Source organism: Ornithorhynchus anatinus, chromosome 21 (assembly GCF_004115215.2).
Source record: "Ornithorhynchus anatinus isolate Pmale09 chromosome 21, mOrnAna1.pri.v4, whole genome shotgun sequence".
NCBI lineage: Eukaryota > Metazoa > Chordata > Mammalia > Monotremata > Ornithorhynchidae > Ornithorhynchus > Ornithorhynchus anatinus.
Window position 1 is genome coordinate 768,041 of NC_041748.1, and position 136,607 is coordinate 904,647.

Here is a 136,607-nt window from a genome sequence, read left to right on the forward strand (position 1 = left end):
GGACGCCTCGCCGCCCTGGGCCTCGGTCCCCTCATCTGGAAAATGGGGATTGAGATACCGCCCGATGAGCTCGTATCCCCCCCGCGGCGCTCGGGACGGTGCTCGGCACCTAGTAAGCGCTTCGCAAGTCGGAGAAGCGGCGCGGCTCGGTGGAAAGAGGCCGGGCTGGGGCGTCAGAGGTCACGGGTTCCAATCCCGGCTCCGCCGCCTGGCAGCTGCGGGACGGTGGGCGGGTCGCGTCACTCCTCACTTCCCTCATCTGGAAAATGGGGATTAACCGTGAGCCTCACGTGGACAACCGGATGCCCCCGTCTCTCCCCCGGCGCTTAGAACGGTGCTCTGCCCGGAGTGAGCGCTCAACGGATACCGACGTTATTATTATAATCGACAGATGCCGTCCTTATGGTGATGGTTATCACCGATCCCCCTTTGACGGACGAGGCCGCCGAGGCCCAGAGAGGCGAAGCCACTGGCCCGGGGCCTCCCGGCCGGTAGGCGGCGGAGCCGGGATTAGAACCCACGACCTGGGACTCCCGAGCCCGGGCTCTCATAATCACGACCGTCAACGTCACCACCGGCACCGACACCATCACCCTCAAGCCCGTCGGGATGATCCGTCGGCGAGCCGACGTCCCGGCAACCTCTCCCACGCCGCCGTCGACGTCCCGGCGCTCGTCGCCCGTCACCACCGACGCCGTCGTCGTCGACGGGGGCGTTTATCCGACGCCTCCCGGGCCCGGAGCACCGGCCCCGGCCCCAAGGGGAGCAGGGTGGACGCCACGGCCAGGGTCCATCCCCCGGAGGAGCTCACGCTCCCGACGGGAGAGACGGACGGACGGGAATCCTTCCCGGACGAGGAGCGGGGGCCGCCCCGACCTAATAACGACGGCATCCGTCGAGCTGGGCGCCCGGCGCTCGTCTGATCACCATCACAATAATAACGATGGCATGTGTTAAGCGCCCACTATGTGCCAAGCGCCGCTCTAAGCGCTGGGGAGGATACCGGGTCATCGGGTCGCCCCCCCCCCCCCCCGCCCTGGGGCTCCCGGTCTTCATCCCCATTTGACAGACGAGGGAGGGAACCGAGGCCCGGAGAAGCGAAGCGACTCGCCCCAAGTCACCCGGCCGGCAAGCGGCCGAACGGGGATTCGAACCCGCGCCCCACCGTCACGAGAACGATGCCGTCGGTTAAGCGCTCGCTACGTGTCGAGCACTGTTCTGAGCGGCTGGGCGCGGGGTAACGAGGTCTTCCCCCTTTTCCCGATGAGGGAACTGAGGCACAGGGAAGCGACGCGACTCTGACCCCCGAGCCCGGGCTCCTTCCGCCGAGCCGCTTCTCTCCCACGCCCGGAAAAGACCGTCGAATAAATAATCGGATGGACAACCGAATGGACAGACGTAATGATGATGTCGGGTATCTATCGGTTAAGCGCCTGCTCCGCGCAGGGCGCCGATCTAAGCGCCGGGGGAGATCCGGGGTCATCGGGTGGTCCCACGGGAGGCTCACGGTCTTCGTCCCCATTTCGCAGACGAGGGACAGCGACGGGAGCCGAGGACGCCGACGGGAGGCGGCGGGTCGGGGAGCGAAGGCGAGGAGGGGGTTGCCCTCGACGCCCCTCGGCCCCCCGCGGGAGGGAGGCTCCCGGCCTCGGAGGCCGGGGGCGGGTCCCCGGCTCTGATGAGGGGTCGGGGCAGGGCGAGGCCGGCCGTGGGTGGCGCGGGGAGGCGGGGAACCCGGGGTTAAATGACCCGCGTAGCTTCCTCCTGAGTCAGCCCGGCCCGGTTCCTCCGGGTTTAATAATAATAACAGCAATACTGACGATGGCACCCGCGGGACGCGCGGAGCGCTCACCGGGCGCCGAGCTGGGCCCGGTCCCCGGCCCCGTCTGAACGATGAGGGGCCGGAGGCCGAGGGGAGCGACTCGCCCGCGCGGGGCCCGGGGTCGGGCCCCGCGGCCTTCGGAGTCCCGGGCCCGCGCTCCGGCCCCCGCGCCTCTCTCTGCGCCCCTTCTCGCCCCCCAGGATCGCCTCCCCTCGCCCCCGGGCTCCCACCGTCCGTCGGGGGGGGGGGGGGGAGAGGGCGAGGCGGCCGGGCCCGGGGGCAGAGGAGGCGGGGGAGAAGGGGGCGCGGCGGGAACGGGCAGGCCGGAGGGACCCGCCTCGGCCCCCGCAACCCTCAGGTGGAGGGGGCGACGCGGGCCCGGGCCCCGGCGCCCCCGGTCCGGCCCCCTGGCGGGGCTCAGGCCCGTCGCCGGGCCAGGAGGATCCAGGGCAAGATGGCGGCCAGGCCGGCCACCAGGGCGACGAGCACCACGAGGAGCAGCGCGGGCGAGCGGCAGCGGGCGCGGAACGGGCCGGGGCCCTCCGCCGTGCCGGCCGCGGGGGCCGGGTCCCGGGGGCTCAGCGGGCACGGGGGCATCCCGCTGGTGCCGATGGCGAACACCTGCGGCTCCCGGACCAGGCCCGCCGGCGGGGGCCGGGGGGCCGGGCCCGGGCAGGAGGCGTCGACGGGCCGGCTCCCGGGGTCCGGGGGGTCGGGGTCCGGCGGGGCCGGGGGCACCACCAGGGTCTGGAGGCCGCGGGCCGGGTCGGGGGGCCGGCGGGGGCCGCGGCGGCTGAGGAAGGTGACGTGGCGGCAGACCGGGCAGACCAGGCTCTGGGGCACGCGGCCCTCGGCCCGGCGGGACAGCAGGTACCTGACCAGGCAGTCGTGGCAGAAGACGTGGCCGCAGCTCAGCGTGCGGCCGGCCCCCTCCAGGTCGCGGAACCTCTCGTAGCACACGGGGCACTCGCCCCCTCCGCCCTCCTTGCTCTCGCCCTCCGACATGGCGCTCCGGACCGGAGGGGCGGACCGCGCTCCCCCGAGCGCCCGGCACGGCGCTCCGGACGCGGGAGGCGTCCGACGGGCGGGCCGGACGGACGCCGAGGCGCCGCCGCGGGCGAGGGGGCGCGGCGGCCGGGCCCGGGCCTCAGGAGGACCCGGGTTCGGATCCCGGCTCCCCCGCGCGTCCGCCGGGCCGACGCGGGCGGGTCATCTCGCCCCTCGGGGCCTCGGCGACCTCATCTGTGGAAAGGGGAGAAAGACGGTGAGCCGCGTGGGGGACGGGGACCGGGTCCGACCCGACCCCGGCGCTTAGGACGGCGGTCGGCACGGAGTACGCACCTTCCGGGAATCCTAATCGTAATTATTCTCCCGTGGACGGGATCGCCGTCGCGTCGGCCGTGTCGGCCCGACCGCCCGGTACGGTGCTCGGCGAGTGTTCGGTAAATAGGGCGGAAGAGCGGCCAGGCGGATGGACGGACGGGTAGGTGGACGGTTGGGCGGGTGGGTCGGGGGGAGGACGGTTGGGTGGATGGGTCGGGCGGTGGACGGGCGGGTGGATGGTTGGTTGGGCGGGCGGGTCGGGGGGCGGCCAGACAGGTGGCCGGGTCGGGTGAGGAGGAGGAGGGCGGATCACGCGAGAGACAGACGACCCAACGGCCGGACGGGTGACCGTGCGGACGGGCGCGTCGTGGGACGGACGGGCGATTCAGCGGGTGGACGGATCCGTCGGTCGACGGTATTTACCGATCACCTCCGGTGCGCGGAGCGCTGCGCCGAGCGCTTGGGGGAGTCCGGCAGAACCACAGGAAGGACACGTTTCCCGCCCGCGGCGAGCCGACCGTCTAGGCGGGAGACAGACATCAGTCCAGATCAATTTATACGGTACGGACGGAGCGGCGCGGCGCGGCGGCCGGAGCCCGGGCCCGCGGGTCGGAAGGGCCCGGGTTCCGATCCCGGCTCCGCCGCGCGACCTCGGCCGGGTCGCTTCGCCTCCCTGGGCCCCGGCCGCCTCATCTGGAAAACGGGGATTAAGAACGTGGGCCCGGTGTGACAGAGGGACCGTGTCCAAGCCAACTCGTATCTACCCCCGGTGCCCTGAACGGGACTTGGCACAGAGTGAGCGCCTGACAGGTACCGTGGTTATGAAGCGCTCAGTACGGCGCTAGCGCTCCGTAAATACCACGGATCGGAAGTGCAACAGAAACCACGCAGAGCGGGCGGACCGGGCGAGCGGACGGACGGGTCGACGGACGAGAGGACGCGCGGGTGACCCGCGGGACGGAGATGAAGCGAGGCTCGGGGGGAGAGGGGGCCCGGGAGCCACGGGTCGCGGGTTCGGATCCCGGGCTCCGCCGCTCGGCGGCTGGGTGGCTCGGGGCCAAAAAGTCACTCCTCTGGGCCTCGGCTCCCTCCTCCGTCAAACGGGGACGAAGCGGGGGACGAGCCGCTGCCCCGGCATCTCCCCCGGCGCCCGGTACGGTGCCCGGCACGGAGTGAGCGCTTAACGGATCCCGTCGTCATGACGGACGGACGACCGGAAGAGCCAGACGGACGGGACGGAGAGTCCGCTGGACGGGAAGGCGGACGGACGTCGGAGGCCTCGTGGGACGGATCGACGGGGGGACGGACGGGTCGCCGATCCAACGGGTGCCCGGGTGCGGGGATCCTAATAACGGTCTCCGGGACGATGGCGCTGGCCGTCGAGCGCTTACCGGGCGCCGGGCCGCACGCGGTCCCCGTCCCCCGCGGGGCTCACCCGCCGTCGTCGTCCCCGGCGGAGGGGACCGAGGCCCGGACGGGAACCCGCGTCCTTGCGACCCCCGCGCTCCGGCCGCTACGTCCCGCGGTGGTGGGCCGGGCATCGAGTCGGATGGATGGGGGAAGGCGCGACTCTGTTTCCTCTTGTCCTGTCCTCTCCCAAGCGCCTCGTACAGTGCTCGACGAGCACCGCTGACTTCCCCGCTCTTGGCGTCTCTCCCTGGAGCTTCGCCTCTCTCCGTCTCTACCGTCGTCGGCGTCATTATTCATCTCTCCTTAAATCTCGGTCTCTCCCCCGATCTCTCGCCGTCTCCCCTCCGCTTTGGTGTCTCTCTACGTCCGTCTCTTTCGCGAACGTCTCCCCCTCCCCGAATGTGTCTCTGGGCGTCTCCCTCTCGCCGATGTCCGCGCCCCCGGCGTCTCTCCCTCCCTCCCCGACCTCGGGCGAGTCGCTGAGCTTCCCGGGGCCTCAGTTTCCTCATCTGTAGGAGGAGGATTCAATGCCTCTGCCCCCGGCTTGGACCGCGAGCCCGTTGGCGGGTGGGGATCGCCTCTATCCGTGGCCGCGTTCCGCCTTCCGAGCGGTCAGTGCGGCGCTCCGCGCACGGTGAGCGCTCAGTAAATACCGCTGAATGAATAATAACGGCGGTATCTGTTAAGCGCTCACCACGTGCCGAGCACCGTTCTCAGCGCCGGGGGAGACACGGGGGAATCGGGTCGTCCCACGTGGGGCTCCCGGTCTTCATCCCCATTTTACGGAGGAGGTCACCGGGGCGCAGAGGAGTTAAGTGACTCGCCCAAAGTCACCCAGCTGCCGAGTGGCGGAGCCGGGATTCGAACCCCCGACGCCCGACTCCAAAGCCCCTTCCGCCGAGCCACGCCGTGAGCTCCGGGAGGGACGCGATTTGGTATCTCGAAGCGCTCACTATGCGCCGAGCACCGTTCTAAGCGCGGGGGAGATCCGGGGTCATCGGGTCGTCCCCCCGGGGGGCTCCCGGTCCGCACCCCCATTTTCCAGATGAGGTCACTGAGGCCCAGAGACAGGTGGCGGGGCCGGGATCGGAACCCACTGAGCGGAACGGGGTCCGGGTCCGCCCCGGAGCGCCGGGGTCGGTCGGCGTCTTGAGCACAGCGCTTGGCAGATTAAAGGCGTAGCAGACACCGCCGGGGGCCCGCTGCCCGTGGGTCTTTCTGGCCTTCGCCAGGCGCCGACTAGGCGCCGAGCCCCGTTCGAATCCCGGTCCCCGTCCCCATTGCCCAGAGGAGGGGACCGAGGCCCAGAGAAGGGCAGCCGGTCGCCCGGGACGGGGCCCCGGGCCCCCGGGCGGCGCCGGGTGTCCACGCCGACGACCCCCGGGCGTTCCCGGCTACCTCGGGGATCTCCGCCGAACCCCCGCCCCCCGCCCCGCCACTCACCGGGGCCCGAGGCTGGCAGCGGCTGCGGCCCCGGGGGGCGTCCGGGGGGCGACGGAGGCGGCGACGGCGACGCCGGCCCGTCCGGCCCCATCGCAGCCGGCTCGGCCCGCGCCCGGGACGCGGCTCCGGGGACTGAATGCCGACCAACCCGTTTGGGGTGTGGGCGGGGGCGGCTCCCGGCCCGGGGCCCGTGGGAGGGGCGCGGGGAGGGCGCCGAGGGCAGGGGGCGAGGACAGAGACGGGGGAGGGGGGCAGAGGGCAAGGGGGCAGGGGACGGGGGCAGACCTGTCCCGGCCCGGCGGGGGCGGGCGACCTCAGGACCCCCGGTAGGCCCGGGCCGTTCGCCGTCGTCCAGGGCCGCCGATTCCCCGCCCGCACCCACGAGGCCGGACGGAGCTCGCCGCCCGCCGCCCTCCCCGCGGCTGCCCGGACCGATGACACCGATCATCCGTATTATCGATACCCATCGTACCGGTATCTGCTGGGCGCCTCCTAGGTGGAAACGGGCGAGTCGGGTCGGCCGCGGTCCCCGTCCGCCGCGGGACCGTCGACGCCCACCAGGCCTCCGCGACCCGTTCCCGACGCCCCGGCCCCCGACCCGGGCCTCGGGAGGCCGCGGGTCCGGATCCCGGCTCCGCCCCCCGTCCGCCGGCGAGTCGCTTCGCCCCTCCGGGCCTCGGCGACCCCGCGCGACCCGGCGACCTCGGATCCGCCCCCGGCGCTCGGCGCGGAGGGAGCGCCCGGCGGACGCCGCCGTCGCCGCGGACGGCGTCCGGCGGTCGGTCCGGCGGGCCTATTTACCGGGCGCCCGACCGAGCGCTCGGGCCTAGAGGTGGGCCGCCTCCCCGACCCCGAATCCCCGGGCCGCGTCCGGAGCCGACGCGTCTTCCCCCGCCCCGACGCGGGCTTGAGTCACCCGGCCCCGACCGCGGGCCCGAGGCCGGACGAGGAGGACGGGCCCGACGCCTAATAAAAACCCCATCTTTGAGGGCGGCGGGAGGGCCGGGGTTGGGGTTCGACCCGGAGCGGGGGCTGAACCACCGTCCGCCGGCCAGTCCTTCGTCCGGGCGCGGTCCTGAGCGCCGACCGGGTGCACGGCGCTGTCCCGAGCGCTTGGGAGAGGGCGGTACCGCGACGTTCAGACGATCCCCGCCCGCGAGGCGGTCGAACACGAGGTGCTGGACGCCCCCCCCCGGACCCGGGAGAGGTCAGTCAGGCCTCCGCGTCGCTTCTGTTTCTCCGATTATTCTAATAATATGATGATAATAATGGAATCCGGTAAGCGCTGACTACGCGAAGCAGCCCGGCACAGCGGAGAGGGCGTGGGCCGGGGGGGGGGGTGGTCAGAAGGTCGCGGGTTCTAAATCTGCCTCCGCCACCCGGCTGCTGCGGGACCCGGGGCAAGGCGGCGTGAAGCAGCGCGGCTCGGTGGAAAGAGCGTGGGCTTGGGAGTCGGAGGTCACGGGTCCGAATCCCCGCTCTGCCGCCGGTCAGCTGCGCGACTGTGGGCGAGTCGCTTCACTTCTCCGTGCCTCAGTGACCTCATCCGTCAAACGGGGATGAACCGGGAGCCTCCCGGGGGACCACCCGATGACCCCGGATCCCCACCCCCCCCGCGCTTAGAACAGCGCTCTGCGCGTAGTAAGCGCTTAACAAATACCAACATCATTATTATTGTTAACAAATATCATTATCATCGGCCAGGGCACATAGGAAGCGCTCGAATACCATTAGAAAAAAAAAAAGGCCGCGGTCCCCGCGGGTTCGGAGGTGACGGGGCTTGAGTCAGGGCGGCGAGGGAAGGGAGGATCCGGGAAGAGGAAAAACCGGCGGGATTTAGCGAGGGGCCGAGCGTGGGAGGAAGATGACACCGCGACGCTGGGGTGGGGAAACCCGTCCGGTGGGGAGGACGGCGGGGAGGGCAGGGTCCGGGCGAGGGAGGAGACGCATTTAGACCGGGGAAGCGGCGCGGCTCGGTGGGAAGAGCCCGGGCGTCGGAGTCAGAGGTCACGGGTTCGACTCCCGCCTCTGCCCCTTGTCAGCTGGGGGGCTGTGGGCGAGTCACTTAATAATAATAACGATGTTGGTATCTGTTAAGCGCTTAACTATGTGCCGAGCACCGTTCTAAGCGGTGGGGTAGACATAGGGGAAGCAGGTTGTCCCACGTGGGGCTCGCGGTCTTAATCCCCATTTTACAGACGAGGGAACTGAGGCCCAGAGAAGTGAAGTGACTTGCCCAAAGTCACACAGCTGACAAATGGCCGAGCCGGGCTTCGAACCCCCGACCTCTGACTCCAAAGCCCGTGCTCTTTCCACTGAGCCACGCTGCTTCCCTAAGCGCTGGGGTAGACATAGGGGAATCGGGTTGTCTCAATCACGGTCTTCATCCCCGTTTTCCGGATGAGGGAACTGGGGCCCAGAGAAGTGAAGTGACTCGCCCACAGTCACACGGCCGACGCGTGGCAGAGCCGGGATTCGAACTCATGAGCCCCGACTCCAAAGCCCGGGCTCTTTCCACTGAGCCACGCTGCTTCTCCACGTCTCTTCTGTGGGCCTCAGGGGCCTCCTCTGGAAAATGGGGATGAACCGGGAGCCTCCCGGGGGACGACCCGAAGACCCCGGATCTCTGCACCTAGTAAGCGCTTAACAAATACCTACATTGTTCTCTGGGCCTCGGTTACCTCCTCTGGAAAATGGGGATTAACTGTGAGCCTCACGTGGGACGACCTGATTGCCCCGTATCTCCCCCGGCGCTTAGACCAGTGCTCTGCCCATAGTAAGCGCTTAACAAACACCATCATCATCATCATTATCGTGATTATTACAAGCAAATAGAGTTGGACACAGTCCCACGTGGGGTTTGGGGTCTCAATCCCCCTTTTACAGATGGGGTAACTGAGGCCCAGACAAGTTAAGTGACCTGCCCACAGTGACAGAATGAGAAGAAGGTGTGGCTCAGTGGAAGGAGCCCGGGCTTGGGAGTCGGAGGTCATGGGTTCGAAACCCGGCTCTGCCACTCGTCATCTCTGTGACGACTGCGGGCAAGTCATTAGAGAAGCAGCGCGGCTCGGCGGAAGGAGCCCGGGCTTGGGAGTCGGGGGTCATGGGTTCGGATCCCGGCTCGGCCACCTGGCAGCTGTGTGATTAGGGGCGAGTCACTTCGCTTCTCTGTGCCTCAGTTCCCTCATCTGTCAAATGGGGATGACGACTGTGAGCCCCACGTGGGGCAGCCCGATGACCCCGTATCTCCCCCAGCGCTTAGAACAGTGCTCGGCACCTAGTAAGCGCTTCGCAAATACCCACATTATTATTACTTCACTTCTCTGGGCCTCAGTGACCTCATCTGTCAAATGGGGATGAAGACTGTGAGCCTCAGGTGGGCCGACCCGATGACCCCGGATCTCCCCCAGCGCTTAGAACGGTGCTCTGCACCTAGTGAGCGCTTAACAAATACCAACATTATTATTATTAAAATGGGGATGAACTGTGAGCCTCCCGTGGGACCACCTGATGACCCTGGATCTCCCCCGGCGCTTAGAACGGCGCTCTGCACATAGTAGGCGCTTAACAGATACCAACATCATTATTATTCTCTGTGCCTCAGTTCCCTCATCTGTCAAATGGGGATGAGTAATAATAATAATAATAAAAAAAAATAATAAGCACAGAGTGAGCGCTTAACAGATACCCACATCATTAAGTGGGATTCGAAGCCATGACCTCTGACTCCCAAGCCCGGGCTCTTTCCACTGAGCCGCGCCGCCTCCCCCCTCTAGACTGTCGGCTCACTGTGGGCAGGGAACGCGTCTTTATGGTGTCGATTCGTCCTCTCCCGAGTGCTCAGTACAGTGCTCTGCACATAGTAAGCGCTCAATAAATACTATTCAGTCAATGAATACGTAAGCACATAGTAAGCGCTCAGTAAATACGTAAGCCCGTCAACGGGCAGGGACCGTCTCTATCTGTTGCCGACTTGTTCATTCCAAGCGCTTAGTACAGTGCCCTGCACAGAGTAAGCGCTCAGTGAATACTATCGAATGAATAAATGCTCATTTTAGAGTCTAACTGGTCTCTCCCCTTCGCTGAGCCTCAGTCACCTCATCAGTCAAATGGGGATTCAGACGACGAGCCCCACGCGGGAGAGTGACTCTGTTCAACCCGATGTGCTCGTATCCACGCCGGCGCTTAGTACAGCGCCTGGCACAAAGGAAGCGCTTAACAAACACCACGGTTATGATTATTTAAAGTCAAAGAAGGCCCCGCCAACGGCACCTCGGGGATCCCGTGGCATCTTCTCGGTCGTCCTCTCCGCTCCCGGTCGTCGGGCAGGCGTCCCCTCTGCTAAACCGCCGGGACCTGGGCCCGTGCCACTTCCCTAGGCGCTTACTATGTGCCGAGCACCGTACTAAACGCCGGGGTAGACGCAAGCTACCCAGTCCACGTCCCCATTTTACAGATGAGGAAAGCGAAGGCCGGGAAAGGTGACTCCCCCAAGGTCACGCGGCAGGCAAGTGGCAGGACCCGGCTTCTAATCCCGGCTCCGCCACCTGTTTGGTGACCTCGGGCGAATCGTTTCACTCCCCTGCGCCTCGGTTTCCTCATCTATCGAGTCGGGATGAAGACTGCGAGCCCCATGGAAAACGGGGACTACATAATAATAATGTCGGTATCCGTTAAGCGCTCACTACGTGCCGAGCACCGTTCTAAGCGCCGGGGGAGATCCGGGGTCACATCGGGTCGGCCCACGTGAGGCTCCCGGTCTTCGTCCCCATTTTACGGACGAGGTCACTGAGGCCCCAGAGAAGTGAAGTGACTTGCCCACAGTCACCCAGCTGACAAGGGGCAGAGCTGGCATCCAACCTGACGCTTTCTACCGCAGCGATTAGCTCAGTGCCTGGCACATAGTAAGCGCTTAACAAATCGTTATCATTATTATCAAGTGCCGTCGAGTCCTTTCCGATCCACGGTGACTCAACAGGTATATTTTCATTACCCAATTTATTTTGTGAATGAGGTGTCCATCCCCTTGATTCTATTTATTGCTATTGTTTTTGTCCGTCTCCCCCGATTAGACCGCGAGCCGGTCAATGGGCAGGGATTGTCTCTATCTGGTGCCGAATTGTCCATTGCAAACGCTTGGTACGGCGCTCTGCACATAGTAAGCGCTCAATAAATACTATTGAATGAATGATTGTCTCTATCTGTTGCCGAATTGTCCATTGCAAGCGCTTAGTTCAGCGCTCTGCACAGAGTAAGCGCTCAATAAATACTATTGAATGAATGAATGATTGTCTCTATCTGTTGCCGAATTGTCCATTGCAAGCGCTTAGTACAGCGCTCTGCACAGAGTAAGCGCTCAATAAATACTATTGAATGAATGATTGTCTCTATCTGTTGCCGAATTGTCCATTGCAAGCGCTTAGTTCAGTGCTCTGCACAGAGTAAGCGCTCAATAAATACTATTGGATGAATGAATGAATGATTGTCTCTATCTGTTGCCAAATTGTCCATTGCGAGCGCTTAGTACAGCGCTCTGCACATAGTAAGCGCTCAATAAATAATATTGAACAAATGACTGTCTCTATCTGTGGCCGAATTGTCCATTGCAAGCGCTTAGTACAGTGCTCTGCACATAGTAAGCGCTCAATAAATACTATTGAACGAATGAATGATTGTCTCTATCTGTTGCCGAATTGTCCATTGCGAGCGCTTAGCACAGCGCTCTGCACATAGTAAGCGCTCAATAAATACTATTGGACGAATGAATGATAGTCTCCGTTGCCGAATTGTCCATTGCGAGCGCTTAGTACAGCGCTCTGCACAGAGTAAGCGCTCAATAAATACTATTGGACGAATGAATGATTGTCTCTACCTGTTGCCGAATTGTCCATTCCGAGCGCTTTGTACGGTGCTCTGCACACAGTAAGCGCCCACTAAATACTATCGAATGCATATATTTTCTCCAGAACGTCCTGTTCTCTGCCATAATGCATAATCTTTCCAACGGTTCTTCCGTTATGGTTGTTCCGGCCTCTATCCGCCTTTTCCCTGGACTTTTCCCAGGATTGGTGTCTTCTGCGGAGAATCAGTCCTCCTGATTACGCGTCCAAAATACTGGCCTTCCAAAGACCCCTCCGGCTTAATCCGCTCCGACATCCAATCGTTCGTTTTCCCGGCAGTCCGTGGTCTTCGCGAAAGCCCGCTCCCAACACCACATTTGGAAAGAATCGACGTTCTTTCTTTCCTGTCTTTTCACCGTCCGGCTCTTCCGATCCCTCCGCTGCCACTGGAAGCACCACAGAATTGCCGATTCGGATTTTCGGGGCAGTTACGTCGGCACATGATAATAATAATAATAATGATGTTGGTATCTGTTAAGCGCTCACTATGTGCCGAGCACCGTTCTAAGCGCTGGGGGAGATCCGGGGTCATCGGGTCGTCCCACGTGAGGCTCACGGTCAATCCCCATTTTACAGATGAGGTCACTGAGGCCCAGAGAAGTGAAGTGACTCGCCCACGGTCACCCAGCTGACAAGTGGCAGAGCCCGGATTCGAACTCATGACCTCTGACTCCCAAGCCCGGGGTCTTTCCACTGAGCCACACTTTCTCTAATAATAATAATAGTAACTGAGCGGCGCCGCTTCTCTGGCTCCTTTTGGGACATTATACCATCTTCACGGGATTAAGAAATCCCATAAAAACAAGAGGCAGGATTAGAACCCAGGCCCTTCTGACTCCCAAGCCTGTTCGTCACTAGGTAGTCAATACTAGGTAGTCACTAGTCTACCCACTAGGCCACACTGCCTCTAAAGCTGGGACAAGCGCCAGGCCTTCCTAGATTTTTGCCTTTTACTAGAGAAGCGGCGCGGCTCAGTGGAAAGAGCCCGGGCTTGGGAGTCAGAGGTCACGGGTTCGAATCCCGGTTCCGCCACTTGTCAGCTGGGTGACTGTGGGCAAGTCACTTCTCTGTGCCTCAGTTCCCTCATCCGTAAAATGGGGATGAAGACTGGGAGCCTCACGTGGGACAACCTGATGCCCCTGTCTCTCCCCCAGCGCTTAGAACAGTGCTCTGCACATAGTAGGCGCTTAACAGATACCAACATTATTATTATTTTCTGGGCCTCAGTTCCCTCATCCATCAAATGGGGATGAAGACTGGGAGCCTCACGTGGGACAACCTGATGCCCCTGTCTCTCCCCCAGCGCTTAGAACAGTGCTCTGCACATAGTCGGCGCTTAACAGATACCAACATTATTATTATTATTTTCTGGGCCTCAGTTCCCTCATCCGTCAAATGGGGATGAAGACTGGGAGCCTCACGTGGGACAACCTGATGACCCTGTCTCTCCCCCAGCGCTTAGAACAGTGCTCTGCACAGAGTCGGCGCTTAACAGATACCAACATTATCATTATTATTCTCTGGGCCTCAGTTTCCTCATCGGTCAAATGGGGATGAAGCCTGGGAGCCCCACGTGGGACAACCTGATGCCCCAATATCTCCCCCAGCGCTCAGAACAGTGCTTGGCGCATAGTAAGCGCTTAACAAATATTAGTACAATTATTAGTACAAAACCCTGCGCCCTGAAGGCGCCCAATAAATTGGATGGATGGATGGATGGATGGATGGATGGATGGATGGATGGATGGATGGATGGATGGATGGATGGATGGATGGATGGATGGATGGATGGATGGATGGATGGATGGATGGATGGATGGATGGATGGATGGATGGATGGATGGATGGATGGATGGATGGATGGATGGATGGATGGATGGATGGATGGATGAGCACGAGCTCACGCTCCGCGCAGGCGCGAACGCACGAGCCTGAGGGGGGCGCCGGGCGACGTCACCGCGCCGTTCGACGTCACACGCACGCCCAGACTTGGCCCCGCCCACGCCCGTCTCCGCGCATGCTCCGGACACCGCCCTCCTCTGCGCATGCTCCGGGCCGGGCCTTCGTCCCCTCTGACGTCACAGAGGCAGCCCCGCCCCCGCGCGTGGAGCGGCTCAGCGGCTAGAGCTCGCGCTGGGGAGTCGGAGGTTCTGGGTTCTAATTCTGCCTTCGCCCCTTGTCAGCTGGGGGACTTGGGGCGAGTCAATCCACTGGCTCTCAGTTCCCTCATCTGTGAAATGTCTCCCCAGATTAGACCGTGAGCCCGTCCATGGGCAGGGACGGTCTCTCTCTGTTGCCGAATTGTCCCTTCCCAGCGCTTAGTACAGTGCCCTGCCCATAGTAAGCGCTCAATAAATACTACTGAATGAATGAATGAATGATAGTCTCTATCTGTTGCCCAATTGTCCATTCCAAGCGCTTGGTCCAGTGAGAAGCAGCGCGGCTCAGTGGAGAGAGGCCGGGCTTTGGCGTCGGAGGTCATGGGTTCGAATCCCCGCTCGGCCACTTGTCAGCTGTGTGACTTTGGGCAGGTCACTTAACTTCTCGGTGCCTCAGTTCCCTCATCTGTAAAATGGGGATTGAGACCGTGAGCCCCACGGGGGACAACCTGATTCCCCAGCGCTTAGAACAGCGCTCGACACATAGTAAGCGCTTAACAAATACCAGCGCTCTGCGCATAGTAAGCGCTCAGTAAATACTACTGAATGAATGAACGATAGTCTCTATCTGTTGCCGAATTGTCCATTCCGAGCGCTTAGTCCGGTGCTCTGCCCATAGTAAGCGCTCAATAAATACTATTGAATGAATGAAGAGATGGAGATTTCTAATAATAATCATAATGATGATGGTATTTGTTAAGCGCTTACTAGGTGCCAAGCACTGTTCTAAGCTGTGGGAAGGGGGGAAGACAAAGCAATCAGAGCATCTCACGTGGGGCTCACCGTCTTCGTCCCCATTTCACAGATGAGGTCACCGAGGCCCAGCGAAATGAAGTGACTCGCCCCAAGTCCCACAGCTGACAAGTGGCCGAACTGGGATTAGAACCCATGACCTCTGACTCCCAAGCCTGTGCTCTTTCCACTGAGCCACGCCGATTAAGCCCAGTGCTCTGCACATAGCAAGCGCTCAATAAATACTATTGAATGAATGAAGACTGCGAGCCCCACGTGGGGCAACCTGATTACCCTGGGGGCAAGTCACTTCACTTCTCTGGGCCTCAGTGACCTCATCTGCAAAATGGGGATAAACTGTGAGCCTCACGTGAGGCGACCCGATGACCCTGTATCTCCCCCAGCGCTTAGAACAGTGCTCTGTACTTAGTAAGCGCTTAATACCAACATTATTATATTATCTGCCCCAGCGCTTAAAACAGTGCTCTGTACGTAGGAAGTGCTTAACAAATACCAACATTATTATGTTGCAGCGTAAGAAGCAGCGTGGCGCAGTGGAAAGAGCCCGGGCTTTGGAGTCAGGGCTCATGAGTTCGAATCCCAGCTCTGCCACTTGTCAGCTGGGTGACCGTGGGCCAGTCACTTCACTCCTCTGGGCCTCAGTTCTGTCATCTGGAAAATGGGGATGAAGACAGTGAGCCCCACGTGGGACAACCTGATTCCCCTGTGTTTACCCCAGCGCTTAGAACAGTGCTCTGCACATAGTAAGCGCTTAACAAATACCAACATTATTATTATTATTTATTATAATGTCGAGAAGCAGCGTGGTGCAGTGGAAAGAGCACGGGCTTTGGAGTCAGGGCTCATGAGTTCGAATCCCAGCTCTGCCACTTGTCAGCTGGGTGACTGTGGGCGAGTCACTTCACTTCTCTGGGCCTCAGTCCCCTCATCTGGAAAATGGGGATTGTCTGTGAGCCCCACGTGGGACAACCCGATTCCCCTGTGTTTACCCCAGTGCTTAGAACAGTGCTCTGCACATAGTAAGCGCTTAACAAATGCCAACATTATTATTATATTATCTGCCCCAGCGCTTAGAACAGTGCTTGGCACCTAGTAAGCGCTTAACAAATGCCATAATTACTGCCTGGCTACTTGTTAGGTGGTCTGCCTCCCTCTTGTAGATTGTGAGCCCGTTGTTGGGTAGGGATTATCTGTATCTGCTGCCGAATTGTACTTTCCAAGCGCTCAGTACAGTGTCCTGCGCCCAGTAAGCGCTCAATAAATAGGAATGACCGCTCCAGACACCACCTTCCTCCCCGCCCATTTGTACGTCACAGAATCAGCAGCGTGGCTCGGTGGAAAGAGCCCGGCCTTGGGAGTCGGAGGTCATGGGTTCTAATCCTGCCTCTGTCAGCTGTGTGACCATGGGCACGTCACATTTCTGGGCCTCAGTTCCCTCCTCTGTAAAATGGGGATGAAGACGGGGAGCCCTTCGTGGGACAAGCCCGTGATTAGACTACAAGCCCGTCAAAGGGCAGGGACTGTCTCTGTTACCGATCTGTCCATTCCAAGCGTTTAGTACAGTGCTCTGCACCTAGGAAGCGCTCAATAAATACTATTGAATGAATGAACAACCTGATCACCTTTTACCTACCCCAGCACTTAGAACGGTGCTAGGCACATAGTAAGCGCTTAAAAATTGCAAGCGCTTAGTACAGTGCTCTGCCCATAGTAAGCGCTCAATAAATACTATTGAATGAATGACTGGACCAAATACCAACATTATTAAGATCAGTCTGCGCATGCTCCGGCCGCAGCCTCCCGTTTCCTGCGCATGCTCCGGCCGCCACCGCCCTTTTCACGTTTCTGCGCATGCTCCGGCCGCAGCCTCCCGTTTCCGTTTTCTGCGCATGCTCCGGCCGCCACCGCCCTTTTCCCGTTTCTGCGCATGCTCCGGCCGCCGCCTCCCTTTTTTTTCCCGTTTCTGCGCATGCTCCGGCCGCCGCCTCCCTTTTCCCGTTTCTGCGCATGCTCCGGCCTCCCCCCCGCCGCCCCCCCCGCTTCTGCGCATGCTCCCGCCGCAGCCTCCCCCTTCCCCGCTTCTGCGTACGCTCCGGCCGCCGCCTCCTTCTTCCCGCTTCTGCGCATGCTCCGGCCGCCGGCCCACCCCCGCTTCTGCGCGCGCTCCGGCCTTCCCCTCCCCGTCCCCGCTTCTGCGCCTGCTCCGCCCCCTCCCCGGCGCGCGTCCGCTGGGGGCCCGCCCTGCCCCGTACGCATGCGCCGAGGCCTCCTCCCCGACGCGCGCCCCCTCCCGTCCCTAGCGCGCGTGACAGAGCGGGCCCCGCCCCCGCCGGCGCCTGACGTGCGTCCGAGGCCCGCGGCGGACGGACGGACCGACGGACGGACGGACGGACGGGAGCAGCCCCCGGCACGGAGGATGAGCGGCTGAGCCGCCGACCCCGGACAGGTGAGACCCCTCCGGACGCACGGACGGGCGGGGGCCGGGCGCTCCCCTCCGCCGCCGCCGGGGGGCGCCGGCGCGTCCCCGGGGAGGAGCCGCGCCCTTCCCCCCCCTCCCTCGGGGCCGCCCGAACACGTCACTTCCGGTGGGGGGGGCGGGGCCCGCAGCCTCTTGGGCCCGCGCTGTCCCAGCGCTTAGCACAGTGCTCTGCACCTAGGAAGCGCTTAAAGCATGCCAACGTTATTATTATGATGACCCTGCATCCTCCCCAGCGCTTAGCACAGTGCTCTGCACCTAGGAAGCGCTTAAAGCATGCCAACGTTATTATTATGATGACCCTGCATCCTCCCCAGCGCTTAGCACAGTGCTCTGCACCTAGGAAGCGCTTAAAGCATGCCAACGTTATTATTATGATGACCCTGCATCCTCCCCAGCGCTTAGCACAGTGCTCTGCACCTAGGAAGCGCTTAAAGCATGCCAACGTTATTATTATGATGACCCTGCATCCTCCCCAGCGCTTAGCACAGTGCTCTGCACCTAGGAAGCGCTTAAAGCATGCCAACGTTATTATTATGATGACCCTGCATCCTCCCCAGCGCTTAGCACAGTGCTCTCCACCTAGGAAGCGCTTAACAAATACCTACACCATTATGATGATGACCCTGCATCCTCCCCAGCGCTTAGCACAGTGCTCTGCACCTAGGAAGCGCTTAACAAATACCAACATCATTATTATTCATGACCCTGCGTCTCCCCCAGCGCTTAGCACAGTGCTCTGCACCCAGTAAGCGCTTAACAAAGACCAGCATCATCATTATTATGATGATGACCCCGCATCCTCTTCCAGCGCTTAGCACAGTGCTCTGCACCTAGGAAGCGCTTAAAGCATGCCAACGTTATTATTATGATGACCCTGCATCCTCCCCAGCGCTTAGCACAGTGCTCTGCACCTAGGAAGCGCTTAACAAATACCTACACCATTATGATGATGACCCTGCGTCTCCCCCAGCGCTTAGCACAGTGCTCTGCACCTAGGAAGCGCTTAACAAATACCAACATCATTATTATTCATGACCCTGCGTCTCCCCCAGCGCTTAGCACAGTGCTCTGCACCCAGTAAGCGCTTAACAAAGACCAGCATCATCATTATTATGATGATGACCCCGCATCCTCTTCCAGCGCTTAGCACAGTGCTCTGCACCTAGGAAGCGCTTAAAGCATGCCAACGTTATTATTATGATGACCCTGCATCCTCCCCAGCGCTTAGCACAGTGCTCTGCACCTAGGAAGCGCTTAACAAATACCTACACCATTATGATGATGACCCTGCGTCTCCCCCAGCGCTTAGCACAGTGCTCTGCACCTAGGAAGCGCTTAACAAATACCTACACCATTATGATGATGACCCTGCGTCTCCCCCAGCGCTTAGCACAGTGCTCTGCACCCAGTAAGCGCTTAACAAAGACCAGCATCATCATTATTATGATGATGACCCCGCATCCTCTTCCAGCGCTTAGCACAGTGCTCTGCACCTAGGAAGCGCTTAACAAATACCAACATTATTATGACTGCATCCTCCCCAGCGCTTAGCACAGTGCTCTGCACCTAGGAAGCGCTTCACCAACATTGTTATGATGATGACCCTGCATCCTCCCCAGCGCTTAGCACAGTGCTCTGCGCTTAGGAAGCGCTTAACAAAGACCAACATGATTATTATGATGACCCTGCAACTTCCCCAGCGCTTAGCACAGTGCTCTGCACCTAGGAAGCGCTTAACAAATACCAACATCATTATTATTCATGACCCTGTGTCTTCCCCAGCGCTTAGCACAGTGCTCTGCACCCAGTAAGCGCTTAACAAAGACCAGCATCGTCATTATTATGATGATGACCCTGCATCCTCTTCCAGCGCTTAGCACAGTGCTCTGCACCTAGGAAGCGCTTAAATACCAACATTATTATTATTGATGACCCTGTGTCTTCCCCAGCGCTTAGAACAGTGCTCTGCACCTAGGAAGCGCTTAACAAATACCAACATTATTATTATGATGATGATGGTGAGCCTGTATCTCCCTCAGCGCTTAGCACAGTGCTCTGCACCTAGGAAGCGCTTAACAAATAACATTATTATGATGACCCTGCATCCTCCCCCAGCGCTTAGCACAGTGCTCTGCACCTAGGAAGCGCTTAACAAATACCAACCTCATTATTATGATGACCCTGCATCCTCCCCCAGCGCTTAGCACAGTGCTCGGTACCTAGGAAGCGCTTAACAAAGACCAACATTATCATTATTATTATGACCCGGTATCTCCCCCAGCGCTTACAACAGTGCTCTGCACCTAGGAAGCGCTTAACAAATACCAACATTATTATCATGACCCTGTATCCTCCCCAGCAGTTAGAACAGTGCTCTGCACCTAGTTAGCGCTTAAATACCAACGTTACTGTTATTATTATGACCCCGGATCTCCCCCAGCGCTTAGAACAGTGCTCTGCACTTAGTAAGCGCTTAACACCTACCAACATCATTATTATTGTTATTATTATGACCCTGCATCCTCCCCAGCACTTAGAACAGTGCTCTGCACCTAGTAAGCGCTTAAATACCAACGTTATTATTATTATGATGATGACCCTTTATCCTCCCCAGCGCTTAGAACAGTGCTCTGCACCTAGTAAGCGCTTAACAGAGACCAACATCATTATTATTACGATGACCCTGTATCTCCCCCAGCGCTTAGAACAGTGCTCTGCACCTAGTAAGCGCTTCACAAACACCAACACGATGATGATTCTCTGGGCCGCGGTGACCTTCTCTGCAAAAATGGGGATTGAAAAATAAATAAATAAATGTGAGCCCCACGTGGGACTCGGTGTGATTACCCCAGCGCTTAGAACAGTGCTCGGCACATTGTAAGCGCTTGGCAAATACCATTTTTTTTTTTTTTGTTTTCTTCCCATTAGGGCCCCAGGGAGAGACCGGACGCGCCCAAAGACGGGCCACAGCCTAGAAGAGGGTAGACAGGCATCAAGAGAGATCAATAGCATCGAATAGAATAGTATATATTTTTATTACCCCATTTATTTTCGTTAATGAGGTGCCCATCCCCTTGATTCTGTTTATCGTGAATAAGTTGTTTTTGTCCATCTGTTTGCCCCAATTAATAATAATAATTATTATTATTATTATGGTATTTGTTAAGCGCTTACTCTGTGCCGAGCACCGTTCTGAGCGCTGGGGGAGATCCAGGGTCATCGGGTCGTCTCCCGTGAGGCTCCCGGTCTTCATCCCCATTTGACAGATGAGGTCACTGAGGCCCAGAGAAGTGAAGGGACGCGCCCACAGTCACCCAGCTGACAAGGGGCAGAGCTGGGATTCGAACCCATGACCTCCGACTCCCAAGCCCGGGCTCTTGCCACTGAGCCGGACCGTGAGCCCGTCAGTGGGCAGGGAGGGTCTCTATCTGTTGCCCAATTGTTATTCCAAGCGCTTAGTACAGTGCTCTGCACAGAGTAAGCGCTCAATAAATACTACCGAATGAATGAATAGAATCCGATATCGACACGGCATTAATAAACACATTATCGTGGCTCTCAGTCACATATTATTACGCTCACAGGCTAGAAGGGGGGGAGACGGACACCCAAACCAAAGATGTAATCAGGCATCAATAGAGTCGTAGACACGGCATTAATAAACACATTATTATAGCTCTCGGTCGCAAATCTTTACGCTGACGGTCTAGAAGGGGGAGACAGACACCAAAGCCAAAAAAGTAGGCATCAATAGAGATCAATAGAATCACAGATTTAGACATAACATTAATAAACACATTATGGTGTCACAGTCCCATATTATTCTCGCAGTCTAGAAGGGGGAGAGGGACGGCAACACCGGAGAAGCAGTCAGGCGTCAACAGAGATCAGTAGAATCGTAGATATCGACGCCGCATTAATAAACACATTATTATGGCTCTCAGTCACGTATTATTACGCTCCCAGTCTAGAAGGGGGAGACAGACACCAAAACCAAAGAAGTAGGCCTCCACAGAGATCAACGGAATCGTAGATGTCGACACGGCATTAATACACACGTAATTATGGCTCGCGGTCACATCTTATTACGCTCACAGTCTAGAAGGGGGAGACAGACACCAAAACCAAACAAATAGGCATCAGCAGAGATCAATAGAATCACAGTTTTAGGCACAGCATTAATAAACACATTATTCTGGCTCACAATCACATATTTTTATGCTCACAGTCTAGAAAGGGGGAGACGGAGGGCAACACCAAAGAAGTAGACACCAAAACCAAACAATAATAATCAACAAGTAGGCATTAATAGAGATCAGTAGAATCACAGATATCGACAGCGTCGATAAACCCATTATTATGGCTCTCGGTCACGTATCATCATGCTCAAGGTCTAGAGGGGGGGCGACGGATGGCAAAACCAAACAAGCGGGCATCAGTAGAGATCAAGAGAATCGGAGATATCGACGCGGCATTAATAAACCCATAATTATGGCTCTCGATCACATCTTATTACGCTCGCAGTCTAGAAGGCGAAGACAGACACCAAAACCAAACAGGTAGGCATCAGCAGAGATCGATAGAATCACAGATTTAGACACAGCATTAATAAACGCATTATTATGGCTCTCAATCACGTATTATTACGCTCACAGTCTAGAAAGGGGGAGACGGACGGCAACGCCAAAGAAGTAGACACCAAAACCAAACAATAATAATCAACAAGTAGGCATCGACAGAGATCGATAGAGTCACAGGTTCAGACACAGCATTAATAAACACATTATTATGGCTCACAATCAAAAATTATTATGCTCACAGTCTAGAAGCGGGGAGACGGACGGCAACGCCAAAGAAGTAGACGCCAAAACCAAGCAAAAATAATACACAAGTAGGCATTAACAGATCAACAGAATCATAGATATCGACAGCATTAATAAACACATAATTATGGCTCTCAGTCACGTATTTTTATGCTCACAGTCGAGAAAGGGGAGACAGACACCAAAACCAAACAACTATTCAATAGTATTTTCATTCAGTAGTATTTACTGAGCGCTCACTACGTGCAGAGCACTGTATTAAGCGCTTGGAATGGACAAGTCGGCAACAGATAGAGACGATCCCTGCCCAGTGACGGGCTCATCGCTACCATCAAAAGAGGTCAAGAGAATCAGATGTCTACACAACATTAATAAACAGGTATATTGGTGTACATTCGTTCATTCAGTAGTATTTACTGAGCGCTCACTACGTGCAGAGCACTGTATTAAGCGCTTGGAATGGACAATTCGGCAACAGATAGAGACGATCCCTGCCCAGTGACGGGCTCATCGCTACCATCAAAAGAGATCAAGAGAATCATAGACATCTACACGTCATTAATAAACATATATTGGTGTAAATTACTTATTACTCTATTAATGATAGACCTTTTAGTAAGTCGATTAGACCGTGAGCCCGACAGCGGGCAGGGACGGTCTCTACCCGTTGCCGAATTGTCCTTTCCAAGCGCTTAGCACAGGGCTCTGCACATAGTGAGCGCTCAATAAATACCATTGAATGAATAAGCGCTTAACAAGTAGCATTATCATGGCTCACAGTCACACTGTTATGCTCACAGTCTAGAAGGGGGAGACAGACACCGAAACCAAACAAGTAGGCATCACTACCATCAAAATAATTAATAATAGTGATGGCATTTGTTAAGCGCTCACTCTGTGCCAAGCCCTGTTCTAAGCGCCGGGGGAGATACCAGGTGATCGGGTCGTCCCACGTGAGGCTCCCAGTCTTCATCCCCATTTGACAGATGAGGTCACTGAGGCCCAGAGAAGTGAAGTGACTTGCCCAAGGTCACCCAGCTGACTAGGGGCGGAGCCGGGATTCGAACCCACGTCCCCCGGCTCCCACGCCCGGCCTCTTGCCACTAAGCCGAGGAGATTCATTCAGTTGAACTTAGTGAGCGCTCGCCGTGTGCGGAGCGCTGGACTAAGCGCTTGGAAAGTACAACTGAGCGATCAAGAGAGACGGTCTTGACCCACGCGGGGCTTACGGTCGAGTTGGACGCGGCCCCTGCCCCGCCTGGGGCTCCCAGTCTCAATCCCCATTTTCCAGGTGAGGGAACTGAGGCCCAGAGACGCGAAACGACTTAGCCGAGGTCACCCGGCAGACAAGTGGAGGAGCAGGGATTAGAACCCAGGACCCTCCGACTCCCAGGCCGGTCCTCTCGGCACTGTGCCGTGCCGCTGCTCCTCGTGACGGGGGGCTAGAAAAGGCGCCTGACTCGGTTTCCCCCCCGGGGGCACGGGACGGAGATGACGCTCGGTGACATCCCCGTGGATCCTTCTCACCGTTCTAGTGTCAGACCCTCACCCAAAAGAGACCCTCTCCCCTTGTGAGCTTTTCTGAACGCCCCTGTTCAAGAGAAAACCGATATCCGTCATGTTTATTAATAATAATTATGGTATTTAAGTGCTCACTGCGGGCGTTAAGCGCTGGGGTAGATACAAGGTAACCAGGCTGCCCCACGTGGGGCTCACACTTTTAATCGCCATTTTACAGACGAGGAAACTGAGGCACAGCCAAGTTAAGTGACCCGAGGTCACACAGCTGAGCGGCGGCGGGGGGGGGATTAGAACTCGGGACCTCCGACTCCCAAGCCCGGCCTCTTGCCACCAAGCCGCGCCGTTCCTCTCGAGGATCGGCGTGTTGAGAGGTTCTAGTCCTCGGGGGGGACTGGTTACTGAACCGCTCTGGGCCTCAGTTTCCTCACCTAGAAGAGGGGCCGGGGATCCCCCTCCGGGGCCCGGGTCCGGGGTGGGATGGACTCTGTCCGACTGTAACGCCCGGTCAGTCGACCTCAGGCCCCCTCAGCACCTCTCGGGGGTTGAATGAGTAGCGTCGAGAAGCGGCGTGGCTCGGTGGAAAGGGCCCGGGTTCGGCCATGGGTTCGGATCCCCGCTCTGCCGCTTGTCAGCCTGTGTGACCGCGGGCGAGTCGCTTCACTTCTCTGTCCCTCGTCTGTCGAGTGGGGATGAACCGGGAGCCTCCCGTGGGACGACCCGATGACCCCGCGTCTCCCCCGGCGCTTAGAACGGCGCTCGGCACTCAGCGCTTAACGGATACCGACATTGTTGTTGTTATTATTTTGATTAATGCTAATCTGGGGGTGCGCTTGAGGAATCCTTAGTGTGGGGGGAGGCAGCGGAGAAGAGACAACTGCGAGCCCGACATCGGGCAGGGACGGGCTCTCTCTGTTGCCGAATTGTCCATTCCGAGCGCTTAGTCCGGTGCTCCGCACACAGCGCTCAATAAATACTATCGAATGAGACAATATTTGGATTGCACCGCCCAGGACTCGCTGCAGCTGCACAATTTGGGGCAGGCTGGCTCCTTAATAATAATAATAATAATGATAATAATACCTGTTAGGTACTTACTACATGCCAGGCACCGTCCTAAACGCCAGGGTCGATACAAGCTCACCGGTTTGGACACGGTCCCCGCCCCCAAGGGGCTCACGCTGCTTAATCCCCGTTTTCCAGACGAGGGAACCGAGGCCCGGACGGGTCAAGTGACCCGCCCGGGGTCCCGCAGCGGTCGGGCGGCAGAACGGGGATTAGAACCCGGGACCCGCGGGCTCCCGGGCCGGCGCCCTATCCCCCGAGCCGCACCGCCCCTTCAGTTTCCCTTCCCCCTCGGTGGGCGGCGGGGCATCTTAAAACGTCAACCCCCGGCCTTCGGGACGCTCTTCCGACCCTTCCGGACGGTCCCCGCTCCCCCGCCGGCCCTGGGAGCGAAATGGAGGAAGGGAAGATGATGATAACGTCGGTATCTGTTAGGCGCTTACTACGTGCGGAGCGCCGTTCTAAGCGCCGGGGGAGATCCGGGGGTCATCGGGCGGTCCCACGGGAGGCTCCCGGTTCATCCCCATTTGACGGATGAGGTCACCGAGGCCCGGGGAAGTGAAGCGACTCGCCCCGGGTCACCCAGCTGACAGGTGGCCGAGCGGGGATTAGAACCCGGGACCTCCGACTCCCAAGCCGGGGCTCTTTCCACCGAGCCCCGCTGCCGGCCGGGTGACTCGGGCCGGGTGACTCGACTCCTCCGGGCCTCGGTTTCCTCATCTGAAAAATGGGGATGAAGACGGGGGGGGGGGGGGGGGTCCCCACGTGGGCCAGGGACGGTGTCCAACCCGATTACCCCGAACCTAACCCAGTGCTTAGAACAGCGTCTGGCACGTGGGAAATCAGGCACCTCCTGCCATGAGAAAAGACCCCGGGAAGCGCTCAGTAAGTACCATTAACCGCCCGGTTTCGGCTTCCATCCGCCCGGGGGCGTCCAGATGCCCGGCGGGGGACGTGGACGGGTCTCGGCGGGGGCCGCGGAGGCCGGTTTTGGGGGAGCCTCCCGTGCCTCACCTGTGGCCAGCGGCCCCCGGAGGAGGAGGGACCCGGGGGCGGGCGCCTCCCCGTCGCGCCCAGCGCCGAGGAACCCGAGCAGGGACATTCCTTCGGGAGCCCCGGGCCGCGTCACCGGCCCCACGCCCACCGGTCGGCCCGGCCCGACCGGCCGGGCGCGTTCCGGTCTCTGCGCCCGGCTCCGGAGTGACCTCGCGGCGGGGAGGCAGGCCGGTCGAGAGCGGGAGAGGGAAGGGGGCCCCGCCTCGGCGGACCCCCGTGCCCCCTCGGAGGTGGGCCGTGGGACGGAGCGGAGCTTCCCGCCGCCCCCGGCCCGCTTGCGGGGTCCCCGGGCCGCGGCCTCCGGCGGGAGGGTCTTCCCGGGGAGAGGCCGAGGCCCGGCGGGGCTCCCGGGACCCCGGCCCTCAGCGCCCGCTCCCCTCCCGGGCCAGGTGACCATGGAGAGCGAAGAGACGCCGGACTTCTCCAGCCCGAAGGAGGAGACCGCCCACTGGAAGCGACTCTTCCTCAAGTATAAGCAGAGGTACCGGCTCGGCCCCTCGTCGGGCGCCCGCTCCCGCCCTCCCCGAGCCTTCCCCGGGCCCCCTCCGCGTCCTCGACCCCCGCCTCCGCCGCCCCTTCCCCTCTGTCGACGGCCCCTCGCCACCCCGGCGTCCGCCCCCGCCGACCCCCCGACCCCACCCTGACCCCCCACAGCCGCTTCGAACCCCGGGCCTCCTCCCGGGAAGGCCGTCCCGCCTGGTCGACGAGGCCGGAAGGGGAGCGGCGCGGCCCGGGACCCGGTGGGACCCGGGTCCCGATCCCGGCTCCGCCGCCCCTCCGCCGCGGGGCCTCGGGCCGGTCGCTCGACGGCGCCGTTCCCTCGTCTCACGGATTCAAGCCGTGTGTGGGACGGGGACTCTTTCCTACCTCGTTGGCTTATATCCACCGCGGCGCTTCGGGGGTATTTACTGAGCGCTTGCTCTGCGCCGAGCCCTGTCCCGAGCACTTGGAACGTACGGTTGGACAACAGGTAGAGACGGGCCCTGCCCGGCGACGGGCTCGCCGTCTGACAGAGCGCCCGGCCCACGGGGAGCACTTAATATCACAATTATCATTATTATTATTTGGCGGAACGGCGTTCGACCACCTTGATTTCTATCTACCCACCCCGCTTGGCACTTAAATACCATAAAAGCGAAGCAGGAAAACGGCTCTGGCCGCCCCCTTTTGAGATCGTTTCGGTGGCTCCTTTCCCGCCCCCCCCCCCCCCCCCAACTCGGTCCTGGACCCCCCCCCACTCGCTTCCACGCGGCCCCTTCCTCCGGGAGCTCGCCAGCGGCTTCGGCCGGCGCCGGGATCGCGCCTGACCTCCGATCCCTAGCGACGAGGAGAACGATCGTGATAATAAAAACAAAGTAGCGTCGCGAAAAGCTTGCTCTGGGCCAAGGCCCCGCACCGCACGCCGAGGCGCAGCCGGTCCGCTCGGGTGGGACGCGGCTTCCGTCGCACCCGGGGCTCACCGTCAGAGAAGGAGTAAGAGCGGCTGCCGAAGCCCCATTTTCCGGACGCGGGGCCCAGCGGAGCGAAGCCACTCGCCCAAGGTCACCCGGCGGTCGGGCGGCCGAGCCGGGATGAGAACCCGGCTCCTCCGACCCGTCGGAAACCTCCGGGGGTGGCTCGTCGGCCGCCGCCTCGAGCGGGAACTCCCGACCCCGCGGGCCCGTCCGGCCCCGAGAGGCGAAGTGACTCGCCCACCGTCCCCCAGCTGCCGAGGGGCAGAGCGGGGATTCGAACCCATGACCTCCAACTCCCCAGCCCGGGCTCTTTCCACCGAGCCGCGCCAGGCCTCGGGCTCCGGAGAGCAGCCCAGCGTCTGGCACGTAGGAAGCGCGGATGTACGGTTTTAGGAGAAAAAAGTGAGCCGGGGTGAAGTGGGAACAGGAAGCAGGGGAGAGCTCTCCCTCTTACCCGCTCCCAACTCCCGCCTCACCCCAGCTCACCTCCTTTTTCTTTACCCTATTAAGAGCTTACCGTCCATCGGACACCGTTCCAAGTACCGAATTAATAACAACAGTAGCGACGACGGCGTCCTGAGCGCCCGGATGGGTCCGAGGCCGTCGGGTCGTCCCCCGTGGGGCTCCCAGGCTTCACCCCCGTTTTGCAGATGAGGTCGCCGAGGCCCGGAGCGGTGAAGCGACCCGCCCCGAGCCGCGCAGCTGACGGGGGGGCAGAGCGGGGATCCGAACCCACGACCCCTGCCTGCCCGGCCTCTTGCGGCTGAGCCGCGCCGCCCCTCCGCAGGTCGGAGTTAACGGGGTCAGGCGGTCGCCGACGCACAGGGGGCCGGGGATCCGAGGAGGAGGCGGGACGGGGATCGAATCCCTGTTTCTCTGGGCGGGGAGACTGAGGCCCAGGGCAGGGAAGCGACACGCCCGAGGGCCCGCAGCCGTCGGGGGGCCGAGCCGGGATTCGAACACCGCTCCGGGCTCCGGCCTCTCTCCCCCAACTCCTCAGAAACCTCCAAGGTTGCTCATCCGCCTCTTCCTCCTCAAGCAGAAACTCCTGAAACGTTCCCCCGGCTGCCCCCTGCTTCCTATTCCCACTTCACCCCGGCTCTCTCGTTCTTCCTAAAACCGTACATCCGCGCCTCCTACGTGCCAGACGCTGGGGCTGATCTCCGGAGCGCGAGGTCTAGCGCGGCTCGGTGGAAAGAGCCCGGGCTGGGCAGTCAGAGGTCATGGGTTCGAATCCCCGCTCTGCCCCTGGGCAGCTGGGGGACGGTGGGCGAGTCACTTCTCGGTTCCCTCATCTGTAAAATGGGGGTCGACTGGGAGCCTCACGGGGGCCAACCTGATGACCCAGCGCTTAGAACAGTGCTCTGCACCTAGTAAGCGCTTAACCGATAGCGACATTATTATTACGATTAAGAGGGAAGGAGGGCGGGTATCGAATCCCCGTTTTCTGGGTGCGGAGATGGGGTGTAGCCATTTGCCCCGGGTCGCCCAGCGGTCAGGTGACTGAGGCGGGATCAGAACTCAGTTCCTCTCTCTCGCCTCCTGCCGCCTCAGAAATAATAACGTTGGTATCGGTTAAGCGCTCGCTGCGTGCCGAGCACCGTCCCCAGCGCCGGGGGAGAGACGGGGGTCGTCGGGGTGTCCCACGGGAGGCTCCCGGTTAATCCCCATTGGACGGATGAGGGAACCGAGGCCCGGAGACGTGAAGCGACTCGCCCGCGGTCACCCGGCTGACGGGTGGCGGGGCCGGGATCGGAACCCGTGACCCGCGACTCCCACGCCGGCCACTTGGCACTGAGCCACGCCGCCTCTCATAGCCACGCCGCTTCTGATCCCCAGGGGTTGCTCATCCACCTCCTCCTGGAGCCGAAACCCCCGAACGAGGGCCGCGGCGCGCTCCCGCTTCTCTCTCCCCCTCTCACCCGCTCCCGCCTCCCGCTTGGCCGCGGCTCGCTCCCTCTTCGTTCTTTTACGACGTCCGCTGACCGACGAGGTTAGACCCGATCCCCGCCCCACGCGGGCCTCCCCTGCGGAGAAGAGGCATCTTCTCCCCCCGTTCGCGGAGGAAGCGGAGGCCCAGAGAAGCCGAGCGACCGGCCCCGGGTCCCGCGGAAAGCGCCGGGCAGAGCCGGGTCGAGAAACCGCGCCCTCCAGACGCCCGGGCTGTCTTCACTAGACGGACCGTCCCGCCTCGACCGCGACCCCCTCGCCCCCGTCCCTCCCCGCCGCCCCGGGCCGCGGTCCGCCCCATCTCCCGAGCCCTCCCGCGACCCCGCCTCCCCCCCGGGGGCCCCTCCCCGGATCAATAAGCGCCCCGATCACCGCTGGATCCGTCCCCCCGGCCGCCGCTTCGGCAGGCGCCCGCCTGCGGTCCCCCGTTCCGTGTGAGCGTCGATTCGGTGGCCGCTCGCGTTCCGCTCCCTGTCCCCTTGCCTTGGACTCACCGCGCCTCGGTTCCCCCGTCAGTACTCTCGGCGGAGCACCTGCTCCGCGCCCAGCGCCCCGAAGGAGCACGGCGTTCATTGGTGCGTTCAGCCGTATTCGGTGAGCGCCTACTGTGCGCCGAGCACCGTACCGAGCGCTCGGAATGCACAGTCGGGCGACCCGTAGGGACGATCCCCGCCCAACCGGGGTTGCTAGACGCGGGCCCTGCCCGCAGGCGGCTTCCAGGTCCCCCCGCGGACGGTGAGCTCCGCGAAGGGCACGGTGCGCCCCCTTCCTGTTCGGCCCCCTCCGAGCGTCCAGTATAGCGCCCCGCCCAGTGGCGCTTCCCCGACAGACGCTGGGCCCGACGAGCGGGCCGATCCTCCGGCGCCGGGCGGAGGGTCCCGGCCGGCTCCGGCCCCGGAGACGTCCCCCGGGATTGGCACCCGCGTCCCGTTCCAGCTCTCCGGCCCCTCTTAGACTCCCGCACCCCAGATTACGCGGAGGACGCCCCCTCCGCTCCCCCTCCTCCGGATGGGTTCCGTGGGGCGAGAAGCAGCCTGGCCTCGTGATCAGAGCCCCGGCCTGCGCGTCAGCGGGACCCGGGTTCTCATCCGGAGAAGCGGCGGGGCTCGGCGGCAAGAGCCCGGGCCTGGGAGTCAGGGGTCGTGGGTTCCGATCCCGGCTCTGCCCCCTCGTCAGCCGGCTGAGCGCGGGCGAGTCGCTTCGCTTCTCTGAGCCTCGGTTCCCTCATCCGTCAAATGGGGAGTAACCGGGAGCCTCACGCGGGCCGACCCGATGACCCCGCATCTCCCCCGGCGCTTAGAACGGTGCTCCGCGCGTAGCAAGCGCCTGACGACTGCCGACATCGTTATTATTATCCCCGCTCCACCACTCGGCTGCTGTGGGACCTCGGACGAGTCGCTTCACCTCTCTGGAGGTGCCTCGTCTGCAAAATGGGCATTAAGGTCGTGAGCCCCACGCGGGTCGGTGTCCATCTCATTAAGTCTCCGTCGACCCCGGTGCCGAGCACGGTGCCTTGCACCTTGAGATGACTTAACGGATTCCATAAAAAATAAAAATTGGAAAAAAAGACATCAACCAGCGGCGAGAAACCGGGGCCCCGCCGTCGCCGGACGCCGCGCCCCGGGGTGGGGTACGTCTCACGGGCGCGCGTTCCTGCACTTCAGACCTGGATAGCAGTTACGACGACAACAGAAATAACAGTGACAGCGGTGTATCCGTTAAGCACTCGCTACGGGCCGGGCACCGCGCCGAGCGCCGGGGTGCATCGGTCCGAGCGAGTCGGACGCGGTCCCCGTGCCGCGCGGGCGTTTCGGCCCCCATTTCACGGATGAGGCCCGCCCGGGGAAGGGAAGCGACCGGCCCAGGCTCCACCCCCCCCCCCCCGGGGGTCCCGCCGACCCGGGGCTCCTTCCCCTCCGGCGGGCGGGACACCCCGTCTCCCGTCTCCCGCGCAGCTTCCAGGAAGCCCGGGACGAGCTGCTGGAATTCCAGGAAGGAAGCCGGGAGCTGGAGGCCGAGCTGGAGGCCCAGCTGGTGCAGGCCGAGCAGCGCAACCGCGACCTGCAGGCCGACAACCAGAGGCTCAAGTACGAGGTGGAGACCTTGAAGGTAACGGCCCCCCCGGGAGCGCGGCGGGGGGCCGGGAGGGGACGGCGGGGAGCCGCCCCCTGGCCGCATCGGGGTCCCGGCGGGTCCTCCCCGCGGCGCCCCCGAAGCCCCCGCTCCGCCCGCAGGAGAAGCTGGACCACCAGTACGCGCAGAGCTACAAGCAGGTGTCGGTGCTGGAAGGGGACCTGAGCCAGACCAGGGCCATCCGAGACCAGCTGCACAAGTACGTCCGGGAGCTGGAGCAGGCCAACGACGACCTGGAGCGAGCCAAGAGGTGGGTCCCGCCGCCCGCCGCTCCCCCCGAGGGCCCCCCGGGTCCCCGCTCCGTAGCCGGAGGGGGGAGAGAGCGCCAACCGCCCCGGCGACGGGGCCCCGAGAGGCCCGGCCGGCGGGCGGCCCCCGACCGCCGTCCTCCGGGAGCCGGGGCCGCCCTCGAGGGAGGGAGGACGGGGTCTCCTCTCCCCGTCCTCCGGAGGAGGAAACCGAGGCCCGGAGAGGCGGAGGGAGCCGCCCTCGGCCCCACGGCAGGCAAGCGGCGGCGGGCCCCCGCGCCCGGGGCCGGGCCCGACTCCCGGTCCCGCGCTCTTTCCACTAGGCCCCGCCGCGTGCCGGCGGTAGACCCGTAGTATTGTCTCCCTGAGTTGGAAGAGCCCCAGAGAGACCGCGGAGCCCAACCGTAAGTCACCGCCCAGGGCCGTTTTAGGGTCGGAAAAGAGCCGGGCGCCCTCCCGGAGGCGGCGGCGCAACGAGACCCCCCCCCCCCCCGCCACGGAAACCGAGAGGGCGGGTCCGGCTGCGGTCACCGGGGGAATCGGTCCGACTCCCCCCCCAGCCCCGCCGGCCCGTCCTCTCGCCGCCGCCGGGCCTCGGATCGGTAGCGAGCGCCGAGGAGAGCGCGGCCCGGCGGACCCCGATCCCCGAGCTCGAGGATCCGCCGCCCCCGGGCCCGGTGCGGGTCCTCCGGGCGGGGAGAGCGCCGCGCTGACCCGGGACCCCGCGCGGGGGGCGGGCTGTGCTTCCAGGGCCACCATCGTCTCCCTGGAGGACTTCGAGCAGCGGCTGAACCAGGCCATCGAGCGCAACGCCTTCTTGGAGAGCGAGCTGGACGAGAAGGAGTCGCTGCTGGTCTCCGTCCAGAGGCTAAAGGACGAAGCGAGAGGTACTCGGGAGGGACGACCCCGTCCTCGAGGAGCCCACGACCTCTCGATCGATAATCGCGTTTACCGCGGGACGCCCAACGGGCCCCCGGGAGGGTCGGATGGGAGACGCGCCCCCTACGCTCGAGGAGCTCACGCCCTGCCCGTCGGTAGTATCTACCGAGCGCCCGCCGGGCGTGAGCCACCGGGCCGAGGCGGCGCCCGGCCCCCCCCCCCCCCCCCAAGCGCTCAACGGGCACCGTGAGCGACGGCCGACCACGTCGGCGGGTCGCCAGACACCGTCGCCGACCTCGGGGAGCTCCCCCTCCCTCAGTCGAGCGCGGCTCAGTGGAGACAGGCCGGGCTTGGGAGTCGGAGGTCCCGAGTTGGAATCCCGGCGCAGCCGGGGGACCGGGGGCGAGTCACGTCACTTCTCTGGGCCTCGGCGACCTCATCTGGGAAATGGGGATTGAGACCGGGAGCCCCCCGTGGGACGACCCGATGACCCCGTGTCTCCCCCAGCGCTCAGAACGGCGCCCTGCACGTAGCGAGCGCTTAACAGGCACCGACGTTATCATCTCCCGAGCCCCCGCTGGACGCGGGGCGCCCCGCCGAGCGCTCAGGGGACTCCCTGAGCAGCGCGGCTCGGTAGGAAGAGCCCGGGCTTGGGGGTCAGAGGTCGTGGGTTCGAATCCCGGCCCCGCCACCGTGTGACCCCGGGCGAGTCGCTTCACCCCTCCGGGCCTCGGTGACCCCTCCTGTCACGTGGGGCCCAAGACCGGGAGCCCCACCTGGGACAGCCCGCTTACCTCGTATCCCGTTGCAGCGCTTAGAACGGCGCTCGGCACCCCGTAAGCGCTCGACGGGTAAGCGCGTCATGAGCTACCACAGTTAGGCTTGGGGGTCAGAGGTCACGGGTTCGAATCCCGGCCCCACCGCCCGGCAGCCGCGTGACCGTGGGCGGGTCACCTCTCGGCGCCTCGGTTCCCTCGTCTGTCAAACGGGGATGGAGACCGTGAGCCCCACGGGGGACCCCCCCCCCCCGACGACCCCGTATCTCCCCCGGCGCTCAGGACGGTGCCCGGCGCGTAGCCAGCGCTTAACGGGTCCCGACGTCCTCGTCGATCCCCGTCCTCGAGGGGCCCGGGGCCCGCGGCGGGTAGAGCCCCCAACCCGCCCCCCGTCGCGACGTGACGACCGAGGCCCCTCCGCGGGCGGCGGGCCCGGCCCGGTCCCGCTCCTCCCGGCCCCCTCGGTCCGCCCTCCGCGGGGAGGAGCGGGCCGAGGGGGGTCGGCGGCCCCGGGGCCGGGAAGCCGCGGGGCGGCGGGGCCCGGCCCCCGACGGGATTCCCTCCGTCCCTCGGCAGACCTCCGCCAGGAGCTGGCCGTGCGGGAGCGGCAGCAGGAAGTGACCCGCAAGTCGGTGCCCAGCTCCCCGACCCTGGACTGCGAGAAGATGGATTCGGCCGTCCAGGCCTCGCTGTCTCTGCCGGCCACGCCCGTGGGCCGGGGGCCCGACGGCGGCTTCCCTTCCCCCAAAGGTGGGCCCGCCGGGGCCGGGGGCCGGGGGCCGGGGGCCGGGGGCCGGGGGCGGGACGCGGAGCGGGGGTGCGAGCGCGCCGTCCGTGTCTCCGCCGCAGCCGTCCCCAACGGATTCGGGACCAGCCCGCTCACCCCGTCCGCCCGGATCTCCGCCCTCAACATCGTGGGGGATCTCCTACGCAAGGTCGGGGTAAGCCCGGGCCCGCCCCCCCGCCCCCGCCGGACCCGCCCCCCGCCTTCCCCGCCCTTTCCGCCGCCGCTCCCTCCCCGTCCCCCCCCCCCGGGTCCCCGCGCCCCCGGGCGAGGGGAGGCCCGGCCCCGCGGGCTCCGGCCCGCCGCCGAACCGGCCCCCGCCCCGATCCCGCAGGCCCTGGAGTCCAAGCTGGCCGCCTGCAGGAACTTCGCCAAGGACCAGGCCTCCCGGAAGGCCCACGTGGCCGCGGGCGTCAACTGCGGCGGCGGGGCCGGCGGCAAGTTCTGCCACGCCGGGCACGCCACCTTCTTCGACAGAGGGTAAGGGGCGGAGCGGGGGCGGGCGGGGGTCCCCCCGACGGCGCCCCGCGGGGACTAGGGCGGCGTCCGCCTCCCGGGGGCGGGCCCGTCTCGGGGGCGGCTCCGGGGAAGATTCCCCTTCCCCCTCCCCGCCCCGCCGGCCCCGGCCGTCGGCCCGGAGGAGCCCCGCGGCGGGGAGGGGTCCCGGGCCGCCTCGGGGCGCCCGGGGGTCTCCCCACGGACCCGACGGCCCCTCCCCGGCCCCCCGAGGTCGGCCCTCCGGGGCCGGGGAGCGCGGGGCCTGGGGGCAGGGGTCAAGGTCCCGGGGCGGAGCGGGGGGAGCGCCGCCGTTCACGCCCATTGTTTCCTCTTTTCTCATCAGGCAAGAAAAGGTCATATTCCCTACGTTGTTCCTGGGTAACTGGATTTGTTTGGCGGGGTCGGGGCGGGCGCCCGGGGCGGGGACCGCTAACGCCTCGACCGACTGCACGGGGCGGCCGCGGGCTCCTTCCACTAACCCCCCCCCCCGGGGCCTCCGGCGGGAGCTTCCGCCCGCTCCGCCCGTCAGGGCGCTCGCCGCCCTCGGGGCCCCCGGCCGGGCGCCGGGGAGCGCAGGGGCGAGGGGGCTCGCCGGGGCGGGTGGAGCGTCCGGCGGCCCCGGTTCCCGGCCGCCTCGCCGGTGCGGTCCCCGTCGCGGCGCCCGGCCGACCGGGGGGCGGGGAAGGGCCCCGTCGGGACGGAGCCCGGTAGGGCCGAGGGGCGCCGTCCGGGGCCGGGCCCGCCGCTCCCGCCCCGAGCCGGGAACCCCAGCGTTCCCGGCCCAACCTCCCACCCGAGCCGTCCCCCGGCGGCTGCCGGGAGTGACTTTCCCCCCTTCCCGGCGGCCCCGCCCCGCCGAGCCCGGAGGCCGGGTGGCGTCCCGGGCGCGGGAGCGTTCTCGGGGCCGAAGGGGGAGGCCGAGGGGGGCCCGCGTCTTTCCCGGATCCGGCCGGGACGAGGGGGAGCCTCCGGCGGAGGGCCCGTGACCCGTCGTTACGGACGGCCCCCTCCCCGCCCCCGGGGACCGGCGGGCCGCCGACCCCTTCCCGCCCGGCTCCCGCCCGGGGCTCGGGGTCCCCGACGCTACTTGGGGGCGTCTCCTCTTACCCGGGGCGGAGCGGCAGAGTCCGAGGCCACTTGGAGGAGGAGGCGGGGCCGGGGGCGGGGGGACGCTCGCTAGCGGCCGGGCCGACCGGGGAGACCGAGCCCACCGCGGGGGCGCGGGAGCCGAAGGGGGAGGACCGCCTGCGAGCGGGGGGGGGGGGGGCGGGCGCAACCCTGGGTCTCCGGTCACCGGGTCGTATTCGTCGAGCGCTCGGGAGGGCGTAACGTGACAGGGGAAGGAAGCCGACGGGGTCGGGGACCCGGTCGGAGAGCGGGGGGAGCCAGGTGGGAAGGCGGGGAGCGAGACCCCCGCTGCCGCTGAATAGTTCCTTCAGCGGGTGGGAGGGGGCCGCGGCCCCCGGCCGGGGCCACGCGAGCGGGGTAGCGCTCCGCCCGTAGTGAGCGCTCGATGAATACTATCGAAGTGGGGGGGTCGTTCCCCTCCGGTGGAGGGGGGCCGCCCGGCACCGCCTCTCGCCTCAGAGGAGGCCGGGCCCCCCTCCCGCCGGACCCCGGGCGGGGAGCGCCGAGGGGGCGAGGGGCCGGCCGGGCGCCTCCGAGCCGGGGCCTCGCGGGCGGCGGGGTCCCGCGGCCGGGCCGCGGGTCGGTGAGCCCGGCCCGCGGGCGCTGAAGCCCCTCTCCCCGCCCTCCCCCCGTGTCCCCCCAGCAGGACGGTAAACGGCTTTGACCAGAGCCCCCCGGCCGCCCTCGGCGCCTCCCGACCCGCCTCGGCCCCGGGCCTGCTGCCTCTGAGCGTGTGAGCGCCGCCCCGCCCTCGCCCCGGCCGGGCCCCCCGCCGCCCGCGCCCCCTCCGCGCCGCCGCCTCGCCCCGCCTCCCGGCCCCGCGGAGGCGGCCTCCTCCGCCCACGGACGTCCCGGCCGCCCCCGCGCTCCGTCCTCGGGGCCGGAGGCCCGCCCGGGTGCCGCCGCGCCGGCTCCCGCCCGGAAGGACGCGGCGGGGAGCGTCGGCGGGGCCCGCGACGACGGACGGCCCCGGGCGACCGGGCCGGGGGGATCCGGCCGTGATGTGTGTTCGTGTCTCTGTGCCTCGGCCCCCGCCCTCCGGCCGCCGCCCCGCTCGCCCCCGCGCCCCGCCCGTCCGGCCCGGGCGCGGGGGGCACGACGGCCCCCGGGGGCCGGTCTCCCGCCCGGGACCGACCCGGCGGCCCTCGGCCGCCCCGCTTTATTTATTCGGTTCCGTCCGGCGCGCCCCGGCCTCGGGCCCGCGCCGCGCCGGCCGCCGCGGACCGTCGTGTGGTTGACGAATAAACATCTTTTCGTGTGCACGGGCCCGGTGCGTGCTGGCGGCGCGGGAGGGATGCACGGGCGGGGGGGGGGGGGGGCTCGGCGCCCGGGCCGCGACGCCGGCCGACCGCGACGGCCTCCCTCGCCGACCGCCCCGCGTCCGGTCTCCCCGGATCGCCTTCCCGAAACGTCCTCGGGGGCGCGGCTCCCCGCTCCTCCGCCCGTCGCCCGGCGGGACCTCCTTACCCTCGCCCCTCGTCCGCTCCCTCCTCCCGGTCCGCCCCAGCTCACGCTCTCGGCCCCTCCCCCCCCCGGGCCCGGTTCTCCCACCTTTGGCCTCTGACCCCCCGCTCGGGATTCGGCGGACCGGCGCGCTCCCCGCCTTCGAAGCGCCACTCCCCGTCGGAAAGGGCTCGGGGCCCGGGAGGCGGGGCACGCGGGCGCCCGCCGCGCGACCTCCGGCAGGTCCCTCCGCTCCTCTGTGCCCCGGTTCCCTCATCCGTCAGATGGGGACGGGGACCGCGGCCGACCCGATCAACGCGCGGCGGCGCCGCCCCAGCGCGCGAAGCGCTTAACGGACGTCGTCGCCGTCGCTACGGGGGACGGCGGCGCCAGGGTGCGGGTCCGGCGAGCGGGCACCCGGCGGGGCCCGCCCCGGGTCCCCGCGCCCGCCCCCGTCCCCGCCGGGCCGCCCCCCCTCCTCGGCCCCGCCGCGAGCGACAGAAGAGGAGAAGGCGGCGTCCGGTCGTCGTGAGCGTTTGGGTTTATTCGGCGCCCCGGCCCCGGGCGGCGGCCGGGCCCCGGAGGAAAACCGAGCAAGCGGGCACCTCTAGAGTGAATAAATTTATTGTCTTACAAAAATCGTCGTCTAGAAATACGGGGAGGGAGAGGGGTGGGCGTGGGGGGGGGGGGGGGCGGGACGGAGACGAGGAAGGCCCCCGGGGACGGTGGTTCGGGGAGGGGGGGGGAGGGCGAGGGGACGGGTCCCGCGGCGGAATCGGGGGGCGGGCGGGAGGGGAGCCCCGGCCTCCCCCCCCGGGCCGCGTCCTCCCCGCGGGGAGGGGGGTCTAACAGCGATCCCCCGTCGCCGACCGGCCGCCCGCGATCCCGTGGGGCCCGCGCGGCCCCATCCCGTCGACGCCGTCTCGGTACCGTCGTAGTGTCTAAGGCACTTCCCGTAGTGTCGCCCGTCCGCCCGCCCCCCTCCCCCCGGACCGTCCGGCCCGCCCCGATGAGCCCCGCGGGGGGTGGGGGGCGGGGGCGCCCCCCCCGCCGAGAAGCCTCAGTCCCCCGGGGCCGGGGGTCCGCCGGCCCCCGCCCGACTCCAAAAGCCGATTTCACAGTTTGCGCACCGGGAGGGGGGTGCGGATCGCGATCGGGAGGAGAGACCGAGAGAGAGGGAGGGGGAGAGAGAGAGAGAGAGAGAGAGAGAGAGGGGGGCGCCGTCGGGGCCGGCCCGCCCGCGGGGGCGCGGGGAGACCGGGCGGGGAGGCGGGGGGAGGGAGGGTCCGCACGGCAGGAGACATGCACCGGGGCGGGGGGTGGTCGGGAGAGGGGAGGCCAGACGTCGTACAAAAACGGGCCCGCGGGCGGGGGCCGTACAAAATGGCTTTCCGACGACTACCGGGGGAAGGGCGGGCGGACGGGCGCTCTGCGGACGCTAGACGGATATCAAAAAAGCGATTGTACCTACACTGGAAGCGAGAAGGCGGCCCGGCCCGCCCCGGGGCGGGGGGACGGGAGGGGCGGGGGGCCGGGGGGCCGGGGGGGACGCCCGGCGGCCCCTAGTCGGCCTGGCCGGGCTGGGCGTCGTGGCCGTCGCTGGCCTTGCTCTCCGTGTCGTCGTCCGACAGGTCCAGCGAGGCCCCCTCCAGGTGCAGCTGGCGCCGGCCGGACCGGCCGGAGGAGAAGCCGACGGGGCCGCCCCTCCTGCAACACAGGCCCGCCGGCCCCCGTGGAACCCGTCGGCCCCGGCCCCCCCGGCCCCCCCGGCCCCCCCGGCCCCCCCGGCCCCCGGCCGTCCTTACCGCAGGCGGTTCTTGAGGGTGCCGACCTCCCGGCTCAGCCCCTCGTTGGCCTCGGTGGCGTCGTCCAGTTCCCGCTGGAGCTTCCGCCGGGACGCGTTGGCCCGCGTGGCCTCCTCCTCCGCCTCCTCCAGCTGCCGCTTCAGCTGCTTCATGCGGGCGTTGGCCTTCTCCATCTGGCCGGGGGGAGGGAGGACGGGGCTCGACCGGGTCCGGCGGGTCCGGGTCCCTCTCCCCGACCTCCCCCCCCCCCGACGGGGGCCGGTCGGAGGGCGGTTTCGAGCGCCCGACCTGCTCCTTGTACTGGTCCGCGTGCCGCCTCTCGTCCTCCACCTGCATGAAGACCTCCTTCAGCTTCTTCTCCGTCCGGCGCACCAGCTTGTTGGCGGCCGCCCGCTCCCTGCAGCGGACAGACGCACGCCGTCGTCCCCGTCGGGGCCCGCCTCCCCCTCCGCGGGCCGGGCCCGGGTCCCGGGGCGGACGCCGGGTCCGACGCGGCCCCCCCCCCCCCCCGCCGTCCGGCCCGGGGGCCGGGCCGCTCGCCCCGTGCTCCGCCCCCGGGGCCCGCAACCGGCGGGGCGACCCGGTGGCCCGTCGCCGACCGGGGGGCGCTGCCGGGCCGGTCGGGCCGGGGCCACGGCGATGACGGCACTCGGGTGCCTAGTACATCCCGGGCACCCGACTGAGCGCCGGGGCGGATGTCGCAATAATAACGAGGATGATCACGTTGGTATCCGTTAAGCGCTGCTCTGCGCGGAGCGCCGTTCTAAGCGCCGGGGGAGATAGAGGATGATCGGGTCGTCCCACGTGGGGCTCGCCGTCTTCATCCCCATTTCCCAGATGAGGGAACCGAGGCCCAGAGAAGCGAAGCGACTCGCCCCGAGTCACCCGGCTGACGAGCGGCGGAGCCGCGATTCGAACCCATCGCCTCCGGCTCCCAAGCCCGGGCTCCTTCCACTGAGCCACGCTGCTTCTCGACGTGTGCCGACGATAATTACGAGGGGATCCGTTAGGCGCCTACTGTGTGCCGGGCACCCATCTGAGCGCCGGGGGAGGCGGGCCGTCCCCCCGCGGGGCTCCCGGCCTTCGCCCCCGTTCTCCAGAAGAGGGGACTGAGGCCCCGAGAAGCGAGCGGACCCGCGCGGGGTCACCCAGCGGACGGGCGGCGGAGCCGGGATCAGGACCCGTGACCTCCCGACTCCCAGGCCGCGGCTCCGGCCGCCGCGCCGTTTCCCCGACGGGGTCGGACACGGTCCCCGTCCCCCCCGCGGGGTTCGCCGTCCCGATCCCCGTTTCCCCCGCGGGGGCGCCGAGGCCGGGATCGGAACCCGGGACGCCACGGTGGGGGGGGGTGTCTCACTTGGCTTCCTGCTCGAGCTGCTCCTCCAGCTGGCCGATCTTGGCTTCCAGGGCGGCGATGGCGGCCTTGAACTTGGACTTGACGGCCCCCTCCAGCTCCTGCAGCTTGGCCTTCAGCTCCTTGTTCTGCCGCTCCAGCTGCTGCCGCGCGTTCTCGCTCTTGTGCGCCGCGCTCCGCTCCCCGGCCAGCTCCGCGTTCAGCGTGTCCACCTGGGGGGGGGGGACGGGGGGGACACGGGCGTCGGCGGCCGTCGGGGGACGCGGCGCCGGCCCCTCCGCGCGCCGGGCCGGCCCCCCTCACCTGCAGGGCCGCCTTGCGGAAGCGGTCGTTGAGCAGCTCGGCGTTGCTCTGCTCCTCCTCCAGCTCCTCCTCCAGCTGGACGATGCGGGCCTCCAGGCGGCGCTTCTCGTCCAGCAGCGCGGACCTGGGGCGGGCGGGGCCGTCTGAGCCCGGCCGCGGGGGCGGGGGGACCCCGCCTCCGCCCCCCCCCCCCCCGCCCCCCGAACGCGAGCCCCGGCGGACCGGCCCCGGCGACCGTCCGTCCCCTCTCAACCGCCCAGGAAGGCTCCCGGAGAGAAGGCGACGGGGCCGCGGGACGTCCCGCGAGGGCCTGACCCCGGCCGGGTCGCTCGACCCCTCCGGGCCTCGCTCCCCCCGGGCCCTGAAACGGGGCTGCCATCCGGCCCCCTCCTAGGTGGACCGTCTGCCCCGGGCGGGAGGGGGACTGGGTCCGCCCTGGCTCGCGGTTCGGCTGCCCCGGTGCTTACGACGGGGCTCGGCGCGGAATGGGTGCTCGAAGGATACCAGGGCCGTGATGGTGCCGGTATCCGATAAGCGCTTCCTACGTGCGGAGCGCCGTTCTAAGCGCTGGGGGAGACACGGGGTCATCGGGTGGGCCCGCGTGGGGCGCTCAGTCTTCACCCCCATCTTACGGACGAGGGCAACCGAGGCGCCGAGAATCGACTCGCCCGCGGTCCCCCAGCTGCCAGGTGGCGGAGCCGGGATTAGAACCCACGACCTCCGACTCCCAAGCCCTGGCTCTTTCCACTGAGCCACGCTGCTTCTCGAGAATGACGATTACTCTCAACGGTGATAGTAACGTCGGCATCGGTTAAGCGCTCGCTACGTCCCGAGCGCCGTTCTAAGCCCTGGGGGCGATACGGGGTCATCGGGTCGTCCCACGTGAGGCTCGCGGTTAATCCCCCTTTTCCAGATGAGGTGACTGTGGCACAGAGAAGCGAAGCGACTCGCCCGGAGTCACACGGCTGACGAGTGGCAGAGCCGGGATCCGAACCCACGACCTCGGACTCCGAAGCCCGGGCTCTTCCCACTGAGCCGCGCGGCTTCTCCGTTAGCCCCCCGCGGCCTCGGTGACCTCCTCCGGGAAAGGGGGATGACGACCCGTGAGCCCCACGTGGGGCAGCCTGAAAACCGTGCGTGCAGCCCGGCGCTTAGAACGGTGCTCGGCCCACAGCGTACGCTTAACGGGTACCTTCGTCGTCGTCGTCATCAGTGAGATGACCGACGGCGACCGGTGGACAGATCACCTCCCAGTGCCCCGCTGCTCTCGCTCCTCAGGGGCCACGCGAGGCGGGAGGCTCCGCCCGCTGGACGCGCGGGGAAACCGAGGCGCGCGCCGCCCCCGGGGCACGGGGGCGCCGGTCGAGCGCCCGCTACGCGCCGAGCGCCGTTCAAGTGCCGGGGCGGGGGGAGCGGGACGCGGGCCGACCGCGTCGGCCGCGCTCCCCGTCCCGCGTGGGCCTCGGGGGTCTCGCTCCCCCCGTCCTCGGGAAGCGAGGCCCGGCCAAGTGAAGCGGCCGGCCCCGGGTCACCCGGAGACGGGAGGCGGAGCGGGGATTCGAACCCACGACCGCCGACCCCCGAGGCCGGGCTCGGGGGGGGGGGGGGGGGGTCGCCGGGGCCCCGGGCGCCCTCCCCGCCGCCCCCTAGGCCGCCACTCACTTGCCGGAAGCGCCGTTGGCGATCTCGTCGGCCAGCTCGTCTCTCTCCTGCTCGGCGTGGCGGCGCGCCCGCTCCGACGACGCCAGTTCCTGCCGACGCCCGCGTCAGACCCGCGCCCCTCCGCGGCCCCCGGGACCCCCGGGGGGTGGGGGACGGCGGGAAGGACCGGCGGAGGAGGACGGGGCCGGGGGGAGCACCGCCGCGGTCGTCGGTGCTCCGCCGGAGGCTCCGCTCGGGGAACGGCACCGACGGACGGACGGGGGACGGGGGGTGGGTTCGAGCCGGCGGCGGAGGGGGCCGCCCCGGGAGACGGGGAGAAGACCCAGGAGGGGGAGGCGGCGGGACTCTCGGGGCAGCGAGGAGGCCGCGGGGGCGGACGGGCGGGGCCGGGGCGGCCCGCGCCTCCCCGGGGGACGGGCGCCTACCTCTTGGAGCTGGAGAATCTCCGCCTCCAGCGTCTTCAGCTTCTTCTCGTTCTCCTTGGACTGGGCGAAGATCTCGTCTCGAGAGGCCCGGGCCTCTTCCAGCTCGCGCTGGCAGTCCTTCATCTGGGCCTGGGGCGGCGGGGGTGGGGGACGGGCACGGCGGGCTGGAGCGACCCCCTTGCTCCGACCGTCGGGCCCGGGGGCCCGCTTCCCCGGCCGCCCCTCCGCCCGGTCGGTCCCCCCACCCGCCCCCCGCCGTCCCGCCGTCCCGCCCCGGGTTCGGGGCCGGCGGCCGGGCGCCCGGCACCGCGCTAGACCCCGGGGCGGGGGGGGGGGGGGAGGAGACCGAGGCCCGGGGAGGAGGACGACGACCCCGGGGTCCGCCGAGCGCCTAGCGTGTGCCGGGCGGCCTAGCCGGGGAGGGCCCGGTCCCCCTCACCTGCAGCTTGCGCAGTTGCTTGACGGCCTCTTCCCGCGCCTTGTTGGCCGCCTCGATCTGGGCCTCCAGATCCTTCAGGTCCATCTCCGTTTTCTTCTTGGAGGCCACGGCCAGCGCCCTCTGCTTCCGCTCGTCCTCCAGCTCCGCCTCCAGCTCCCGCACCTGAGGAGGGAGCGGGGCGGACGTTCCCCCGAACCCCCAGGCCCGCGAACCCCCGCCCCCGGGCCCCCGGCGCCGCGCCGCCCCCCGGGCCCCACCTGCTTCACCAAGAGCCGCTTCTTCTCCTCGTTCTGCTCGTCCCTGGCCTGCAGGTCCCGCTCGAACTGGGCGCGCGTGGCCTGCATGTTGACTTCCAGGCGCAGCTTGGCGTCCTCCGTGGCCTGCAGCTCGTCTTCCAGCTCCTCCAGCTGCGTCCGCATCTCCTCCGCCTGCTGCTCCAGCGCCCTCTTGGACTTCTCCAGCTCGTGGACCTGGGGCGGCCCCCCCGAGACCCGGACGGCCGCGGGGTCAGCCCTCGGGGGGAGCCGCCGGGGGACGGGGGAGGGGACGCCGGGCCGGCGGCCCGGGAGCCCCGGTCCGCGCCGAGGGGGCTCTTCCGTCTCCCCGGGCCTTCGCCGAACCCCCCGCGTCGCCCCGTCGCCGTCCGCACGCCCCGGGCGCGAGGGACTCACGTTCTTGCCCACGTCGTCTTTGGAGTTCATCAGGTCCTCCATATCCGTGCGCAGCTGCTTGTTCTGTCTCTCGGCCTCCTCGCGGGCCTCCAGGGCCTCTTCCAGGGCCCGGGCCAGGGACAGGGCCTTGGTCTCCTTCTCCCTGGCCTCCGCCTCGGCCCGGTCGCACTCCTCCGCGTAGCGAGCCGACGTGTTCTTCTCCTCGGCCAGGAGCTGCGGGAGCGGGCCGGGGCGGCGGGGGTCGGGGGGCCGTCGCCTCCCCGCCGCCCCCGGCCCGCCGCCGGGCGGCCCCCCCCGGCCCGCCGCCTCACCTGGTCGAACTTCTTCTGCTTCTTCTCCAGGTTGGAGACGATCTGGCGCTGGTGGTCCAGGTCGACCAGCAGGTCGTCCAGCTCCTGCTGCAGGCGGGTCTTGGTCTTGTCCAGCTTGTCGTAGGCCGCGGCCTTCTCCTCCAGGCGCTGGCTCAGGGCCTCCCCGTCCTTCAGCAGCTTCTTCCTCGTCTCCTCCAGCCCCTCGATGGTCCCCACGTCCTCGTCCACCTTCTTCCTGGCGTCGCCGAGCTGGAGGGCGGGCGGCGCCCGTCAGGGGCCCCGGCGGGCCGCCCCGACGGGGGAGATCCACGCCCGGCCCGCCGCCGCCCGCGCGCTCCGCTTCCCGGGGGCGACCCACCTGGGCCTGCAGGAGCAACACTTGCTTTTCCAGGTTCTTCCGGGCCTCTTCCTCCTCCTCCTGCTGCTCCTGGAGGTGGCTCTTCTCTTCCTCCAGCTGCCGCATCCTGCTGCTCAGGTGCAGCTTCTGCCTGGTTTCCTCTTGCAGGAGGCCCTGGGGGCGGGAGGGGGAGAACCGAGCGGCGCCGGGTCCCGGCTCGCTTCCCGACCGGGGCTCCGCTGGCTTCCGGCGCTCCTCCCCCGGCCCCGCTCGAGCCTCGGCGTTAGCCGGTGGCTCTGGGATCCCGCCCGGGACTCCCGCGGGCGTCCGTTCCCTTTCGCCGGTGTCGGTCGGGGCCCGGGGGTCCCTACCCCCGTTCCGCAGCCCGGGGGACTGACAAGTCGAGCGACTCGCCCGGGGTCGCCCAGGCAGACCCGGGGCGGAGCCAGGAGGAGGACCCGGGCCGGGGACGAAGACGGTGAGCCTCCCGTAGGACGGCGCTCCGCACATAGCAAGCGCTTCACCAACACCGCCGCCATCACGATGGTTACTTTTCCGACTCCCGGGCTCTACCCGCCGGGCCGCGCCCGGCCGAGCCGACGGCGTCGCCCGCCCGGCGGAGGCGCCCGTCCCGGGAGGATCCCCCGCCGTCCCCACCCGCCGACCCGACCCCTCCGTCCCCGGCGCCCGCACGCACCTGGGTGTCCTGAAGCTGGGACTCGAGGCCCGCCGCGTCCTTGGCGAATTTGATTCCCTTCTTCTCCGCTTCTTCCAGGAGGCTCGAGACGTTGTCCAGCTCGTTCTGCGGGGGAGGCCCGGCCCGGCCCCCTCAGTTCCCCGGGCCCGCCCGGCACAACCGGCCCCGGGGGGCCGACGGGGGAACCCGGCCGACGACCCCGACTCCCGTCGCGTCGGCCGCCCGCTCGGCCGTCGGGGCGACCGGAAGCCCCTCGCGCTCCCCCGGGCGCTCGGCGCACGGTCCGCGTTCCCGACGAACCGGCGCCCCCCCCCCACCCCGGGGGCGGGGATCGCCGTGCCCTCCCGGGCTCGGACGCTCGCCCCGTCTCACCTGCAGCTTGTCGGCTTTCTCGGCCAACTGGGTGCGGGCCCTGTCCCCGTCCATGACCTTGGCGTGCAGCTCCTGGACCTGAGCGTCCAGTTTCTTCCTCTTGTGCTCCGACTCGGCTCTGACCTGCTGCAGGACCTTGACCTCGCAGGCCAGCTCCTTGTTGTCCGTCTCCAGGCCCTGCTTGTTCTTCTCCAGGTTGATCTTGAACTGGGGGGCGGGCGGGAAGGCGAGGGCCGGCGTGAGCGGGGGCCCCGGCGGCCCGCCCGCCCGCCCGCCCGCCCCGGGGCCGGGGCCCCGGCGCTCACCCGCTTGGCCTGCTCGAGCTGCTCCGAGAGCTCCTCCAGCACGCTGGCGTGCCTCTGCCGGATGTCCTGGATCTGGGCCTCGTGGTTCTTCGTCTCCTCCTCCATGGCCTTCTTCAGCTCCGCCACCTCCTGCTCCCGCTTGCTCCTGCGGGCGAGGGCGGGGGCTCCGGTCAGGGCCCGCGGGCCGGACCCACGGGCGCGCTCCAAGCCCACCCCGGGACGCGTCCGCCCGCCGGGGCCCGGTCCCCAGGGGGGAGGTCTCGCCTGAGCTCCTGCTGGGCGGCGGTGGTGTCCAGCGTGTCCTCCAGCTCCGTCTTGAGCGCCTCCAGCTCCTCGCTCAGGTCGCGCTTCTGCTTGTCGGCCTTGTTGCGCGCGGCCTTCTCGGCCTCCAGGTCCTCCTGCAGCTCGGCCATCTGGGCCTGCAGCTCGCGCACGGCCTTCAGGGCGTTGTTTTTGTGCAGGAACTCGTCGTCCCCCCTGCCGGACCCCGGGGTGTCAGAGGCGCGGCCCGCCGGGGCCCTCCGCCGGGGGACGTGCCCGAGGGCCGGCGCGGGGACCCGGCGCGGCCCTTAGACGAAGCCCCCCCCCCGGGCCCCGGGGCCGTCCGCCGCGCCCGGATGGCCAGCTCCGCTCCTCCGTCCCGTCCCGCTGATCGAGCGCTCGCCGTGCTAGGCGCTTCCGGAATAACGACACCCGCTAAGCGCTTCCTACGCGGCAAGCGTTCTCCCGAGCGCCGAGACAGATGCCGGGTTGGACACGGGCCCCGAGGGCGGGGGCACTTAGTACCGCGCCCGGGACGCAGGAAGCGCTCGATAAAAAGCACCGGGCGAACCGCCGGTCCTATTTATTGAGCGCCTCCCGGGGGCGGAGGACTCTACTAAGTGCTCGGGAGACGGGAACGCTATACGAGACGCACTCCCTGTCCGCGACGAGCTCGCACGGTCGTCCCCGCTGGACTCTCCCGAGCGTTCAGTACGGTGCCCCGCCCGCAGTAAGCGCTCAGTAAATACCACCGATCGACCAGTATCGACCGGCTCTTCGGGCCTCTCTCGCCTGTTCAGTGCCACGCGCCCAAGAGGCGCGCGGCGGACGACGCTGAGCGATCGAGGGGATCTGCCGGGCTCTTGCAAACACTTAGCACAGTCCCCCGCGGACGGTGAGCGCTCAGATAGTACCGCAGATGCGTCTCCCAGACCCCGCCAGGCGCTCCGCGCCCCGCAAGCGCTCGATAGGTACCACCGATCGGTCCATCGCTTCTACTGGCTCTGCCGGACTCTTGGAGGCCCCCGGGACCGAGTAGATACCACCGATCGATGGATGCAAATACCACCGACCGATCGACGGTTTCCATCAGCTCTCCCGGACCCTCCCCGGCGTAAAGCGGGGCACCCCGCCCCCAGCGAGCGCTCAATAAAGCGCTTCCGTCGGTGACTCTGGACGACGAACCTCTGTCGTCGTCCCCCCGGGCCCACGGCGTCTACGTCCCTATCTTTTCAATTCCGTACTGGAAATGACATTTATTCCGACCAACAACGCGTCCCCGCCTCCAGACCGGAAGCGGCGGGGACCGTGTCCGCTCGTGCGGGAAGCGGCGCGGCTCGGCGGCAAGAGCCCGGGCTTGGGAGTCGGAGGTCGCGGGTTCGACTCCCGGCTCCGCCGCTTGCCGGCTGTGTGACTTCGGGCAGGTCACTTCACCGGGCCTCGGTGACCTCATCTGGAAAATGGGGATTAAAACCGTGAGCCCCACGCGGGACAACCCGATCCCCTCGTATCCCTGCAGCGCTTAGAACATTGCTTCGCCGGGGCTGAGCGCTTAACAGATGCCACCACTATTATCATTCTGTCGGGCTGGACTCTCCCAGGCGCTCGGTACCGTGCTCGGCACCTAGTAAGCGCTCGAGGAATACGACCGATTGATTCCACTGATCTCTCTAGGCCGCCGCCAGTTGGTTTTAGGCGGGGAATTGTCTGTCTGTTATTATATTGTCCTCCCCCGGGCGCTCGGTCCGGCGCTCCGCACACAGTAATAACAATAATGTTGGTATCCGTTAAGCGCTCACTACGTGCAGGGCGCCGTTCCAAGCGCCGGGGTAGACACGGGGGAATCGGGTCGTCCCCCGTGGGGCTCCCGGTCTTCATCCCCATTTTCCAGATGAGGTCACTGAGGCCCAGAGAAGCGAAGCGACCCGCCCACGGTCACACGGCTGGCGAGGGGCAGAGCCGGCATCCGAACCCACGACCTCCGACTCCAAAGCCCGGGCTCTTTGCCCCGAGCCACGTAGGCGCTCGGTAAGTACGACCGACGGGAATACGGCCGACCCGTAGACCGTCGGCCCGTCGTGGGCGTGTCTGCGTGGCAAGGTCTAAGCCCGTCAAACGGCAGGGACCGTCTCTATCTGTTGCCGACTTGTTCATCCCGAGCGCTTAGTACAGTGCTCTGCACAGAGTAAGCGCTCAATAAATACTATTGAAGGTCCCCTCCCGAGCGCTCGACGAACGCCGGCGTGCCGAACGGGACGCGTCGCCGGGTCCCCCCCACCCCGGAGGCCCCACCTGGCCAGCGACGCCTGCAGCTCCTCCTCCTTCTTGGCCAGCTGGACCTTGAGCTCCTCCAGCTGGGCCTGCAGCTCGGCCATCTGGTCCTGAAGGTCCGTGGTCTCGCCGTCGAGCTTCCTCTTGGCCTTCTCCAGCTCCTGGCGGGTCTTCTCCTCCTTCTTCAGGCGCTCTACGAAGCGAGGGGCGGGCGTCAGCCCCCCACGTGCCCCCGCCGGGTGCCGCGGCCCCGCTTCCAGACGCCCTCCCCGCCCCCGGGCGCCGCGCAGGCGGCGGAGACGGCGGACGGAGGGCGGGTTCGCCACGTGACCTCGGACGGGTCGCGTCTCCGGGCCCCGGTTCCCTCGGCTGCACGACGGGGCGCCCCACCCGGGGAAGGGACTGGGCCCAACCCCGCTTGCCCGTATCCACCCCGGCGCTCGGCAGAGCGCTTGGCCCGTAGAGGGCATTTAAACGCCACAATTACTGCTGCGAGTCAGAGGACCTGGGTTCTAATTCCGCGCCCCCCCCCCAAACGGTATCCGTTAAAAGCGCTTACTCTGCGTCAAACGTCTTTCTAAACGCCGGGGTGGTGACGAGTCAACTAGGTCGGACCTAGTCCCCGTCCCGCACGGGGGTCCGAGTAGGAGAAGGAAGGAGAACGGGTACGCGATCCCCATTTTACGTCGAGGAAACTGAGGCACGGAGAAGCCAGGTCACCCGCCCGAGGTCGTCCGGCAGGGCAGCGGCGGAGCCGGGACCGGAACTCCCAGGTCCGCGCTCCGTTAGGCCGCGTCGCCTCTCCGTCGTCTGCCGCGTGACCTCGGGCGGGTCGCCCCGCCGGGCCTCCGTCCTCCTCGTCTCTACACCGGGGACCCGGATCCCCGTTTCTCCTTCCTCCTTCGGGAGCGGGGCCGCGGCCGACCTGATTAACTTCTACCCACACTAGCGCTTAGTTGACGACCGGGTAAACGCCGTGACCATCGGCACGATCGCTATCCCTTCCCCGCCTCCTACGTGACACCGAGCACGTCGCTCCACTCTTCCGTGCCTCGATTTCCTCCGCCGGAAATCGGGGAGTCCGAACCCGCTCTCCCTCCTACCTAGACCGTGAGCCGCCCGGAGACCGAGGGACTGCATCCACTCCGATCTCTAAGACTGCAAGCCCCACCGTGGGCAGGCAACAATTCCGCTGTACTGAACTCTCCCAAGCGTTCGGCACGGTGCTCTGCACGCAGTGAGCGCTCACATACCACCGACTAATTTGCCCCCCCCCCCCCCTTTTCTTTTTAATAACGGTATCTGTTTAGGCGCTTACTATGTGCCAGGCACCACTTTAAGCCCTCTGGTAAGAAGCAGCGGCACGGCTCAGTGGAGAGAGCCCGGGCTTTGGAGTCAGAGGTCATGAGTTCGAATCCCCGCTCTGCCGCTTGTCAACTGCGTGACTGCGGGCGAGTCACTTCACTTCTCTGTGCCTCAGTGACCTCCTCTGTAAAATGGGGATCAAGACCGTGAGCCCCACGTGGGACCACCTGATTCCCCTGTGTCTACCCCAGCGCTTACAACGGTGCTCTGCACATAGTGAGCGCTTAACAAATACCAACATTCCTGCTCAACTGTATATATTTTCATTACCCTGTTTATTTTGTTAATGAAATCTACATCGCCTAGATTCTATTTAGTCGCCATTGTATTTACGAGACGCTCTTCCCCTCGACTCTATCTATCGCCATCGTTCCCGTCTGCCCGTCTCCCCCCATCGGACCGTGAGCCCGTCCGACGGCGGGGACCGTCTCTCTCTGTTGCCGACTTGTTCGTTCCGAGCGCTCGGTACAGTGCTCTGCACCTAGTAAGCGCTCGGGAAATACTACTGAATGAATGAACGAATGGCAGATAGAAGCCACTCGGGTGGGAAGCGGTCCCCGTCCCACACGGGGCTCGCAGGCGCATTTCACGGGTGAGGGAACTGAGGCCCAGAGGAGCGAGGGAACTGAGGCTCGCCCGAGGTCCCACGGCGGACAAAGGGCGGAGCCGGGACGAGCGCCCTCCTCCTCTGACCGTCGGGCCCGGGCCGCTTCCGGCCGCAGCGCTTGGCCCACGGTGAGCGCCGAACGGACGCGACGGTCCTCTCCCCCGTCTCCGGGGAGACCGGCCGGAGGGGCGTCCCCCGCCTCCGGACACCCACCTTCCAGGTCCGTGATCATCACCTCCTGCTTATTGCGGAGTTTGGCCAGATTCTTGGATTTCTCCTCCTCTTCGGCCAGCTGGGAGGAACACTCAGAAATGCGATCTTCCATGAGTTTCTTTTCCTGAAAACGGAAGACGTCTTGGGACCGGGAGGGCGGAGGGGAGAGTTGGGCCGACGCCGTGCCCCCCCGTGCGACGGCCCGCACGGCGGCCCACGGTCCCCAGGCCTCGGGGACGGCGGGCGGCGGGTGGTATCTTCCCCCCCACCGCCCGGCCCGCGGGTCCGTCCGGGGGCGCCGGAGACCCCGGGAAGGCCGCGCCCCTGACCGCGGAACCCGGCGGTGGCTTACTTTGACGAATTTGGAATTCTGGTCCTCCAACAGGAGGATTTCCTCCTCCATCTTCTTGATCTTGGCCTCGGCCGTCACCTTCTCCAGCTGCAGCTTCTGCCTCACGCCCTCTTCCTCATCCAGCTGTTCTTCCAGGTCCTGGGGGCGGTGGGGGGGAGAGAGGAAGCCCCTCGGGTCTCTCCCTCATCTCCCCGACCCCGCGGCCCGGCAGACGGGATCGTTTCCCGACGGCGAAGTCCCAGGTTGACCCAGTCGCCCGACCCCCGTTGGGGCTTCCTCTAGGAACGCTCGACCCGGAGGGGAGCCCGGCCTCCGGTGCTCAGCCCCGAGCGAGCACGCTGCCTTGACCCGGCCGGGCTCCCTCCCCCATCGCGCCCCGCCCGGCCCCTCGGACGCCGGAGGAGGTGCCCGTCCTCCGAGTGGGACGCCGGCTAAGTCGCGGGGCGCGCCACGTGGGCGCTCTCTCATTCCGGTTCGCTCGCCAGGGAGCCAAGCCCTACGGCGTGTTCTACGGAGCTCCCGATCAGCCCCGCGCGGGACTTTTCTCGTCCCCGCTCTCTCGGGGCAACGCATCAGAGCCCCCCGAAATCCACCCCGCCGCGATCCAGTCCTCCCCCACCTCCGGTCCCGCCCATCCGACGGCCACCCGGGGCGCCCGGATAGCCCTCGGTCGTCGCTTCCGGGCCGGTCCTCTCGTCCCGCCCTCGGGGAGCCCCCTTCCCCGCCCGCTCCCGCCCTCGGGGGCCGCGGCCGCCGGACCTGGATGTGTCCCTGCATCTTCCTCTTGTCGTTCTGGAGGACCTGGTTCCTCTCCTCCTCCTCCTCCACCCTGGACTCCAGGTCGTGCAGGATCTCTTCCAGTTCCTGTTTCTTGGCGGCCAGGCGGGCTCGCATCTCCTCGGCTTCGGCGAAGAGCTCCGTCTCCGCTTGCAGCTGTTCGGCCAGGATGTTCTTCTCTTCCAGGAGCTGAGGGCGGAGGGAGGCTGTCGGTCCCGTTCCCGGAGCCGGGGGGCATCTGGCGGGAACCCGGAAGGGGGCCCGGACCCACCGGCTCCCGGGACCGGCTCCCGTTCTGCCGACGTCGGGTCGGGGCGACGGGTGTGGAACTGGGGCGGTTACTTGATCGGCGGATGGGACCCAGTCCCCGAAGCGTGCGCCCTTGGGTCCCCGGGGGAGGGAGGGCGGGGGGTCTTACTCCCTTTTTACCGACGGGGAAACCGAGGCCCAGGGTGCCGATTAAGCCCGAGGCCAGCCCGTGCAGCCTGGGGCCGGGGCCGCGATCAGACAGACAGTCAGTCAGTCGTATCTACCGAGCGCTGACCGTGTGCGGAGAACTGCACTAAGCACCGGGGAGAGTACGACCCAAGAGACGTACGTTAATAGAAATAAGTAAATGACCGATACGGACGCATGGGGTGCGGGGCTGGGACGGGGACCGAACGGACGGAGCGAATCAGGGTGATGCAGAAGGGAGAGGGACAAGAGGAGAGGAGGGTGCAGTCAGGGAAGGCCTCCTGGAAGAGATGAGCCTCCGATAAGGCTTTGAAGGGTGGGGGGAGAGCGACGGTCTGCGGGGTCTGAGGCGGGAGGGCGCCTCGGGGCCGGAGGCGGGACGGGGGCGAGGGGTCGGCGGCGAGAGAGACGAGACGGGGGGACGGGGAGGAGGAGAGGGGCGAGGTGAGGTCGGAGGGGGCGAGGGGATCGAGGGCCGAGAATCCTAGTCTCCGGGGGGGAATGCCGGCGAGGGGGCCGTATCCCACAAGGCCGCCGGCCAGCCGTCAGACCCGGGCGCCGACGGGTGGTCCCGGAGAGATGACCGGTCGGCTCAACCGCCCCCGCCCTGCCCGGCGCGTGTGGGGCGCGTGGACGGCGGACAGCAACGGGGGCCGGACGTGTAGGCCGGACGCTCGTTCGGCGGCGCGGCCCGGCGGAAAGGGCGGGGACCGCGCGTCCGGAAACCCGGGGACGGGTCCCCCGCGTGACCTCGGCCCAGTCACCTCACCCCCGAGCTGCGTTCTCCTGAGCAGTAAACCGGGACTGGGATAGAGCGTGAGCCCCCCAGCGGGCCGGGGCCCGCGGCCAATCCGTGTATCTCCGTTCAGGACCGAGCACACGGTAAGCGCTTTCGACGGATTTCCCGAGCGCCGACTGTGTGCAGGGCACTCCACTAAGCCCTTGGTAGGGTACGAGACAACGGAGTCGGTAGACACGCTCCCCGCCCACAGCGAGCTGACACTCGCGCGTCCCGTGGCTCGCTCCGGGGTCCCCGCAGCTGAGAACGGCAGCAAGGCCTCGCCTCCTGGGACCCCGAAGCGTCCGCCTCTTTCCGTGAGAAGCGGTGTGGTCCGGGGGAGAGCGGCCGGGGCCCGGGAATCCCAAGGACCGGGGTTCTAATCCCGGCTCCCCCATTTTCCTGCTGCGACTCCGGGCCGGTCGCTTAACTCCTCCGAGCCTCGGTTCCCTCATCTGCTCTGCCACTTGGCGGCTGTGTGACCGTGGGCAACAGAGAAGCAGCGTGGCTCAGTGGAAAGAGCACGGGCTTTGGAGTCAGGGCTCATGAGTTCGAATCCCAGCTCTGCCACTTGTCTGTGTGACTGTGGGCGAGTCACTTCACTTCTCTGGGCCTCAGTTCCCTCATCTGTAAAATGGGGATGAAGACCGTGAGCCCCACGGGGGACGACCTGATTCCCCTATGTCTACCCCAGCGCTTAGAACGGTGCTCGGCACATAGTGAGCGCTTAACAGATACCAACATTATTATTATTAAGTCACTTCACTTCTCTGTGCCTCAGTGACCTCGTCTGTAAAATGGGGATTAACTGTGAGCCTCCCGAGGGACGACCTGATGAGCCCGTGTCTCCCCCGGCGCTTAGAACGGTGCTCTGCACACGGCAAGCGCTTAACAAACACCAACGTGATGCAAAAGGGGATTCGATCCCCGCTCTCCCTCCGCGATCCCCACGTGGGGACTCGGGCTCTGGCGGCGCCGCGACCGTCGTTTTCGGCCCTCCGACGCCGGGAGGAGGGGTCCGCTCCCACTTACATCTCCCAGCACCCGACGGGCTCTCCCGAGCGCTCGGCACAGCGCTCCGCGCCCCGGGGGAGCTCCGCCGATGATTAACGTCTCGGGGGTCCCGCTCGGCGCCGCCCGGCAGGCGGCTCGACCTCTCCCCGGGTTCCACCACGGGTCGAACCGGACCGTACGCCGGAAGGCGGGGATGGGGGGGGTCTCGCTTCGGCGGACCCTCCCGCGTGCCTAGCTCGGCGCCCGCCAAACCGGCGGCCGACCGCCCGCGACCGCCCGCCGGCGTCCGGGGCCTACCGACCTGCTGGTGTTTCCTCTCCATCTCTTCGAGTTCCCCTTCCACCTTGGTCTGTTTCTCCTTCACCTTCAACAGCTCCTCGTCTTTGGCCTGCAGCTCCTCCTCCTGACGAGTCACCTGGAGCAGAGGCTTCACCTGCGACGGGGAGAGGAGGCGGGCGGCTCGGAGGGGCCCGAGGCGGCCGGTCCCGTCGTCCCGTCCCCCCCCCCCCCGCCCGACGCCGGGACGGGGCGGCTCCGGCTCACCTTGGTGAACACCCGCCACCACTGCCAGTGACGGAGCTTGAGGTAGGCCGCGCAGTTCCTCTGCAACACCTTCAGGGCGCTCAGCTGCTGCTGCTTCTTGGCAAAGGCCCTGGGGACGGACAGGCGGGAGGCCCCGTCGGCCGGGTGGCCGGGACGAGGCCTCCTCGGGCGCCCCGGTTGCCGACGGCCGCCCTCGCCGGGGGAGGCGGCAGCCGGGACCGGCCCGCGGGGCTCGGGCCCGGGAGGCCGACGGCCCGGGTCCCGGGCCCTTCCCCGCCGGGGGTCCCCGGGCGACTCGTTCCCGCTTCTCCCCGCCTCGGTTTCCTCATCTGTAAAACGGGGCCGAGACGCCCCTTCTCCCTCCCCCTGGCGGCGGCGCGAGCCCACGTGGGGAAGGGATGGCGTCTGAGCCGGCTATCTCGGATCCGTCCCGGCAGTCGGTACGGTGCCCGGCCTGCGGCGATAACGATGACCGTCAGCATTCCTCTTCGTGACGGTGGCGTTCGTTAAACGCTTACTGTGTGCCAAGCACTGAGCGTTGGCGGGGGGGGGGGGGGGGGATACAAGGTGATCGGGTTGTCCCCCGTGGGGTCCGCGGTCTTCATCCCCATTTTACAGATGAGGGGACTGAGGCACGGAGAATTGAGTCAGCTCTTGGGACGCCCCCCAGCCCAGAACTCCGCTTGGAGAGACGCTCTCCCGGTTCCCTACGGAACATCCGCCCTCGTGAGAGGAATAATGATAATGTTGGCATCTGTTGAGCGCTTACTACGTGCCGAGCGCCGTTCTAAACGCCGGGGGGGATCCGGGGTCATCGGGTGGTCCCACGTGAGGCTCCCGGTCAATCCCCATTTTACGGGGGAGGGAACCGAGGCACAGAGAAGCCAAGTGACCGGCCCACAGTCGACGGACCCTTAATCTCCCTCACTCTCCCACCGACACGGACCCAGCTTGGACCATCCCAGCCCCCCGACTCTCCCCCGGCGACCCCAGAGAGACCATCCGCCATCCTGACTCTCCCCCGGGGTCCCCAAACGGACCGCCCCCCCCACCCCCGACTCCCCCCGTCCATCCCCGACTCTCCCCCCGTGACCGGGCACGGACAGCGGTGACCGTTCTCGCCACCCTGCGGGGAGCTGAGGTGTTCTGACCGCTTCTTTCATCCCAAATGTTCGGACGGTTGCCCGGGTGAGATGAGCGCCCCCGGGGGACGGGGCTTTGGCTGGGGTGAGCCCGGGGGACCCCCCTCCCCCCCGTCCCCCAACCCCCCGCTTACTTCCGGGCCAGGTATCCCCGGCACACGGCCTGGAAGAAGATGATGATGTCCGTGATCTTGAGATCCCGCTCCTCCTCGAGGTGGGCCAGGACTCCGGCTCGGAAGAAGATCTTACTCTGTCCGATCCTGTAGAGGTTGGGGTCGAGCTCCAGGGCCCGGATCTAAAAGAGACGAGCCGGGCGCGGGTGGGCCGGGGCGCTCGGGGGCGACGGGGTCGGGTGGGCCCGGAAACGGCGGGGGCCCCGGGGGGAGGGAAGACCCACCATGCGCTCACAGGCCTGCTTGCCGTCCATGAAGCCTTTCGGAATCGCATTGGGAGTCAGGATCTCGTATCTGTGATGACGACAATAACAACAATGGTGCCTGATGAGCGTTGACTAGGCGCCAAGCACTGTTCTCAGCACCGGGGTAGTGACGGGTTCATCGGGTTGGACTCGCCTGGGGCTCACCCTCTCAATCCCCATCTTACAGACGAGGTGACCGAGTTAGGGAAGCGAAGTCACTCGCCCCGGGTCACAGAGCGGACACGTGGCAGAGCCGGGATGAGAACCCAGGTCCTCCCGACGCCTAGGCCCGGGCTCCGACCGCCAGGCCACCCGAAATATCCGGGGGCCCCGTGAGTCTCTCCCGGCGCGTCGGCGTGCCCGCCCCGGACGTCACCCGCGCCGGGCGGGGAACGCAGGCTCCCGGGATGCCCCCAAGCCCTCCTCCGTCCCTCCCGCGGCCGGACGGGACGGCCGGGGACCCCCGGTCGAGATCCCGCCGCCCTCTCCTCTGGTCCAACCCGCGAACTCCGGGGCGGGCACGGAGCTGGGACGGGCCGGGGCCCTCGGGGGGCCCCCTCCTCGCCTCCGGGGGTACCGTGCGCTGCTCGGGGGCCATTACCGACGAGACCCCCGACGTCCCCCTGCCCCGGAGGGGGGCCGGGAGCCCCGGGACGGAGCCCCGGGCGAGCCCCAGGACGGATAGAGGAGAGGGAAAGCCGCCCGTCGCGGGGTGACCGCGCCGCTATGGGCCACGGGCTGGGGGGGGGGGGGGCAGCCCCGCTCAACGTGGTCTCGCCAAGCCCCGAGGGTCAGCGGGGCCCCGAAGGCCGAGATCCACCCTGCCCTGGGAATCAGACTCTCGGTAATAATGACGATGCTGGTATCTGTTAAGCACTTACTCTGTGCCCGCCACCTTACTAAGCGCCGGGGCAGAGACGAGACAGTAGGGGCTGGACACGGTCCCCATCCCACACGGGGCTCACGGGTCTTCATCCCCATCTTCCGGAAGAGGGGACTGAGGCCCGGAGAAGTGAAGTAACTCACCCGAGGCTCCCAAGCAGACGGGTGGCGGAGCCGGGACTAGAACCCAGGTCCCCGCGACTCCCGCACCGGGGTTCCGTCCACTAGGCCGGGCTGCTTCTCTCACCCACCCTCGCCCACCAAGGTAGCGGGCCCCCTTCCTCGTTGCCTCGTTGTCTCCCGAGCGCCCAGTACAGCGTTCCGCACACGGGAAGCACGATCGAACGAACCAACGACCCAGAGACGGTCCGGCTCGGCCCCGCTTCCGCCGGCTGGTCCTTGCCGGGCTGCCGGGAAGAAGAGGCGACCGCCTCCCGTCCGCGCCCGTCCCCGCCCGCCCGTACCTCTGCCTGAACTCCTGGAACACGATCCGGTTGGGAAATCCTTGCCGGCAGATACGGATTCCTTCCAGGACCCCGTTGCAGCGCAGCTGATCCAGGACCAGGTGAGGGTCGAGCTTCCCGGCCTGAGGGCGGGACCCGAGCGGGGTCAGCCGGCTCCCCCCCGCCGCGACCCGCGGGGACGCGCCCCCGTCCTCCCCGCCCCGGCCCGGGACCCACCCTCTTCTCGTGGTTGGGGATGATGCAGCGGACGAAGTTGGGGTTGGTGTTCCGGAGCGTGGCCATCAGCTTGGTCAGGGACTCCTTGTACAGCTGCCCGACCGTCCGAAACATGCCCTTCTTCGTCTTGTAGGCCGAGCCGAAGGCCGTCTCCGTCATGCCGGTCACCTGGTCCAGGCCGACGATGCGGTCCACTGGGGGAGACGAGGCGGGGTGTGCGTGGGGGGGGCGGGGGGCCGGGAGGCCGGCGGCCTTCGCCCCCGGGGGACCCCGCACACAGAGCCAAGCGGGCGGCAGCGAAGCTCGGTGGGACCGGACGGGGGCGGGGGGCCGGAGTCGGGCGGTCAGCGGATCGAGACGCCGTGCGGAAGCGGTGGGAGCGGACAAGCCACGGGCGCGGGCTGCGGAGGGCCGCGGTGCTTTGATAACGTCCGGCCCCGGGTTCCGCCTCCCGTGGGCCCGCGGACGGGATCGGGACGTCCCCGCGGGCCTCCCAGGGGCCCCGGGCCCCGGGGACCCTCGGACGCCGGTCCGCGACCCGTGGGGAGGCGCCCGGGGCCCGACCGGCCACGAGGAGAAGCTACCGGGAGCGCGGGGTCGGCCCGGCGGGGGCGGCGGCCGCGCGTCGCCGCGGGGGAGGCCGGCTCGGGCCCGGGAACGAGGTAGCACTCCGGGGGAGAACGGCTCGGGACCGCGAGGCCGGCGAGGGGGTCGGAAGGCGAGGACCTCCCCCACGCCCCCCACCGCCGGCGCAGGGGAGCCTCGCGGTCGCCCAGCTTGGCGGCGGGCGGGCGGCCTCCCCCGAGAACGGAGCCTCCGACACCGCCGGCCGCGACGCGGTGGAGAATCGGGAATGGCCGGCTTCTCGCCCGGCTCGCTCGACCCTTCCCTCTCCCCCGCCCGGCATCAAAATTTCTCGACACTGACCCCCTGGACCCAGGCCTCTGACCTCCCACCCTCCGGCCTCTCCCCCCCACCCCTTGACCGCTTCGACCGCCTGCTCTCCGACGGCTTCCTCCCCACCGCCTTCAAACACGCTCCCGCCATCACCCCTCCGCTGACCCCCCGGCTGCCTCCACTTCCTCTCCTCCGATTCTCCCCTCGGCGCCCTCCCAGCTGGCTTCCGTCCCCTCCGCCCCGCGGGGGCGGCCCTCTCGGGGGGTCGCCCGTCACCTCCTCCTCGCCGGATCCAACGGCCTCCCCTCCTCGACCCCTCGGCCGCCTTCGACGCCGCGGGCCGCCCCCTTCCCCCGGAAACGGTACGCGACCTCGGCTTCGCCGTCCTCCTCCTCTCTCCCTCTGGCCGCTCTTCCTCGGTCCCTTCCGCAGCTCCTCCTCCACCTCCCGCCCTCCGAGGGTGGGGGGCTCCCGGGGCTCAGTTCCGCCTCTCCTTCTCTCCTCCGTCTCCCCCCGCGCCCCTGGAGAACTCCCCGGCTCCCGGGGCTCCGGCCTCCGTCTCGGCGGACGACGCCCAAACCTACCTCTCCGGTCCCCCTCCGTCCGCGCCACCGTCTCCCATCTCCTCCCGCCTTGGGGACGTCCCGCCGACGCCTCGGACCTACCGCCTCCCAATCCGCAGCACCCCGCCCAGACCTCCCCCGGCCCCCGGCTTTCCCAGCGGCGTAGACGGCGGGCCCCGTCCTGCCGGGCCCGTCGCCTCGGCATTCCCTCCTTCGACCCACGTATTGCGTCCGCCGTCGGTCCCACCTCGGCGGCATCGCTCAAATCCTCCCTTCCCTCCGCGTCCAGACCGCTACCGCTTTAATCCGAGCGCCCCTCCCAGCCCACCCCGCCGACGGCATCCGCCTCCTCGCTGACCTCCCCGCCCGCCGTCTCCCCTCGGCCGCCCGCGTCGCCCTCCCCCCCGGACACTCGGGCCGTGTCTCCCCGCTCCTCGAGAACCTCCGGCGGTTGCCCGTCCGCCTCCCTACTCGCCCACACCCCAGGCTGCACCTGCACCCCCCGCTCCCCTAACGCCAACCTTCTCACCGTACTTGGGCCTCGCCTACCTCGCCGCCCGCATCCGGAGGGCGCCTTCACACTTTCACTCCCCCACGCTCCCCCCCCAGTATACGGCAGACCGCCATTCTCCCCCGCTCCGCTCATTCGGTCGTGACTTACTGAGCGCTTGGCGTGCAAGGCGCTGTACTAACCGCTTGGGAGAGTACAATATAGCGGTAAACAGACGCGTTCCCTGCCCGCAGTGAAATCCCCCTGAATGGCACCCCCTTCCCCGACCACGCGCCCATTCCCCCCTCCGCCCCGCCCTCTCCGTCGACACCGAATTCACCCTCCACCCCTCGAGCCGCCTGCCACCCGCCGCGGCCGCGTGGCATCTTGACACGCCGCCTCAGTCGCGACGATTTGCCCCGTACCTTATTTTTTCTAACGTCTCCCCCCAGACGGGACGTTCCTTGCGGGCAGGGAACACGTCGACCGACTCTACCGCACTGTACTTGCCCCAGCGCTTACCTGGGCGCCCTGCACGGTGAGCGGTCGGAAGGTAGCGCCGATGGATACTGTGATATACTCTCCCGGGTGACTTTTGATTTTTTTTTTTTTTTTAAAGAGACTGAAGAGCTTAACGTGTACCGGCACTAGGGTGAGTCGCAAAGGGGCGTCGCGACGGTCATCGCGTCTGCGGGCCACCGCCGGGACCCAAACGCCTCCGCCCCCGGCGGGAAGAGAATCCTGAACGGATGAGCCGGTGCTGCCCGCCTCGTGATGTTCCGCCGCACACGGTTGGCTTTCTTTAAATGGTACCCGTTAAGCGCTCGCTATGTGCCCAACACCGTTCTAAGAGCTGGGGTAGATAGAAGGTCATCCGGTTGGACACCGCCCCGGTCCCAAGGGGGGCTCAAAGTCTTCGTCCCCATCTTCCGGAGGAGGGAACTGAGGCACGGAGAACTGAAGCGCTGCGCCAAGGTCACACGGCAGGCGAGGGGCGGAGCCGGGATGAGAACCCAGGTCCTCCGGACCCCCGGGCCCGGGCTCTACCCGCTAATGATAATAACGATGGCATCTGTTAAGCGCTTACCACGTGCCAGGCACCGTTCTAAGCGCTGGCGGGGAGATACGAGGTCATCAGGTCGTCCCACGTGGGGCTCCCAGTCTCCGTCCCCGTTTTACAGATGAGGTCACCGAGGCCCAGAGAAGCGAAGCGACTCGCCCCAAGTCACACGGCTGACAGGTGGCGGAGCCGGGATTAGAAGCCCGGGCTCTTCCCAAGAGCCAGGCTGCTTCTCAAGCGGGGCCCCCTCCCCGCCCCGGGGGCCGGACACGGGACCCGTAGGTCGACCGCGTTTATCGAGGGCTTTCTGCGTGCACAGCACTGTGCGAAGCGCTGGGGCGAGCCCAGTGAAACGAGGGACGGGCGCATTCCCCGCCCACGGTGAGCTTCCGGTCTCGAGAAGGCAGGCCGGGGATCCCCCGGGAGGAGCGGGGAGGGCGGGAGGTCTCCGCGGGAGCGGCCGTTCTCTCACCCCGCGGGAGCAGTTACTCCATCCCCCCCGCCTCAGTTCCATCGGGAGACGGAGACGCAGAGACATTTAGGCAGAGAGAGAGAGACGGCGAACGGCTTCGAGCCTTCCCTCTCGGGGCGTTCCGGCGCCAAAGGGAAGGGACGGCGGGATGGGGGGAGATCACTTCTCGAGAGCAGCGGGGGAGAAAATCCACCGGCCCAGCGGGGCATCGACTGGCCCCAAATCCGTGCTTCACGTCGCGGGGGGGCAGGCGCCCATTTAAAGGCTCGAGCCGACGGGGAGCGAGGATGGGGATCCTCTGGGCGTGGGGGGGGGGGGGGGGGACGTAACCATCGCCGTCGCCACAATTACGGGACCGGTTAAGCGCCTACTCGGTGCCAAGCACCGTTCTAAGCGCTGAGGTAGATCCGCGCTGATGAGGTCGGACGCGGGTCCCCGTCCCACACGGGGCTCACGCTCTTCGTCCCCGTTTTAGAGCCGGGGGGACCGAGGCCGGGACGAGACGAGCGACTCGGCCGAGGTCCCGCGGCCGACCCGGGACGAGAACCCGAGTCCCTCCGCCTCCCGAGCCGTGCCGCCTCCCTGAGCGTTGCTTGGGGGGGGGGGGGGGGCGGGGGGAATGGTTTGGGGGCTGTTCTCGGTCTGGGGTAAACGCCGGTCCAAGCGGCAAACGGGTCGGAAACCGGGGGAGGTTGGAGCCATCGGGGCTCACGGCGTAACACGGCCGAAAGGCCCGAACCGCCGCTTCTTGGGTTTAATCCAACCGAGAGGGGCAGAGAAAGAGAGCGAGCGAGATCCAGAGAGAGAACGAACTGGGGTGAAACACCAAGACCCTTACTCCGCAGCAGGGTAAAAGCTAGAAACGATGGGAGTTTATTAATATCCTCCGGGAAACTCTGCCGCCTTTGAGCGCGCCCTATTACAGCGGGGTCAGGAAACTAGTTTTCTTTCTGAAAAGCCAGGCACGGGGTGGGTGAGGGGAGGGTATAATAATGATAATAATGTTGGTATTTAAGCGCTTACTCTGTGCAGGGCACCGTTTGAAGCGCCGGGGGAGAGACGGGGTCATCAGGTTGTCCCACGTGAGGCTCTCGGTCTTCATCCCCATTTTACAGATGAGGAAACTGAGGCACAGACAGGCTAAGTGACTCGCCCCCGGTCACACAGGTGACAAGTGGCAGAGCGGGGGTTCGAACCCACGACCTCTGACTCCCAAACCCGGGCTCTTTCCACCGAGCCCCGCTGGAAGGAGGGGAGACGGGAGGAGGGAGGGAAACGGGATGGGGGGAAAGAGGAGGGGAAAAGGGAGGCGGAAGAGGAGAGGGAACGGGAGAGGAGCCGGGGGGACGGGAGAAGAGGGAGGAAAGGAAGGGAGAAGGGGAGGAGGCTGCCTTCCTTCGGAACCGCCTCCCCAGAACAGAGGGGGTTTCCTCCCTCTTGCCCCACTGCTTCTTCCGGTGGGCCCGCCTCCGGACCCCCACGAGCCACCACCCCGATTCTCCGACCACTGGCGGAAGCGGACTCGGGCGCGACGGGAAAACCGAGTTCCGCTCCCCGTTTCCCGCCGGGGCCGTGAAGCCTCCGCCAGCTGCCACTCCGGACCCCCTCCCCGGGGAAGGGCCCGGCCCCGGGGGGGGGGCGTCGGATTTAACCTAGCGAAGCCCCTGAGCGGAGGAAGTGCTCCACACCCACCAAAACACCACAAACGCCACGACAGCGGTCGGGCAGAGAGAGGAAAGCCGGTTTCCACGTTGGAGCGCCGCGAGCCGCCTCTCCGCCCCGGATACAGAGAGAAGGGAGAGGACGGAGGGGCCCCGGTCCGCTCTAGCGGCGGGGCTTGAAGGACGGCGGGTCGCCGGGCGCCTAGCGCCAGCTCTTCAAACACTCAGTAGCGTGCTTCGCGCACAGTGTAAGCGCACAAGAGATACGCCTGAACGAATCTCCCGTACGTTACCGGACCGAGCGCGAACTCGCGTGATACGGCCCGTCGGAAACGCGGGCCGGCTCCCCCCGTTGAGACTGTAAACTCCCCGAGGGCGGGGATGGTGACGGCTGACTCGATTCTACTCCCCCGAATGTTCGGTACAGGGTTTTGCGCACAGTTTTGCACCCGTACGTGCCCCCGATTGACAGACGGTACATTTCTTTTTTTTTTTTTTAAATGGTATCTTTCAAGTGCTTACTACGTGTCCCCGCGGGCAGGGAACGTGCCCACCGGGTCTGTCGCGCCGGGCTCTCCCCCGTGCCCGGTCCGGCGTCCGGCACGCAGCGAGCGCCCAACGGATACCGCGGGACGACCGACCGAGACGGAGCCCGCGATCCGACAGAAGAGACGGGGACGGAGGAAGAAGGAAGGAGGAGGAGAAAGAGGGAGTACTGTATCCCGTTACGAGCCGACCCCGTGCCGGGCACCGTGCTAAGCGCTGGGGTAGACACGAGTGGGTCGGACCCAGTCCCGATCCTCATTAGAGGGAACTGAGGCCCAGAGAAGTGAAACGACTGGCCCAAGCTCACCCGGCAGACGAGCGGGGGAGCCGGGACTGGAACCCGGGTCCTCCTGACTCCCGGACCCTGTCCACTCCCTCGCCTGCAAAATGGGAATTAAGACTCTGAGCCCCGCGCGGAACAGGGACCGGTTCCCTTCTCTCTACCCCAGGGCTGAGGCCGGGGCTCGGGAGGCGTTGGCCGGATACCCTCGTCGTCAAATATCGCCGTCATCGCTAGGCCAGGCCGCTCCTCCGAGGGCTCTGGGACGGCAGCGCTGGGAGGGAAAGGCGGCGGGGAGGGCCTCTTGGAGGAGGGGGGATGATAACGTTGGCGTCGGTTAAGCGCTCGCCACGTGCAGAGCAGCGTTCCGAGCGCGGGGGGAGACACGGGGGGATCGGGTCGTCCCCCGGGAGGCTCGCGGTCTTCATCCCCATCTTCCAGATGGGGTCACCGAGGCACAGAGAAGCGAAGCGACTCGCCCACGGTCTGCTGCCAAGCGGCAGAGCCGGGATCCCAACCCAGAACATCTGACTCCCGAGCCCGGGCTCTCTGCACCGAGCTACGCCGCTTCTCAAAAATGATAACGCCGGTGTCCGTTAAGCGCGTGCTATGCGCCGGGCACCGTTCTAAGCGCCGGGGGAGATCCGGGGTCATCGGGCGGGCCCACGGGAGGCTCCCGGGTCTTCACCCCCGTTCCACGGATGAGGCGACCGAGGCCCGGAGAAGCGACTGGCCCACGGTCACCCGGCCGCCGAGCGGCGGGGCCGGCGTTCGAACCCGCGACCTGCGACCCCCCCCAGCCCGGGCCCTCGGCGCCGAGCCCCGCCGCTTCCCCGGACCATCTGCCGAAACGCGGGCTCGAACCAGGGACCGTTAGACCTTCGGTCCGCCGCTCTCCCCGCCGAGCTCAGAGGGGCCCCGGAGGCGGGGAGGACCGGGGCGGCGACCGCCCGGGGCGGCCGTATCAAAGCGGTACCGAGCGCAAGAGGTACCCCTCGTACCTTCTCCGTCGCCCCGAGCCGGCCCCGGGGAGAGCCGCGCCGACGCGAGGCCGTCGTCGCTCGGCCGCCCGGGGCCGGCGGGAGAGAACCCAGCGTGAAATGACGGGGGCATGCGGGAGGTGAGCGGGTGGGGAGGGGGGCGGACCGAAAACCGAAAGGAGGGGAGGGTCGGGGGGGGGGGGGCCGTCTGTGGGCGGAGCACGATCCTGCCGCCTCATCGGACCCACGACGACGGCTAGACATTCACCTGGAGGATCGTGGAGACCAGAAATAGTGTCATAGAAAGAAGTTCTCTGAATATTCTGAATCTCTAAGGCAGAGAAACAGCAAAGACAGGAAGGAGAGAGATTACACAACAAACACTCGGGTTAGTAGGCAGAACATCGGCAAATCGCAGGGCGGGGGACCGACCCCACGCGGTCGTCGCCGGCGGGTCCCCGGGCGGGCCCCCCCCCGGGGATCCCCCGGACCCTCCGCTCCGAAGCCGGGCTCGGGGCGGCGGGGGGTCCCGGCCCGCGACGCGGCGAGGCCGCCGGCGCGCCGGGGGGGACGGGGCCCCGGCCGGGCTCCCCCCGCCCGGCCCGAGGGAGGCGTCGCCCGCCGGCGCCCCGGGGGCGCCCGGAAACCGTCTCCGGGAGGCGGGCGGGCCTCGGCCGAGCCTCGGGGAGCGACCGGAGCCGGGGCCGGGGCCGAAGCGGAGAAAAAGCGCCCGCCCGCTGAAGCCGACCCGCGGGAACCCCGGCGACGCGGGGTCCCTCGCCTCTCCGCCCTGGCCCGCCGCCCGGTCGCCTCGGGCAGGTCGCCTGGCCGGCCCTCAGCTTACTCCTCTGTAAAACGGGGACGGCGACCCCCCCCGGGGAGCCGTCCGCCCCCCGGCCACCCCCGGCGTTCAGGCACGGCTCCGTGGGTTTATTTCTGTCGATGTCGGTCTCCCCCCGTTCAGACCGTCAGCTCGCCGCGGGCCGGGGACGAGCCCCCCGACTCCGTGGGAATGGCCTCCCCCAAGCGCTTAGCACGGTGTTCTCCGCACGTGCTCAATACATACCATTCAGGATTCTCTCCCACCTTCTCTGACCGAGAGCCCCGAAGGGCACGGGGCTAGCGCCCGACCTGAGCGTCGCGGATCCGGCCCGGGACCGCGCTCAGCGCTCGGCGCACGGCGGGGGCCGAGTCGACGCTGTCGTTATCTTGGCGGGAGAGGGGCAGGGGGTTTTTTTTGCGGGGAAGGGCGTCGACGGTACGCGTTGGGTGCTCGCTACGTTGCCGGGTACCGTACTAAACGCTCTGGAAGGTACGAGATCGCCGGGCTGGACCCGGCCGTCGCCGTCCCGGCCTTAACCCCCGTTTTACAGACGAGGCGACCGAGGCCCAGAGACTCGGCCCGCCCCAGGCCGCGCCCGGCCGACGGGCGGCGGAGCCGCGATTAGAACCCGGGTCCTCCGACTCCCGCGCCCGGGCTCTTCCCGCCAGGCCCCGCCGCTGCTTCCCGGCTTCGAACGGACGGCGGCGGGCGGGCGGGCGGTACGGCCGGCGCGGAGGGGAAGCCCGGCCGGGGCGGGGACGCGGAGCGGCCCGGCGCCTTACCGTCCTTCCACAGCTCGGCCACGAACTTGTCCGACGACTGATGGAGGAGGGTGGCCACGTTGTCGTTCAGCGGGTCCATGTTCTTCATCAGCCACTCGTCCGCCTTGTAGTCCACCTGGGGAGAAGAACGGCAACGGTGGTATCCGTTCAGCGCTTACTACGCGCAGAGCACCGTCCCGAGCGCCGGGGGGATACGAGGCGATCAGGCTGCCCGCCGTGGGGCTCGCAGGCTTCGTCCCCATTTGACAGATGGGGTCGCTGAGGCCTCGCAAGCGCCGGAATTAGAACCCGCGACCCCTGACTCCCGAGCCCGGGCTCTTTCCGCCGAGCCGCGCGGTGCCCGCCACGCCTGCGGCGCTGGGCCCCCGACCCCCTCCGTCTGCCGGTCGGTCCTGTCGATCGAGCGCTTACCGAGTACTGTACTAGGCGTCTGGGAGAGTACGAGGACAAGGAGAGCCGCCGCGGCGACGGGAACGCCGGAGAACGGGCCAAAGCGAGGCAAGGGCCCGGGACCGGGCGCTCCCCGGACCCCCGGGGGGCGGATTGGAAGGGTGGGGGGAATCGGCGGCTTCGTCCCGGGACGGGGCGATCCCCAAACGGTCGGCCGGTCGGGAGCTACTCCCCGCCGCCCTTGGAGGCGGATGGGGGGGAAACGGGCTTCGCGGACCGGAAGCCGTCCGAGGGCGGGCATCCCGTCGACCGACGCGTATCTTGTCGTCCCCAAGCTCCGGATGAAGCGCCGAGCGCCCGACAGGCAGTCGATCGGAACGCTGACCGCCGCGGTGCGTGGGAGGCGCTCACCACGTGCCAGGCACCGTACCGAGCCCCGGGCCGGATCCGAGCGGACCGGGCCGGACGCGGTCCCTCCGCCGCGCGGGGCCCGCCGTTCCCGATCCCCCCTTTACGGGTGCGCTATCGGAGACCCGGCGGGGTGACGTGATTCGCCCCGGGTCAGACGAGGGGCAGAGCTGGGATCGGAACCCGAGACCCTCTGAGCCCCCGGGCCCGGGCTCTACCCATTTCCTGAGGGTCGACCGGGCGCCGCACCCGGGTGCCTGGGAGAGTCCGACACAAAGGGAGTCGGGAGCCACGTGCTCGGCGTACTAAGCGCCCGATAAACACGACCGAACGAGTGACCGGAACGAAATGCACGTGACTGACTTCGGCCCGTGTCCGCGGGATCTAGGGCAGACTCTGGCCGGGGCGGCCGGGGGGGGGGGGGGCCTGGGGTTTGGGGCGGGGTCAGGAGGCTGCTTCTGAAATGCGGGGCGGGGGGGGGGGGCCCGCTCTCTGAAGATAATCCACAGGACCGTCCTCAAAATCCCAGTACAGCGTTCGAAACGCCCGTGGACGCCGCCGAAGGTCTCGGCCCGGCCCGGCCAGGTCAGAGCCGGTGGCTTTTCCGGACCCGGGGGACGATGATAGTAATGATAATCGTGGTATTCGTTAAGCGCCGACTACGTGCAAAGCACCCTTCTAAGCGCCGGGGCGGATACGAGGTCATCGGGTCCGTCCCCCCCCCCCCGTGGGGCTCCCGGTCTTCATCCCCAGTTTCCAGACGAGGTCACTGAGGCGCAGAGAAGCGAAGCGACTCGCCCCGAGTCACAGGGCTGACAAGTCAAGCGGGGCTCGGTGGAAAGAGCCCGGGCTTTGGAGTCGGAGGTGATGGGCTCGAATCCCGGCTCGGCCGCTTGTCGGCCGTGTGACTTTGGGCGAGTCGCTTAACTTCTCGGTGCCTCAGTGACCTCATCTGTGAAATGGCGATGAAGACCGTGAGCCCCACGTGGGACGACCCGATTCCCTCGTGTCTACCCCGGCGCTCAGAACGGTGCGCGGCACATAGTAAGCGCTTAACAAGTACCGACATCATTATTATTAAGTGGCGGGGCCGGGATTAGAACCCACGGCCTCTGACAGGGTGGTCCTTTTTCCGGCTTTCGGCACAGTAAGTGCTTAACAGATAGCGACATTATCATCATTAAACCGCCTGGCGCATAGAAGAGCTTAACCAGTATTTTCATTATGGTCTTTATCATCATCTCCTTTTCACCGACGAGGCACCTGAGGCCGAGAAGCCACCTGCCCGAGGTGCTGATGATAACTGTGGTACCTGTGAAGCGTGTACTGTGCCACGCGCTCTTCTGATAACGACGATAATAACGTCGGTATCTGTTGGGTGCTTACTACGTGCCAGGCACCGTTCTAAGCGCCGGGGGAGATCCAAGGTCATCGGGTCGTCCCCCGTGGGGCTCCCGGTCATCATCCCCATTCTCCAGACGAGGTCACTGAGGCGCAGAGAAGCGAAGCGACTGGCCCAAGGTCGCACGACTGACGAGCGGCGGGGCCGGGATCAGAGCCCCACACTGGGGCTCCCGCCCTTAATCCCCATTTCGCAGACGGGGATCACCGAGGCGCAGGGGAGCGAGGCGGGTGCCCCGGCTCGCACGGCGGACACGTGGCGGAGCGGGGACGGGGACCCAGGCCCACCTGGCTCCCCGGGCCTGGGGAGTCCGGCCGTGAGGCCTCGCGGCTTCTCTCGTCCCCTCTCGCCCCGAGCCCACCCTCGTCGTGGCCGTTTCCCACCTTCGCCTCCGGTCCCGCCTCCGCCCGCTCGGCGGGCCGAGAGAGGACCGGCCCCCGGGGGAACGGAGCGGCTTCCCTCTCGTCGGCTGTTCTCCCGGGCTCCCCCGAGCGCTCGGTACGGTGTCCCGCGCACGGTGACGCCCTCGACAGATACCCCCGCCGCGCCGCTTGAAGGAGGGCGCGTGGGCCGCGGCGTGACGGGCGTCCCACGGCCCCCCGCCGCACGGCTCTCCCGCCCCGGTCCCCCCGGACGGCGGCGGACCCGTCCGCGGCGTTCCCGGGAGGGCCGGTCCGGAGTCACCCGGGACAGCCCGTCGGCCACGGGAACGCCGCCGCGCCTACCCCGGGGAGGAGCGGCCCGGCCTGAAGGCTCGAGCCCGGGCCCGGCTTCGAATCCGCCCCTCGTCCGCCGCGTGGCCCTGGGCAAACCACCCCTCCGGGCCTCGGGCTCCTCGTCCGTAAAACGGGGACGAGGACTACGAGGGGCCCCCGGGGACGGGGCGCCACCTGTACCCAGGATCGGTACGGCGCTCGGCACACGGGACGCAGCCGAACAGATGAGATTCCCATCACCGTCCCGGCCTCGGGCACGTCGGGATCCCCGGAGCCCTCAAAAGCTGCCCATCCACTCCTCGCCCCCATTCCAACCTAATAATAATAATAACACCACTGATGATGGTCCTCGTTTCGCGCTTACTGTGCGCCAAGCACCGTTCTAAGCGCTGCGCTAGATACAAGCTGATCGGGTGGGCTACGGTCCCCGTCCCACAAGGGGTTCCCGTTCTCAATCCCCGTTCGACAGACGAGGAGACCGAGGCCCCGAGAAGCGGGGCAACCCGCCCCGGGTCACCCGGCAGACGCGCGACGGGGTCAGGGTTAGAACCCGGGTCCGCCGCCTCTAATCTAATCTAATCTAATCTAGAGAAGCAGCGCGGCTCAGTGGAAAGAGCCCGGGCTTCGGAGTCGGAGGTCATGGGTTCGAATCCCGGCTATGCCACTCGTCAGCTGTGGGACTGTGGGCGAGTCACTTAACTTCTCTGTGCCTCAGTGACCTCATCTGTAAAATGGGGATGAAGACTGTGAGCCCCACGTGGGACAACCCGATCACCCTGTATCTCCCCCGGCGCTTAGAACGGTGCTCTGCACATAGTAAGCGCTTAACAGATACCAACATTATCATCAATCCCCGGCCGGGGTCACCTCCCGGACGCGGTGGCCGGCAGCTCCGCCGTCCGCCCGAGAGCCATCCGAGGCGCCGTTCCCGGGCCCGGTCCTCGGCTTCCGGCCGCCCGAGACGGCAGCGCCGTTTCTCCCAGCTCCTCCTCCGTTTTGGGCCTGAACGGGGAACGTTTCCCTCTGGCCGGCTTCAGCGCTTAATCCGGGTCCTCCTCCGTCCTCACCTCCTCCTCCTCCTCCACGTCCCTTCCCGACTGTGCTACTTTTTGGGAGCCGTGGCCTCGTTTCCATTTTGGGAGCCGGGCCCCGTGGGCCGGCCCACGGCCCTGCCCGGGCCTCCCGGTGCCGGTCCGCCCCCTTGGCCCCGTCCCGCCCGGGGCCGGGACTCAGAAGGAGCTGGGTTCTAATCCCGGCCGCGCCGCTCGTCTCGCCGCGTGACCTCGGGACCGTCGCTTCGCTTCTCCGGGCCTCAGTTCCCTCACCTCTAAAACGGGGATCGCGAGCGCGAGCCGCACGTGGGACGGGGACTCCGTCCAACCTGATGACCCCGGACCTGCCCCAGCAACTCAGCACGGTGCCTGGCACACAGGAAGCGCCCGATACCGTCATCGTCGCTCATTTCGGCCCCCCCGCCTCCGCCCTTCGGGATCCGGGTGGAGATCGGAATCTCGTCCCGGCCCCATCCTCGCTCCCAAGAAATCCGCCCGGGGGGCCTTTGTTCTCCGAGACTGAAATCTCTCCCCCAATTTGCTAAATCCCTCATTTTAGGGGTTTCTTCCCCATCCTTTTTCCTTTAAACCTCGGCTCCGCCCTTTCGCCGTCCGGATCGGGAGAGGCGGGCGGAGGGGTCGTCGAAAGCTCGACGTAGGTCTCCTCTCCGGGGGCGGCTTTCCGCGTCCCCGTTCCGCCAGCGGGAACGAGGACGGGGTGCGACGGGGGGGGGGTTGCCGGGGGGCCGGCATTTTGGACCGGAAATTCCGGACCCGATTAGACCTCACGTCGGGGGGGGGGGGGGGGATTCGCTCACCTTCCCGGCGTAATGGATGATGCAGAAATCGGCTCTGTCTTTCAGCTGCCGGGGTTTCTGGAACTTGGAGTGGGTGCCTTGCTCCTGGACCAGTTTCTCCACGAAGGTTTTGTCGGTGGCTTTGGGGAACCAGCATTCTTCGTCGAGGAGGGCCAGGACGCCGGGGGGGTTGGCCTAAGGGCGGAGGGAAGACAGGCGCTCGGAGGGAGCAAGGGAGGCACGGAGAGGAAGGTAGGGAAGGCAAAAGGAAACCCCCGAACCAAACTCCTCGCCGTCGGCTTTAAAGCCCTCGAACCCCTGGCCCCGCTCCCACCTCACCTCCCCACTCTCCCACTCCGACCCGGCCTCCCTCGGTTCCCCTCCCTCACTCGGCTCCCCTCGCGCCGACCTCCCCCTCGTCCGTCCGGCCGCCGACCTCGCGCCCGCATCCCACCCCCGGCCCGGAACGCCCTCCCTTCCTCGCATCCGCCGGATCGTTTGCCCTCCCCCACTTCAAAGCCTTACGGAAAGCCCATCTCCTCCGCGCGGCCTTCCCCGACTGCGCCCTCCTCGCCGCCCCGACTTTCTCCCTACGTTCGTCCTCCCTCCCGTCCCTACGGCACATCCGTATAGAGCTGTGATCTGTTTATGGGTCTATATTAACGTCCGTCACCCGCTGTACGCCGTGAGCTCGCTGCGGGCAGGGAACGTGTCCGCTGTTGAACCGTACTCTCCCGAGCGCTTAGCACGGCGCTTCGCACGCAGTAAGTGCTCAGTAAATACGGCCGAATCCACTTGGGACGGGGCTACGGGGAAGAGAAACCTAACCCCGCTGGCCTGGAAACTCCCCGAAGGTAGGGATGATAATAATAACTATATTACTGTGATATTTTTAAGCCCTTACTACGTGCCAGGCACCGGATTCAACGCAGGGGTGGATACGAGCAAATCGGGTTGGACACGGTGCCTGTTCCCCCCTGGGGCTCACCCCCATTTTAGAGACGAGGGAACCGAGGCCCAGAGAAGAAGTGACTTGCCCGAGGTCACAGGGCACACGGGGCCGCAATTAGAACCCGCGACCCGCCGACTCCCAGGCCCGGGCTCTACCCGCCAGGCCGCGGTCGGGATCCGCGGAGACGGCCTGGCCCCGGGAGTCCCAAGGGACCTGGGTTCCGATCCCGGCTCGGCCGACGGCTTGCCGTGGGGCCTCGGGGAAGTCGCTTCACTTCTCTGGGCCTCGGTTTCCTCAACTGTAAAATGGGGATACCTGTTCTCCCTCCCACTTAGACTGTGCGTTGCACGGAGGACGGGGGCCGTGTCGAGACCTAAATAACTCGTTCCTTCCCCGGCGTTTAGAACAGCGTTCATCACATAGGAAACGCTTAAATACTAACTCGACCGGATTCGCTCCTCGGGCCTCCCCGCCGGAACTCCTCGTCGGAGAGTCCGGGACGTCCCTCCCGTCCTCCCATCCCGACCGCACCGGATTCGCTCCCCGTGCCTCCCCGCCTGAAATCCTCGTCCGAGAGCCCGGGACGTCCCTCCCGTCCTCCCATCCCGACCGGACCGGATTCGCTCCCCGGGCCTCCCCGCCGGCACTCCTCGGCGGAGAGCCGGGGACGTCCCTCCCGTCCTCCCATCCCGACCGGACCGGACTCGCTCCTCGGGCCTCCCCGCCGGAAATCCTCGTCGGAGAGCCGGGGGCACCCCTCCCGAACTCCCACCCCGACCGCACCGGATTCGCTCCCCGTGCCTTCCCGCCGGAGGTCCTCGTCCGAGAGCCGGGGACATCCCCCGCGAACTCCAACCGGACGGCACCGCCTCCCCGTGCCTTCCCGCCCCGTGGGAAAGCCGGGGCCGTCTCCCCGCCCCGTGCCTTCGCGCCGCGGCCCCTCGCGGGAGAGCCCGGGAAACGCCGCCGGGCCTCCGCGGGCCGGGGGGAGGCTCTCACCGGTCTCTCGATCAGATCGATGCAGGGCTGCAGGTCCAGCCCGAAGTCGATGAAGTTCCACTCGATGCCCTCGCGCTGATATTCCTCTTGCTCCAGGATGAACATGGTGTGGTTGAAAAGCTGCTGCAGCTTCTCGTTGGTGTAGTTGATGCACAGCTGCTCGAAGGAATTCAGCTGCGCGACCCGGGGGGAGGGAGGAAGGAGAGTCAGGGGCCGCGCCTCCGCCGGGGGGGGGGGGACGGGGACGGGGACGGGGACCGACCTCCCTCGGGGGGGTCTCTGGCCCCCCGGGACCCGCCCGGGTGAACCCCCAGTCGTTGAATTTTGGGGTTTTTCAACCGCATTTCGTAAGCGCCTGCTTCGTGTCGGGTGGGGTCACGACGACGACGACGGTATCCGTCGGGCGCTTACTACGCGCCGAGCACCGGTCTGAGCGCCCGTGGACGGCCGGGCCCCCGGAGTTACTGCTCGAGGACGGCGGCGGGTCGGAGGAGCCTAGCGGGGAGAGCCCGGCCCCGGGAGGCCCGAGGACCTGGGTTCCGATCCCGGCTCGGCCGACGGCTCGCCGATACCTTGGGGAAGTCGCTTGGCTTCTCTGGGCCTCGGTTTCCTCGACCGTAAAATGGGGATACCTGCATTAGACTGGGAGCCCGTCGTCGGGCAGGGATGGTCTCTGTGGTGAACTGTCCACTGCAAGCGCTTAGTACAGTGCTCTGCACATAGTAAGCGCTCCATAAATACCAGTGAATGAATGAACGTTCTCCCTCCTATTTAGACTGTGAGTCCCAGGGAGGACGGGGGCCGTGTCGAGACCTAAATAACGCGTTCCTTCCCCGGCGCTTAGAAGGGCGTTCATCACGTAGGAAGCGCTTAGATACCAACAGGATTGGATTCGCTCCCCGTGCCTTCCCGCCGGAGGTCCTCGTCGGAGAGTCCGGGGACGTCCCTCCCGAACTCCCACCCCAACTGGACCGCACCACCTCCCCGAAGATCCAGGGTAGATCCAAGGTGATCAGGTGGTTCCGTGTGGGGCTTCCCCTCTTCATCCCCATTTGACAGATGAGGTCACCGAGGCCCAGAGGAGCGAAGCGACTCGCCCAGAGTCACCCGGCTGACAGGCGGCGGAGCCGGGATTGGAACCCACGCCCTCCGACTCCCCGGCCCGGCCTCTTGCCACCGAGGCGCGCCGCTTCTCGTGTAGCGAGCGCCGGGGTGGGCGCAAGCCAATCGGGGCTCCCGCTCCGCATCCCCGTTTCGCAGGGGAGGCAACCGAGGCCCAGGGAAGTGAGGTCGATTAGACCGTGAGCCCGTCGACGGGCCGGGGTCGTCTCTATAGCGATGACAACGTGGGTATTTGTTAAGCGCTTACTGCGCGCAGAGCGCTGGGGCAGATACAGGGTGATCGGGTCGTTCCCCCGTGGGGCTCCCGGTCTTCACCCCCGTTTTCCAGATGAGGTCGCCGAGGCCCAGGGGAGTGAGGCGACTCGCCCGCCGTCACCCGGCTGACGAGGGGCGGGGATTCGAACCCCCGACCCCCGACTCCCCGGCCCGGCCTCCTTCCACCGAAGCCGCGCGGCTTGCTTCTCTACCTGTTGCCGGACTGTCCGTTCCAGGCGCTCAGTCCAGTGGTCTGCGCGTAGGAAGCGCTCAACCAACACCATCGAACGAATGAACGAGGTGACCCGCCCGAGGTCACGCCGCCGGAGAAGGGGCGGAGGCGGGAGGGGAACCCAGGGCCCTCGGACGCCCGGGCTCTAACCATCGGGCCGCCCCGCTTCGCGGTTGAATTCAGGTCCCCCGGCCCCCCGACGGTGCCCGGAGTTTTTCTACTTCCAACGGAAAGGTTCAGGAGACGCCCGGCCCGGAAAACCCTGCCGGGGGGGCAAGAGCTGCCCGCCGCGGCCGGGCGCGGACCCGCTTCCTTTCTCCTCCCTCCCCGTCACACACGCTCCCTAAGCAGGGCGGCCCGGCGGGCGGTGCCCGGGCCGCGGAGTCCCGAGGACCCGGGTTCGAATCCCGGCCCCATCACCGGTCCGCCGCGGGCCCTCGGGGAAGTCGCTTCACTTCTCTGGGCCTCGGTCACCCCGTCTGTCAAACGGGGACCAGGCCCGTCAGCTTGGATTTATCCCGGTGCTTCATACGGAGCCTGGCCCAGAACTTAGATAACATTAAATGACATTAAAAAAAAAAGGTGAGGGGGCGGAGAGGGCGTCTGTCTAATGATAATCATAACGTTGGTATCTGTTAAGCGCCTACTGCGTGCCGAGCGCCGTTCTAAGCGCCGGGGTGGATACAGGGGAATCGGGTCGTCCCACGTGAGGCTCACGGTTAATCCCCGTTTTACAGATGAGGGGACTGAGGCACAGAGAAGTGAAGCGACCCGCCCCCGGTCACACGGCTGACGGGCGGCAGAGCCGGGATCAGAACCCGTGACCTCTGACTCGCAAGCCCGGGCTCTTTCTGTGCCGTGGCTTACGTAGTAAGCACTTAAATACCTTTTTTTTTTTTTAAAAAAAAAAGGGGACTTTTATCTACCATAGTGCTTGATACGGTGTCTGGCACATAGTAAGCACTTAAGTACCATAACCCCAAAAAAAAAAAGGGGCTAACTTGGGTCTATCCAAACGCTTACCACCCGCCCGGCACAGAGTAGGCGCTTAAGAAATACCCTTTTTATTTTTATTTTTTAAAAAAGGGGGACCTCGTATCCAACCCCAGCTTAGCAAACTACATTTTGGGAAAAAGGAGTTAACTTGTCTCTACCCCAGTGCTTAGTACGGCGCCCGGCACGTAGTAAGCGCTGAACGGATCCCATCTTTCTTTTAAAAAATAAAGTCGCGAGCGGGGGGGGGGGGGGGGGGGGGGGGGGGGGGGGGGGGGGGGGTGTTCCCAGAGAGGTCCGTGGCCGGCCCCGTGCGGCTTCGTGGAAAGAACCCGGGCTTGGGAGTCCCGGGTCGTGGGTTCTAATCCCGGCTCCGCCGCTGGTCAGCTGTGTGACCGTGGGCGGGTCGCTTCTCGGCGCCTCGGTGACCCCCCGTGGGACAACCCGATGACCTCGCGTCTACCCCGGCGCTCAGAACAGCGCTCGGCACGTAGCGGGCGCTTAACCCAACACCGACGCTAGAGAAGCGGCGCGGCTCGGTGGAAAGAGCCCGGGCTTGGGCGGCAGAGGCCGTGGGTCCGGATCCCGGCTCCGCCACCCGTCGGCTGCGCGGGTCCCTCGACTTCTCGGTGCCTCGGTGACCTCATCCGTCAAATGGGGATGAGGACCGCGCGCCTCACGTGGGACCGCCCGATGACCCCGGATCCCCCGCGGCGCTTAGAAGGGCGCTCGGCGCGCAGTAAGCGCTTAACCGAGACCGACGCCGTTGCCGTCGTCCCCCCATCCGCCCGCCCGGGGTTCGAGGGGGCCGGATCACCTCGAAGATCTCGAAGCCGGCGATGTCCAGGATGCCAATGAAGGAGGCCCCTTGCCGCTTGGTCCGGTCCAGGGCCTTGTTGATGCGGTGAACCAGCCAGCGGAACAGACGCTCGTACGTGGCCTTGGCCAGGGCTTCCACGGCGAAGTCGGCCTGCGGCGCCAGAGGACGACGAGCTGAGCGGACCCCCGCCCGCCCCGGGGCGCGGGGAGAGAAGGGAGGGGACGCCGGAGACGGACGCCGCCGTGCCGGGGACACGGCTTCGGGGCGTCCGTCCGTATTTACCGGGCGCGGGGCGCCGTAGCGGGCGCCTGGGAGAGGCCGGCGGGACGACAGAGACGCCCTCCCCGCCCGCGGGGCTTCGCGCCTGGCGGACTTTACGGGTTTAGCCGAAGCTCAGGGGAAGATCCCGGGGGGCCGGGCCGGGATTCTCCATCTCGGAAGGTTCGGATCGGGCAGAGGGTGGAGCGGGACAGGATGGAGCTCGGGGAGACCCCGGAGCGCCCAAGGAGGGACGGCGCAGCGGCTGAAGCAGCGCGGCTCGGCGGAGAAGGGCCCGGGCTTCGGAGTCAGAGGTCACGAGTCCGACTCCCGGCTCTGCCACTCGTCAGCCGGGTGACCGTGGGCGAGTCATTTAACTACTCTGTGCCTCGGTTCCCTCGTCTGTCAAACGGGGATGAACCGTGAGCCTCCCGTGGGACGACCCGATGACCCCGTATCTCCCCCGGCGCTTACAACGGTGCTCTGCACGTAGTAAGCTCTTAACAGACACCAGCATTATCATTATTATTATTATTATTATTAAAGCCAGAGCCCGGGGGGTCAGAAGGTCGGGGGTTCCGATCCCGGCTCCGCCGCTCGTCACGCCGCTTCTCCGGGCCTCGGTTTCCTCCTCCGGAAAAGGGGGGTCGAGACCGCGAGCCGTCCACGCGGGGCGGATCCCGGGTCCGACCCGATCGGCCCGGATCCACCCCGGCGCTCGGCAGAGCGTCCGGCGCACGGTCGAGCACTTAAATACCACAGTGATCGTCACGGCGACACCCGCGGAGCGCCGCGACGGAGACGAGCGTGTCGGGCGGGACACGGGCCCCGTCCCGCCTCGCCGTCGGAGGAGGGAGACCCGGGAGCGAAGCCCCGTTTCCCGGAAGAGGAGACGGAGGCCCAGCAGAGCCAAGCGACTCACCCGGCAGCCGAGAGGCAGCGCCGGGATGAGAACCCGGGACCTCCGGCCGCCCCCGGGCGCCGTCCGCCGGGCCACGCCGCTCCGCTAGGACCCTAAAAGCGTCTCGGGACCCAGTCGCTCGGGATGAGGGAAGGCAGGAGAGAGGTAAACCGGGGCAGGCTCTTCCCTCATCACTCCCGGGAGGGCTCCGGGGGTGGCGGGAGGGGACTTGGCGGCGCCCCGTCGGGCTGGGAGAGCCCCGAGTACCCGTCCGTGCCCGACGGGAAACCCACCTGTTCCTTGGTTTGGGCCTTCTGGACGTAATCTCGGCCGACTTTAATGCGCGGGGTCAGGATGGCGCGGGTGAACTCCATCACGTTCATGCCCAAGAGGTGACAGAGCTTCTGTGCCACTGGAGGGGAACGACAACGCGGCATCCGTATCCGATTCCTTAGGCGTCTGCTACGGGCCCAGCCCTCCGCTCAGCGCCGGGGGGAGATCCGGGCCCGTCGGGTCGGGGCTCGCGGCCCTCGCCCCCGTTTTAGGGAGGAGGGAACGGACGCCCGGTGAAACGACCCGCCCGGGGGTCCCACGGCGGACGGGCGGTGGAAGCCGGGATCGGAACCCGGTTCTCCCGACTCCGGGGCCGCCGGGCCCCGCTGCCTCTCCGGTCTGGGGGCTCAAAGACGGACACGGACCTCGCCCGTTGACAGGCAGGGAGCCCGTCTCGGGACTCGGTCGCGTCGGACCGTCCCCAACAGCCGGTCCGGCGTTCCGCGCGCGGCGAGGGCTCGACGGATACCGGCGGCGGATCCGTCGACGAGCCGCGGCGTTTTCTACGCGACCGCTCCGTCCAGGGCACGGTGGAGCGAGAGCTCGCTCTGTGCCGGGCACCGGACCGAGCGCTCGCGGCGGGGAGGAAGCGGCTCGGCGGCGGGAGCCCGGGCTCGGGGGTCGGGGGTTCGAATCCCGGCCCCGCCGCTCGTCAGCCGGGTGACTTGGGGCGGGCGGCTTCGCTTCTCTGGGCCTCGGTCACCTCGTCTGTCAAGCGGGGATGAAGACCGGGAGCCCCACGGGGGGCGACCCGACGACCTCGTACCCTCCCCGGCGCTTAGAACGGCGCCCCGCACACAGTAAGCGCTTAACAAATATCAACATCATTATGACTTCGCTCCTCTGTGCCTCGGTTCCCTCGGCTGTAAGACGGAGACACGAGCGTGAGCCCCCCGGCGGGACGGGGACGGAGACGGACCTGATTAACTCGTATCTAATGTCGGTGTCCGTTAAGCGCTTACTACGTGCAGGGCGCCCTTCTAAGCGCTGGGGGAGATACGGGGGTCATCGGGTGGTCCCACGGGAGGCTCGCGGTTCATCCCCATTTTACAGACGAGGGAACCGAGGCAGAGAGAAGTGAAGCCGCCCGCCCACGGTCACGCAGCTGGCAAGGGGCAGAGCCGGGATTCGAACCCACGAACTCTGACTCCCAAGCCCGGGCTCTTTCCACTGAGCCACGCTGCTTCTACCCCAGTGCTCAGCACACGGTCAGCGCTTAAGCGCCTTGATCATTATTTCGGCCGTTCTCGCTACTAAGCTCAGGAGACTGGACCCGGTCCCCGCCCCACGTGGGGCTCGAGGTGTCAATTCCCATTTTACAGACGAGGGAACCGAGGCCCGGAGGAGGGAAATGGCCCGTCCGAGGTCACGCGGCGGACGGGCGGCGGAGCCGGGGTGAGAATTGGGCTCCTTCGGGCCGCCGGGCCCGGCTTCTGTTCACTAGGCCACGCTGTCTCTCCCCCTAGCGCTGCCCCGGGGGACCCGGGAGCCCCCCAGGTTCCACGTAGAGTCGTCTCCCCCACCCCAGGACGGACCGTTTAACCCCCCCCCCCCCCCCCCCGTCCCGTCCCGTCTCCCCTTCACCTCCACACCCTTCCAGCAGGCCCTCGGGGATCACGCGCCCGTGACTCCCCCCGATCCCCTCCTCCCTCGGCCCCAACTTGGATCCGTCGACGGTATTAATTGCCGAGAACTCAGGGGGGCGTTTCGGGATTGTTCCATCAGCGGCACTGTCTGAACGCCTCCTTAACGCAGAGCGCCGTGGTAAGCGCTCAGTGGGCGCTCAGCATCCGCGCGGCGGCACGTAGCGGCCGCTTGCCGTGGGCAGAACGCCGTATCGAACCCTCGGCGGGGGCTCGACGCAGGTACTGGCCGAGCACCGTACTGAGCCCTCGGCGGGAGCCCGGTCTATCGGTCGGGGGTATTTAATAATGACGTCGTCGGTGTCCGTCAAGCGCTTAACTACGCGCGGAGCACTGTTCTAAGCGCACAGGGGGATCAGGTCGTCCCACGTGGGGCTCGCCGTCTTAGTCCCCGTTTTGCGGATGAGGGAACCGAGGCCCAGAGAAGTGAAGTGACTCGCCCACGGGCTCGCAGCTGACGGGTGGCAGAGCCGGGATTTACTGAGCGCTCGCCGCCGCGCGCAGAGCGTTCAGCGGGCGCCTGGCACATCCAGCGGGGGAGTTCGACCCGTCTTCCGCCCGGGGGACCCCGCAGCGAGCGCCCGGGACCCGACTGACCGTCCTCCTTCCGCGACGGAGGATCCCCGACGGCGTCGACCCTCCCGGCCTCCGGCCGGGAGGGGCTTACCTGTGTTTTCCGGCATGGACGTCTGATCCGTGTTCCGCTCCTTCTTGAAGGAGATGTTCCCGAACTGGAGCACGGACGAGACGACTCTGAGCATGGCTGGAGGAGGGGGGAAGGAAGAGACCATCAGTCCCGGGGCCGGACGGGGACCGCCGGGTGACGGTGTCCCCTTCCGCCTCCCCCACGCCTGACGAGGATTACCGCGCTATCCGTCAATAACGATAACAACGTTGGTGTCCGTTAAGCGCTCACTATGTGCCGAGCGCCGTTCTAAGCGCGGGGGGGGGGGGGGGGGAGATCCGGGGGTCATCGGGTCGTCCCGCGGGAGGCTCCCGGTCTTAATCCCCGTTTTCCAGATGAGGTCACCGAGGCCCAGAGAAGCGAAGCGACGCGCCCACGGTCACGCAGCTGACGAGGGGCAGAGCTGGGATTCGAACCCACGATCTATTCGTTGCCATCGTTCTCGTCCGTCCGTCTCCCCCGATCAGACCGTCGGCCCGTCGTGGGGCAGGGCCCGTCTCTGTTACCGATACCGTCCATTCCGAGCGCTCAGTCCAGTGCTCTGCGCATAGTAAGCGCTCGATAAATACCACCGAAGGAATGAATGAATGATCTCTGACTCCCAAGCCCGGGGCTCTTTCCACCGAGCCGCGCTGACGCCAAGTCCCCACCTTCGGACTGCCGGGCCGCGCGCGGGGCAGCCCGGAGGCGCGCGGCGACTCCCTCGAGAAGCGGCGCGGCCCGGTGGAAAGCGCCCGGGCTTTGCAGTCAGAGGTCACGGGTTCGAATCCCGGCTCCGCCGCCTGTCAGCTGGGTGACCGTGGGCGGGTCAGCTGTGTGCCTCAGTGACCTCCTCTGGAAAATGGGGATTAAGACCGTGAGCCCCCCGTGGGACCACCCGATGGCCCCGGGTCTCCCCCGGCGCTCGGAACGGTGCTCGGCCCATAGCGAGCGCTTAACGGATACCAACATTATTACCTAGAGGAGCAGCGTGGCCCCGGGCGAGTCGCTTCGCGTCTCGGTTCCCTCGTCGGGAAAACGGGGCGACTGAGGCCGGGAGCCCCGAGGGGGAGAGGGACCGCGTCCGACCCGACCTTCCTGCGTCTATCCCGGCGGCGACGGCCACGGAGACGGCCCGGGGGGGGGGGGGGGGCGGCCGGTACGTACCCAGGATCTCCTCGTGCGAGAATCCCATTATGTGCATGGCTTCCATGGTCTCCTGGAAATTATCCTTATCCCGCTGCCCGGGGATGGGAATGTAGCCGTTGGACAGGAACCTGTAGTTGTTGAAACCCTCGAGAAGCAGGTCCGCTACAGGAGGGAGCGGTGGGAGGAGAGAAACCGAAAAAGAGGCGTTTTAACGCGGTTCGTACCAACGTGGGCACGAGCGCCGCCTTCCCACCGCGGTCCGCCGGCCGATCCGTCGATTCCGGTCGCTCGGTCCTATCGACCGAGCGCTCGGCGCGGGGCGGGGCGCCGGGCCGAGCGCCCGCGGCCGAAAGCCGCTCAGGAGAGGCAGCGGGACCTGGTGGAGAGGGCCGGGGGGCCCGGGTTCCAATCCCGGCTCGGCCGCCGGGCCGGTCGCCCGGGTCCTCTAGGCTGTGAGGCCGTCGGGGGCGGGGAACGCGTCCGTTGCCTGTCGGATCGTCCTCTCCCGGGCGCTCAGTACGGCGCTCTGCGCGCAGTGGGCGCTCAATAGATACGAATCGATCCTCTGGGCCTCGGTTCCCTTATCCGTAAAATGGGGTTTCCACACCCGTTCCCCGCCTGCCTAGACTGTGAGTCGCAGGCGGGACGGGGACCTCGTCCGGCCCGATTACCGTCCACCTACCCCGGCATTCGGTACGGCGCAAGGCACGCAGTGAGCGCTTCGGCGCCATTATAATAACCACCGTTATTATTACCGTGAGTCTCTCTCAATCTAGGGACGAGGCTGCCGTTAGGCGGGCAGTAATCCTGACCGCCGGTCATTCGTATAATAATAATAATAATAATAATGTTGCTATTTGTCAAGCGCTTACCGTGCGTCGTCCCACCTGGGGCTCCGGTCTTCATCCCCATTTTACGGAGGAGGGAACCGAGGCCCCGAGAAGTGAACCGACTTGCCCACGGTCACCCAGCTGACAGGTGGGGGAGCCGGGGTTCGAACCCACGACCTCCGCCTCCCAGGTCCGGCCCCTTTCCACGGAGCCGCGCCCCGTCTGTTCAATCGGCGCTGGCCGCTGAGCGACTCCCGGCGACACTGAGCGCGGTCCCGGGTCTCAGGCCACGAGCGACGGCCATCCCGGGCAGGGCCGACGTAGCGGAGGAGCGGCGTGGCCCAGCGGGGACAGCCCGGGCCCGCGAGCCGCGAGGCCCTGGGTTCCAATCCCGGGTCGGCCACTCGTCTGCTGGGAGTCCTCGGACGAGTCACTGCACTTTTCTGGGCCTCGGTTCCCTCCTCATCAACTATGTCCAACCCGATTACCTTCATTTCCATTTGAATGTTGGTATTTATTAAGCGCTTACTATGTGCAGAGCACCGTAGTAAGCGCCGGGGGAGAGGCAGGGTCATCGGGTCGTCCCACGTGAGGCACACGGTTAATCCCCATTTTACAGATGAGGGAACCGAGGCCCAGAGAAGCGACTCGCCCACAGTCACACAGATCACTTTACATCATAATAATCACGACGATGGTATCTGTTAAGCGCTTACTATGTGCCGAGCACCGTCCTAAGCGCTGGGGGGAGGGGGGCGGCGATACAAGGTCGTCAGCCTGTCCCCCGGGGGGCTCCCAGGCTTCACCCCCGTTTTCCAGCTGAGGCCCAGAGAAGGGGAGCGGCCCGCCCGAGGTCACACGGCAGACAAGCGGCGGAGCCGGGATTCGAACCCACCACCTCGGACTCCCCAGCCCGGGCTCCTTCCACCGAGCCGCGCGGCTTCACGACGCGGTGCCCCACTCAACTGTGCGGGGAGGGTTTCCCCGGGGGGGGGCAGAGAGTCCTCCCCCGGTTAACACCGCCCGACGCCACCCGAGGATCCATTCGTTCATTCGATCCTATTTATGGAGCGCTTACTGGGTGCCGAGCGCTGTACTGAGCGCTTGGAACGTACGGTTCGGCACCGGAGACCGTCCCCGCCCGACGACGGGCTCAGTCTGGGGGGGGGGGGGGGAGACAGACGGCAAAACCAAACTAGTAGACGGCCGTCAGAACCGTCAACATTCGGAGCCCAAGAGGAAAGCCGTGATAATCCCGCGATTCGTTGTTAACAACCCTGACGACGGCGTCCACTGAGCGCTTACTACGCGCCAAGCACCGCTCTAAGCGCGGGAAGGCGCCTGCTCCGTGACCAGCGCCGCGCGAGGGGCCGCGGATTCAATCAGGTGGGACTCGCAGTCCAAGGAGGAGGAGAGGGAGTGAATCTCCATTTTACAGTTGAAGAAACTGAGGCGCCAACACGAAGCGACTCGCCCACGACGCACAGCAAGCGCCTAGGAAATCCTAAACCGGCGCTCGGTTTGGCGGCAAGAGCCCGGGCTGGGGAGGCGGGGGTCGTGGGTTCTAATCCCGGCTCCGCCGCCCATCGACCGAGTGACCCCGGGCCGGTCGCTTCGCCGGGCCTCGGTGACCTCATCTGTCGAACGGGGACGACCTCGTCGCCGCGGATCTACCCCAGTGCTAGGCGCACGGTGAAAAATAAAAAGGAACGGAGAAGCAGCCCGGCTCGGCGGAGAGGGGCCGGGCAGTCGGAGGCTCGAACCCCGGCCCCGCCGCCCGTCGGCGGGGTGACTTCGGGCCAGTCACTCGGCCTCTCTGCGCCTCAGTGACCTCGACCGTAAAACGGGGATGAAGAGCGGGAGCCCCACGGGGGCCACCCCGATCGCCTCGTAGCCTCCCAGCGCTCAGAACGGTGCTCTGCGCATGGTAAGCGCTTGACGGATGCCATTATCATCATCAGCAGCGGTAAGCGCTTACCGCATACCATCATCATTATTATTAAATACCGCCATTGTTGCTCCGGGCCCGAGTACGATGCCCGGCACGAAGGAAACGCTTCCCAGAGACCATTTAAAAAGGGGAAACAGAGCCCCCCCCCCCCCGGCCCCGAGAGCGAGTCCCAGCGGGAGGCGGCTTCGGCGACTTACACTTGAGGTGCTCGGCGGCTCCGGAGAGCAGCTGGTAAAATATGTGGAAGGTGCGTTCGTCTTTGGCTTGGCGGACGGCACGGGATTTCTCCAGCAGGTCTGGAGGGGGCGGTTAAGGGGCCGGCGGGGGGCCGTGCGTGCGGGACCCTCGGCTCTGGAGCCCCCCACCCCCCGGCCGGACCCCGCTCACGCCTCCCCGCGATCCGAAGCCCCGTCCCCGCCTTCGGCTCAGCGCAGTGCTCCGCCCACCGTCGGCGCTCGATAAATCCGGCCGAATCAACACGGAAGGGGCCCCGACGACTCTTAACTGTCGTCGGGGAGAAGCGGCGTGGCTCGCGCGGGGCCACCCGATGACCCTGGATCGCCCCCGGCGCTCAGCACATAGTAAGCGCTTAACAGATACCAACGTCGTTATCATCAGACAAGCAACGCGGCTCGGTGCAAAGAGCCCGGGCTCGGGGGGTCAGAGGACGTGGGTCCGAATCCCCGCTCCGCCCCTCGTCGGCTGGGTGACCGCGGGCAGGTCGCTTCACTTCTCCGTGCCTCGGTTCCCTCATCCGTCCAATGGGGATGAAGACCGGGACCCCCACGTGGGACGACCCGATGACCCCGCATCTCCCCCGGCGCTCAGGACGGCGCTCGGCACGTAGTGAGCGCTTAACGGACACCAACGTCATTATTAACGTCCCCGTCTCTGGGCCGTCGGCTCGTTACGGGCAGGGGACGCGTCCGCCGACCCACGGGACCGGACTCTCCCACGGGCTCAGCACAGGGCTCAGCGCACAGTGAGCGTCCGACGAATACCACCGGTTGACGGGGCCCCACCGTCAGCGCCCGTCTCCGCCTCGTCAGCCGGTCACGGCCTCTCCCGAGCGCGTCCGACAGCGCTCAGCACATAGCGGGCGCTCGCTACGGACGGACGGTCCGCCCGACTCCCCGGGCGGCTCTTTCCCGAGCCCTCGGCCCCGGGAAGGGTTTCCGGGGGGGGGGGGGGGGACGGGCCCCCCGGGAACGCAGCCGGAAGGGGATACAGGTCTCGATGTTGGCGCCGACGATGTAGCCGGTGACGTCGAAGTTGATCCGGATGAACTTGCCCTGCAAAGAGACGGACGGCCGTCAGTGCCCGCTCGCGAGATGTTGACCACAGCAACACCCTCCCGCCCACGCAGACGGTCGAGTATTCGGGGGGGGGGCGGGGGGAGGATGGCCGAGGGGCGCGTTTAAGGACACCCGTTGGCTCCCCGGCCCGCCTCTCCCAGCCCCTTCCGGCTCGGGTCGGCTCCCGAGACCCTCGGTCGTCCTATAATCGCCGGCGGCATCTCTGGTCCGCAAACAGGCGCGCGCGCGCGCGTCGGGGGGACGACGACGGCACCACGACCGGCCGCCAAGGCCGTCGCGTCCGTCCGTCGTCGCGCTCCGCTCTCCCGAACGCCCCGTTCGGGGCCCCGCGCACCGAAAGGGCTCGAACGAACACGACCCGGCGGACCAAGACGGGAGGAAGCATTCCTCCTCTCGGTTCCGGGAGACGACGCTCGTCTGCCGCCTGGAGGAGTTTCTCATCGGTAACCGTGGTTTTCTAGTCCGGTCTTCTGGACCGGGGACGGGGACCGGGTCCAGACCCATTCACCTCCACTCAACCGGGGCTCGGAAGAGCGTACGGTGCTCGGCACGTAGTGGGCGCTCAGTAAATGCCACTGAACCAACGGACCGTTCGCCGCATAGCAGACGCCGAACGAATACCATTTAAAACGTCATCTGAGACCGGGCCGTTATCATTTGGACGTTTGCCGGGGGCTCGGTACAGAGTCGGGCAACTGGGGGACGTAGCCCATCGCGGCCGGTCCCTCGAGCTTTTTAAACCGGGGCTTTTTTTTAAAAAAACAAACATATCTCTCAAGCGCTTACAACGCCCGAAGCACCGCGGTAGAGCCCGGCCGATCACGTCGGACCCGGTCCCCGTCCCGCCTGGGGCCCACGGTCTTCATCCCCATCTTCCAGACGAGGGAAGAGAGGCCCAGGGGAGTGAGATGACCCGGCCGACGAGGGGCCGCGATCAGAACCCCGGTCCCTCCGACCCCCCGGGCTTCCACAGAGGTTCTAGATCGAGCCGAGCCCGTCCGTCGGGGAGGGAAGAGTTCAACTGGGGGAGTCTAATACGCTACAGGGGGTAGATACGCTCCCGGTCCCCGGACGGGCTCAGAGTCTAGAAGGGGAGACGGGCGTTGATAAAGACACGGTGGATGAGGATACGAGTGCCGTGGGGCCGAGGGTGGGGTGAATAAAGGGTGCATAACAGCGTGGCTCAGTGGAAAGAGCCCGGGCTTGGGAGTCAGAGGTCGTGGGTTCGAATCCCGGCTCTGTCACTTGTCAGCCGTGTGACTGTGGGCGAGTCACTTCGCTTCTCTGGGCCTCAGTTCCCTCATCTGTAAAATGGGGAAATGATGGTGAGCCTCACGTGGGACAACCTGACGACCCTGTGTCTCCCCCAGCGCTTAGAACGGTGCTCTGCACGCAGTAAGCGCTTAACAAATACCAACATTATTATTATTATTATTATTATTATTATTAATCAGTCGCTCCATCCATCGGGGCCATTCACTGAGCGCTCACTACGTCCGGAGCCTCGGGAGAGTTCGATGGACAACGGAGTCGCTAGACGCGTCCCCCGCCCGCAGGGAAGTGAAAGTCTGCGGCGGGAGAGTGTAAGTGAATGCAAATAGACGAACTGTGGACCCCTCTGGAGGTGGCACCTGGAGAGTTTCCAGGACTCCACCAGTCTCGACCGCGGGAGGGAGCGTCGAGGGCCCGGCCCGATCGACTCGTATTTACTCCGGCCTGAAGAACGGCGCTTGACCCGCCCAGTGAGCGCTCGACGGAGACCGTACTTATTATTTTCCAAGTCCCCAGAGAGAGGCGAGGAAGGGGCCGAAATGGAAGCGGGCCCCCGGACGACATCACGCCGAGTCGGACGGCAGATACCCGATCGAGAGGACTGAGGTTTTTTTCTTTCCAACGGTATCCGTCAAGCGCTTGCTAGGGGCCGGGCACTGTGAGGAGCGCCGGGGTAGAGAGAGGCCGAACACGTTCTGGACACGGTCCCGGTTCCACGGGGGGTTCAGGGTTTTAATCCCCATTTCGGAGGTTAATGAGGCACAGGGAAGAGAAGGGACTGCCCCGAGGTCACACGGCAGACAAGGGGCAGAGCCCCCGTTAGTACCCAGGGCCTTCTGACTCCCGAGTCGGTGCTTTTTCCACCAGATCGCGCCGCTTCTAAACTATTTGGCCCCTGGGTGGTTATTTTAGAAAGAAAGGCGGAAAAAAGGAAGAAAGAGAGAAAGAGAGAAAGAGAGGAAGGAGGGAAGGAGGAAAGAAAAAACGAAAGAAAGAAGGAAAGAAAGAAAAGACCTGTGTGAGGGGGAAAAGGAACCCAAGAATATGAACACTCACCCTCCCCCAGAGTGTAAACAACGCAAAGCAGCCGGCAGCATCTTTGGAATGGCCATTGGATTGATGGATGAGGAGAGGGAGAGAAGGGGAGGGGGGGGAGAGGGGGGAGAGAGGGACAGAAAAAAGATGGGGAGAGAGAAACAGAGAGAGGGAGAAAAAGAGGGAGGAAAAAGGGGGGGGGTGAAAGGGGAAGAGAGAAACAGAGAGAGGGAGAAAAAGAGGGAGAAACAGGGAGAGAGAAACAGAGGGAGAAAGAGGGAAAAAGAGGGAGAGAGAAATAGAGAGAGGGAGAAAAAGAGAGAGAGAGAAAAAGAGAGGGAGAAAGAAACAGAGAGGGAGAAAAAGAGGGGGAGAAAGAGGGGGGAAGGGGAAGAGAGAAACAGAGAAAGGGAGAGAGGGAGAAAAAGGGGGGAGAGAAAGGGAGAGAGAAACAGAGAGGGAGAAAAAGGGGGGACAAAGAGGGAGAGAGAAACAGGGAGGGAGAAAAAGAGGGGGAGAAAGAGGGAGAAAGAAACAGAGGGAGAAAAAGAGGGGGAGAAAGGGGGGGAAGGGGAAGAGAGAAAAAGAGAAAGGGAGAGAGGGAGAAGAAGGGGGGATGAAGAGGGAGAGAGAAACAGAGAGGGAGAAAAAGGGGGGACGAAGAGGGAGAGAGAAACAGAGAGGGGGAAAAAGGGGGAAGAAAGTGGGAGAAAGAAACAGAGGGAGAAAAAGAGGGGGAGAAGGGGGGGGGAAGGGGAAGAGAGAAACAGAGAAAGGGAAAGAGGGAAAAAAAGGGGGGAGAAAGAGGGAGACAGAAACAGAGAGGGAGAAAAAGGGGGGACGAAGAGGGAGAGCGAAACAGGGAGGGAGAAAAAGAGGGGAAGAAAGTGGGAGAAAGAAACAGAGGGAGAAAAAGAGGGGGAGAAAGGGGGAAGGGGAAGAGAGAAACAGAGAAAGGGAGAGAGGGAGAAAAAGGGGGGAGAGAGAGGGAGAGAGAAACAGAGAGGGAGAAGAAGGGGGGACGAAGAGGGAGAGAGAAACAGGGAGGGAGAAAAAGAGGGGGAGAAAGAGGGAGAGAAAGAGAGAGAGAGGGAGAAAAAGAGGGGGAGAGAAAGCCAAAGTTGGCAAGTCAAGGAACAAACGGGGATCTAGGCCCAAACGGTCCCGGACACTTCTGCCAGCAGAGACGCTGGGGCCAGGCCCCACTGAACAATTTCCACATCGCCGGCGATGGTTAAGAGGCAGATGGTGCCACCTGACTCGGGCCGAGCGGTCTCCGGCTCAGAGGACGGGCCGCCAACGCCGCCGCTCCCGCCCGCCGGCCCCGACCGTGCCGCTTCTCCGTCGGTTCGGGGCCGGGGGGGGGGGGGGGGGAGCGGCGCGGACCGGCGGGTAGAGCCCGGGGCGCGCGACTCGGGTCACGGGTTCCGATCCCGGCTCCCCCGCCGCGGGGCCCCCGGGCGAGCCACCTCTCGGGGCCCCGGTCCGCTCATCCGTAAAACGGGACCGCGAGCCCCCCGCGGGCCGGGGACCGGGCGCGACCCCGTTGGCCCGGCTCCACCCCGGCGTTCGGGACGCCGCCCGGCGCGCGGCGAGCGCGTGCCGGACACCGTCAAGACCGAAGAGACGGGAGGGGACGGCGCCCGGGCCCGGGCGTCAGGGGACGTGGGTTCTAATCCCGGTCCCGCCACGTCCCCCGCGTGACGCCTCGCCTCTCCGTGCCTCGGCTCCCCCGGCCGTAAAACGGGGACGGAGACGGCGAGGTCGGACCCCGTCCCCCCGCAACCCCCCGCGGCGCTCAGAACGGTGCCCGGCGCAGAGCGGGAGCTCGGGCGCCCCGGGCGTCGCGGTTTCCCTCACGGGAGCGGGACTCACGAATCGAGAGGAGTTGTCGTTCTTCACCGTCTTGGCGTTGCCGAAGGATTCCAGGATGGGGTTGGCCTGTAACAGCTGCCGTTCCAGTTCGCCCTACGACGCGGCGCGGACGGAGAAGGTGAGGATCGGAGGCCTCGTCCCGCACCTCCCCCTTCCTCCCGCCCGCCCGGAGACCCCCCGGGGAAGGGACGACCCCAGCCGGGCGGAGGCCGTCCCCTCTCGGGAGCGAGGCGGCGGCGGGACCCGGGTCCCCATCCCGCCTCCGCCCCCGTCTGCCGGGTGACCTCGGGCGGGGCGCCTCGCCCGTCCCGGGGAAGCGGCAGCGGAGCTTGGCGGGCCGGGGGGACCCGGGTTCGAATCCCCGACTCGCTCGACGGTCCCCCGGACCTCATCTGCAAGACGGGCGCTGACGCCACGAGCCCCGCGAGGGGCTGCGTCCGATCTACCCGGGATCCACCCCGGCGTCTAGCGCGGAGGCAGCGCTTGGACACCACGAAAGAAGAGAGGAGGGACCCGAGCGAGGTCCGGCTAAATCTCCCCGGGCTCTGACGACCGGAACGGGCAACTCGCCGAATGGAAAACCATCGCCGCGGAACCCGGAGGCGCCCCGGGGGAGAGACCCGGGGCCCGGAGGACCCGGGTTCCGATCCCGGCTCCGCCACCCGTCTGCCGTGCTACCTCGGGCAAGTCGCTCCGCTGGGCCTCGGCGACCTCCTCCGTAAAACGGGGGCGAAGACCGGGAGCCCCACGTAGGACGGGGACCGCGTCCAACCCGACGGAGCTTACGTCTCCCCCGGCGCTTAGAACGGTGCCCGGCGCGTAAGAAGCGCCCAACGGTTATCGTTAGAGAAAGAGAAAAGGGCGCCGAGACGCATCCTCGTGGCTCGGTGGCAAGAGCCCGGGCTTGGGAGCCGGAGGTCACGGGTTCGAATCCCGGCTCCGCCACTTAGCTGGGTGACTGTGGGCGAGTCACTCCGCTTCTCCGGGGCCTCGGTTCCCCATCTGTAAAATGGGGATTAACGGGGAGCCTCCCGCGGGACAACCCGATGACCCCGTATCTCCCCCCGGCGCTTCAGAGCGGTGCGCCGCGCACGGTGAGCGCCGGACGCGTACCGACGTTAGCGTCGTCAGAAGCCAAGAGCCCCGGGAAGCACCCGCTAGCCCGGGCAACGATAACTGTAACTGTGGCATTCGGAGAGCGCTCATCACAGGCCAGTCGCTGTACTAAACGCCGGGGTGGAGACGGGCGGCTCGGGCCGGACACGGTCCCCGTCCCGAGCGGGACGCCCGGCCTCAATCCCCGTTTTCCGGACGACGCGGCGGACGGACGGAGGGGCTGAGCGACCGTCCCGAGGTCACCCGGCAGACGAGGGGCCGGGCCGGAATCGGAACCCACGACCTCCGCTTCACTTCTCTGGGCCTCGGTTCCCTCACCTGTCAAACGGGGATGAAGCCCGGGAGCCCCACGGGGGACGGCCTGATGACCTCGTATCGACCCCAGTGCTTAGAATGGCGCTTGGCACACGGTAAGGGCTTCACGGATATCAGAATTACTATCATCAAGCGGCGGAGGCGGGATCAGAACCCAGGCCCTCTGCCTCCCAAGCCCGGGCCTCTTTCCGCTAAGCCCCGCCGCCCTCCCCTTCTCCGCCCTCTCTTCCTCTAGAGAGCCACCGAAGCTCTTTTCTCCAGTCGGCTCCCGGACCGTGAGCCCACCGTCGGGCGGGGACGGTCTCTACCCGTCGCCGAACCGTCCACTCCAGGCGCTCGGTACAGTGCCCCGCGCGTAGTAAGCGCTCGAGAAACGCTAGCGAGTGAATGACCTTCCGACTGCGGGGCCGCGCCGCTTCTCGCCGACCGTCCCGGCGGCCCCGACGTCCCGGGGATTCTCCGCACGGGCCCCGGCGGTTCCCGGAAGCCCGCGCGGACCCGCCCACGGCCCGCGGGGCGGCCGGCGGGCGACGTTCGACCGGGGCGTCCCCGGGACTCCCCCGAGGCCCCGGCCCGGCCGGCCGCGCTCAGCGGGCGCTCGATAAATACCATCGACTGACGCGTTCCCGGCTAACGGTCACCCGCGGGCTCGCGGGCGCCGGGGGGCGGGAAGGGGAGGAGGAGACGGGGGCCCCGGCCTACGGAAGAGTCCCCCGCGGGCGGAGGGAGGGGTCGGCGCCCGCCGCCTCGGTCTCTCCAGCCAATCCACGAGGCCACGCCGCTTCTAAATGGGGCTGAGCAGGAGGCGGGCCGGGGATCGGATCCCCCTCCCGCCCACGGGGGAACCGAGGCCCGGGGAGGCGGCTCGCCCGAGGCGCCGCCGGCCGCTCCCCGCGGGATCGTTTCCGAAACCGGACCCGAGCGTGGCTCGGCGGCGACGGCCTGGGAGTCGGGGGACCCGGGTTCTGATCCCGGCTCCGCCACCGGCCGCCGCGTGACTCCGGCCGGGAAACGGGGCCCACGCGGGACGGCGTCCGACCTGACCTGGAGCCGCCCCGGTGCTCAGGAGAGTGCTCGGCACACAGTCGGCGCGTGGCAAGCACCCCAGTTGGCACCTCCGGCCCGCTTCCCCCTCTGAGAGGTAGGGAGGGGGGCGGCAACTCTGCCGGGGCCGGGTCTACGAGTTCCACGGGGCTCGGTCCAGCGTGCAGCACAGTGCCGGGGCACGCAGGATGCGCCCGCCCAGTGTCATTTTAAAAAAAAAAGCTGCCCCCGGCCAAGCCCCCCTTCCCCCCCCCCCCCCGAGCGAGGGGAATCTCGGGAAGCAGGGTGGCCCGGTGGTCGGCCCCCGGGGCCCGGGAGTCAAAAGACCCGGGTTCTCGTGGCGCCCGTCCGCCGGGTGACCTCGGGCGAGCCGCCTCGCTTCTCCGGGCCTCAGTTTCCTCAAGGGCGGAACGGGGATTCGATCCCCGTCCTCCCCTCCCGCCCCGCATCCCGATACCGAGCCTCCAGCGGGTTTGGGCTGATAACGGGAGCTCGCCGTGGGCTGGGAATCACTCTCCTGTCACATCTTCCTCTCCCAAGCGCTCAATGCGGTGCTCGGCCCGCCGTAAGCGCCCGACGGATCGGATCGGGCCGGAGGGGGAGAGACGTCCGGCGGCGACCGATCCCCGCCTCGCGCCCGCCGCCTTCCGTGGGGCCGTCGACCTGGGCCGGGGGGAGGTCCCCCGTCCCGGGACGAAACGGCCAACCGGGAGGCGCGTGTCCGCGTCGGGGGAAGAACGCGCGCGTACGCGGCGGAGCCCGCGGAGGGGCGGGACGGCGACACGCCCGCGCGCGCGCAGGGAGACCCCGTCGGGGAAAGGGGCGTCCCGGGTGCCGGCCGCAAGCGGGGAAGCGGGAACCGGAGGACTTGCCTGATGCTTCACCGGTTTAGGCAATTCAGGCTGGCCGTCGCAAACAGACAAACACAGGCGTTAGTGACGTCGCGCCTCCTCCCGCCCCGCGGCGACGCCGTGGCCCCGGCCCGCGCGGCTCCGGGCGCCGCTCCTCGGGCCTCGCGGGGAGGGGACGGCGCCTCCGATCCGACCGGGTTCCGCCGGGCGCCCGGTCGGAGGCCGCCGACCCGCTTCCGAGACGGGTCGCGGCCGCGCTTCCGGGTCCCGGGAGGGACTTACGGGAATGTTGTGGTCCTTTCTTCCTTTGTGGGAGGAGGCGACGTGAGCCAGGTACTGGATCACCTTCTTGGTGTTTTCGGTCTTCCCGGCGCCCGACTCGCCCCTGAGCCGACAGACAAGGAAGACGTCTCCCCGATCGGCGGGCGGGAAGGAGGCGCCCTCGACGGCCCTTCCCCGCCCCGGGCGCCCCGTCCCCGTTAGCCCCGTCCGGCGCGTCGGGCCCGGGGTTCGGGGGGGTCCCGGCCTCCCGTCCCGGCCCCGGGTCGGCCGGGCGGCCTCGGGCCGGTCGCCCCGCTCCTCGGGATCCCGGTTTCCCCGTCCGCGAAACGGGGACGGAGACCGTGAGCCCCGCGCGGGCCGGGGACCGCGTCCGACCCGCCCTCCTCGCACCCGGCGCGGCGCCCGGCACGCGGTCGGCGCCCAACCGGTTCCGCGGCCGCCGTCATCGGCGGCGGCCGCGGAAGCGAGAGAAGCGGCGGCGCCCCGAGTCCTCCCCGGAGTCCCCCGCCCCCCTCGGAGCCGAGGCGGGCGCCTCTGACCGGATTTAGCCAACGGGCCGCCTCCTCGCCCCCGGCCCCACGGGTATTCGAAATCCCCCCCCCCCACCCCCGAAAATCCGTTCCCGTTCCGGTTCCTATCGTTCGAATACCGAAATAGATCTTTTTCTCTCGACGTCATCCTTTCCCTCCCACTCCCGCTCCCTCCCGTCAACTTCGGGGGCCGTTCCCTCGGCAGGGCGGAGGAGGGGAGCCGGGAGGCCGAGCGCCACGGACCTCCCAGATCCTCCAACGAGCACGGCGGGCGGAAGATCCGTTCGTTTCTGGGGGGTTTGGGGGGAGGCCGAAGCCACGACCGTTGGGACGGCGCGAGCGGCGGCTCGATTCCAACCGAGGAATTGGGGAACGATCTTCCGAAAGAGCCGGGGGAGGCGGACGGGGAGGGAAGGGGGCCTCTCTCCTAGCGGAGTCGCCCCCGGCCTAGCGACCAATAGGGAAGGGACGGTTTCCACCCGGGAAAGGCTCCCGGGGGGGCATTTTCGTCGACGCCGCTCCTCGGCGGACGCGCGGGCGTCCGTTAGAGCCCCCGCGACGTCCCGGGCGGCGAGGTCGCGTTCCGACAGCCCGGGCCGGGCGCGGAGCCGAGAGCCGGAGGCGGCTCGGAGGCGGGGGGGGCCGGCCGGCTCTCGGCCTCTCCTCAGGCCCCAGGGACGCGATCCGTTTCCTGCGGCCGGGCTCGGCCTCCCCGGGCCGGCGAGGACGCCGCCGCGCCCGTCGGGCGCCCGGCCGGCGCCGGACGCGGGTTCGTCGCGCCGTCCCAGGCGGGGCCGACGGTCTTCGCCCCCGTTTTCCAGACGAGGGAAACCGAGGGGGTGACCTGACCGGGGCCGCGAGGCCGACGAGCGGGATCGGAACCCAGATCCCCCCCACTCCCGGGCTCTCTCCGCCGGTCCACGTCCTCTGGACCGTCGTGAGCGCTCAGTAAATACCACCGCCTGACCGGAGACCGCAGCGGGGAACACGTCCGCCGCCTCTGTTGCGATCGCTGTGCGCGGAGCACCTTATCGAGCGCTCGGGAGAGCGGGGCGTGGCTCAACGGAAAGAACCCGGGCTTGGGAGGCGGAGGTCACGGGTTCGAATCCCGGCCCCGCCACTCGGCAGCTGGGTGACCGTGGGCGAGTCACTTGGCTTCTCTGGGCCTCGGTTCCCTCATCTGGAAAATGGGGATGAAGACTGGGAGCCTCACGCGGGACCACCGGGTGACGCCGTATCTCCCCCGGCGCTTAGGACAGTGCCCTGCGCCTAGGCGGCGCTTAACGGATACCGACGTTATCGTTACCGCGCAACGGGGGTCGGCGGACGGAGCGGGTCGTACTCTCCCAGGCGTGTCGCGCGGCGCTCCGCGCCCGGCGAGCACCCGACAGACCCCCCCCCCCCCCCGGATCGATCGAGCGGTCGACGGGTTGGGGCGCCCGCCGCGGCTCGCTGCCGACCGGGCCTCCCCCCTCCGCCCGGCTGACGGCGGGGGGGGGCGTCCATCCCGGCGGGCGACTGGGGATTCCGGGGCTCCGCTTCACCCCGACGTGTCCCGGACCCAACTCCCCGTTCCTCCCTCGCCTCCCCCGCCGCCGCCGTCCTCCCCGTCTCCCAGGCCCGCGATCGCGGCGTCGCCCTCGACCCATCTCCCTCCCTCACCCCCCCGTCGCTCGATCCCGGGCCGAAACGGGCCCCTTCCCCTCCACCCGAACCGCCGCCGCGCCGATCCGGGCGCTTCCCGCGTCCCGCTCTGCCGCCCGCGTCCCTCTCCCGCGCCGGCTCTCGGGGCGGGTTCCGCCACCCCCGCGGACCCGCCGGGGGGGTCGCCCGGCCGCCTCCGCGTCCGCCCGAGACGCGTCGCCGGCCCTCCGCCGCTCCCCGACCCGGCCGGGCCCCTTCTCGACTGTCGCCGAGGTCCGGCCGGCCGCTCCCCGCGAGGACCCCGCCCCCGTCGGAGAGGTCCCCCCGCCGGCTCCCCGACGGGACCGGGCGACGCCCCCCGCGCTCTCCCGGGCGGCCGGTACGGCCCTCGGCGGATGGGTCGATCCGGGGGCCCGCGCCCGGACCGCCTCGCCGCGGGCGCTCCGGACGATCCGTCGACGGCGGGACGGGGACGGGGTCCGACCCGACCATCTCCTCCCGACCCCGGAGCCGGGCCCGCTCCGCCGCCTCCACCGAGCGCTTGCTGCGCGCGGGGCGCCGTGCCGCGCGCCGGGGAGCCCACGGTACGCCCGTCGACAGACACGCTCCCCGCCCGCGAGGGGCTGACGGTCCGGAGGGGGAGGCGGACCTTAAGTCGAATCCGTTAAACGAGAGCCGGGGGGGGACGTGAGCGTTGGGGGGGGGCCGGGGAAGGAATAAAGGGAGAGGGTGAGGGTGACGCGGAAGGGATCGCCCGGGGACGGGCCCCCCCCCCCCCCGCTACGGCTTTCGGAGCGGGGAGCGTCGGAGCGAGGGCTCGCTCTCCCCCCGCGGAGGTCCGGGAGCGAGGGCGCGCCGATCCGGGGGGGGCCGGCGGCTCCTCTCCCCCTCCCCCCCGACTCTCCAAAGCGCCAGAGACCTCAGGCGGGCTCCGTTCCCGGCCGCGGTCCCCGCGGGGCGGCCCATCTGTCTGGAGAACATCTGGAAGAGGGTCAGAGATGTCTGGAATCTGCCGTCTTGGCACTCCGTAGGAACGACCTCCGTCCTCTCGTTCCCCTCCCGCCCCCCTCGCGCCCTTCACGGTGTTCGTCGAGCGCTCCCTAGGCGCCGGGCGCCGGGGCGGCTCCGAGACGGCCCTCCGGGAAGCCCTCCGCGGCCGCGCCCGCCTCTCCCGCGGCGCCCGGACTCGCTCTCCTCGTTCCAACCTCCCTCCCCCGGAGCACTTGGGTCCGGATCTCCGATCTATCTATCTACGGAGATGGTCCGTCTCCCCCTCTGGCCCGTCAGCTCCTCGTGGGACGGGAGTCCGTCCGCTGCTCTGTCGCGCTCCCCCGGGCGCTCGGCACGGCGCCCTGCCCGTAGCCGAGAGCCCGACGGATCCGACCGAGTGCAAGAACGACGCAGCCGCGGTCCCACGCGAGGCCCGCGGTCTCGATCCCCCTTCCACAGAGGAGGGGACGGAGAGGTGAAGCGACCTGAGGTCGATCCACCCCACGGGCGTCCGAACTGAACGTCTGGCTGCTTTTGGTGTCCCGGACTCTCCCAAGCACTCAGGACGGTGTTCCGCGCACGGTACGCCGAGCTCACTGGGTACCGCTCGGTGGAAGGAGCCCGGGCTCGGGAGGAGGGGGTCACGGGTTCGAATCCCGGCCCCGCCGCTCGTCGGCCGGGGGACCGTGGGCGAGTCGCTTCCCTGCCCCGGGCCTCGGTTCCCTCGTCCGGAAAACGGGGATGAAGGCCGGGAGTCCCGCGTGGGACGACCCGCCGACCTTCTATCCACCCCGGCGCTTAGAAAAGCGCTCCGCGCATAGTGGGCGCTTCGCGGATACCGTCGTCGTCTCGGCGCCAAACTCGCTCCAACCGTCCGGCGCCCCGCCCGACGGCCCCCACGGCGCCCCACGTTCCGGCCCCTCGGCCCGGCCCCGGTGGCCCCCGGCCGCACCGCACGCGACAGCCCCCCTCGGCCCGGCCCCCCGGCCCGACCCCCGGCCCCCGTCGGTCACCTCCGGGTTTTCGAGAAGGGCGGGAGGGCCCGGAGGAAATCCGCTTATCCGGCCCCGTTCCCGAGGGGAGGAAAGGGAGGCGGGGGGGGGGGGGGCGGGGGAGGGTGACGACCCAGTTCGGACCGCCGTCCCCGCCTCCCCGGTTTCGGGCGGTTTTCGGGGGGGGGAAGCCCCGACGGCCTCCCGGTCCCCGAGCCGCGTCCGTCGCGGATCCGGGCCCCCCGCGATCAGACGGGGAGGGCGACTACGGGGAAAGCGGGGCAACTTACGTGCAGAGGATAGACTGGTCTTCACGATCTGCAAGACAGAGAAAAGAAAAACGCTCGGAGGTTGTCACTTTCCGATCCGGATTAGCGAAAATTAACCAATGAAACCAGTTGAGTCCCCGGTCCTCCCATCCCCGCGGCGAGGCCTGGCTAACCCTCGGTGAGGCCCCGTGGGTAGAGCCCACGCCCGGGCGTCCGAAGGACCTGGGTTCTAATCCGCCTGTCGGCTGGGTGACCTCGGGCGAGTCACTTCGCTCCTCTGGGCCTCGGTCCCTCCCTCCGGAAAACGGGACCCCGCACGTCGCACGGGGACCGCGTCCCGCCCGATTGGCTCGTGCCGGCCCCGGCGCTCGGCACGGGGCCTGGCGCACAGTAAGCGCTTCGACGCCGTGACGCGCCTCAGTCCGGTGCTCTGCACGTGGTAAGCGCTCAATAAATACTACTGAATGGGTGAATGATATCGCCGCTCAAGGCTCTGAGCGCCCTGAGGGCCAGGGATCGGGTCCTGGGGGGTTAACTCGCATCTACCCCGGTGCCCAGAAGGGCGTAGGCGCTTAAAAACCACAAAGGGGAGCCTGGAATCCAGGTCTCGCTCGTTCAGCAGTATTCGCCGAGCGCTTACGACGTGCGGGGCACCGTACCGAGCGCTTGGAACGGACAGTCCGGCAACAGATAGAGACGATCCCCGCCCACCGACGGGCTGAATCGGGACCGTAACCTCCCGACGCCCGGTTCCCCGCTCTTCCCACGGTAACGACGACAACGCCGTCAGGCGCCTGCCACGCGCCAAGCGCCGTCCCGCGCCCGGGTCGGGTTGGACACGGTCCCCGCCGCCCACGGGGCTCCCCGTCTTCATCCCCCCCCTCGCGGAGGAGGGGACCGAGGCCCGGAGGGGTGAACGCGGCAGGGCCCGGCATCGGATCCCACATCCTCCGACTCCCGGGCCCGGGCTCTCTTCGACCCCACCGTCGGTCGCTGCCGCGCCCCGCGCCCGCTGAGCGGTCAATAAATACCACGGACCGACTGACCGCCTCCCCCCGGACCGTACAGTCGGGCGACTCCACGGCTCGGGAGGAACGGCGGACCTCGTCCCGCCCCCCCCCAACCCGGACCGGTCACCCGAAACCGCCCCCGTGTTACGGCAAATCCACCTCTCCCCGCCGCCGCCCGGCCCGAGACCATTATCGCCGATAACGACGGTGTCCTTGAAACGGCCGGGGCGGGATTAACGGGCATCTGAGCGTCGACAGAGATGTTCTTTATTAAATAGCGTAAATACGGGGAAGGACCGTACGCCACGTGTATCCGTTGAGCGCCGACCAGCCGCCGAGCGCTACGCCGGGGTGGATCCAAGTCAGACGCGGTCCCCGTCCACCCGTCCCCTCGACCGCGCCGCGTCCATCGTGGCCGGGGCACCGTATTAAGCGCCCGGGAGAGTCCGACAGAACGGTAAACGCGCCTATTCCCCGCCCGGGAGCTCGCGGTCTCGGCCGGGAGGGGAAACGGACGTTACCCCCGAGCCCGCGTAGGGGGGAGGACGGGGATCGGGCCCTTATCCTCCGGCCACCCGAGGCCCCGAGGAGCCGAGCGACCGGCCCCGCGTCGCGTGGCAGGGACCCGCCGGGGCCGGGATTGGAACCCGGGGCCTCCGACACCCGGGGACGGATCTCGGGGTCGGCCCGAAACCCGGAGGAGATCTCCAAGGAGAAGAGGCGACCCGGCCCGGGAACGGCCGGCCGGCTCGGGGGCCGGGGACGCCTCCCTCGCCGTCGCGGCCCCGGGGCCTCCGCCGACCCCCGTCGGCCGACGCGCCGCCCGGGCTCCTGACCGAGCCGTCGTCGCTCCGGCCCCGGCTAAAATCTCGGGGCCGGGGGGGGGGGGGGGGGGGGGGGGGGGTCGGTCTCGCGGACGTCGGGGAGGAGGACGACCGGGGAAACACGGCCCGAGGCTCCGGTCCGAGGAGCGTCCCGCGCCTCCGACCCGGCGGAGGCGGCCCCGCCCGCGGATCTTCAGCTTGGCGCGCTGCCGTCAGCGGAGGCGGCGCGGGGTTTCGGGTGCGGCCCGGGCCCGGGGTCCCTCGGCCGTGCGACCTCGGCTGAGTCGCTTCAGCTGCGCGACCTCGGGCGGGTCACTTGCGCGGGCCTCCGTGACCTCATCGGCCAAATGGGGACTGAAACCGGGGGCCCCCCGTGGGACGGCCCCGTCGCCTTGCATCCCCCAGCGCTTAAAACGGCACAGAGTAAGCGCTTAACAAATAGCACGGTTCATTTCCCTTCTCTGGGCCTCAAGTCACCTCGTCCGGAAAACGGGGACTAAGAGCGTGAGCCCCGCGTGGCACAGGGCACGGGTCCGGACTAACGGGCGCGGCACGGCGCCCGGCACGCGGCCGGCACTTGGGACGCGGGGATAAGCGAGGTCTCGGCGCGGCCCGGTTTCGGGAGGGAGGAGACGGAGCCGGGGCCCGGGAGGGGCTCGAGGCAGAAGCGGGGAGGCTCCCCCCCGACACGGGAGTCCCCTCGAGACCCCCGTCCACGGGCCCGACGGCTCTCCGGATGGCCGCCCGCCCGGGACGCCGACTCCCGGCCCGGGAGCGTCGCGCACCTTCCGGGGAGGCGGGCGAGGCCCGGCGGGCGGAGCGCCGGCCCGGGAGCCGGAGGACCCGGGGGGCAGTCGCCGCGGTGGGCCGGGCCTCGGTTTCCCCGACCCTAAAATGGGGATCCGATCCCCCTCCTCCCTCCGCCGCTCGCCTCTCGGAGAAGCGGCGCCGTCTATCGCGGCCGCAGCCGGGCCTGGGAGCCCCGGGGACCCGGGTTCGGATCCCGGCTCCGCCACCTGGCCGCCGGATGACCTCGGGCGGGCCACTTCACCCCCCGGGCCTCGGTCGGCTCATCCGGCAGACGGGGACGAAGACCGCGAGCCCCACGCGGGGCAACCCGATCACCTCGGTGCTCGGAGAAGCAGCGCGGCTCGGCGGAGAGAGCGCGGGCTTCGGGGTCGGAGGTCACGGGTTCAAATGCCGGCTCGGCCATTCCGTCAGCCGCGCGACCCTGGGCGAGTCGCTTCACTTCCCGGCGCCTCAGTTCCCTCGTCTGGAAAATGGGGATCGAGACCGTGAGCCCCACGTGGGACGACCCGACCGCCCCGTGTCTCCCCCGGCGCTCACAGCGGCGCTCGGCCCACGGCGCGCGCCTAACGGATACCGACGTTATCATCGTTACCGTTACCTCGTAACCGCGCCGGCGCTCGGAACGGCGCTCGACCCCCGGCGAGGACTTAACCTATACCATAATCGCGACCATCGGACCGGGAGGCCGGAGCCGGCCCGACACCGCGTCCCGTCTGATGAACCGGCATCGACCCCGGCATCTAGGACGGACGCCGTTAAAAAAGAGCCGGGAAAATTCCCCGTCCTTTTCCGCGGAGAACCGCCCGCTCCCCAGACGTCCCCGTCCAGACCGCGGGCTCGTCGTGGGCGGGGACCGCGTCCGTCACATCGTCCGCTCCACTCTCCCGAGCGCCCGGCCCGGCGCTCCGTCCGCGGCGAGCGCCCGCTAAGGACGCCGGACCGACCCGCTCGACCCCCGCCCCCCTCCCGCCCCGCCAGCGTCCCCCTCTGCCCCGAATCTTCGGTCCGGACGTCGCCGGCCCGCCCCATCTGGGCAGATTCTTCACGGAAGGCGAGGAGCCGCCGCCCCGGACGCTGGCCCGGACGGGCTTCCTGTCGTAATAATAATAATAATGATGATAACGATATCTGTGAAGCGCTTCCTAGGCGCCGGGCACCGTTGCAAGCGAGAAACGGGACAGCTCGGACATCTCAGCGCCTTAATCCCCGTTTTACGGGGAGGGGACCGGGGCCCGGGGAAGGGAAGTGACCCGGCCGAGGTCACCCGGCGGGCAGGTGGCCGATCCGGGGGGAGAACCCCGGTCCGTCTTCTGGGACGCCACGCCCCGACGCTCAGCAATAACGACGTCGGTATCCGTTGAGCGCTCACGACGCGCCGTCCTGAGCGCCGGGGGAGATGCGGGTCGTCCCCCCGGCGAATCCCCGTTTTCCAGAGGAGCTCGCGGAGGCCCGGAGGAGCGAAGTGACTCGCTCAAAGTCCCCCAGCCGCCGAGGGGCGGAGGCGGCATTCGAACCCACGACCCGCGGCTCCCCAGCCCGGGCTCTCGCCGCCGAGCCCCGCCGCTTCAGGGGTCTCGGTTGCCTTCCTTTTTCTTTTCCCCCACAGAGGTCCGGCCCACGTCGAGAGACTCGCCGGCTCCGGGGTCAGGCGCGGACGACCTTTCCAGAGGCCCCGGCCCGGATCCCAGCGGGAGGTCAAACGCCGGCGAGACGCCCCCGGCGCGGCACGCCGCCCTAGACGCTGAGCCTCCGGGGCTCTTCCGTCAGACCGTAAGGCCGGGATTAGGCGGCGATTCGCTCTCGTTTTCGTGAGACGATCTTCCCCTCGGTTCCATTCACCGCCATCGTTCCCGTCCGTCCGTCCGTCTCCCCCGATGAGACCGCGAGCCCGTCGCCGGGCGGGGACCGTCTCCGTCGCCCGTTCGTCCGTTCCAAGCGCTCAGTCCGGTGCTCCGCACGCAGCAGGCGCTCGATAAATACTACCGAACGAACCAACGGGCAGGGCCGGTCTCCGTCGGAATCGTCCGTTCCAAGCGCTCGGTCCGGTGCTCTGCGCAAGGTAAGCGCGCGACGAATAACAACCATCGGGGTGGTATCCGTTAAGCGCCCGCTACGTGCCGAGCGCCGTTCTAAGCGCCGGGGGGAGATCCGGGGGCGTCGGGTCGTCCCACGGGAGGCTCCCGCTTAATCCCCGTTTTCCAGATGAGGGAACCGAGGCCCGGGGAAGCCAGGCGACTCGCCCGCGGTCACAGGGCCGACGGGGGGGGGGGGGCGGAGCCGGGAGTCGGACCCGTGCCCTCCGCCGCCCGGCGGGTCCGACTGAGGCGCCGAGCGCTCAGGGGAGGACGGGCACCGGCCCCGCCCGCGACGAGCTCGCGGTCTAGACGGGGAGACGGACGATCACGGGGATAAACGAGGCCGGCCGGGGATCTCCCCTCGGGCCTGCGGGTCGGAAGACCCGGGTTCCGATCCCGGCCCCGCCCCCGCCGGCCTCCGTGCGACCTGGCCGCGCTCCTCCGGGCCTCGGTCTCCTCAGCGGCGAAATGGGGGCTCCATTCCCGGCCCCCCCTCCTACTCGCTAACGACGGCGCGTGTCCGTCGAGCGCTTACTTCGGCTGACGATCCCGGGCCCGTCCCGGCGCCCAGCACGGCGCTCGGCGCCGAGGGCCCGCCCGATTCCATCCTGACGGGCCCCTCCTCCCGTCCCCCCGCGCCCGCGCGGGCCGGGGACCGCGGCCGGCCCCACGAGCCGGTATCGTGCCCGGCGCTTCGGCCCAAGAAGCCCCGAGAACCGCTAAACCCGCGGGCGGATCCGGAGACGCCGACGTCCGCCCCGACCGGAAGCGGGCGTCCTGGCACCCGAGAGCGCGGCCCGGCGGCGAGACCCGGGTTCTAATCCCGCCTCCTCCCCCTCCCTCCCCGGCGCCTCCGCTCCCTCGCCTGGAAAATGGGGATCGAGTCCTCGACCCCCGCCCCCCGCCGCGCGGAGAGAGCTCGACCCCCGCCTCCGCCACGCGTCCGCTGTGCGACCCCCGGTGGGTCGCTTCACTTCTCTGTGCCTCCGTCCCCTCATCTGGAAAGACGGGGATTGAAAGCCGCGCGCCCCACGTGGGACGATCGGGTCCCCCGCGTCTACGCCGGCGCCCGGAACGGGGCTCCGCACGTAGTGAGCGCTTTACGAATACCATAATTATCATCCCCCTCCCCCCAACTCAGAACGCGAGCCCCACCTGGGACGCGCGGCCCGTTCCGCGGCCACGCCGGCGCTCAGGACGGCGCCCGGTACGTAGCGAGCGCCTAATGAGGGCCACTGGAGAAGAGATTCCCAGTTGTGGTGGGTCGGCCCGGCGAGGGCTTCTCGGACGATACCGACGGTCCGTTGGGCGCCTCCTCCGCGCCGGGCGCTCCGCCGAGCGCCGGGGCGGAGGGCGGCGGATCGGGACGAGCGCGGCCCCCGGCCCCCGGGGGACGCGCCCTCTCCGTCCCCGTTTTCCAGATGAGGGAACCGAGGCCCGGAGGGGCCACCCGGCAGACGAGCGAGCGGGGTTCAGGAGTCGGAGGTCGTGGGTTCGGGTCCCGGGCTCCCTCCCCGGGGCCTCGGCCGCCCCGTCCGTAAAACGGGGGCGAAGCCGGCGAGCCCCGACGACCCCGCATCCACCCCGGCGCCGCCAACGGCGCTCGGCCCGGAGTCGGCGTCGGAGGGATCGGAACCCACGCCCCCCCCCCCCCCCCCCCGGCTTCCGGGCCCGGGTTCGGCCCGGCCCGGGGAGGAATCGGCGAGCCCCCCCCGGCGGCCCCTCACCTTGCAGCATGCTGCGGTAGGCCGACTCCGAGATGGCGTAGATGTGCGGGGGCATCTCGTGCCGCTTCCTCCCTCGGTACATCTCGATGATGTTCTCCGAGTAGATGGGCAGGTTCTTGTAGGGGTTGATGACGACGCAGAACAGGCCCGAGTACGTCTGCGGCGGAAACAGAGCCGACGTCACCTCGGGGCCGGGAGCAGAGGAGACCCCCCGGAGTCCTCCCCGGATCCGCTCCTACGCCGGCCCGTCTCCCCTTCCCCCTCCCCCCCCGGGGCGTCGGGACCGTCCCTCGTTCCCCCGCCGACCCACGTCCGCGTCGTCCTTCGTCCCCCTCCCGACTCACGTCCGCATCCGGGATTCCCCGCGACGGAGGCGCGTCCGCCCGTGTTCTCGTCACCCCGATCGTCTCGTCTAGGGGACGACGTCCGTCCCCCCGCGTCCGATTTTCCGCCGCCGTCTCCGTCCGTCCGTCCCCCCCGACGGGACCGCGAGCCCGGCGCCGGGCAGGGACGGTCCCTGGCCGGGGCCGGGTCGTCCGAGCGCTCGGTCCGGCGCTCCGCGCGCGGTGAGCGCCCCGGAGACGCGACCGCACCGCCGCCCGCCGGCCCCGCTCCGGCGTCCTCTCCCAAGCGCCCGGTCCGGCGTCGGGCGGAGGCCGTCCCCCCGCCGCGCCCCCGGCCCATCGCGGGGATCGGGCCTCCGTACCGGACTCCCCCGGGGGCTTCCCAAGTGCTCCGCGCGCGCGGGGTGGGGGGGGGGACCCGACGAATGCCACCCAGCGGTCCCGGCCGGCTCGGAAGGAAGCCGGCCCGCGCGTTTCGCTCCCGGTCCCCCCGCCCGCCCTCCTCCGACGGCGATAACGTCGGGATCCGTTCAGCGCTCACCACGTGCCGGGCGCCGTTCTGAGCGCCGGGGGGGAGGTGCGGGGTCGCCGGCTCGTCCCACGGGAGGCTCCCGGTCTTCACCCCCGTTTCCCGGACCAGGGAAGCGAGGCCCGGAGAGGCGGAGCGACCCGCCCGCGGCCCCCCGGCTGCCGGGCGGCGCGGCCGGGATTCGAACCCGTGACCTCCGACTCCCAAGCGCCCCGGCGGTGACTCGCCCCAGCTCCAGAGCCTTACCGGGGGCCCGCCTCCTCCGAGAGGCCCTCCCCGACCGCGCCCCCCCCCTTCCCCCCCCCCCCCCCCGGCCCCGCGCCGCTCGAACGTCCGCTTCCGTCCGTTCGGGGCGACGTCCGTCCGCCCCGGGCGGGGCGGGGAGCGCGTCGAACGACGATAATGACGTCGGTGTCTATTAAGCGCCTGCCATGTGCCGGGCACCGTTCTGGGCGCCGGGGGAGACACGGGCTCATCCCACGCGAGGCTCCCAGTTTTCCAGATGAGGTCACCGAGGCCCAGAGGGGAAGAAGAATAACGATGTTAATAACGTCGGTATCTGTCAAGCGCCTCCTACGTGCAGAGCGCCGTTGGAAGCGCCGGGGGAGATCCGGGGTCGTCGGGTCGTCCCGCGTGGGGCTCCCGGTCCTCGTCCCCGTCTGACAGACGAGGGGACCGAGGCCCAGAGAAGCGGAGCGACCCGCGCCCGCGGTCACCCGGCTGACGGGCGGCGGAGCCGGGATCCGAACCCGTGGCCTCCGACCCCCAAGCCCGGGCTCTTTCCATTGAGCCGCGCCGCCTCTCACGACGTCGGTACCCGTTAGGCGCCCGCTCCGTGCCGAGCGCCGGGGGAGACGCGGGGCCGTCGGGTCGTCCCACGGGAGGCTCCCGGTCAATCCCCATTTTCCGGGTGAGGGAACTGAGGCACGGAGAAGTCAAATGACTCGCCCGCGGGCACGCGGCTGACAGGCGGCAGAGCCGGCATTCGAACCCGTGACCTCCGACTCCCCAGCCGGCCTCTCCCCGCCGGGCCGCGCGGCTTCTCGAGCGCCTACCGACTCTGTGGCTCCGTCCCCTCCCGAGCGCTTAGCACAGTCGCGCCGCGCACGGCGAGCGCTCGACAGGTACCTCCCGTCCATCGACCGACTCCAGGTCGGGCTCCGGCCTCGGCCCTCCGGGGGCCCAGCGACTCCGTCGCTCTCCCGAGTGTTTAGCGCGGCGCTCCGCGCCCGGCGAGCGCTCGCAGGACACCCACCCCGGCGGCCGACCGACCCCTCCGCTCTCCCCCGCGCCGCGAGATAAACATCTTCGTCGATATCGACGCCTCCTCGTTCGTACCGGTGTCGCTCCCCCGCCCCCCCCCGTCGGGCCTTGGGGGTACGGGGGTCACGGGTCCGAATCCCGGCTCCGCCGCCCGTCGGCCGGGCGACCGTGGGCGAGTCGCTTCGCTCCTCCGGGCCTCGGTGGCCTCGTCGGGAAAAGGGGGATTAACTGGGAGCCTCGCGTGGGGCGACCCGACGACCCCGCCTCTCCCCCGGCGCTTAGAATGGCGCTCTGCGCGTAGTGAGCGCCTGACGGATACCGACGTCGTCGTTATTCTAGACCGGGAGGTCGAGGTGGGCGGGGACGGCGCTTTCCCAAGCGCTCAGTCCGGTGCCCCGCGCGCAGTCGGCGCTTGACGGAGATCATCGAGAAGCGGCGCGGCTCAGCGGGAAGGGGCCGGGCTTGGGGGTCGGAGGTCACGGGTTCGGAGCCCGGCTCCGCCCCTCGTCGGCCGGGTGGCCTCGGGCGAGTCGCTTCGCTTCTCCGGGCCTCGGTCCCCTCGTCTGTCAGATGGGGATGGAGACCGGGAGCCCCACGGGGGACCGCCCGATTCCCCCGGGTCTCCCCCGGCGCTTAGAACGGCGCTCGGCACGTAGCGAGCGCCCAACGGACACCAACGTCATCATTACTGTCGTCCAGCGGCCGCCCCTCCGCCTCCACGTCGGGCCTTCGTCCATTTGCACGAATTAACGCCCGTCCGCCGGAGCGGGGGCCTTTTGGCCACCGACCCCCGCCGCCCCGGACCCTCCCGGGCGCCCGACTCGGCGCCCGCCGAATCCGGCCGACCCGTCGCGCCCCGTCGGCCCTTCCCGACGGGATCCGACCGCCCCGGGGAGAGGAGCCGGCCGGCGCGGCGGAGGGGTCCCGGGCCCCGGGGGTCGGAGGGCACGGGGCCGCGTCCCGGCCCGCGGGCGCTTCGCGTCTCTGCGCCTCGGTCCCCTCGGCCGGAAGAACGGGGATTGAGCGTGAGCCTCACGCGGGGCGACCCGCCGACCCCGCCTCCGTCCCCGCGCTCAGAACGGCGCTCGGCACACGGCGGGCGCTTGACGGACACCGGCGTCACCTCCCGAGGGCTCGCCGGGCGCGCGAGGAGCCGGCGGTCCAGGGGGAGCGGGCGGCGAGCGGACGGGGTCGGGGCGGGAGGGCGGCGGGGAGGGAGCCCCCCCCCCCCCGCCCCCATCCCGCGTTCCCTCACCTGAGGGAATATCTGGGAATTCGGGGAATTCCAAGAATGCCGGCCCGGGTCCGGGGGGCCGGCCAAACCCTCCGTCCGCGACGGCGGGGGCCGGACCCGCCCCGCACCCGGCCGGGAATGTAACCCCCCCCCCCGCGGCTCTCCGGGATTCCTCTCCCGTCACGTAAGGGCCACGCTCCCGTCTGGAACGGTCTCCGGCGGAGCGCCGGATCCGGGAGCGCGTTTCTCCTCCCGGCGCCGCCCGGGCCGCCGGGGAAGCGGCGCGGCGGGGAGAGCCCGGGCTTCGGAGCCGGAGGTCGCGGGTCCGACTCCCGGCCCCGCCCCCCGGGCGGCCGCGTGGCCGCGGGCGGGTCGCTTCGCCTCCCTGGGCCTCGGCGACCTCATCCGGAAAATGGGGCCGGGGAGCGGGAGCCCCGGGGGGGACGGGGACCGGGGCCCACCTCATTAGCCGGCGACGACAGCGACGACGGCGGGATCCGCTGAGCGCTTACCGAGTGCCGGGCGCCGTCCTAAGCGCCGGGGCGGACGTGGGGCTCCCCGTCCTCCTCCCCGCTTTCCAGCCGAGGCCGCCGAGGCCCGGGGAAGCGAAGCCACTCGCCCGGGGCCACGCGGCTGCCCGGGGGGCGGAGGCGGGATCCGAACCCGCGGCCTCCGCCCCCCCCGGCCCGGCCTCGGGCCGCGCCTTTCCCACCCCGGCCTTCGCGACGGCGTCCGGCGTAGGGTCGACGCGTCGCGAGCCCCGCGGGCTCGTCGTCGCACGGGTGCGTCGGGCTGGCCCCGGGTGCCGCCCCCCGGGCGGCTCCGTCTTCACCCCCGTTCTCCGGACGAGGGAACCGAGGCCCGGGGAAGCCGGGGGACCGGCCCGAGGTCCGGCCGGGGGCCGGGATCGGAACCCGCGACCTCCGCCGCCCGGGCCCTCCCCGCCGCGCCGCCCCTCCCGATTAAATCCTCACTCCCCGTCCCCGGGGTGTCGCTCGAGAGGCTCCCGGCTCCTCCGTGCCTCAGTTCCCTCGTCCGTAAAATGGGGATGAAGACCGGGGGCCTCCCGCGGGACCCCCCCCCCCCCCGACGGCCCGGGATCTCCGCGCGCAGCGCCTGACGGACGCCGACTTTATCATCGTTCGTTTCCTTGTTCTCGCCGACGTCTCTCCCCCCCCCGCCCCCGACCCGACGAGGGGGCCCAGACGGCTCCCCCCTCCTCCGGGGGACGTGACGCCGGGCCCCGGGATCGGGAGAGCCCGCGCCCGGAGGGAGCCGAGGCCCGGGGGACCGGGGGGGGGGGAGGATGAGGGCGAGAGGCCGCCCGGGCCGGCGGACGGAGCGCCCGGGAGCCGGGAGGGCCCGGGTTCTAATCCCGGCTCCTCCCCCGGGGCCCGAGGCGAGTCCCCTCGCTTCTCCGGGCCGCGGTTCCCTCGCCCGGAAGACGGGTATTGAGACCGTGAGCCCCGCGTGGGGCGGGGACCCCCTTCGCCCGGAGAGCCCGGGCGGGGGAGTCGGGGGTCACGGGTTCGAATCCCGCCTCCGCCCCCCCCCCCCCCGGCAGCCGGGCGACCGCGGGCGAGTCGCTCCGCTTCTCCGGGCCTCACCTCCCTCGTCTGGAAGACGGGGATCGACCGGGGGCCTCGCGGGGGCCGACCCGACGACCCCGCGTCTCCCCCGGCGCTTAGAACGAACGGCGCTCGGCGCGGAGCGGGCGCCCGACGGACACCGACCTCACCCTTATTACCCTTCAACGCGGCCCGACCCGCGCCGGATATCTACGGCGCGGACCTCGGGCGGGTGCGGGGAGCTCGGGAAAACGCTCAGCGCAGCGCTCCGCACGCGGTGAGTGGGGCGCGAATGCCCCCAGTTTGGAGGACGACTGGTAGTATTATCCTCGCAGCCAGCCCCGCCGTCGGAACGACGACGACGACGACAACGTGGCCACCCGTTAAGCGCTCGCTACGCGCCGGGCGCCGTTCGTGCACCCGGGGTCGTCGGGCCGTCCCCCGTGGGGCTCCCGGTCTCCGTCCCCGTTTGACGGACGAGGGGACCGAGGCCCGGAGAGGCGGAGCGCCTCGCCCGCGGTCCCACGGCCGACAGCGGGGGGCGGGGCCGGCATTCGAACCCGTGACCCCCGACTCCCCGGCCCCTTCCCGCTGAGCCGCGCCGCTTGCCCGCCGTCACCCGGCTTTCCAGGGGGCGGAGGCGGCATTCGAACCCACGGCCTCCGACTCCCCGGCCCGGGCCCTTCCCGCCGCCTCTCCGGCGGCGGGTTCCGATCCCGCCCCTCGGCGGCCGGGGGACCTCGGGCGAGTCCCCGCGCCCCTCTGAGCCTCAGCTCCCTCCTCTGGAAAACGGGGACGACGACCGGGAGCCCCGCGGGGGACCGCCCCGCGGCCCCCGGTACGGCGCTCGGCACGTGGTGAGCGCTCAGCCGGCGCCGCCGGCGCCGCTTAATCGGTACACGGTGCCCGGTACGGAGGGAGCGCTCGATACCGCAGCGAGGGGACCACGAAACAAAACCACACCACGGAACCCCCGGGGCCGCGACCGCGCACCTCCCTCGGTTCGCTGCTATTTATGGAGCGCTCGCTACGGGCGGGGCCCTCTCCTGAGCGCCCCCCTCCGGCTCCTCCCGACCGCGAGCCCGTGGGTCGCGGGTTCGAATCCCGGCCCCCGCCGTCCGGAGACCCGTCTCTCCCCCGGCGCCTGGGGCGGCGCTCTGCGCGTAGGAAGCGCTCGACGGACGCCCGCGCCCGCCGTCGTGAGGAGAAGCGCGGGACGCGCGAAGCGCTCGCGCCGCCGGCCGAGCGCCGCGCTAAGCGCCGGGGCGGATCCCGCCTCACGACGGGGACGACGGCGGGACGGCCGGGCGCTCGCTCTTCGCCGGGCGCGTCGGGGGGGACGGAGCCCCCGCCCGGCCCGGGCGGGCCCCCGGTCTCCATCCCCCTTTTCCGGACGAGGGAACCGAGGCCCGGAGAGGCGAGGTGAGCGGCCGGGGGTCACGCGGCGGTCGCGCCCATCGGGCACTCCGTCCCGGGGGTCGTCATCGTCACCGCCGATCGCGGCTCGGCGGGAGGGGCCCGGGCTTCGGGGTCAGAGGTCACGGGTTCGAATCCCCCGAGGCCTCCGGCGCCTCAGGTCCCCCATCTGTCCCCCCGTGGGACAACCTCGCTCCCCTGGGTCTCCCCCAGCGCCCGGGACGGTGCCCGGCGCGTCGTGAGCGCTTGACGGGTACCGACGTTATCATCGTTAACGTCGACATCCGTCGAGCGCTCGCGACGCGCCGAGCGCCGCTCCGTATAACAGAGTACGTAAGGGGAAGCCGCGTGGCTCAGCGGCAAGAGCCCGGGCTTGGGAGACAGAGGTCACGGGTTCGAACGCCGGCCCCGCCACTCGGCAGCCGTGTGACCGTGGGCCGGTCGCTTCGCTTCTCCGGGCCTCGGTTACCTCATCCGCAGAACGGGGATTAAACGCGAGCCTCGCGGGGGACCACCCGACGACCCCGTCTCTCCCCCGGCGCTTAGAACGGTGCTCGGCACAGAGTGAGCGCTTGCTTAACGGATACCGACGTTATCATCATCACCACAGTATTATCATCGCGGCATCCGGCAGGCCCGGCGCGCGGCGATCGCCGTCCTAAGCGCCGCCGGGGTCCACGCGAGGTCGTCGGGCCGGCCCCGGCCCCAGGGGGAGGGGGAACGGGGATTGAATCGCCACTTTCCAGCTGGGGAGACCGAGGCCCGGGGGCGGGGGGGGGGGGGACCCGCCCGGGGTCTCGCGGCCGCCGACCGGAGAAGCCGGGAGCGGGACCCGGGTGCGGGCTTTTCTGAGTTTCGCCGTTCGTTTTTTTTTTTAAAGTCGGGCACTTAGTACGGAGCCGGGCCCGCCGCCCCTCTACGCGCCGAGCACCGTACTCGGCGCCGGGCGCGATCCGGGGTCGTCAGGTCGCCCCGGGTGGGGCTCCCGGGCGTCCTCCCCGTCTTCCAGGCGGGGGCCCCGAGGCACGGGGGAGCGACCCGCCCGGCGTCCCCCGGCCGGCGGGGCCGGGATTCGAACCCACGACCCCCTTCTCTCCCGAGCGCCCCGCACGGGGCGGGCGCCCGATACGACCGAGTCGCGGGCCGCTCCGGACGAACCCCGCGGGGACGGACGCGCCCGAGCGCCGCCGCGGCGCCCGGCGCCCGGCGGGCGCTTCGCCGCCGCCGCCATCGTCAACGGAGACCAACGTCATCACCATTAAAGAGCGAAACGAAGCGACGTCGGCGAGAGGTGATCCACCCGCACCGCCGTCCTCCTTAGGGGCCGCCTTCCCCCAACCGGGACGGTCCCCGCTCCGGTCCCCACCGCGAACCTCCACGCGCGCGCACGCTCTCGTCCCCGTCGCCCGCCGTCCCCGGACCGCGGGGTCCGTTGAAAGCCCGCACCCCCCGGCCCCGCTCCGAGCCGCCGACCTCCGCGCACGCGCTCGTCCTCGTCGCCCGCCGTCCCCGGACCGTGGGGTCCGTTAAGATCCCGCCCCCAGAAAATCGTCCCGCGCCGATCGGCCGTCCTCCCCCCGACTCCGGGGGTCCGGGAAATCCCCCTCGGAATCGCCGTCGGGCCCCGGCCGGCGGAATCGTCCGCTCCGCTCCTCCCCGCCCCGGGGGGGGGAGTCCGTCCCGTCCCCCCGGGCCGCCGCCGGCATCCGTCGGGCGCCCGCTACGGGCCGAGCGCCGGGGGGGGGGTGGGTACGGGGGAGCGGTGGGGACGTCCCGCCGGCCGCCCGGCGAGGGGGCTCCCCCGCGTGTCCCGCCCGCCCCGGCCGCGGCGCGCGCTTACGTAGATGAGGCCCGAGTAGTAGCGGTCCTTCAGGTTGTGCAGGACGGACGCCTCGTTGAGGCAGGTGAGCTCGGCCATGTCCTCCACCTTGGAGAACTTGGGCGGGTTCATCTTCTGGACGTCGTCCTTGTTGACCAGGGCCCTCTTGCCGTTCTCGGCCAGCTCCACGGCCACCTCGTCGCCGCGCTCCTCCCTGACGCAGGCCGCCTCGAAGCCGTGCCGCTCCGACGGGATCCACACCAGCTTCTTGGCCGTCCAGTCGGCCTGCGCGGCCGGGTTGGAGACCACGGCCCGGTCCACGAAGAGGTAGCGCTCGGGGTCTTCCGGCCCGGCCCGCTGAGCCATCGCGACCCGGGGGGGGCGTCCGGCGCCGATCGCCTGCGCGGGGGAGAGAGCGGGGGGGGGGGGGGGGTCCGGTCACGCTCCCGCGGACGCTCCCCGCGCGCCGCGAAGGGCCCGGGCTTCGGAGTCGGGGGTCGCGGGTTCGACCCCACCCCCCCCCCCGGCTCCGCACCCCCCCCGTCGGCCGGGTGACCGCGGGCGAGTCGCTCCGCTTCTCCGGGCCTCGGCGACCTCGCCTGGAAAACGGGGATTAACTGGGAGCCTCACGCGGGACGGCCCCGTGTCTCCCCCCGGCGCTCAGAACGGGGCTCGGCACGCAGCGAGCGCTTATCGGATACCGACGTCGTCGTCAGTCCGGGGAGACGGACGAAAACGAGACGCCGTCGTCACGATCGGCGGGATCGACGGGACGCCTCGTCAACAGAATAAATAGGGGGATAAAAACACAGACAAACGAGCCCGGGGCGGAGGGGGCGGGGGGAGGACTTCCCCGGGCCTCGGTTCCCCCATCTGGAAAACGGGGACGAAGACCGGGAGGCCCCCCCCCCGCGCGACGACCCCGGATGCACCCCCGGCGCCCAGAACGCTGCTCGGCACAGAGCAAGCGCTTCACAAACGCCATCGTCATCATCGGATGACGACGTCATTATCTAAGATCGGATCGTTCCGCTGCCGTGGCTCCCGTCCGTCCGTCTCCCCCGATCGGACCGTGCGCCCGTCAGAGGGCAGGGACCGTCTCCGTTACCCATCCGTCCGTTCCAAGCGCTCAGCCCGGCGCCCCGCGCCTGGTAAGCGCTCGACCGATGCTGTCGAATGAATGAATGGTAACGGTGGCATCCGCTAAGCGCTCACTGCACGCGAAGCACCGGCCCGAGCGCCGGGGGGGGGGATGCAGAGCCACGAGGCGGTCCCCCGTGGGGCTCCCGGGCTTCGCCCCCATTTTCCAGACGCGGCCGCCGAGGCCCGGAGAAGGGGAGCGGCTCGCCCGCGGTCGCGCGGCGGGATCCGAACCCGCGACCTCCGACTCCCCGGCCCGGGCCCCCCCGACCGAGGCGCGCCGCTTCTCCGATCCAACGCCGCGGTTATCGCCGACGGTCCCCCGCGGCGCCGGGGCGGAGCCGAATCGATCGGGTTAGCCGCAGTCCCCGGCCCTCGGCGGCCTCCCGTCTCGTCGGCTCCCACGGTTCCCTTTCCCGGGGAGAGATCCGACCTCCTTTTTTTTATCCGCTCAAGGGCGCCCGGCTCTCGGAGACCCCGATTTCCCGCCGCCCGCTGAGAACCGTTTCTCTGTATTACCTATTAGCCTATTCGTTTTATTAACGGGGCCTCCCCCGCTCCGATCCCATCTATCCGTTTCGCCGGTCCGCCTCCCCGTTCCGGGCCGCGGGCCCGGCGTCGCTCAATAAATAGGGCCGGGCGGAGGGTGACGTCGCCATCTGTTAAGCGCTCGCTAACGGCGTCGGCGTCCGTTAAGCGCTCGCTACGTGCGGAGCGCCGTTCTAAGCGCCGGGGGCCACGCAAGGTCATCGGGCCGGCCCGCGGGAGGCTCCCGGTCTTCATCCCCATTTGACGGACGAGGGAACCGAGGCCCGGAGGGGCCGCGCGACTCGCCCGCGGTCGCGCGGCTGACGGGGGGGGGGGGCGGAGTCGGGATCCGAACCCGTGACCTCTGACTCCCAAGCCCGGGCTTTTTCGAGCGAGCCGCGTGGAATCCAGCGAATCGCCGGGCGCCCCCGCGTTTCGGACCGCGGACGCCGGAAGGGCCGGGGACGGGGGGGGGGGGGTCCGATCCCCGCTCTCGCCCGGTACGGTGCTCCGCCTCCCGCAGGGGCTCAGTCGATCCCGTCGGGAGCGGCGGCGGGGCCCAGCGGGGCGGGCCCGGGAATCGGGGCTCGGGTTCGAATCCCGGCCCCGCCCGCCGCGCGGGCTCGGGCCGGTCACGTCACTTCTCTCCGCCTCGGTCGCTCCATCCGCAAAGTGTGGGGGGGGGGGGGTGGCCGGGAGCCTCCCGACTCCATCATCCCGTCTCCACCCCGGCGCTCGGTACAGAGCCCGGCTCCCAGGAGCCGCTCACCGCCATCAAAAAGTAACAACAATAACGTTGGCGTCCGTTCGGCGCTCACTACGGGGCGCCGGGGCAGATCCGGGGGGTCATCGGGTCGGCCCACGCGAGGCTCCCGGCCCACCCCCGTTTTCCGGACGAGGGGACCGGGGCCCGGGGAAGCGAAGCGACCCGCCCGCGGTCCCCCGGCCGCCGGAGCCGGGGTTCGAACCCGTGACCCCCGGCTCCCGAGCCCGGGCTCTCCGGGAAGCGACCCGCCCGAGGCCGACGGGCGGAACCGAGCCCCCTCCCCCCGATCGACTCCCCCGGGCGCCTGGGCGGGCAACACGGCGCCGGGCCCCGCTCGACCGTCGGACGAGCGCGGGACGCCGACTGCGTCGCCCCGATAACCTTTTATCTCCCCTTAGGCGCCCGCAACGGCGCCGCGCCTAACGGACGCCCCCAGGGTGCTCGTTCTCATCATTTTGACTCGTTCGGCGCTCCAAGGCCACGAGAACCGAGGGGGTCACTCCTCCGGGCCTCGGTTCCCCTCGTCTCGAAGACGGGGAGGGAGCCCGAGCCCCACGCGGGACCGCGGCCGCCCCGATTTCGCCGGCCTCTTCCCCGGCGCTCACTACGGCGCCCGGCACTTGGTAAGCGCTCAAACGCTTCCGTTATCGTCATCAGAAAGATAGCCTGGGGGGAATCCTCCTCGCCCGGCCCACCCCGCCCCGGACTGTAAGCTCGCCGCGGACGGGGCTGCCGCGCTCTCCCGCTCACCCGATGGTATCTGTTGAGCGCCTACTACGTGCAGAGCACCGTACCGAGCGCTAGGAACGGACAGGTCGGCAACCCGGGGCACCCGGTACGGCGTTCCGCCCGCGGCGGGCGCTCGGGGAGTACGACCGATCGATCGAGAGGAGCCTCGACGAGCTCGGGCCGCGGAACGGGAGGGAGGGTCCGTGGGCAGGCGACGCCTCCCTTTATCGTTCCGGCGTGCTCTCCTCGGCGCTCGGTACGGTGTTCCGCGCACTGCGGGCGCTCAGAAAATCCGACGGCGGACGACGCGGGGAGGGCGGGCGTCCCCGAATCCATCTTTCTGATCGGCGGAACGCTGACGGAGAGGCAGCGCGGCTCAGGGGAGGGAGCCCGGGCCTGGGAGTCCGAGGTCGTGGGTTCGAATCCCGGCTCTGCCCCTCGGCAGCTGGGGGGACCGGGGGCGAGTCGCCGCTCTGTGCCTCAGTTGCCTCGTCTGGAAAACGGGGCTGAGGACCGGGAGCCTCACGTGGGACCACCCGACGACCCCCGGATCTCCCCCGGCGCTTAGAACGGCGCTCTGCACGTAGTGAGCGCTTAACGGATACCGACGTTATTATTATTATTATTATTATTAAAAATGGGCATCGAGACCATGAGCCCCACATCCCGTCCGGTGCTTGGAACGGTTCCCTGGTCCCCATCTGTCCGTTCCAAGCGCTCAGTCCGGGGCTCTGCACATAGTAAGCGCTCGGTGCATACTACTGAATGAAAATAATACTGTCCAACACTGCTCTGCACGTAGTAAGCGCTTAGCGAACGCCATCGTTCATTTATTTTTCTCTTAGCGCGGGGCGGGGCCCGCGGGGCCGGGCCCGGCTCCTGAGGTTCCCTCCTTCCGCCGGCCCCATCGCCACTCGAGTGTTCACCGTGTGCAGAACGCCGCGCCGCGCACCCGGGCGGGTCCAAAGCGACGGGGTCGGAAGTCACGCGCCGTCTCCCGTGGGAAGAGCCCCGGGCTTGGGAGGCAGAGGATCCAACCTCCCCATCCCGCCCCTCCTCTGCTGTGTGACCTCGGGCCGCTCCCTCCACCTCTCCGGCCCTCAGTGGGAGAAGCGGCGCCGCTCAGCGGAAAGAGCTCGGGCTTGGGAGTCGGAGGTCACGGGTTCGAATGCCGACTCCGCCACCCGTCGGCCGCGTGGGCGAGTCGCTTCACTTCTCGGGGCCTCAGCTCCCTCATCTGTAAAAGGGGGATGAAGACCGGGAGCCCCACGGGGGACGACCCGATTCCCTCGGGTCTCCCCCGGCGCTCAGAACGGCGCTCTGCGCACAGTGAGCGCTTAACGGATACCAACGTTATTATCAGTTTCCCCCGTCTGCGAAACGGGCAGGGACCTGACGAGCCCGGCGCCTAATTTTTAGGTCGGGATCTGTTACGCGCTCGCTACGGTAAGCTGACGGGCGGCGGAGGTGGGATCTGAACCCGCGACCTCGGGCTCCCCAGCCCGGGCTCCTCCCGCCGAGCCACGTTTTCCACCGAGGCCCAGAGAAGCGAAGCGACCCGCCCGAGGTCCCGCGGCCGACGAGCGACGGGGCCGGGATTCGAACCCACGACCTCCGACTCCCGGGCCCGGCCTCTTGCCACGGAGCCACGCCGAGGCCGCTGCGGCACGCGCCTCGCGTCGAACTCCGCCCAGCGCTTAGTACCGCGCCCTTCGCCCGGTGAGCGCTCGGGAAACCCGACCGGGCGCGGAGCACCGGCCTGAGAGGACGGAAGAACGAGCGAGCCCGCTCACGCCGTGCAGAACGCCGCGACGGCGTCGACCGAGCGCTCGCTACGTGCCGAGCACCGTCCTGAGCGCCGGGGGAGATCCGGGGGGGGGGGTCATCGGGCCGTCCCGCCGGGGCTCCCCGTCTTCATCCCCGTTTTCCAGGCGAGGTCACCGAGGCCCAGAGAAGTGAAGCGACCGGCCCGGGGTCACACGGCAGACGAGCGGCGGAGCCGGGCTTGGAACCCGCGACCTCTGACGCCCGAGCCACCGTACTGAGCGCTTGGGAGCCGGATTTTAAACCGTTTCCAGATGCGCGGGAGGGTTCTCCCCGCCCACGAGGGATTTTCCCAAACTCGGATTTACACCCGACGTTCCGGGCTCCGAGTCCCTCGGCGCCAACGTCTAAATCCCGTATTTATACGACGGTCCCTCTCCCTCCTCTGGCACGGAACGTGTCTCCCAACTCTGTCTCGCGGCGACTCTCCCTGGCGCTCAGTACGGCGCTCTGCGCACAGTAAGCGCTCAGCAATGACGACGACGACGACGACGTCGGTACCCGTCAAGCGCTCGCTCTGTGCCGAGCACCGTTCTAAGCGCCGGGGGGGGGGGGGATCCGGGGTCGCCGGGTCGTCCCGCGGGAGGCTCCCGGCCTTCGCCCCCCTTCTACGGATGAGGGAACTGAGGCACAGAGAAGCCGGACGCGTATTAACCTCTGCCTCCCGCAGCGGCGCGGCTCGGCGCAGAGACCCCGGGCTTGGGAGGCGGAGGTCGTGGGTTCGAATCCCCCATCGGCCGGCGCGTCGGCCGGGCGACCCCCGGGCCGGCGGCTTCTCCGGGCCTCGGTGGTCCCGTCTGTGAGACGGGGATGGGGACCGGGAGCCCCACGGGCGACGGCCTCATCGCCTCGCGTCGACCCCGGTGCTCCGCACGCGGTAGGCGCTCAACAGATACCGATATTGCTATTATCAGTTAGGAGACGCGCTCGCTGCCCACGGCGGGCAACGGTCCAGGAGGGGGCAAGCCCGTGGTTTACAGTTCGATTCGGTTCGAGCGTCTCCTCCCGAGCGTTGGGCAGCGGGCGCTCGCTAAGTACGGCCGGAGGACGGGCCGGCCGCCCACGGGGCGACCCCGCCCGCGCCTCCGTCTCCTAGCTGTAAGACGGGGATTCGCTCCCCGTCCCGGCTCCGATCGCCGAACCGTACTCCCCGAGCGCCCGGCACGGTGGCCCGCCCGCGGTCGGCGCTCAGTAAGTAGAGAAGCAGCGTGGCTCAGTGGAAAGAGCACGGGCTTTGGAGTCAGAGATCGTGGGTTCGAATCGCGGCTCGGCCACTCGTCAGCTGGGTGACTCTGGGCGACTCACTTAACCTCTCGGTGCCTCGGTCACCTCATCTGGAAAATGAGGATCGAGACCGCGAGCCCCACGCGGGACGACCCGATTCCCCCGCGTCTCCCCCAGCGCTTAGTACGGTGCTCGGCGCATAGTAAGCGCTTAACGAATACCGACATCATCACTAAACAGGACAACGAATGAACGCGGGAGGCGCGCTCGGCACGGTGCCTGGCACATAATGGAGAAGCGGCGCGGCTCGGTGGGAAGAGCCCGGGCTTTGGAGTCAGGGGTCCCGAGTTCGAATCCCAGCCCTGCCGCCTGTCGGCTGGGTGACCGCGGGCGACTCACTTCTCCGCGCCCCGGTTCCCTCATCTGGAAAACGGGGATGAAGACGGGGAGCCCCACGTGGGACGACCCGATTCCCCCGCGTCTCCCCCAGCGCTCGGAACGGCGCTCGGCGCATAGTAGGCGCTTGACAGATACCGACATCATCATCATCATCATTATTATTATTATCGTAAGCGGGCGCTGAGCTGATCTCGCCGTTACCGGTAGCAAATATCACGGTCGACGGCGACCGGGCAGGGCCCGGGGAAGGGGAGAGGGTCGGTCCCGTTGCCGCCGTCTCCCGGCCCGCGGGTTTTCCTTCTCGGCGCCTCCGAACGGGGCCCGGCGACCCCCTCTCCGCCCCCCGACTCTCTCACGAGGCTCCGCCACTCTGCCACTCGTCGGCTGTGTGACCGTGGGCGAGTCACGTCACTTCTCTGTGCCTCAGTTCCCTCATCTGTAAAATGGGGATTAAGACCGTGAGCCCCACGTGGGACCACCGGATTCCCCTCTGTCTACCCCGGCGCTTAGAACAGTGCTCGGCACGTAGTAAGCGCTTAACAGATACCAACATTATTATTATTATTCCGCCGCCGGCCGCGAGGCCGCCACCGGACGCGGAGCAGAGGGAGACCCCGAAGGGGGAAAGGGAGATGGAGGGGGGAGGGAGGGAGAAAAGGGAGCCAGAGAGGGGGAAAGGGAGATGGGGGCAGGGAAGGGAGACAAGAAAGGGGGGAAACAGAGATGGGGGAGAGGGAGATGGGGGGGCGAAGGGGAGACAGAGGGGGGGAGGAAGACGGGGGAAAAGGGAGACGGGGGGGAAGGGAGACAGGAGGGAAAGGGAGACAGAGAGCGTGGAAAGGGACACAGAGGGAAATGGAGACGGGGGAAATGGAGACGGGGAAAAGGGAGACGGGGAAAAGGGAGACGGGGAAAAGGGAGACGGGGAAAAGGGAGACGGGGGAAAAAGGGAGACGGGGGAAAAAGGGAGACGGGGGAAAAAGGGAGACGGGGAAAAAGGGAGACGGGGGGGAAAGGGAGACGGGGGGGAAAGGGAGACGGGGGGGGAAAGGGAGACGGGGGGGAAAGGGAGACGGGGGGAAAGGGAGACGGGGGGGCAAGGGAGACGGGGGGAAAGGGAGACGGGGGGGGGAAGGGAGACGGGGGGGGAAAGGGAGACGGGGGGGAAAGGGAGACGGGGGGGAAAGGGACACAGAGGGGGGAAAGGGACACGGAGGGGGGAAAGGGGAGACAGAGGGGGGAAAGGGGAGACAGAGAGGGGGAAAGGGAGACAGAGGGGGAAAAAGGAAGATGGGGGAAGGGAAACAAGGGGAAAGGGAGATGGGGAAAAGGGAAATGGGGAAGGGAGATGGGGGCAAGGGGAGACAGAGGGGGAAGGCGGGGGGGAGGGAGAGAGAGCAGGGTAAGGGAGGCGGAGAGGGAAAAGGGAGGCGGGGGGGCGGGGTGGAGGGAGACAGAGGGAAGAAAGGGAGACGGGGGAAGGGAAACAGAGGGGGGAAGGGAGAGGAGGAAAAGGGAGACGGGGAAGGGAGATGGGGGGGAAGGGGGACGGAGGGGGAAAAGGGAGACGGGGAAGGGAGATGGGGGGGAAGGGGGACGGAGGGGGAAAAGGGAGACGGAGAGGGAAAAGGGAGATGGGGGGGAAAGGGAGACGGGGGAAAAGGGAGACGGAGAGGGGAAAAGGGAGATGGAGAGGGGAAAAGGGAGACAGAGAGGGGAAAAGGGAGAGAGAGAGGGAAAAGGGAGCCGGGAGGGGGAGGGAGACACGGAGGGGGGAAGGGAGACGGAGCGGGGGAGCCGTGCAGATGGCTTCAGTGCAAGCCACGACCATCATAAGCACAGCCCACATCCTGCCCAGCATTCGCTCCAAGAGACGGATGGACGGATGGACGGGAGACGGGCCGCGAGGGTCTTCCCCCGGGGCTCCCGGGCCGGGGAGGGGGCCTCGCCCTCTGCGCACAGTGAGCGCTCCGTAAATACATACCGCCCACCCAACGAATCGACGCCGTGGGGGGCCGGGGGGGGGAGACGGGCACGGATACGCAGAAAGGGTGGAGGAGACGGCTCCTTCCGAGATGGACTCCCTCTAAAACGTCTCCATTAACGGTGCGGGCATTGGGTGAGCGCCCGCTCCGTGCCGAGCACCGTTCCGAGCGCCGGGGGAGATCCGGGGTCGTCGGGTCGTCCCACGGGAGGCTCCCGGTCCATCCCCGTCTGACAGATGAGGGGACCGAGGCCCGGGGAAGCCAGGCGACTCGCCCACGGTCACGCAACTGACGAGCGGCAGAGCCGGGGGTCGAACCCGCGACCCCCGAGCCCGGGCCCTCTCCGCCGGGCCGCGCCGCTTCCCCGTTAGAGCCCCGTTCCCGCGGACGCGGGGCACGGCGTCCTACCCGACGACCCCGAATCTTCAGCCCCCCTCCCGTCGATTACGATAACGACGACGGTATCGGTGGTAGCTCTCAGGCGCCCACCGCCCTTAAGGGACGCCGGGATGCATACGGTAACGATGACGTCGGTATCCGTTAAGCGCTCACGACGTGCGCGTTCGAAGCGCCGGGCGAGACGCGGGGTCGTCGGGCGGTCCCGCGCGGGGCTCGGTCTTCATCCCCATTCTGCAGACGAGGGAACCGAGGCGCGGAGAAGCGACCGGCCCCCGGTCGCCCGGCCGACAAGGGGGCGGGGCCGGGATTCGAACCCACGACTCCAGACTCCCAAGCCACTGAGCCGCGCCGCTTCTCAGAGGCGGGGATCGGAACCCGCGACCTTTCGACTCCCAGGCCGGGGATCCGATCGGTTCATTCGTTCGGTGGTATTTATCGGGCGCTCACTGGGTGCAGAGCACCGGACCGGACCATCGGGCGACAGAGAGAGACCGGCCCGGCCCGGCGACGGGTCCGCGGTCCAAACGGGGGGAGACGGAAGGGAAAACGAGACAGCATCGGGGGGACAAACAGAGCCGAACACCAGGCCGCGACGCTTCCCCTTCGATCCGGGCCGAAAGGACGAGCCGAACCCGTCGCCCCACTGACCCTGGGACATCTCGGCGTCAAATCTGGACCCGTGCGGGTTTTCGAGACCTCGAATTGATAACGCTGGTATCTGTTAAGCGCTTACTACGTGCACCGCGCTGTCCTGAGCGCCGCAGGGTCGTGGGGCCGTCCCACGGGAGGCTCCCGGTCTTCATCCCCATTTTACAGAAGAGGGAACCGAGGCCCGGGGAAGCGACTCGCCCACGGTCACACAGCTGACGCGGGGCGGAGCCGGGATTCAAACCCACGACCAGGAATTCAAGATCCCACTTCCGACCGACGGAGGGAAAAACAAAAAGGGTGGTGGGTTACGGCCCGACGCCCCCTCCCCGGGCCCTCCGGCCCGCGGGGAGGGGCGGGAAACTCTGCCAAGGACCCAAGCGCTCGGCGCAGTGCTCCGCGCGCGGCAAGCGCTCGATAAATAGGACCGAATGAACGGAAGACCTCCTAGGAATGGGATTTTTTTTGCACCGCTCCCCGTTTTCGGTCACCGCCCGATTGGAGCGGGGCAAAGATCCCCCCCAAGTCGCCCTCCGCACCGCGAGCGGTGGGTCGAGCCCATCGGCCGAGCCCTTCCTGCGTGCGAAGCCCTGCCCCGAGCGCTGGGGAGAGTCCGGCCGACCCTCCCCCGGGGTCCCAAGGGGGGTGGGGGGGGTGCATTTCTTTCTCATCGTCCCCCCCCCCCCCACCCCATCCAGGGGCCTCCGACTTCAAGGTGCAGAGAGGTTGGATGGAGCAGCAGAAAATGGCTCCCCTTGCGTGGGGAGGGGCTCAGAGTCGGCCCGGACCCCCGCCGCCCCCCCAAAACCAACCCCCACTCAAATCCCCCCCCCAAAAGGGGCGCTTGGAGGCAAAGAAAATAAAGGATTTAGGTGGGGGGCTGTGGGCCGGGGAGGGGGGAGGCCCCACCCCCATCCCCAGGAGGCGCAGGGGTGAAGGCAAGACCACCCCCCCGAAAGAAACCAACCCCCACTCAAATCTGCCCCCCAAAAAGGGGCGGTTGAAGACCGAAAAATAAAGGATTTAGATGGGGGGGGGCTCTGGGACAGGGAGGGGAGAGACCCCTCCCCATCTCCTGGAGGCGCAGGGGTGGAGGCAAGGAGACCCAACCCCCCCCCCCAAAATAATCAACCCCTATTAAAATATGCCCCCCCATAAAAGGGGAGGTTGGAGATTAAATAATAAAGGGTTTAGATGGGGGGGGGCTCTGGGTCGGGGAGGGGGGAAAACCACCCCCATCTCCAGGAGGCGCAGGGTTGAAGGGAAGACCGCTCCCCCCCCTCAAAGACCAACCCCCACTCAAATCTCCCCCCTAAAAAGAGGCGGTTGAAGACAAAAAAATAAAGGATTTAGATGGGGGGGCTCTGGGACGGGGAGGGGAGAGGAGCCCCCCCCCAACCCCAGGAGATGCAGGCAAGGGGAAGCCCCCCAACCCCCTCCCAAAAAACCAACCCCTATTAAAACCTCTCCCCCCAAAAAGGGGCGGTTGAAGACAAAAAATAAAGGATTTAGGTGGGGGGGGCTTTGGGTCAGGGAGGGGAGAGACCCCCCCCCACCCCCAGGAGGTGCAGGCAAGAGGAAGACCCCCATTCCCCCCCCAAAACCAACCCCTATTAAAATCTCCCCCCCCCCCATAAAAGGGAAGGTTGAAGATTAAAAAAATAAAGGATTTAGGTGGGGGGGGGCTCTGGGTCAGGGAGGGGAGAGGCCCCTCCCCATCTCCAGGAGGTGCAAGGGTGAAGGCAAGACCGCCCCCCCCCCAAAAAATAATCAAGCCCTATTAAAATCTTCCCCCCCCATAAAAGGGGAGGATGAAGATAAAAAAATAAAGGATGGGGGGGGCTTTGGGTCAGGGAGGGGAGGGACCCCCCCATCTCCAGGAGGTGCAGGGGAAGCCCCCCATCCCGCCCCCCAAAAAACTAACCCCTATTACAATCTCCCCCCCCCAAAAGGGGCGGTTGAAGACAAAAAATAAAGGGTTTAGATGGGGGGGGGCTGTGGGTCAGGGAGGGGGGAGACCCCCCCATCTCCAGGAGGTGCAAGAGACCCCAAAAAACCCCATCGGGGGGGGCTGCAAATGATGGGGGAGGGGTGGTCTTTGTCTGGGGGGGGGAAGGACTGGACCTAAAAAGGGGAGGGGGCCACCGGGGGGGGTGCAAAAAGGCCTCCCCTCCCCCCCCAGGACTGGCCCCGCCAGGGCGCCCCTCCCCCACCCTAGGGACCCCTCCCCAAATTGAGGGGGGGAGAAAAAGGGGGGGGGCAGGGCTTCTCCCGCTCACCTCGATGCAGGAGCTGCAGCAGCAGCAGCAAGAGCAGCAGCAGCAGGAGCAGGAGGGCGAGGCGTCGCGCGCAGCCCCAGCCCCGCGCGCCCCGCCCGCCCCGCGCGCCCCGCCCCCCGCGCCGCCATTGGCCGGCCCGCCCGCCCGTCACCGCCGCCGCCGCGCGCCATTGGCCCGCCCGGACGCCCCGCCCCCCGCGCCGCCATTGGCCGGCCCGCCCGCGGCCGCCCCGTCCCCATTGGCCGGCCCGCCCGTCCGTCGCGGGGGGCGCGGCGGCGGCGGGCGGCGCCCATTGGCCGGCGCCGGGTGACGGACGGGCGGGGGGGGCGGGGCGGCGCGCGCCGGCCCTGCGGACCCCGGACTGCGGCGCGCGGGGGCGCGCGCGCGCCCCCTCCCGCCCCTCCCCCCCCTTTCTTTTTTTTTTTCCCCCTTTCGACGCCCCCCGTTGGGCGTCTACGACGGGGGCGGGCGCTGTGCTGAGCGCCGGGGGCCGGGACCACGTGGGGCGCCCCCAGAGCGCTGATGACAATCGTGATGCAGGGTTTTCTGCAGCGCGGACGCTGGGCCAAGCACTCCGCTAAGCGCTGGGGCTAATCATCGTAATCATCATCATCATAATAATGAGGAGGGTGTTCATTAAGCGCTGACTCTGTGCCAAGCACTCTGCTAACCGCTGGGACTAATGATAATAATAATAATAATAAGGAGGAGGGTATTCATTAAGCGCTGACTGTGCCAAGCACTCTGCTAACCGCTGGGACTAATGATAATAATAAGAATAAGAAGAATAATAATAAGGAGGAGGGTATTCATTAAGCGCTGACTCTGTGCCAAGCACTCTGCTAACCGCTGGGACTAATAATAATAATAATAATAATGAGGAGGGTATTCATTAAGCGCTGACTCTGTGCCAAGCACTCTGCTAACCGCTGGGACTAATAATAATAATAATAATAATAATGAGGAGGGTATTCATTAAGCGCTGACTCTGTGCCAAGCACTCTGCTAACCGCTGGGACTAATAATAATAATAATAATAATAATAATGAGGAGGGTATTCATTAAGCGCTGACTCTGTGCCAAGCACTCTGCTAACCGCTGGGACTAATAATAATAATAATAATAATAATGAGGAGGGTATTAATTAAGCGCTGACTCTGTGCCAAGCACTCTGCTAACCGCTGCGGCTAATGATAATAATAATGATGGTATTAATTAAGCGCTGACTCTGTGCCAAGCACTCTGCTAACCGCTGGGACTAATAATAATAATAATAATAATAATGAGGAGGGTATTAAGCGCTGACTCTGTGCCAAGCACTCTGCTAACCGCTGGGACTAATAATAATAATGAGGAGGGTATTAATTAAGCGCTGACTCTGTGCCAAGCACTCTGCTAACCGCTGGGGCTAATGATAATAATAATAATAATGATGGTATTCATTAAGCGCTGACTCCGTGCCAAGCACTCTGCTAACCGCTGGGGCTAATAATAACAATGATAATAATAATAATAATAATAATAATAATGAGGAGGGTATTCATTAAGCGCTGACTCTGTGCCAAGCACTCTGCTAACCGCTGGGGCTAATAATGATAACAATAAGGAGGATGGCTTTAATTAGGCGCTGACTCTGTGCCAAGCACTCTGCTAACCGCTGGGACTAATAATAATAATAGTAACAATAATAATAATAATGAGGATGGTATTCATTAAGCGCTGACTCTGTGCCAAGCACTCTGCTAACCGCTGGAGTAATAATAATGCTAATAATAATAATAATAATAAGATGATGAGGATGGTATTTCCGAAGCGCTGACTCTGTGCCAAGCACTGTTCTAAGCGCTGGGGTTAATAATAATAACAATGATGATGAGGGTTTTAATTAAGCGCTAACTAGGTGCCAAGCACTATTCTAAGCTCTGGAGTAATAATAATAATAGCGTGGCTCAGTGGGAAGAGCCCGGGCTTGGGAGTCAGAGGTCATGGGTTCGAATCCCCGCTCTGCCACTCGTCAGCTGTGGGACTGTGGGCGAGTCACTTCACTTCTCTGGGCCTCAGTGACCTCATCTGTAAAATGGGGATTCACCGTGAGCCTCCCGTGGGACCACCCGACGACCCTGTATCTCCCCCGGCGCTTAGAACGGTGCTCTGCACATAGTAAGCGCTTAATACCAAGATTATTACTCTCCGTGCCTCAGTTACCTTATCCGACTAACTGGGAGCCTCCCGTGGGACGACCCGACGACCCTTTATCTCCCCCGGCGCTTCGAACGGTGCTCGGCACGTAGTGAGCGCTTAACGGATACCCACATCACTACTCTCTGGGCCTCAGTTCCCTCATCTGTCAAATGGGGATTCACCGGGAGCCTCCCGTGGGACGACCCGACGCCCCCGTCTCTCCCCCGGCGCTTCGAACGGTGCTCGGCACGTAGTGAGCGCTTAACGGATACCGACGTTATTATTAAAACGGCCCCGATCCCTGAGGTCTTTCCCAACTCAGCCTTCATGTCCCTCTTCTCCCGCTCCCTTCTGCCTTGGCCTTTGACTTGGATTTACTCACTTTTTTCCCCCTTTTCCTCAGCCCCACGGTATTTCCGTGCGGATGTGTGATGAAGTCATTTCTACTGCCTTTCCCTCGACATCCTAAGATTTCCGGGGGCAGGGAATACGTCCCCCAACTCCGTTTCACCGTACTCTCCCAACCGTTTAGTCCGGTGCCCTGCACACCGTAGGAGCGCAGTAAATACGACTGATTATTACTCCCTGGAAGGGTGGATATATTATTTATTACCCTATTTATTTGGTTAAAGCCGTGTGCATCTCTGTGATTCGATTTATCTCGACGACGTCTGCGCCTGCCGGCGTCTTTTGTTTCGTTCCGTCTTGCTTTGCCGTCCGGCTCCCCCGTTTAGAGCCGTCGTTGGGCAGGGATTGTCTCTTTCCGGGGCCGAATTCTACACTCCAAGCGCTTAGTACGGTGCTCTGCCCGTAGGAAGCGCTCAGTAAATACTATTAAATGGATGAAAGGAGCCCCGTATGGGACAGGGACCGTATCTGGTGCCGGATTGTCCATTCCAAGCGCTTAGTACAGTGCTCTGCCCGTAGGAAGCGCTCAGTAAATACTATTGAATGAATGAAAGGAGCCCCGTAAGGGACCGGGACCGTATCTGGTGCCGGATTGTCCATTCCAGGCGCTTAGTACAGTGTTCTGCCCGTAGTAAGCGCTCAATAAATACTTTTGAATGAATGAAAGGAGCCCCATAAGGGACAGGGACCGTATCTGGTGCCGGATTGTCCATTCCAAGCGCTTAGTACAGTGCTCTGCCCGTAGGAAGCGCTCAATAAATACGACTGAATGAATGCAAGGACCCCCCAGACGGGACAGGGCCCGAATCCAACCTGGTCACCCGCTATCTACCCCAGCCCCAAGTTCAGTGCTTGACGCAAAATAAGCACTTGACAACTTCCTCATTATTTTATAGACCCCCCCTAAGCGCTTAGTACAGTCCTCCGAGAGACAGCGTTTGCTCCATAAATACCACGGATTGACGGCTGATTTATATTTATCGAGCGTTTAAAGCACTAGTTAAGCGGTCGGGGGAACGTAGGGAGGAAAAACAACCCGGGAGATTGCAGGGTTTCCGTCGCTAGAGATAATAAGAATGTTGGTATCCGTTAATCACAATAATAATGTTGGTATCTGTTAAGCGCTTACTATGTGCCGAGCACTGTTCTAAGCGCTGGGGGAGACAGAGGGGGGTCAGGTCGTCCCACGTGGGGCTCACAGTCTTAATCCCCATTTTACAGATGAGGGAACTGAGGCGCAGAGAAGTGAAGTGACTTGCCCACGGTCACCCAGCCGACAAGTGGCAGAGCTGGGATTCGAACTCATGAGCCCTGACTCCGAAGCCCGTGCTCTTTCCACTGAGCCACGCTGCTTTTCATCTGTTAAGCGCTTACTATGTGCAGAGCGCTGTTCTAAGCGCCGGGGGAGATACAGGATAACCAGGTGGTCCCACGGGAGGCCCACGGTCTTCACCCCCATTTTACAGAGGAGGTCACTGAGGCCCAGAGAAGCGAAGCGACTCGCCCACAGTCCCACAGCTGACGAGTGGCAGAGCCGGGATTCGAACCCACGACCTCTGACTCCCAAGGCCGGCCTCTTGCCACGGAGCCCCGCTGCTTCCCTGAGCCATGACCACCTTAAGGAAAAAACAGACCCCCCCCTCAACTTCCTCATTCTTTCAATAGCATTTATGGAGCGCTTACTATGCGCAGAGCACTGTACTAAGCGCTCGGAATGGCAAACGGGGCACCAGATAGAGACCGTCCTTTCATTCATTCAATAGTATTTATGGAGCGCTTACTATGGGCAGAGCACTGGACTAAGCGCTCGGAATGGACAGTTCGGCAACAGACAGAGACAGTCCCCGCCCACTGCCGGGCTTACGGTCTAATCGGGGGAAGACGGACCAAAACGTGACCACTTAGTAGCGACTATAAATAAAAATCAAATGTTTGAATAGGGAGGTAAGTCGTAAATACGATTCTTAATTATACAAAAACTAAAGACTAGGATTTTGGTCTCAAGAATTCCTCATCATCACTGGAAGTGGGGCGCACAGTTCTGACACCTCAAAAATGGTCATCTCCTCAGGGGTACAGTGAGTTTCTTTTCATTATCAAAAAGCGTTCGTTTAAATGATACATTTAATACATTAATACAACCATACATTCATAAAAATTAATGTAATTAAAATGAATTATCATTGTAATACATAAATGCAATTAAAATAAAATACATTAATAAAATGATACATTTAAGCGCAAAGTTCTGTGTTCGGAAATGGAAGGCCCATAGAAGCAGCGTGGCTCACCGGAAAGAGGCCGGGCTTTGGAGTCAGAGGTCATGGGTTCGAACCCCAGCTCTGCCACTTGCCAGCTGTGTGACTTTGGGCAAGTCACTTCACTTCTCGGTGCCTCGGTTCCCTCCTCTGTCAAATGGGGATGAAGACCGCGAGCCCCACGTGGGACGACCCGATTGCCCCGTGTCTCCCCCAGCGCTCAGAACAGTGCTCGGCACATAGTAAGCGCTTAACGGATACCAACGTTATTATTATTATTATGATTATTATTATTAAGGCCCGTGACTTTCACTTGGTTCCTCCAAACATCCTGTAGCCGCTGCTGAAGACGGAATCCCGTTCCACCTGGATGGACTGTGGTCCTGACCCGACAGATGGTGCCACGAACGGTCCCCAGAACCGAAGGGGAGACGGACAGAGCACGGGCTTTGGAGTCAGAGTTCATGGGTTCGAATCCCGGCTCAGCCACTCGTCAGCTGTGTGACTCTGGGCGAGTCACTTCGCTTCTCTGGGCCTCAGTTCCCTCATCTGGAAAATGGGGATGAAGACCGTGAGCCCCACGTGGGACGACCTGATCCCCCCGCGTCTCCCCCGGCGCTCAGAACGGTGCTCGGCACGTAGCGAGCGCTTAACAAAATCCCAACATTATTATGGACAGCAAAGCCAAACAGGACAAAAGGAGTCTAGCACAGGCATCGTCAACGGCTCTGCCACGCCATTCATTCGATAGTATTTATTGAGCGCCTACTAGGCGCAGAGCACTGGACCGAGCGCTCGGAACGAACGAGTCGGCCACAGACAGAGACGGTCCCTGCCCTCTGACGGGCTCACCGTCTAACGGGGGGAGACGGACGGACGAGAACAAGAGCGATAAATAGAATCGAGGGGACGAACATCTCAATAAAACAATAGCAAATAAATAGAATCGAGGCCAGGTACGTCTCATTAACACTTAAAAGTAAAAAAAAATAAATGTTGGTATCTGTTAAGCGCTCACTATGTGCCGAGCACCGTTCTGAGCGCTGGGGTAGACACAGGGGAATCAGGTTGTCCCACTTGGGGCTCACAATCTTAATCCCCATTTTACAGATGAGGGAACCGAGGCACCGAGAAGTGAAGTGACTTGCCCAAATTCACACTTGGCAGCTGGGTGACCGTGGGCAAGTCACTTCACCGCTCTGGGCCTCGGTTCCCTCGTCCGTCAAATGGGGACGGAGACCGGGAGCCTCACGTGGGCCGACCCGATGACCCCCGGATCTCCCCCGGCGCTTAGAACGGTGCCCTGCACGTAGTGAGCGCTTAACAGATACCGACATGATTATTATCGAGATAAATCGAATCAAAGAGATACGATAGCAAGCGTTCAGTAAGTAGGACTGACCGACTGAGTGGCTGGTGGTTGTAACTCAATTTTCCCCAGGGGATTCCGGGACTGTACTGGGAGCTTTTTGCTGAGTTTCAGGGTCTTTAGCACCCATGGGTGAAACCCAGTGACATTCACGACTTTATTGTCCTCTGAAACAAAAGCCGGCCTGCTCCCCTCTCTCTCTCTTTGTGAAAAATAAGATTTGTTAAGCACTTACCCAAGCGCCTGCTCCTTGCCGGGCTCTGAACTCAGTGCCGGGGGAAGAGGGGGGGAGAGATATAAGCCAATAATAATAATAATAATGTCGGTATTTAAGCGCTTACTATGTGCAGAGCACTGTTCTAAGCGCTGGGGGAGATACGGCTGGGGGAGTCCCACGTGAGGCTCGCGGTCTTCGTCCCCATTTGGCAGATGAGGGAACTGAGGCCCAGAGAAGTGATTTGCCCGAGGCCTCTAATAATAATAATGATGTTGGTATCTGTTAAGCGCTTACTATGTGCCGAGCACCGTTCTAAGCGCTGGGGGAGACGCGGGGGAATCGGGTCGTCCCACGTGGGGCTCACGGTCTTCATCCCCATTTTCCAGATGAGGTCACTGAGGCCCAGAGAAGTGAAGTGACTCGCCCACGGTCACCCGGCCGACAAGTGGCGGAGCTGGGATTCGAACTCACGACCTCTGACTCCAACGCCCATGCTCTTGCCACTGAGCCACGCCGCTTCTCTAGACCGTAAGCTCGTCGTGGGCAGGGAATGTGTCTATTTATTGTTGCACTGTCCTCTCCCAAGCGTTCAGTACGGTGCTCTGCCCACAGTGAGCGCCCCTGAATGAAAAAGGTCACAGAGCAAATAATAATAATAATGTTGGTATGTGTTAAGCGCTTACTATAATAATAATGTTGGTGTTTGTTAAGCGCTTACTTCACTCGTCCGCTCAACTGTATATATCTTCATCACCCAATTTATTTTGTTTAATGATGTACATCACCCTGATTCTATTTATTTGCTATTGTTTTAATGAGATGTTCTTCCTCTTGCCTCTATTTATCGCCATCGTTCCCGTCCGCCCGTCTCCCCCGATTAGACCGCGAGCCCGTCAAACGGCAGGGGCCGTCTCCATCTGTTGCCGACTCGTTCATTCCAAGCGCTCAGTACAGTGCTCTGCACCTAGGAAGCGCTCAATAAATACTACTGAACGAACGAACGAATACTAAGGGCCGAGCACCGTTCTAAAGCACCGGGGGATCAGGTTGTCTCACTTGAGGCTCCCAGGCTTCATCCCCATTTTCCAGAGGAGGTCACTGAGGCCCAGAGAAGTGACTCGCCCCCAGTCACCCAGCTGACAAGGGGCAGGGGTGGGATTCGAACCCACGACCTCTGACTCCCCAGCCCGGGCTCTTGCCACTGAGCCTCGCTGCTTCTCTGTCTCTGGCAGCTCGTCATGGGAGGGGCCTGGGCCCGCGTATTGTTCCGAGAAGCAGCGTGGCTCAGTGGAAAGAGCGTGGGCTTTGGAGTCGGAGGTCACGAGTTCGAATCCCACCTCTGCCCCTTGTCAGCTGGGTGACTGTGGGCGAGTCACTTCACTTCTCTGTGCCTCGGTTCCCTCATCTGGAAAATGGGAATTAAGACCGTGAGCCCCACGTGGGACGACCCGATTCCCCTGTGTCTCCCCCAGCGCTTAGAACAGTGCTCGGCACATAGGAAGCGCTTAACAGATACCAACGTTATTATTATTGTTCTACTGTCGTCTCCCAAGCGTTTAGAGAAGCAGCGTGGCTCAGTGGAAAGAGGCCGGGCTGGGGAGTCAGAGGCCGTGGGTTCGAATTCCGACTCTGCCCCTTGTCAGCTGGGTGACTGTGGGCGAGTCGCTTCTCTGGGCCTCAGTTCCCTCATCTGTAAAATGGGGATGAAGACTTTGAGCCTCACGTGGGACAATCTGATGACCCTGTATCTCCCCCAGCGCTTAGAACAGTGCTCGGCACATAGTAAGCGCTTAACAGATACCAACGTTATTATTATTGTTCTACTGTCGTCTCCCAAGCGTTTAGAGAAGCAGCGTGGCTCAGTGGAAAGAGGCCGGGCTGGGGAGTCAGAGGTCGTGGGTTCGAATTCCGGCTCTGCCCCCTTGGCAGCTGGGTGACTGTGTTGGTATTTGTTAAGCGCTTACTCTGTGCAGAGCACCGTTCTGAGCGCTGGGGGAGACACAGGGGAATCAGGTCGTCCCACGTGGGGCTCACAGTCTTCATCCCCATTTTACAGATGAGGGAACTGAGGCCCAGAGAAGTGAAGTGACTTGCCCACGGTCACCCAGCTGACAAGGGGCAGAGCCGGGATTCGAACCCACGACCTCTGACTCCCCAGCCCGGCCTCTTTCCACTGAGCCACGCTGCTTCTCTAAACGTGACTGCTTCTCTAAACTTCTCCGACTGTGGGCGAGTCACTTCTCTGGGCCTCAGTGACCTCATCTGTCAAATGGGGATGAAGACTGTGAGCCTCACGTGGGACCACCTGATGACCCTGGATCTGCCCCAGCGCTTAGCACAGTGCTGTGCACATAGTAAGCGCTTAACAAATACCCACATTATTTAGCACAGGGCTCAGCACCCAGTGACAGCCCAAGACACGTGACTGACCTGACCGGGCCGCGCTCACAGCCCCCTCTAGCGGCCGACGCGGGGATGACAGGAGAGGCGCCCGGGAATCGAATAATCATAATAATCATAATTAATCATTCATTCATTCACCAGTCTTTATTGAGCGCTTACTATGTGCGGAGCACCGGACTGAGCGCTTGGAATGAACAAGTCGGCAACAGATAGAGACGGTCCCTGCCCTCTGACGGGCTCACGGTCTAATGGGGGGAGACGAATGGCAATAAAGAGAGTCAAGGGGAAGAGCATCTGGTAAAAACAATCCCAACTAAATAGAATCAAGGCGATGTACAATTCATTAACAAAATTAATAGGGTAATGAAAATATATACAGTTGAGCAGAAATGTTGGTATTTGTGAAGCGCTTACTATGTGCAGAGCACTGTTCTAAGCGCTGGGGGAGATACAGGGTCATCGGCTTGTCCCACGTGAGGGTCCCAGTCTTCATCCCCATTTTACAGATGAGGGAACTGAGGCCCAGAGAAGTAAGTTGCCCACGGTCACCCGGCTGACAAGGGGCAGAGCTGGGATTCGAACCCATGACCTCTGACTCCCAAGCCCGGGCTCTTGCCACTGAGCCCCGCTGCTTCCCTGATTAGCAGGTCGGCTGCAGAGAGAGCCTGGGCCTGGGAGTCCAGAGGTCCTGGGTTCTAGTCCTGACTCTGCCCCTTGTCAGCTGGTTGACCTTGGACGAGTCACTTCACTTCTCTGGGCCTCAGTGACCTCATCTGGAAGACGGGGATTGAGACCGTGAGCCCCAAGTGGGGCAGGGACCGTGTCCAACCTGATTTGCCAGTGTCCACCCTGGAGTTTAGAACAGTGCTTGGCCCGTAGTAAGCGCTTCACAAGGACCATTCATTCATCAATAGTATTTATTGAGCGCGTACTATGTGCAGAGCACTGTACTAAGTGCTTGGAATGGACCAGTCGGCAGTATTACTGTATCAGGCCAGGTGGGACCGTTTTGATGTCTCTCCCCCCCCGCGAAGACCGTAACCTCCCTGAGGGTGGGGAAGGCGTCCGTTCTTTGTTTTATACTTTCCAACCTTCGGGTGCGGGTGGTCGCTCAGTACGTAGCTTCACCGCCGGAGACGGGAGAGTCCGGAGGGCCCGATTACCTGGTCGCCGGCCCGAGAGGTTCGGCCCGTCCATTCAGTTCCCTCATCTGGAAAACGGCGATGAAGACGGTGAGCCCCGTGTGGGCCGACCTGGCTACCTCGGATCTCCCCCGGCGCTTAGAACAGTGCTTGGCACATAGTAAGCGCCCAACAGATGCCATCGTCATCGTTATTAAAATGGGGGTGAAGATGGGGAGCCCCACGCGGGACAACCTGATGACCTTCTATCCACTCCAGCGTTTAGAACAGCGCTTGGCACATAGTAAGGGCCCAACAGAGGCCATCGTTCTCATTATTAAAATGGGGGTGAAGATGGTGAGTTCCACGTGGGACGACCTGGCTACCTTGTATCTCGCCCAGCGCTTAGCACCTAGTAAGCGCCTAACAAATGCCATCATTCTTATTATTAAAATGGGGGCGAAGGCGGTGAGCCCCAAGTGGGACAACCTGATGATCTTCTATCTACTACAGTGCTCGGCGCCTAGCAAGCGCCGAATAAACACCAACATTATTATCATTATTACCCTGCCTCTCCCCCAGCGCTTAGCACAGTGCTCGGCACATAGCAAGTGCTGAATACCAACATCATTATCATTACCCTGCATCTATATCAGCGCTTAGCACAGTGCTGGGCACATTGTAAGCGCTGAACCAACACCGACATCATTAGCATTAGCCTGCACCTATCCCAGCGCTTAGCACAGTGCTCAGCACAAAGCAAGCGCCGAACCAACGCCAGCATTGTTATTATTATTGCGCTGCCTCTCCCCCAGCGCTTAGCACAGTGCTCGGCGCATAGTAAGCGCTTGACAAAGACTAGTGTCATTGTTATCATTGACTGGATGAGTGCGGGAGGGGCCGGAGGGAGGGCGGGAGGACTGGGGACCATAGAGCGGGTCTTCCCGGCCGGCCAGAGCGGCCCCACGGCGCACTTCCGGTCCCGCCGGGGAGGCGCGGGAGCGCGCCGGCCGGGCTGAATGGAAGCGGGAGCGCGCCGACTGGGCTGAGTGGAATCGGGAGCGCGCCGAGCTCTCTGAGGCGAGGCGGGAGCGCGCCAGCTGGGGCTGAGGCGCGGGAGCGAGCCGGACTTTGAGGAAGCGCGGGAGCGCGCCGGCCCCGCTGAGGAGAGGCGGGAGCGCGCTGGACTTTCTGAGGAGGCGCGGGAGCGCGCCGGGCTTTCTGAGGAGGCGCGGGGGCGCGCCAGCTTGGCTGAGAGGCGGGAGCGCGCCGCACTCTCCGAGGCGATGCGGGAGCGCGCCGGCTCGGCTGAATGGAAGCGGGAGCGCGCCGGCCCCGCTGAGGAGGCGCGGGAGCGCGCCAAGCTCTGTGAAGAAGAGGGCGCCAGCTTGGCTGAGGGGACGCGGGAGCGCGCCGAGCTCTGTGAGGAGGCGCGGGAGCGCGCCGGCCTCGCTGAGAAGACGCGGGAGCGCGCCAGTCTCGCTGAGCGGGAGCGCGCCGGCCTGGCTGAGGAGGAGCGGGAGCGCGCCAAGCTCTGTGAAGAAGAGGGCGCCAGCTTGGCTGAGGGGACGCGGGAGCGCGCCGACCTCGCTGAGAAGACGCGGGAGCGCGCCAGTCTCGCTGAGCGGGAGCGCGCCGGCCTGGCTGAGGAGAGGCGGGAGGTTGGCGGACTCTCCTTGGCGGCCCGGGAGGAGGAGGAGGAGGAGGAGGAGGAGAGACGTGAGGGGTCGGGGTCCCGGGGCCCGGAGACGTTCCGTCAGCGTTTCCGCCGGTTCCGGTACCGGGAGGCGTCGGGCCCGCGGGAGGCGTTCCGCCGGCTCCGCGAGCTGTCGCGCCAGTGGCTGCGGCCCGACGTGCGCACCAAGGAGCAGATGGTGGAGATGGTGGTGCAGGACCAGCTGCTCGCCATCCTGCCCCCCGACGGCCCGGACCCGCGCCCCGGGGGCCGAGCCCGCCGCCCCGACGTCAGGATCACCGGCTGACCCGACCCCCGACGGCGGCCGGCCCTTCCTCCTCCACCGTCGGCCCCGGGTCCCGGACGCCCTCGCGGCCTCCGTCTTCCCCGAGGGCAAACGAGCCCCGAGTCGGCCGCCCCGACGGGGCACCGCCCGGCCCCCTTCCTAGCCGCGGCCCAGTTATCCGAGGCCCAGACGAGCGAAGCCATCGGGCCGAGGTCGGACGGCGGACGGGGGACGGCCCCTCGGCGCAGGGGGCCGCCCAACAAATACTACCGATGGCGTGATGGCCTTCCAGACCCTGCTGAGCCTCCCCGGGGCAGGCGGCCTTCCCCTCTGCCCCCGATCCACCCTAAGCCTGCCAGCCTTTCCCTCTGCACTCTGCTGAGCCTCCTAAAGGCCTTCCCGACCCTTCTGAGCCTCCCCAGGGCAGGAAAGCTCATCCTCTGCACCCTGCTGAGCCCCCCCAGGGCAGGCAGCCTTCCCCTCTGCCCCCTGGTCCACCCTAAACCAGACAGCCTTTCCCCTCTGCACCCTGCTGAGCCTCCTAAAGGCAGAAAAGCTCGTCCTCTGCACCCTGCTGAGCCTCCCTAGGGCAGAAAAGCTTGTCCTCTGCACCCTGCTGAGCCTCCCCAGGGCAGGCAGCCTTCTCCCCTGCTCCCTGGTGAGCCTCCCCAGGGCAGGAAAGCTCATCCTCTACCCCCTGGTAAGCCTCCCGA

General features: G+C 66.5%; 4 protein-coding genes across 12 annotated transcripts in view; 2 read left to right on the forward strand and 2 right to left on the reverse strand.

Annotated features, from left to right (window-relative positions):
• Window positions 1-2,239: 2,239 nt before the first annotated feature.
• On the reverse strand, window positions 2,240-2,827 carry RNF222 (ring finger protein 222). The gene has a single exon (XM_029049551.1). It carries the CDS (start codon window positions 2,825-2,827, stop codon window positions 2,240-2,242), a length of 588 nt encoding a protein of 195 aa, XP_028905384.1.
• Window positions 2,828-17,119: 14,292 nt separating this feature from the next.
• Window positions 17,120-36,371, forward strand: NDEL1 (nudE neurodevelopment protein 1 like 1). Of its 6 annotated transcripts, none has more exons than XM_029048805.2 (10): window positions 17,121-17,256; window positions 20,218-20,312; window positions 26,141-26,232; window positions 31,111-31,264; window positions 31,390-31,538; window positions 32,287-32,423; window positions 33,768-33,941; window positions 34,041-34,132; window positions 34,310-34,455; window positions 36,245-36,371. In XM_029048805.2, exons 3-10 carry the CDS (start codon window positions 26,147-26,149, stop codon window positions 36,336-36,338), a joined length of 1,032 nt encoding a protein of 343 aa, XP_028904638.1. In that variant the 5' UTR covers window positions 17,121-17,256; window positions 20,218-20,312; window positions 26,141-26,146; the 3' UTR covers window positions 36,339-36,371. The 6 variants fall into 6 exon arrangements, with proteins under 6 accessions (XP_028904640.1, XP_028904638.1, XP_028904642.1 ...); XM_029048809.2 differs by lacking the exon at window positions 20,218-20,312 and adding an exon at window positions 34,817-34,851 and having other exon boundaries at window positions 17,122-17,256; window positions 36,245-36,333; XM_029048810.2 differs by lacking the exon at window positions 20,218-20,312 and adding an exon at window positions 34,817-34,826 and having other exon boundaries at window positions 17,123-17,256; window positions 36,248-36,345.
• A 2,209-nt stretch (window positions 36,372-38,580) lies between these two features.
• MYH10 (myosin heavy chain 10) lies at window positions 38,581-112,454 on the reverse strand. 4 transcript variants are annotated; one of them, XM_029048789.2, is made up of 42 exons: window positions 112,077-112,454; window positions 103,883-104,039; window positions 97,458-97,485; window positions 93,012-93,114; window positions 92,751-92,780; window positions 89,404-89,496; window positions 85,134-85,197; window positions 84,103-84,201; window positions 81,143-81,286; window positions 79,979-80,074; window positions 77,629-77,747; window positions 76,174-76,326; window positions 72,755-72,928; window positions 70,825-70,998; window positions 66,039-66,153; window positions 64,702-64,764; window positions 57,485-57,678; window positions 57,269-57,390; window positions 55,902-55,971; window positions 55,639-55,799; window positions 54,363-54,471; window positions 54,121-54,252; window positions 51,554-51,760; window positions 50,795-50,932; window positions 50,443-50,566; window positions 48,279-48,450; window positions 45,990-46,202; window positions 45,726-45,870; window positions 45,421-45,627; window positions 45,049-45,153; window positions 44,373-44,525; window positions 44,015-44,263; window positions 43,704-43,916; window positions 43,290-43,502; window positions 43,033-43,194; window positions 42,594-42,722; window positions 42,169-42,257; window positions 40,507-40,630; window positions 40,207-40,415; window positions 39,138-39,246; window positions 38,850-39,022; window positions 38,581-38,751 (listed from the first exon to the last, which is right to left on the reverse strand). In XM_029048789.2, the coding sequence occupies exons 1-42, from the start codon at window positions 112,419-112,421 to the stop codon at window positions 38,607-38,609; spliced, it is 6,024 nt and encodes a 2,007-aa protein (XP_028904622.1). In that variant the 5' UTR covers window positions 112,422-112,454; the 3' UTR covers window positions 38,581-38,606. The 4 variants fall into 4 exon arrangements, with proteins under 4 accessions (XP_028904622.1, XP_028904623.1, XP_028904624.1 ...); XM_029048790.2 differs by lacking the exon at window positions 92,751-92,780; XM_029048791.1 differs by lacking the exon at window positions 64,702-64,764.
• Window positions 112,455-134,931: 22,477 nt separating this feature from the next.
• LOC114806052 (SCAN domain-containing protein 1-like) overlaps window positions 134,932-136,607 on the forward strand; it is a 2,515-nt gene continuing 839 nt past the window's right edge. The window contains exon 1 of the mRNA XM_039915131.1: window positions 134,932-136,607. This exon is cut by the window's right edge and continues 839 nt beyond it. Within this exon, the coding sequence (XP_039771065.1) occupies window positions 135,220-135,915 (696 nt within the window). The 5' untranslated portion in view covers window positions 134,932-135,219 and the 3' untranslated portion in view covers window positions 135,916-136,607.

Excerpts from the sequence above, each read along its gene's own strand:
- RNF222 (XM_029049551.1), bottom strand. The coding sequence starts at position 2,827 with ATGTCGGAGGGCGAGAGCAAGGAGGGCGGAGGGGGCGAGTGCCCCGTG.
- NDEL1 (XM_029048805.2), top strand. The coding sequence starts at position 26,147 with ATGGAGAGCGAAGAGACGCCGGACTTCTCCAGCCCGAAGGAGGAGACC. Across the intron at positions 31,539-32,286 it reads GACCTGGAGCGAGCCAAGAG|GGCCACCATCGTCTCCCTGG; the intron begins GTGGGTCCCGCC and ends CTGTGCTTCCAG. Across the intron at positions 34,456-36,244 it reads GCCACCTTCTTCGACAGAGG|CAGGACGGTAAACGGCTTTG; the intron begins GTAAGGGGCGGA and ends GTGTCCCCCCAG.
- MYH10 (XM_029048789.2), bottom strand. The coding sequence starts at position 112,421 with ATGGCTCAGCGGGCCGGGCCGGAAGACCCCGAGCGCTACCTCTTCGTG. Across the intron at positions 97,486-103,882 it reads CTACCGCAGCATGCTGCAAG|ATCGTGAAGACCAGTCTATC; the intron begins GTGAGGGGCCGC and ends TCTGTCTTGCAG. Across the intron at positions 77,748-79,978 it reads GTCCATGCCGGAAAACACAG|TGGCACAGAAGCTCTGTCAC; the intron begins GTAAGCCCCTCC and ends GTTCCCCTCCAG.